At 39.5% G+C, this 135795-nt stretch overlaps 15 protein-coding genes and 1 long non-coding RNA gene across 25 annotated transcripts; 9 read left to right on the forward strand and 7 right to left on the reverse strand.

The window, feature by feature from the left end:
• Window positions 1-3614: 3614 nt before the first annotated feature.
• abcb4 (ATP-binding cassette, sub-family B (MDR/TAP), member 4) lies at window positions 3615-21973 on the forward strand. Its single transcript, XM_067601515.1, has 28 exons — window positions 3615-3746; window positions 3889-3962; window positions 4127-4214; window positions 5486-5657; window positions 5758-5806; window positions 6336-6527; window positions 6896-7067; window positions 7172-7296; window positions 8225-8396; window positions 8493-8606; window positions 10487-10597; window positions 10689-10814; window positions 11014-11217; window positions 11308-11478; window positions 12826-12987; window positions 13105-13299; window positions 13506-13652; window positions 13818-13922; window positions 14135-14212; window positions 15963-16046; window positions 16189-16392; window positions 16537-16637; window positions 16784-16924; window positions 17952-18108; window positions 18206-18403; window positions 18809-19015; window positions 19590-19736; window positions 20850-21973. The coding sequence occupies exons 2-28, from the start codon at window positions 3898-3900 to the stop codon at window positions 21054-21056; spliced, it is 3894 nt and encodes a 1297-aa protein (XP_067457616.1). The 5' UTR covers window positions 3615-3746; window positions 3889-3897; the 3' UTR covers window positions 21057-21973.
• A 61-nt stretch (window positions 21974-22034) lies between these two features.
• Window positions 22035-34277, reverse strand: crot (carnitine O-octanoyltransferase). 2 transcript variants are annotated; one of them, XM_067601518.1, is made up of 17 exons: window positions 34077-34277; window positions 31081-31204; window positions 30193-30317; window positions 29935-30116; window positions 29688-29812; window positions 29466-29574; window positions 29220-29313; window positions 28950-29075; window positions 28745-28846; window positions 28456-28539; window positions 28238-28345; window positions 27999-28129; window positions 27788-27911; window positions 27596-27674; window positions 26495-26588; window positions 24200-24319; window positions 22035-23943 (listed from the first exon to the last, which is right to left on the reverse strand). In XM_067601518.1, exons 2-17 carry the CDS (start codon window positions 31193-31195, stop codon window positions 23823-23825), a joined length of 1839 nt encoding a protein of 612 aa, XP_067457619.1. In that variant the 5' UTR covers window positions 31196-31204; window positions 34077-34277; the 3' UTR covers window positions 22035-23822. The 2 variants fall into 2 exon arrangements, with proteins under 2 accessions (XP_067457619.1, XP_067457618.1); XM_067601517.1 differs by lacking the exon at window positions 34077-34277 and adding an exon at window positions 32786-32947.
• Window positions 34278-34539: 262 nt separating this feature from the next.
• acbd7 (acyl-CoA binding domain containing 7) lies at window positions 34540-37011 on the reverse strand. The gene is made up of 4 exons (XM_067601523.1): window positions 36882-37011; window positions 35389-35506; window positions 35228-35290; window positions 34540-35053 (listed from the first exon to the last, which is right to left on the reverse strand). The coding sequence occupies exons 1-4, from the start codon at window positions 36891-36893 to the stop codon at window positions 34980-34982; spliced, it is 267 nt and encodes an 88-aa protein (XP_067457624.1). The 5' UTR covers window positions 36894-37011; the 3' UTR covers window positions 34540-34979.
• Window positions 37012-37484: 473 nt separating this feature from the next.
• Window positions 37485-40515, forward strand: rpp38 (ribonuclease P/MRP 38 subunit). The gene is made up of 2 exons (XM_067601521.1): window positions 37485-37604; window positions 39095-40515. Exon 2 carries the CDS (start codon window positions 39102-39104, stop codon window positions 39921-39923), a length of 822 nt encoding a protein of 273 aa, XP_067457622.1. The 5' UTR covers window positions 37485-37604; window positions 39095-39101; the 3' UTR covers window positions 39924-40515.
• Window positions 40516-41243: 728 nt separating this feature from the next.
• Window positions 41244-52613, reverse strand: nmt2 (N-myristoyltransferase 2). Of its 2 annotated transcripts, none has more exons than XM_067601519.1 (12): window positions 52371-52613; window positions 51777-51894; window positions 50471-50612; window positions 49731-49849; window positions 49558-49649; window positions 49348-49464; window positions 49064-49234; window positions 48734-48842; window positions 48461-48631; window positions 48205-48372; window positions 47451-47588; window positions 41244-44193 (listed from the first exon to the last, which is right to left on the reverse strand). In XM_067601519.1, the coding sequence occupies exons 1-12, from the start codon at window positions 52481-52483 to the stop codon at window positions 44173-44175; spliced, it is 1479 nt and encodes a 492-aa protein (XP_067457620.1). In that variant the 5' UTR covers window positions 52484-52613; the 3' UTR covers window positions 41244-44172. The 2 variants fall into 2 exon arrangements, with proteins under 2 accessions (XP_067457620.1, XP_067457621.1); XM_067601520.1 differs by lacking the exon at window positions 52371-52613 and adding an exon at window positions 52015-52301.
• A 1798-nt stretch (window positions 52614-54411) lies between these two features.
• Window positions 54412-79450, reverse strand: fam171a1 (family with sequence similarity 171 member A1). Its single transcript, XM_067601516.1, has 9 exons — window positions 78809-79450; window positions 69667-69894; window positions 68924-69016; window positions 64995-65153; window positions 64170-64346; window positions 60223-60339; window positions 59888-60002; window positions 58704-58821; window positions 54412-58372 (listed from the first exon to the last, which is right to left on the reverse strand). Exons 1-9 carry the CDS (start codon window positions 78915-78917, stop codon window positions 56816-56818), a joined length of 2673 nt encoding a protein of 890 aa, XP_067457617.1. The 5' UTR covers window positions 78918-79450; the 3' UTR covers window positions 54412-56815.
• A 4518-nt stretch (window positions 79451-83968) lies between these two features.
• On the forward strand, window positions 83969-85816 carry LOC137191449 (H-2 class II histocompatibility antigen, A-U alpha chain-like). Its single transcript, XM_067601524.1, has 4 exons — window positions 83969-84192; window positions 84436-84699; window positions 84809-85090; window positions 85184-85816. Exons 1-4 carry the CDS (start codon window positions 84114-84116, stop codon window positions 85303-85305), a joined length of 747 nt encoding a protein of 248 aa, XP_067457625.1. The 5' UTR covers window positions 83969-84113; the 3' UTR covers window positions 85306-85816.
• Window positions 85817-87506: 1690 nt separating this feature from the next.
• Window positions 87507-89090, forward strand: LOC137190670 (H-2 class II histocompatibility antigen, E-S beta chain-like). Its single transcript, XM_067600194.1, has 4 exons — window positions 87507-87521; window positions 87821-88139; window positions 88271-88552; window positions 88842-89090. Exons 1-4 carry the CDS (start codon window positions 87507-87509, stop codon window positions 88958-88960), a joined length of 735 nt encoding a protein of 244 aa, XP_067456295.1. The 3' UTR covers window positions 88961-89090.
• Window positions 89091-94377: 5287 nt separating this feature from the next.
• Window positions 94378-96948, forward strand: LOC137191454 (H-2 class II histocompatibility antigen, A-U alpha chain-like). Its single transcript, XM_067601536.1, has 4 exons — window positions 94378-95291; window positions 95525-95788; window positions 95887-96168; window positions 96279-96948. Exons 1-4 carry the CDS (start codon window positions 95186-95188, stop codon window positions 96398-96400), a joined length of 774 nt encoding a protein of 257 aa, XP_067457637.1. The 5' UTR covers window positions 94378-95185; the 3' UTR covers window positions 96401-96948.
• Window positions 96065-109902, reverse strand: LOC137191458 (uncharacterized). The gene is made up of 3 exons (XR_010930404.1): window positions 109735-109902; window positions 96268-96409; window positions 96065-96150 (listed from the first exon to the last, which is right to left on the reverse strand). It is a non-coding gene; the product is annotated as an uncharacterized lncRNA (long non-coding RNA).
• Window positions 97957-101131, forward strand: LOC137191452 (H-2 class II histocompatibility antigen, E-S beta chain-like). Its single transcript, XM_067601533.1, has 5 exons — window positions 97957-98113; window positions 98321-98587; window positions 98690-98971; window positions 99252-99365; window positions 99894-101131. Exons 1-5 carry the CDS (start codon window positions 97972-97974, stop codon window positions 99917-99919), a joined length of 831 nt encoding a protein of 276 aa, XP_067457634.1. The 5' UTR covers window positions 97957-97971; the 3' UTR covers window positions 99920-101131.
• LOC137191455 (H-2 class II histocompatibility antigen, A-U alpha chain-like) lies at window positions 99921-104713 on the forward strand. 2 transcript variants are annotated; one of them, XM_067601538.1, is made up of 5 exons: window positions 99921-102163; window positions 102721-102939; window positions 103162-103425; window positions 103524-103805; window positions 103916-104713. In XM_067601538.1, the coding sequence occupies exons 2-5, from the start codon at window positions 102876-102878 to the stop codon at window positions 104035-104037; spliced, it is 732 nt and encodes a 243-aa protein (XP_067457639.1). In that variant the 5' UTR covers window positions 99921-102163; window positions 102721-102875; the 3' UTR covers window positions 104038-104713. The 2 variants fall into 2 exon arrangements, with proteins under 2 accessions (XP_067457639.1, XP_067457638.1); XM_067601537.1 differs by having other exon boundaries at window positions 102859-102939.
• On the forward strand, window positions 104820-109422 carry si:ch1073-228j22.2 (SPRY domain-containing SOCS box protein 2). The gene is made up of 3 exons (XM_067601531.1): window positions 104820-106460; window positions 107056-107884; window positions 108010-109422. Exons 2-3 carry the CDS (start codon window positions 107137-107139, stop codon window positions 108138-108140), a joined length of 879 nt encoding a protein of 292 aa, XP_067457632.1. The 5' UTR covers window positions 104820-106460; window positions 107056-107136; the 3' UTR covers window positions 108141-109422.
• On the forward strand, window positions 109208-119279 carry msh5 (mutS homolog 5). 6 transcript variants are annotated; one of them, XM_067601527.1, is made up of 26 exons: window positions 109208-109291; window positions 109626-109739; window positions 109838-109961; window positions 110108-110188; window positions 110486-110539; window positions 110660-110781; window positions 110922-111031; window positions 111407-111442; window positions 111800-111882; window positions 111980-112025; window positions 112831-112969; window positions 113154-113216; window positions 113313-113441; window positions 113545-113617; window positions 113754-113863; window positions 114036-114116; window positions 114220-114307; window positions 114435-114502; window positions 115080-115198; window positions 115292-115418; window positions 115862-116011; window positions 116389-116463; window positions 117724-117870; window positions 118122-118259; window positions 118539-118612; window positions 118699-119275. In XM_067601527.1, exons 2-26 carry the CDS (start codon window positions 109638-109640, stop codon window positions 118817-118819), a joined length of 2460 nt encoding a protein of 819 aa, XP_067457628.1. In that variant the 5' UTR covers window positions 109208-109291; window positions 109626-109637; the 3' UTR covers window positions 118820-119275. The 6 variants fall into 6 exon arrangements, with proteins under 6 accessions (XP_067457628.1, XP_067457627.1, XP_067457626.1 ...); XM_067601526.1 differs by lacking the exon at window positions 109208-109291 and adding an exon at window positions 109335-109422; XM_067601525.1 differs by lacking the exon at window positions 109208-109291 and adding an exon at window positions 109382-109469.
• A 274-nt stretch (window positions 119280-119553) lies between these two features.
• LOC137191456 (sperm acrosome membrane-associated protein 4-like) lies at window positions 119554-125166 on the reverse strand. Its single transcript, XM_067601539.1, has 3 exons — window positions 125064-125166; window positions 122057-122224; window positions 119554-121929 (listed from the first exon to the last, which is right to left on the reverse strand). Exons 1-3 carry the CDS (start codon window positions 125116-125118, stop codon window positions 121709-121711), a joined length of 444 nt encoding a protein of 147 aa, XP_067457640.1. The 5' UTR covers window positions 125119-125166; the 3' UTR covers window positions 119554-121708.
• Window positions 125167-129240: 4074 nt separating this feature from the next.
• LOC137191453 (uncharacterized) lies at window positions 129241-131597 on the reverse strand. Of its 2 annotated transcripts, none has more exons than XM_067601534.1 (2): window positions 131213-131597; window positions 129241-130633 (listed from the first exon to the last, which is right to left on the reverse strand). In XM_067601534.1, exon 2 carries the CDS (start codon window positions 130617-130619, stop codon window positions 129792-129794), a length of 828 nt encoding a protein of 275 aa, XP_067457635.1. In that variant the 5' UTR covers window positions 130620-130633; window positions 131213-131597; the 3' UTR covers window positions 129241-129791. The 2 variants fall into 2 exon arrangements, with proteins under 2 accessions (XP_067457635.1, XP_067457636.1); XM_067601535.1 differs by having other exon boundaries at window positions 131485-131594.
• Window positions 131598-135795: the final 4198 nt, after the last annotated feature.

The following is a 135795-nucleotide window of genomic DNA, read 5'->3' on the forward strand; positions in this document are numbered from 1 at the left end:
AATATGTGCAGATGAAAAATAAAGTAAATATATTACTAATAATATCCCTCGGCCCAAACTGGCAGTTGGCTTACTTTGTTGTTTTCATATCTGGTTGCAATCTTAATTTGCCTCAAGAGATGAACCAGTAGAAATGGGTCACACCTGTTGTTGACTACACCAGAAGAAATATTTACTCTATCAACAAGATAGAGAAAGTCTGTGTAAGGGTCCCAAAGTTTGTCAAACATCCTGAGTTTTTTAAAGTTTGAATTGTTGAGGGAAAAGGTGGCTTATTTCTGCAAAAGTCTCAGATGTAAAAATGACGTTTACATGAAAAACTCCATCCAAGGTATATCTTGCTCACTGGGGGTCCCGGGCCAACATTAGTCCGGAGGAATAGTAACAGTAATAGTAGATTTACATGTACTATTTTATATATACTTTATACAACATATATACTTTTGTAACAGAATATGTCAGCCATTCAATCCAAGAAGCTAAACAACGTTTTTTGATTATTAAAATTTGTTTTCTTAGTGATACAAGTTTGGTTAAAGAACTGTTATGTTGCATGTGGGTTGGGCTTTAAAGAGTAATTCATCACCAGGCTGAGAGTCAGTGATTTGCTGCCCTTATCCAGCACCACTGTGTTTGGGTGTGGTCAGAAATGTAAAGTATGATCTGATGCACCACACCCAGCAGTGATGTCATGGGGTCATTGTGTACATCTGTACGCCACTGGAGCAAGGTGAGAAGTAACATGAGGTGAGCAAAGACAGGATTTTCAGGGGCTGTTAACTCTATAAAGACTTTATGTAGCTTGCACAACTATAACTAGTGGAAAAGGGTTTTCACCTGCTGCTACTATGGAACTGCTGATCCTCATCTTTAAACATTAAAATGAACTTTACATAAATATGAAAGCTTGATTTTATAAACTCTTGATTGTCATGGTTTCAGAGGCAGGTTAGGGTTTGTGTGTTCTGCATTAATTTAAGCAATAGTTGATATTTTGGGGAATACATTTATTTGCTTACTTGCTGAGAGTTAGATGAGAAAATTGATACAACTTTTATCTTCTGTCCATTTAATATGAAGGTGGAGCCTGGATGCAGTTTGCTTATTCATTCCTCCCACTTACCATCCATCAGTTAATCATCATCAAACATCATGTACCTGGAACTGTAATCCTTTATTTCAAATAATTTTTAGTCATTTATTCCTTTTTTTTTTTTTACAAAGTTGCATCTAACACAGTGCATCTAAATGTTTTTACTTATCGTTTTTGTGACGTATGATGTGATAGCTGATGTTGATTGTCATGCAAGCTGAAGACAAATTTCTATTTTTGTGCAACAAAGGTGGACAATAAAGTTGTTTAGATTTGATTTGAGTTTAGCTTAGCTTAGCATAATGATGGGAAACACGGAGAAACAGCTAACCTGGCTCTAACAGCGCTGAACAAAATCTGCCAGCGATTACCTCTAAAGCTCACTAATTAACAAATGATATCTTGTTTGTTTAATTGGTAAAAAAACAAATGTGGTTTAACTAATTCAGGCTAACGTGCTGATATCAGGCTAAAATAATCCTGTTAATTCTCATCCAGCTAATTTGGTTCTTTGAACGCAGTTTGAGGATTGATTTGTTAATTCTGGATGAAGTTATCTTGAATTACAAAGGCAAAATGAGTAAAGAGTTGAAGATGATCACAATCATGTGATCATTGCTGTCATGAGTTAGGTGTGTTTGAAACCTGGAACAATAGATTAATGGACATAAGTTTGATTTTATGTGTGTTCCTGCTGTTATTTTGTTCTACATTGTGCTCTGCAGTCTTTCCACACGTTCATCACTGTTAAACAATTAGACGTTATCATCATGTAAAGCAGCTTTATTTGTCAAAATAAGTTCAAATGACAAAATCTCATTGAAATCATTTATATGTTTTGGCTCCACCGGTCTTTCAACAGTCAGAATCTTTTAGATGAGTTTTTGTCTTTTGCTCAGCGTATACTGTTATTTTGTTTTTATTTTATTATGTATAAACATGAGTAACTCTTCATTATGAAAACTGTGATAATTACACCAACAGATCATAATGATTTATTAATAAGTTACATGTTCTCATCTAACAATCATAATTACGTAAACATTCTTCAATCTGAGAACAAGAGACATTTGTATCTGAAAATGACTAAGACTGCAGTTTAGCAGGTTTGGGCTGAACAACTTGTGGCTATGACAACATTTTCAGGTGGATTTTAAGCAAGCTTCAAAGAACCAGAAAATCCAGATCTAGATAACCCAGTTATCCATGTATGAAGAACGGGACCCAGGTGGCCATTGCCCAGCTAAAGCTAGTCAGGCTTATTATCCTTTGTGACCAATATTTATGTTAAAGGACGGGGTCACAGTTTTTCAAGTCTGTCTTAAAACAACAGTCAGGTGCCCAAATGAATATTGAAACAGGTTTTTCTTGCTATAATCCTTCTGTTCATACTGACCATTAGAAGATCCCTTCATAATGTATTTACAATGTAAGTGACGGGGGTCAAAATCCACAAGCCTCCGCCTGTGCAAAAATGTATTTAAAAGATTAGCTGAAGCTAATATGAAGCTTCAGACGTCCAAATTAGTCAAATCAAGTAGATATCTTTCAACATTAGTCTTTTTTAGGGCTGCAACTAATGATTATTTTCATTATTGATTAATCTGTCGATTATTTTCTTGATTAATAGATTAGTCGTTTGGTCCATAAAATGTCAGAAACTGGTGAAAAATGGTGATCACTGTTTCCAAAAGCACAAGATTCAACTTAAAATATCTTTTATTATCCCGACCAACAGTCCACAGTCAAAGATATTCAGTTTACTGTCATTGAATACTTAAAAAAACAGAAAATATTCACGTTTAAGAACCTGGAATCAGAGAATATGGATATTTTCTCATAAACAAATTACTCAAAATGGTTAATTTGATAGTTGTCAACTAATCGATTAATTGACTAATTGTTGCAGCTCTAGTCTTTTTACTGCCAAAGTCCCTCTTTTTGTTGCCATACCTCCACCGCAGCTCAACATGTTGATGTTAAATGTAGCAGATATCCACTTGATATGAGTAACTCAGACTTTTAAATATATTTTTGCACAAAATGACTGTGTGAACACACTGTGGATTTTGTCCTCCATCACTTACATTTAAAGCACATTTGAAGGGGATCTTTTAACAGCCAGTATGAACAGGAGGAATGATTACGGCGTGGAAAACCTCTTTCAGTGTTCATATGGGCACCTGACTGTTGACTGTCTTCTCAACTAAAATATATTTGTCAACTATTCATTTAATTAACATGCTTTGACTAAACACCTGTAAGTAAATGTCAGCCACGCCCCTGCCAGCTGTTGACAGACAGTGAGCTAGTCAATGATTTCCTATGAGACCAGAATAAACAGCAGATTATCGAACTGACAGCCTGGATCAAAAACAACAGAATAAACCACCAACAAGTCAAATCTGCAGTTGATTTCTGTGCGGACGGAGAGAGTCGTCACTCTCATTTCCCATCGAGGCTCGTCCTGCGAGTCCTGCAGCAGCATAAAGCCACGTGAGGAGGAAGGAGGGAGGAGGGATGAGAGGAGGGAGGGAGGACCGGGACAGCCCAGGGTCCAGGCGTGTGTGTGTGTGATCACCACCTCTGTCAACGATAGACCGGAGGACTGAGACAGGTCTGGAGGGACAACAGCAGAGAAACCTCTACTCAGGTTTTATTTATTTTTATTCCGTCAGATTGTTGCGCGACGTCGCTATAAATTATCATTTTTTCTATCCGCAGCTGTGATTCTCTGGCAGCTGTATCATGATTTGATTAGGTTTATATTTCATTTCTTCTTCTTACTCTGACAGGACCCAGCCATGGAGGGAAAGGAAGAGATGGAAATGTTGGCAAATGCCAAACCCCATAAAAATGGGGGTTTACGGTAAAGACTTTCTCTAATCAAGTTCAGTAGATTTGAGAGATTATTTCAAAACTTCTCTCATTTTCTTGACTTTATTTTAAACGTTTAAATGTTCTTCTTCTTCTTCTTCTTCTTCTTCTTCTTCTTCTTTTTTTTTTTTTTTTTTAAATATCTAACTCCTTCAGTGAGGTCAAAGATGAGGATGACAAAAAGACTGGAGAGAAGAAGAAAGAAAAAGGGGCAAAGTTACCCATGGTTGGCCCCCTTGCTCTGGTAAGTTCATTCATCACACTGTGAACTGTCTCTCTCAGTTTATGTAATTATTGTGCTTTTGAAGCAGTTAAAGGACACGTTCACAATTTTTCAAGTCTCTCAGGTGCCTACATAAAGAGGTTTTCCTCGCTGTAATAATTCCTCCTGTTCATACTGGCTGTTAAAAGATCCCCTTCAAATGTGCTTTCAATGTAAGTGATGAGGGCCAAAATCCACAGTGTGTCCACATAGTCATTTTGTGCAAAAATATATTTAAAAGTTTATCTGAAGCTTAACTGTGTCTTCAGCAGTCTGAGTCAGTCATATCATGTGGATATCCGACACATTTACAGTCTTTTTAGCATCAAATTCTCTCTTCGTGTTTCCCTGTTGAGCTGCAGTGGAAGTCTAGTAACAAAAAGAGGAACTTCGGCACTAAGAAGACTTAAACATTGAAATATATTGACTTGATTTGACTTATTTAGAAGTCTGAAGCTTCATATTAGCTTTAAATAAACTTTTAAATACATTTTTGCTGTGTGGACACACTGTGGATTTTGGCCCCCATCACTTACATTGTAAGTACATTCTGAAGAGGTCTTCTAACGGCCAGTATGACCAGGAGGAATGATTACGGCAAGAAAAACCTGTTTTAATGGTCATTTGGGCACCTGACTGTTGTTTTAAGACAGACATGGAAAACTGTGAACCCGTCCTTTAATGTTTATTGTTTCAATTTGTTCAGTCTAATTCTTTGTAATTCTGTGTTTGCATTGCTACAAAATGCAATACAAATGTTATCCTGCTCAGATAACCATAGCCATAGTGTGTCTGGAGACTTTGTTTGTTTGTGTGTGTGTGTGTGTGTGTGTGTGTGTGTGTAACAAGAATGGAAAACAGGAAAAGTGGTATTGATTTTTTAAGTGTTTTTGAAATTAGACAGAGATAGAGGTTAATTGAGACTGATATTGATGGTGATGTAAGACTGTGAGTGGTGTGATCTGACATGTATAGCTGCCAGGTGTGAGTGTGTCTAAGGTTTGTGTGTAAAGTGAGAGGGGAAGCACAGAGGGGAGGATGGGAGTGCAGCACATCCTCCTGTTGTTTGAGTGTACTCCGGTAGTCCCCCTGCTGTGAGAATATAATAGCTGCTTCGTACAGTTTGAAGTTTTTCCCCGTCCTGAAGAAATTTATATAACCAGCAAGTTATCAAGAGCATCCACAAGATATACTAGATACTGATTTCTGCTTTCTATCTTCTCTCCACACTCTCACTTTTTACATGAGTGCAGTTCAGGTTTGCGGATGGCAAGGACATTGTGTTGATCTTTATGGGGACAGTGATGTCCGTGGCCCACGGGGCAGTGCTTCCTCTCATGTGTATAGTGTTTGGTGACATGACAGACAGCTTTATAAAGGACTCCATGACGTCTCACATCAACATCACCAACATCACCAACCCCAGTGAGTTTTCAGTTACAGGCACGAGCACACATACCTGACATAAATAATTAAGAACAATATAACACCTTGTGACAATGTTTTGTTACTTTACATTCTTCAGATTTCACCTTCACATATCCAAACAGCACCTTACAAGAGGACATGCAAAGGTAAGACTTAATATTATTAGTGTAAGAGGAGAAAGCTATTGTTGCGTTCAGGAACTAAGAAACACAACTTTAATATAATGTAATTTTCTTCAAGCATAACCAATTAGTTTTAGTTTTAGTTTTCAAAAGTTTTATAAAGAGCAACTTGCAGGTTGCATTTTTTTTATTGGATTTACAGTTTCTGTATCATGAACATTATCCTAGGAAAGGTTAATGTATGATTTTATTAGTTTAACGAGACATAAAGGCAGAAATTAAGACTGAAAAGTTATAGCATTTTGAGCAGCTTTTTTTCAACAACGTGTCATGTTACGTCACTTCCGGTTTGGCCTTTTTTAGATGCAAAAGTAAAATTCTCTCACAAAAACGATTCCAGAAGTCACTGTAGTGGACATATATAAGTACATATTTATGAAAATCTAGTTCCTACATCACTTTCCTACACATTGATTCACTTGAGTCTCCAACCTGCAAGTTGCTCTTTAAAGCCATAAGTGTCACAGTACTTCTCTCCTCTTCTCCATTCCAGCTTTGCCATCTATTACTCCATCATGGGGTTCGTCGTATTGGTGGCAGCCTATATGCAGGTTTCCTTCTGGGCTCTGGCAGCTGGTCGGCAGGTCAGACGCATCCGCAAGCTGTTCTTCCACCGGATCATGCAGCAGGACATCGGCTGGTTCGATGTCAATGAGACAGGAGAGCTGAACACACGTCTCACAGAGTGGGTAACATATAAATCAGACACTCAGTTCAGTGTAATACTGACATATAGATGATGCTATGTAATGATTCTACCACTAGTATCAACCCTTATTTTTTCATAAACTGCTGATTATTTTCTTGATATATCGATTAATAATTTATTGGTCTATAAAATGCTAACAAATAATGAAAAATGCCTATTAAAAATTCCAAGCTGACATATTTAAATGGCTTTTTTGTTTGAACAAAAGTCAGAAACTGAAAGATGTTTATTATCATAGAAAAATGAGAGAAACAGCACATTTTTGGCCTTTTTTTGCTTTAAGATTTCTTAAAGTATTAATCTCCAACATAATTCATGTATGTGTTTTATATTTGCACGAGCAGTGACGTCTATAAGATTCAAGAGGGTATTGGAGACAAGGTGGGGATGCTGATCCAGGCCTTCTCCACCTTCATCACATCCTTCATCATTGGCTTTGTCAAAGGCTGGAAACTCACTCTTGTCATCCTGGCCGTCAGTCCCGCGCTGGGCATTTCAGCCGCAATTTTCGGCAAAGTAAGCTTCTCTTTTTAAGTTCTGCCTTTATCTTGCTATCTATATGTTTTGATGTTTATCACCTGCAGGGAGTCTTACTAACATTATTCTCCTTTTCTCAATAGGTGCTGACCAACTTCACTGCCAAAGAGCAGACTGCTTACGCCAAAGCTGGTGCTGTAGCAGAAGAGGTGCTCTCTGCCATCAGGACAGTGTTCGCCTTCAGTGGTCAGGACAGAGAGATTAAAAGGTGTGTACAGTATGTTATATAGTATGTGTTTCCTTCTGTGCTATCACATATTTTTGTATTAAACTTGATTGGGTAGTTCTCTGCTGATAGTCAAAATACTGTCGAGTGGATATAATTGCATAGATTCCCTCAGTTGTTTGGAAAATATTCCAGTACAATAATCAATGTTTGAGTTATAGTCATTAATAGATCTGTGGTTAAAATGTGTATGTATATTTTACTATATTTATGCATAGTACATAATCAATGTTATTATTAGTACTATGATTATTTAATTAATTAGATAATAAGATAACTTTTTAAAGTACATTTCATGCAAGAAGATTGAATACAATGTGCTTCACAAAAGGTAAACAAACATACAACACATAAAAAGTTGGCAGATTAAAAACAATGTAACAGTAAATATATGTGAATAAATACTGTTGGTGAGATAAAATATGGTTAAAGTTTCTAAGCAAGCAAATTTGAAAAACTGTTTCAGTTTTATGTTTTCTATTAATGTGAGAAACAGGTTTTGGGTTGATATGGAGCTACCAGAGTCTGAACACACACAGCTAAAACTATTCTTTGCTGAACTCTTCATCACCTACCTGATAACTGATTATCACTATTGGAAGGTGATGCAATAAAATTATCTCTAAATTATGACATTGTGCCAAACATTTGTGCAGGGTAAATGGATATCGTGCTATAAAATGATCAAAGTCTTAGGGAACAGTCCCTGGAAATGCTGTAACTGGATAAAACCCATTAGATAATTTCATTAGTGTCCTCTAAAATACATTTATTTATGCCAAAGGGCCCTGTTGTCAGTGCAATCTAATTCCAGTTAAGATCTATTTACCCATTTAGCCTCTGGATTCTTTGCTTTCCATTGAACCAGTGCTCATTCTCACATCTGTTGTGTGTTTGTGCTGCACCACAGATATCATAAGAACTTAGAGGATGCGAAGAACATGGGAATAAAGAAGGCGATTTCTGCTAACATCGCCATGGGCTTCACCTTCCTCATGATCTACCTGTCCTATGCTCTTGCCTTCTGGTACGGCAGTATACTCATCATGAGTAAGGAGTACACCATTGGAACTGTACTCACCGTGAGTAGAGACATTATGGCTGAAATTCTTAACATTAGGGAGATCCTTAAATAGAAGTTTGATGCAGCTAACAGTGATGTATGTGTGTGTCTTAAGGTGTTCTTCGTTGTGCTTATTGGAGCGTTCACAATGGGACAGACCTCTCCCAACATCCAGTCCTTTGCCAGCGCCCGAGGAGCTGCACATAAAGTGTATAGCATCATTGATAATGTAAGGAATGCAACACTTTCTCCCCAGAGCACACATGTCAAAAGAAAACACTGCAGATTTTCTTTGCTGCCGGACAGTTGTCAGTTTCAATCACTGAACACGCACTGCTGTACTCTGGCACTCCGGGAAGCCGCTTTGATGCAGTCGACAACCTGGAGTCAGTAATGAGATGTTGGAATTTGCTCTAATTGGAGCACCTGCTGTTTGAATGAAGAAATTGCAGGTCATCTGGTTGATATGGCACAGCTGTGGTTCTCCCTTTCCTGAACGTTTTGTGAATTTAAGAAATTTACCAAAAACTTATTAAACTCTACAGCTGTGAGATTATGCGTACTGCACCACAAACTGCACACACTCCTGTCACATATACAGAGACTTCAGTGGAATTTAAGATGGTCCATATATCCTCAGAAACATGCAGCATAACTGGTTTGTCCTAGTAAACCACATAAGGTTTGATTCAAAGTGTTGTCTCTGGCTATTCTGGTACGGGGGGCCTGTGTTTGGTTTATAAGACGCCTGTTAGCCTTCACTATGACACACATTCAAATGAGTTGATTGAGCACAGATACAGGATACTCCATTCTAAAAACTACGGGCTGAATAGCACATTTATTTGCATATGAAAACAAATTAGCATACACACGACCTCAAGCAAAACTGAAAAAGTGTGAAATCTCCTGTCAGGAGTTGTGCCTTACTCCAGGCTTTAAATGAAAACAGACTGTTCATTCATAGTCATGACTGTAACTTTGGAGCTCTCTTCCACTGGACTTAAGATCTGTTGACACCTTAAAAAGCAGCTAAAGACCCACTAGTTCAGATTAGCTTTTACAGTTACTTTTACTATTTATTTTTATTTCTATTTTGTTTTAGATTTTTATATTGAATCTCTATTTTATGTCTTTTTTTGCACATAAAAAAACAAAAAAACTATGATTTGATTTGTATACAAGGACCCTCACATATTATAAAAACACACTTTTACCAACATGTACTTAGCATTACCTGAATTCAAAGTGAACAAACACTTGTGCAGTGGGGCTACGAAGCTAAAGCTTTTATAAAGACCTAAAAACTCAAGACAAGACAAACACAATTACAATAAACAAGAATAAGACGGAGTGGAAAGGCTACAACAAAATAGATAAATATATATAAATATACAAACAAATAAATATTTTTTCATTCCAGTTGTCAAACAGTCAACACTGTACTAGATAATATTTTTTGGTCTTTTGCCTTTATTTGAGAGTCAGAGTAGACAGAGAGGAAACAGACAGGCAGGGGAGAGAGGTGTATGACATGCAACAAAGGTCCCCCAGCTGGGAATCAAACTGTGGATGTTGCAGTTGGTATGAATCTTAACCATTAGGTCCTTTCTTTGTCTGTTACTTTGAAGTTCTTTGTGACGTCTGAGCTAGAAAGGTGCCGTACAAGTAAACTTTACTCTCTAGTCTTAAATACTAAAGGGTGAGGCCTCACAGAGGGACATAAAACAATCTCGATCCTCCAACAACACACTGCTACCTTTGTCAGCAGCAAAGCAAGAGCTAGAATAAAGAGAGTGAAAGTGTGTTTGTGTGTGTGTGTGTGTGTGTGTGTGTGTGTGTGTGTGTGTGTGTGTGTGTGTGTGTTTGTGTGTGTGTGTGAATGCACATAGAGAGAAGCAGTGGAAACAAAGACCTGTACAAATAAATATTAGCCTTGTCACTGTAAATACACTCACCCTAACCTGCAGGGCTAACAGTCTTCCTCCCATTGTCTGTTTGAGGTTATGATAAGAATCAGGGTTTTTATCCCACTGTAGACAAACGACAAACCAAAATTGAGCTAAGTTTTTAGAGGTCAGTGAAATATTGTTAACTTTGTCTCAACAGCAACCGTGCATCGACAGCTATTCAGATGCCGGCTTCAAGCCTGACTCAATCAAGGGAAACATTGAGTTCAGGAACATCCACTTCAACTATCCCTCGAGGCCAGACGTCAAAGTATGTTCCCCACTGACACCGTTTACTGTACTCTGTCAATCTTGTTTTACTTTGAACAGTAACTCATAACTGACATTGTTATCATTTGTAGATTTTAAATAACATGTCTCTGAGTGTGAAGAGTGGACAGACCATTGCCTTAGTGGGCAGCAGCGGCTGTGGTAAAAGCACCACGATCCAGCTGCTGCAGAGGTTCTACGATCCTCAGGAAGGATCAGTAAGTCACTTCTAGTCTCTTGAGTTTGTCAGTATATTTGCTCCTCTATAGTTGTTTGGTATAATGGTTTTGTCAATTGGTGAGATGCTTTACAGTAAATGGACACAATAGACACTCTCACAACTATTCCTTTAACAACAAGAAAAGAGATGTTGTTTTAAATATGCATGGCTGTGTCTGTTTGGCTCCCTCTTCGTAGGTATCAATTGACACTCATGACATCCGTTCTCTTAACGTCCGCTACCTGAGAGAGATGATCGGAGTGGTTAGTCAAGAGCCCATCCTCTTTGCCACCACCATTGCCGAGAACATCAAATATGGCCGACCTGATGTGACGCAGCAGGAGATTGAGCAAGCTGCCAAGGAGGCCAACGCTTACGACTTCATCATGAATCTTCCTGATGTATGACTGCATTCATGACTCCCTGTTCTCTTTGCTTATAAAGAACTCTGTCCACCACTTGCTAATAACAAGACTCTTTTCGTTGAGCAGAAGTTTGAGACACTGGTCGGAGACCGAGGAACTCAGATGAGCGGTGGACAGAAGCAGAGGATTGCGATTGCTCGAGCTCTGGTCCGCAACCCCAAAATCCTCCTGTTGGATGAAGCAACATCTGCTCTTGATGCTGAGAGCGAGACCATTGTGCAAGCTGCACTCGACAAGGTACAAACACACAGACACGCTCTGCTTCATTCAGAACACAGCTTTGGGGGCTAAACTTTTCACTTTGACACTTATTCAGAAATTGTGCTGCCACGTAAAGGAAATGCAATCTTTAGATAAATTAGATTAGTTTCATTTACTACTCTTTGTAGGGATGGCAGTGTTGGTCTGTCTGTCGGTCGCCCACCATTTTACTCCAGACTGAAATATCTCAGCAACTATTGGACGGATTGTCATGAAACTGGGAGCAGATATTCATGGTGCCCAGAAGATGTATCCTAATAACTTTGGTGATCCTCTATCTTTGCTATAGTGCCACCAACAGGTTGACATTTTTATTTTTCAGAAAAATGTTTCAACCATGAAAGCATTAATAAAAAACTGGATACAGTACTATGTTCCAAGATGGTGTCCCTTTCATTCCTATGAAAGTTGTTCACTGGGCACAAACGCCTCATGCCAGGTTTTTGGGCCCATATAGCTTGCGTGCTAAAGTCCTTCTCCAGCAGATCCAGTTGAGAGCATCTGTGTCAAAAACATCCTCTTGGCCGAGCTGACTGACGCCCTGTTGGCTCCCCGCATACATGAATGGGATACAATAATGTAATCATGTGCCTCCTTCAAATTTTCCAAATTCTACTGGACCTAATGGACCAAATTCTGATTATACAAAAGATTATTTTGTTGTGTTTGTGGTGCAAAAATTTACTGTTTTGCAGCCAGTCCCTTTCTAATGATAATATATGGAAAAAATCATTTTTGGGTCAGTTTGCATCACATGGTGCTGCAATACCAAGTGTGGCCACTATGGCAAAATTGCCCCAGCGGACAGAGCTGTTCCATGAGGCTTGAGCTCAACAAATATTGGCTGGATACCCATGAAATTTGGCACAAACATCCATGCAGCCCTGAGGATAAATCCTAATACCTTTGGTTATCCCCGGACTTTTCCACTAGCAGCACCAGCAAATCAAAATTTGACTTTGTCCTGTACACTGGTTCATGTCTAAATATTAGCAAAACTAATCACATTCCCATCAGCTTCAATTGTACTTTTTGTTTCATGCTAATTAGCAAACATTATCAAGCTAACACACTAAACGTTAGCAGGCTAACACATTAACTTACAATAAGATGGTGAGCATTGTAAGCATTATACCTGCTAAACATCACCATGTTAGCATTCTGACATTAGCATTTAGCTATGCCTAAATACAGCCTCTTATGCACTGTTGCATACTTGACATTAACATTGCAAACATTGTATGTACATACATACACATTTATCTCCCTCTTGTAAATGTAGGCATAGACACAAAAACTCATAACACATATCTTTGTGTGCAGGTCCGACTGGGTCGTACCACCATAGTTGTGGCCCACCGCCTCTCAACTATCAGAAATGCTGACGTCATTGCTGGCTTCCACAAAGGTGATGTTATAGAGCTGGGGACTCACAGCCAACTGATGGAAAAACAAGGTGTCTACTATACACTGGTCACCATGCAGGTAACATACCCATAAACACTTCCACACACCATTTGGTTAGACTAACAGAAAACTTTCAGAATGGTCTTTGATATTGTTTGGGTCTGTGGTTTTCCATCTTGTCTCTCTATACTACAGACCTTTCAACAAGTCGAGGATGGGGAAGAGTCTGAATACGAGCAGGCTGAGGATGAAAAGAGCCCATCAGTCAAGTCCTTCTCTCAGTCGTCTCTTTACAGGAGGAAGTCCACAAGAGGCTCCTCCTTTGCTGGCTCAGAGGGAGAAAGAGAGGAGAAAGAAAAGTTGAGGGATGTAACGGACAGGGCAGAGGAGGTGAGCTGTGGTGTGACATCTTTTGGGGGTTTATGCAGTTGGCATCAACATTTGTATCTGAAGTAGCCTCAGAAATCCTCTTCAATAACAGAATTTCTTGCTTGACCAGTTGATCAGTTCAGAAGGAATTTTTTCGCAAAGAAAAAAGGGAGACAGGTAAAGCGAGAAAGTAGATGTGACTCAGCTCTTTCTCCTTCTTTCTGCAGGATGAAAATGTTCCCCCAGTGTCTTTCCTCAAAGTGATGCGTCTCAACCTCTCTGAGTGGCCGTATATGGCGTTGGGGACCTTTTGTGCCATCATCAATGGAATGATGCAGCCTCTGTTTGCGGTCATCTTCTCCAAAATCATCGCTGTAGGTTACTTCTAGTGTCGAAGTACCACAAAGAGTCCTAAAAATGGCCATGAGAACTTATTTTGTTGTGAATGAATTTGAACTATGACCATTGCAAGAGAGTTTTTGTCAAATGTATGAGAGTGAATATAAAGAGCTAATTAGCTTTTTCTTCCATCCTCTCAGGTGTTTGCAGAGCCAAATCAAGAGATTGTCCGGCAAAAGTCTGAATTCTTTTCCCTCATGTTTGCTGCAATTGGAGGTGTAACTTTTGTCACCATGTTTCTACAGGTATGCATACACATGCATGTTAGTATTACTATATTTGTAAAGACATTGCGTTGATTTACATTAATTTCGCCGGTGAGTACATTGTCTTTAAACAAATGTTTTGTCATTTTGGGAAATATTTCTTGCTGAGTATTATATGAGAAGATTGATACCCCTCTCGTTTGTGGGTTTGATGTCAATCTTCTCATAACTCTGTCTGTAACTTTTTACAGGGTTTCTGTTTTGGTAAATCTGGAGAGCTTCTGACCCTGAAACTGAGACTTGGGGCCTTTAAGTCCATGATGAGACAGGTAAGTGCAACTAACTGAAATGAGAGATCAAGACAGGGCTCTAAATGGGAAACGGTTCTAAATCAGTAAAGACAAAGAGGATTTTAAAGGTCGGTTCTTCTATCAATTCTTGAAGAAAACCAGGGTTTGACATTAGCAGAGTGGAAAATATAGTTTTGTTGTAGCTGATGGTTGCGTGTCCAGTCTTGCCTCTCTTCTCTTATCTCTCCTCTGCCCTCTCCTCTGTGTTTGCCTGAAGGCCGGGCTGAGCCCCTCTACCAAACACAAATACACACAGAGCAGGAAGAAAAGCAGAAGCCAAAGTGAAGAGAGTCAAACTGTGTGTGTGTGTGTGTGTGTGTGTGTGTGTGTGTGTGTGTGTGTGTGTGTGTGTGTGTGTGGAGACGTTTACACAAGCTGACAACCTTGTCTGTTGCTGTAAGGACAACAAAACCTTTGCAAAGGCAATATGAGTAATTTATCAAAACACTTGCTGAACGGAGACTGTTACTTCTGCAGTCCCACAGTCTCCCAAACACATGCTCATTGGGCTAAAGTGAAGTGTTATGAATAAGCTAAAGTGAAAGCTAACTATCTAATATTTTAACCCATTAAGCCTCAGATTTCACATTTTGTTGAATACTAGTGACCAAGCTGCCCCTCCAAGCTAAACGGTTTTGATGCAACAGAAGTCAGAACACTGTCGCACTCAAATCAAATTGCATTTTGTCTGCTGCAGCATACATATCTGCTCTGTAAAAAACATGTCCTATGTTCTCCTTTGAGGAAAGAAATCAGAAACTAAAAGGAAAAATTTTAAAAATATTTTTAGTTTCATGATGGCACCATAATTTTCACTGCCACAAGGAATGACCAAATTAATCTGACTTGGACTTGCAGTTGTTCCCTTCTGGCAGTTTGATCAGTAACTATCTGGAGTTTCCGTTGGTTATTTAACAAGTACTTAAAGCCAAGAAATAGTTCAGCACATAACCTCACCCTAAAATGCCAAATTGTTGTTTTTTCACTTTGGTTTTGTACAAATTAAGCAAACAAGATATACTGTGTTAATTAGTGATTTTGAGAGGTGCTGGTGGACAGATTTTACCTTTTGACAGAGCCTGGCTAACTGTTTCCCCCAATTTCTTCTTCGTGTGAAGTTAAAAGATAGGTTCACAATTTTTCTGTCTGTCTTAAAACCATAGTCAGGTGACCATATGAACACTGAAATAGGTTATTCTTGCCATAATCATTCCTCCTGTTTATACAGACCATTAGAAGATTCCTTCATAATGCACTTACAGTGTAAGTGATTGGGGCCAAAACCCACAAGCCTCCTTCTGTGCTTTTTAGTGCCAAAGTCTTTCTTTTTGTTATTTTACTTCCTCACAGCTCAACAGAGAAACACTGTCCGAGGAAACAAAAGAGGGAATTTGATGCTGAAAGTAAAACTGTAAATGTGGCAGATATCCACTCAATATGAGTAACTCAAACTGCTGAAGCGTCATATAAGCTTCAGATAAACTTTGCAATGCATTTTTGCACAAAATGACTGTGTGGACAAACTGGATTTTGTCCCCCATCACTTACACTGAAAGTATATTTAAAGGCGATCTTTTAATAGCCAGTATGAACAGGAGGAATGATTATAGCGAGGAAAACCTCTTTCAGTGTTTATATGGACGCCTGACTGTGTTTTTAAGACATACTTGAGTGGATCTTCTCATCTAACTCTTGAAAGAAACAAACAAAAACGTTTCCTTTCTTGTAGGACCTTGGCTGGTTTGATAACCCCAAAAATAGCGTCGGAGCACTCACTACAAGACTGGCTACAGACGCTGCACAAGTACAAGGGGTAAGTCTCAACAGCAGTCACACACATCACATCACATCACACGCACATACACATCACACAAAGCAATTTGCCATAACAAAAGCTCTAAACAAATGGGAGATCTTTTTGTCTGCCATCTTCACATCTTTCACCTCTGCTACAGGCTACAGGAGTACGCATGGCCACACTGGCCCAGAATATAGCCAACCTGGGCACCAGTATTATCATCTCTTTTGTGTATGGATGGGAACTGACCCTGCTCATCCTGTCTGTGGTGCCCATCATGGCGGTGGCCGGATCTGTGCAAATGCAGTTGCTCGCCGGACACGCTGCCGAAGACAAGAAGGAGCTGGAGAAGGCTGGAAAGGTAAGGACTTACTTACATGTACTTTGCCTTTAGCATGTTCATTTTTATGATTCTATAAGTGCGAGCAGCTTTTGTTGATACATTGAACCACGTGATGTATAGTAGATGTATAGATGGTACAGTTTGTATGGTGTGTTTCCGCAGATTGCTACAGAGGCCATCGAGAATATCCGCACTGTTGCCTCTCTCACCAGAGAACCCAAGTTCGAGTCTTTGTATCAGGAAAACCTCCATGTGCCATACAAGTATGTGAAGTTACATTATTTAAACCACAGATCCCTCATCTCCATGTGATATATGAACAAAATTGATTGCATATGTTATTTAATTTAATTTGGGGAATGCTCTTTCTGATGCCATCTTTTCTCTCTCTCTCTCTCTCTCTCTACAGGAACTCTCAGAAAAAGGCCCATGTGTATGGTTTTACCTTCTCCTTCTCCCAGGCCATGATCTACTTTGCCTATGCGGGCTGTTTCCGCTTTGGAGCTTGGCTCATTAAGGAAGGAAGGATGGATGCTGAGGGGGTATACCTGTGAGTAAAGTGACAGCATAACTTCATCTTCTCTCTTCATACAGGAGATCAAGTGTGGAGATAGAGAAGGTGTCCAAACGTTTGTGTGTACTCACAGACTATAGCAGAAAACATCAGAAAGAATTCCTGCTGGGAGGAGAGGCTTTTTACAGTCTATGGCCTGTAATCATTACCCAGGCCTGAGGCATGTGAAAGGCCACTAAGACCCAGAGCACATGGCCACTCAAGAAACCTGCACCTGTAGTGATCCAGCAGACACACACACACACACACACACGTGCTTTAGGATGCTTACGTATTTCATAGTGTTGTTGTTGGGAGGAGCCACTGCCTTCATTTATATTCTACCTGTTATACAAAGAAGAAGTCCAAAGTTCATCCCACCTTGAGCTTCTGAAGGACCATAAAAATATAAAACGCTGAAATATTAACTCCTTTCCACCTGTGTGTGTGTGTGTGTGTGTGTGTGTGTGTGTGTGGGTGTGTGTGTGTGTAGACATGTTTAGACATGTTTATGTAATGATGCAACATGATGCACACTAGTTTAGGGAACATTAAAGGGAGGTATTGAGAATGTAATGTCGCTATTTTATCTATGCATTTCCACTTAATTAGAAATATTTGTACAAAATTAATAAACAGAAGAAATACATCTATGAGACAGATTTGACACATGACATTATGATGATGTGCCGTGCACCTTTAACATGAGAGCTGAACAGAACACACTTGTTCATTTATTGCATTTAAAGGTGTAAACACATCAACTCATCATTTCACTTCACACTGAACTGACTTATATAAGTGTTTAAGTCAGGGATGATAGCTTAATGGTGGTCTGTTGACACACATGAACATCCACAGATACCTGCTGTACACACACAAATGTTAAGATGTCATAGGTTCATGTAACCTCAGCCTTATGTAACCCCGTGTAACACTTAATTGACTCTTAAATGTGAAACTAATGTGCAGGAGGCAAAGAAAAGAGAGCCCATTTAATTTTTCATGTGACTTCTTCTTTCAGAGTGATTTCAGCTGTTCTGTTCGGTGCCATGGCCGTCGGCGAGGCCAACTCCTTCACTCCCAACTACGCTAAGGCCAAAATGTCAGCTTCCCACCTCATGATGCTGATGAACAGAGAGCCCGCCATTGATAATCTCTCAGAGGAGGGACAGTCACCGGTACATAACACAAGAATGCACACAATACTTAAAATACAGCTTCTTACATGCATGGTAACAACAAATTATTTTTCTGTCTCCTCTCTTAAAACTCCAGGACAAATTTGATGGTAACGTGCGTTTTGAGGGTGTTAAATTTAACTACCCTTCACGCCCTGAAGTACCCATCCTCCGAGGGCTCAACCTGAAGGTGAGCAAGGGAGAGACTCTGGCCTTGGTGGGGAGCAGCGGCTGCGGAAAAAGCACAACCATCCAGCTTCTGGAGAGGTTCTACGACCCCATGCATGGGAAAGTGGTGAGAAGTCAAACACACACCCACGCTCAATGTCACTGGCTTCATAACACTTGTGCCTCTTCACCCACTGTTATTTAGCTAATGGTTAGCTGGCCTGTGTGTTTATAGCTGCTTTACAGCACTGTACTGATGAGACAGAGACCTTGAGACATTATGAGGATTATGTAACGTGTGTGTTTCCATCTAGATTACTGCTCATTTTATCTTGATGGGATTGCTGTTGTTGCTGACATAAAATAAATAATATTTATTGCTATCTCCTGGTCTCACATGTTATCACAACTATTTCAAAGCCCCTCTTCTGCAAGTCTTCTGTTATAACAAGACATTCATTTTTATCTAAATCCCCACCGACTGGGCATCATCTCCTCCTAATATAATTTCTGCTACCATTTTCTCCTTCAGGAGCTGGACGGCATAAGTGCAAAACAGCTGAACATCCACTGGCTGAGATCCCAGATAGGCATTGTATCTCAGGAGCCCGTGCTGTTTGACTGCACCTTAGCTGAAAACATCGCCTACGGAGACAATAGCCGCACTGTAACTCTGGAGGAGATACAGGCGGCTGCTAAAGCGGCCAACATTCACAGCTTCATAGAAAACCTGCCACAGGTATATCGTGATGTTTCAGTCATGCTCAGTTCATTCAGTTGTTTTTTATGTCTCCATTTCTTTTTTTTTTTAATATCAAGCAATTATTATCTTTACAGCATCTCAAGGCTCTCTTAGTCACACAAATAAATTGCTCCAAGTGGGATGTGGTGTCTGTCAGAGTGCCAGTGATTATATAACTTCAGTTTCTGACTCTCCAGAGTTAATGAGAGAATCATTCACTAAAATTACAAAAAACATTTGTCCCCACATGCCTCTATTGGTTTCTAGTCATGCAGATAATCTTGGCTTTATCTGGCCAGGTTTATAGAAATCTGTCTTTGAGATTTCTGCCTTCACCTCTGTACAATGAGGGTGAATATCATTTTGTTTGTGAGGCTCACAGCATTGAAAAATCTCTCTTTTCAGGAGCAGGGTCCCACTTATTATGGATAATCCACAAAACATGCTGCCAACTGTTACCTCAGTAAAAAAAAATGTTGACTGTGTGTGGATTACAGTTTGCTTCTGTCATTATTTTGGTAACATAACAATATTTTGTGCCCCCTCTTTCTCTCTCTGTTTGTATGAGCAGGGGTATGACACTCAGGCAGGTGATAAAGGGACCCAGTTGTCAGGTGGTCAGAAGCAGCGTATAGCCATAGCCCGAGCCATCCTCCGCAACCCCAAACTGTTGCTGCTGGATGAGGCCACCTCTGCACTCGACACTGAGAGTGAGAAGGTGAGTGTGTGTCTCTTTTTTAGAAGGTTAGATTGCTAACATTTACCAATTAGCAGCACTAAACACAAAGTACAGCTGAGGCTCATGGGAATGCCATTAGTGTTGCAGGTATTTTGATCATACGCAAAAGTATTAAACAAAGTAAAATTTTGATCTCATGGTTGTGCTAAAGAAAAAATTAAGTGATCACCAAAGTTATTCAAATTACTCCTGAAGGGATCATGAATATCTGTAAAATTATCCATGTTGTAGATGTTGAGATATTTCACTGACTAAGTGACAACTTTGACCTGCTGGTGGCGCTGGAGAAAAAGTCAGTGGAGTCAATGGGATTCATCCTCTGGGCATCATGAATGTCTGCACCAAATTTCATGGCAATTTGTCCAATAATTTTAGACAATAAATTCAATCTGGGCCAAAATGGAGGACTGACTGAGCGACAAACCAACCCTGCTATAGAGTCATGCTGCTAGCAAGGCTAAAAATATGACACTTTCTTTTTTTTTAAGATTTTTTTTTTTTTACATTTTCTATTGGATATTGAAGTGACAGACAGGAAACAAGGGAAGAGAGATGATAACCATTCAGCTACCAGGGTGCTAAATATGTTACCTTCAAGGCAGTCTGGCCATCACTGAAGTAAATCTTTAAAACTTCATGGTCAAATTAATCTAAAGGGTCTAACAACAATTTAAACACACCAACCACACAAGAGGGATGGTTGTTGTGGGTGGGTGGGTTAAGCGTCCAGTCATCAACCCGTTTTTCAACTAAAAGGACCATTGAGGATTTTTATGTATTTATTTAATCCTTTATTTAAACAGGTAGTCTCATTGAGATCTAGATCTCTTTTTAAAGAGAGACATGTGCACAAGAATAAACATATACAGTTTATTCACAGACACAAATTCTCATTTGTAATAATTATAAGACACCATTTAAGTATTTTACAAGTGAACATAGTTTTAAACTAAGTTAACATGTTACTTTCTATGCTATAAAAATCTCACAAAGAAAAATGAATCAGGTTCCTCTTTTGAATGGCGGTTGACTGTGAAAAGCACCAGATTTGACTAGTTTTCATGTTCTCCCCCACCCCTCCGCTCTCTCTAGGTGGTGCAGGAGGCGCTGGATCAAGCCAGCCGGGGCAGGACGTGTATCGTTGTGGCTCACCGTCTGTCCACCATCCAAAACGCAGACCGCATCGCTGTCTTCCAGGCAGGAGTTGTGGTAGAACAGGGGACACATCAACAGCTGCTGGCTAAGAAAGGCATCTACTCCATGCTGGTCAACACACAGATGGGTCACGAGAGGGATTGAGAGGACACGGGGAGCAATACTACACTGATTGTTTTTTCAACTTCATGTTTCCAAACGGCTGGACTAAACCCTTTTTATCATCAACTCCCTGCCTCATATTCAAAGTTGTACATAATCAGACTGAGCAGCTTCAGAGGAGCAGTTGGTTATTTATTGAATGTACCGACTATGACTTCAGAGATTTGACTCAGTGATTTTTTAGCCGCGTCAGTTATATCTGTGAGTTACAAATGTTTTCACAGAAGGCAGTTTGACATGTGACAGGAGGAAAAGCACAGGAGTAAATAATAATCAATAATAGCTCAATTCAATGTTGCTGCTTTGGCTTCAGGGTTGATTGTTGATGTGAAGAGTAACACCTGTGCTTTTTCCTACTACAAGTCAAAATATCCACTGTGAAAAATGCATATTGTACCCTCTCACATTTTTTTTTCTTCTTTTATTATTCATTCAAGTGTGCACCTCATAAAGCTTTATGGCCAGTCCTTTGTTCTCTTAAGGTGGAGCCGCTTGATGGAAACAAACCTTAGCTGTCGTTGATTTCTGGTGCCACCTTCTGTTAAGTGCCAGATGCTTATGACAAATGGACATTAATTAAAATTAAAAATACACTGGATTACCTCTGGACACTGGGATCATCACGAATATGTTGTGTTCTACAATAGTTTGGATCTAGGTTAAGTGTTTATTGATTGTGATGATACAGCTTAACTTTTTTTCTACAGTCTGAGTTAATAATCAAGCAGAAGTGCCTGAACAGTTTCACCCAGGAAAATATTGTGTACACAAGGCTGAGCAGCACTTTGGCTGCAATCACTAAGAATCCTATTTTGTTTCAAAGAAATGAACAGAATTACTAACCTATTTGCAGTATATGCTTATATGTAACTATTAAAGTTTTATATTCAATTATTGAACCATCGCCTCGTTTCAAAATCATTTCACTCATTTAACTGAACAAAGCTAAAATCAAAAGGATGGAAATCTGCCAATTTTATTTGTCAGAATATTCATACTACATATTTTTTTTTAAATCACATACAGTTAATGTTGTTTTTGAAGGAAGTACAATAATATTGACATTCTGCCATTTACAAAAGTGTCAATCATAAATCAACAATCACAGATTAGTTTAAGGCTTCAAATGCAGCAGAAATGTGGAAATGATCCACTGTCTAGGAGACGTTTTACAGCAGTTGTCCTAATTTAAAGCCATGTGAACATTCAGTCATCTTTAACTTCGACATATTATAATGAGAACAAAAGTAAAGGAAAGCTGCATAGAGTGAAGGTCCAAGAAGGAGCAGCAACAAAGTTAGTAAGGTTTTGGCTCAAAGAAGGATGCAACAAGTCGGCAAACTAACAGTTTCCCTGAAATACTGAACAATATGCAGCAGAGCGGAAGGCCACTATTTGTTCACAAGATGCTTAAAGGATGTGGCTGGTGATTTTCTATAGTTCCCTTATTGTCAACAAATCTCATGTGAAGAGCCAAAAGAACAATGAACTCATCCTACTCACAAGCATTGTCAATAAGAATGTAAACTACCGCCTCCACCAACCAGTCAAGTTGTTTTTTTGGTGAAATGGAAGTTATCACTATATTGACATGTATGATTCCAGTGAATAATTTCCAGTGAGAAACACGCTGTGTTCACTTAGAAACTATTTTTACAGAGGAGTACAGAGGACTGATAGAGAGTTTCGTCACATGGTGCAATGATAATCACCTGAAGCTCAATATCAGCAAAACCAATGAGCTTGTGGTGGACTACCAGAGGAACAGGAGGCCTCCTGTCCTGGTTGTCACCCAGGAGGGTGGACTCATACAAATACCTTGGGGTCTAAATCAATGTCATTACATCATCATTTTATCCTATTAGACATTTATGTGAAACTTTGTCATAATTGGCCAATGAATTCTTGAGTTATTGCCAAAGACGTGTTTTGTGAGGTCACAGTGACCTTGGCCTTTGACCTTTGACCAACAAAATCTAATCAGTTCATCCTTGAGTCCAAGTGGCCATGTGTGTCAATATCCTCAAGGCATTCCTGAGATATTGTGTTCATGATAGTACGGGACGAACGGACGGACAACCTGAAAACATAATGCCATAAAAATATAGAAAATCGCCAGTCAAATCCTTTAATTCTTGAGTACTGCTGTTGCATATTTCTGTAGATTTTCAAAGGGAAACCTAACCTAAAACAATTTTATTTAGCTTCTATCAAAGTCACCTTTTACAGGTTTACTTGGAATAACCTTTAATATCACAGCACAATCTAAGGCCAAGTCAGAACCAGAAGTTATCTTCTACAGTGCTCCACCTTAGAACGGTCTCAGCTTCTGGCAAACATTACAAAAAAAGTCATGTGCCTTAACATTAGCTCAGTTTAAATGCAGATTAATACTGTCAGGATTAAAAAAATTGAAAAAATAAAATTAAACAAACTCATTAGAAACATGAAAATCTGAGAATCAGGGAAAATATATACATCCAAAAAACCAATTTACACCCATAAAAATAACTGAAAAGTTTAGTGATTTTTTTGAAATGCCAAAACCAGTGGATATCACCCCTGGTGGTGATTCTGTACACTTGCATTGATCTGTGCTGAGAGAAAACATGATTATTGCTAGCTGTCGGCTATTAACTGCTGGTTTGTCAGCTGCGTGTGCATTAATGTTCCAACCAGGGCTGACAGGTTAAAGCTAAATGTGCACATTAGCCTGTTGTCAGCTCCTCTGCGTCCTGCTGTGAGTATTTAAAGCTGAGATGTGGTGGCCAGGTGAAACATCTCATGCAGGGTGTTAGAGAAGTTGTTGAATAATGTTGCTGCGTCTGTCTGATGGTAAGATTTCCAAGCGGAGAGGGAGATCACAATCCTGGAGGGAGGAAAGACAGCGTGGATTTCAGGGAAGGTATACAGAATTCCAAACGTTTAACCGCTTGATCAATAATTAGATGATTTTCTTATGATGGTGAAAACGGACACGTGTTTTTAACTGGTTTAATCTGTCCAAAGGTAGAACTTTGCAGTAACGATTCAACTTAAGTGTTAACACCCCACACAGAAATCAGGACAGTTGGAGCAAAAGGTTTTCAGAGGGAAACAGCGATATGTTTTTGTTTTTTCCCCACCTGTCATCTCTGATGCGGTAGAAGAAGCCATAACCATGGTGCACCATGGGAGCTACAGCCCCGAGGACTGTGGTGTAGCCCACCAGACTGGACGACAGCACAAAGTTCCCGCCACCGCCGCTGCAGACACAAACACAGTTCAGACAGGCAGAGAGACCTCGCTAGTACTTTTCAACTTTAATGCGATGTCTGAAGTCTGTTTGATAATATCTGTGTTACCGTTTAGTTTTATCAGAATGTTTGTTATGCTGCAGTATTAATTTTTCTATTCATCCCTTAAAGTCTCAGATCTTATCAAATTAACGTGTTGTTCAAAGTTACAGTGAAACTGCATAGATGTACTGTAAAACCTCGACCAATATGGGATCTTTGATCTGTCAAACACATGAGAGATAAACTCTTAACAAATTATATGTATTTCTGGCAGTGAATTTTGGATTAAAGAGTTGTGACAAAGGAGCAAGATATTTTACATTTGAACACCTTCACTATCAAAGAAGACAGTAAAGGGAAAATTAAAACATAAATAATAATAAAATAAAAAACATAAAGACAACTAAACTATCTGAAAGCTGAGTAAGGGTTAAAATAAATAAAAATACAGTGTATAAAAGTGTTTTATGCTGTGCTTTTTTGTGCTTTTTTCATATAGACCAACAAACAAGCCTCTGTGGATATGATGTAGCAGTGATTAGCCAACATCAGTTGACATTATGGGTCTGCTGATATATATTTTGCTTCCACAGACCTTTCTGACAGCAGACACTTTGACATAGCAGAGGTGTAATTAATAACACCAATTGATGGCTGTATTCTATGAGGTGAGCAGGGTCCAGGTCTGTGTAGCCTCACATGAGAATATCACCATTCTCAAATTTGCTGATGACACAACGGTCTCATCAATAACAACGATGAGTCAGTCTATCGCAGGGAGGAGGAAAACCTGGTGCTACGGTGTCAAAACAACTTGACACTCTGTCAGTGAGACAAACGAGGTGATATTGGACCTGAGGAAGGAGAGGAGTCGTCACCACCTCCCACCAGTGAACATTGGTGAGTCTGAGGCGGAAAAGGTTTAACACCTTCAAGTTCCTCACGTTGTCATCAACACAACTCTTCAACTTCTACTGGTGCACCATTGAGACCATTCTCACCAGCAGCATCACAGGACAACAACAGTATACAAGCAGGCTGTAAACACCTGCAGAGAGTAATGAAGTCAACCCAGCACATCACAGGAACAGCCCTCCCATTGCTGCAGGATATCTACCAGCCGAGAGTCCTAAGAAGAGCCCACAACACCATCAAAAACCCCACCCATCCCAAGCACCACCTCTTCACACTCCTGCCATCTGGCAGATGATACAGGAGCCTGACATGCAGAACCTCAAGGCTCAAAGATAGTTTCTAACCCCAGGGCATGAAGCTGATTAACATCTGCTTAGTCACTGTGCCCTCCTACTCACCCATATAACCAAACAAAGGACTTAATGCAACTTTGCACACGTCTGAACAATGTGCAGACGTGTGCAATTGTCATTCCGTACATACTTTTATACTGTTCTTAGCACTGTTATCTGTTATCACCTTGTCTACCTCAGTATGTATGGATGTATGTGAGTGGTGGGTGGTATAAAAAAATACTTTTTTTAAATTAAACTTAGTTTCTAGTATATTTTAAACAGAGTAATTGACAGCATCAGGTAGAGACATAGCAAACTAAGAATTTCATTGCAATAAAGTCTTTTATTGCAAATCCTTTAATTTCTTAATTTTCCATGTACACCTAGAGGTAAATGATGATATAACGAGTAAAGCGGGGTCATCAAATAGGTTTAACCATGGGGCAGTTTGTTTCAGCATTGTTCACTGGGTGGCGGTTACATTCTAAAGCACAAAGAAACACGCCCACACCTCCATACAACCCTGTGGGAATGTGCCGCATTGCCAGATTTGGTGTGAATGCAGCCTTACATGTAAACTAGGTGTATGAATGGTACTAAAACAAAGTTTACTTTGCTTCACCATCATCATATTACAATTATTACAATCATCTTACATAGCCAAAAACAAATACCTCATTGCTATGCATCCTGCAAACAGCTGTGTTTCAAAAAGAAAAATAGTACTAAAAATAAGTAGCTCTGCACTACCATGAAAGTTCCTTGTAGTGACTTTAAATGAGTCTTTTACTTATATTATCTATAGTTCTATTAAACAAAGTTTTGATGTATGAAAGTGGAAACTTTTCAGACACACTTTTTCCAGAAAATAAATTTGCTTTACAAACTATACCTCTTTGCGTAGAGGGGATCCATGAAGAGATCAGGAGTGGGAAGTCCCTCCTCCTTGGCGAGAAGATAAAGCCCAAAAAGATGCCTGTCAAAACCTGGTAATAAAAAATAAATAAAACATATAAAAGATCACATGGATTGATATCACAGTCATACACATACTGTAAGAGCACCCACATTAACATTTAAAGAACATGTAAGCCAAACAAACATTCACAGAGAAAAAAGAAAAAGTCTTCTGCCACCAGCAGTTGGTTTTAGTTGAACATCCTGTTGCTAGTAGCAACCACTAAAGGACATTGCTACTTCGACTTATTTCTCATATCTGTGACCAAGCAAATGTTGGCAGGCATCTTTTATCCACTCCCCAAATGCCCCTGCCCCTATTTAACTGTTTTGTGATTGTTGTTTTAATCTGAGATGTTAATTTAGTTTACTGCTAACCAAGCTAACCATTATACTAGCCACCAGAGGCTAGTTGCTAATACAACATACTAGCAAGCGACTGATGAATTACTGCTGGGCATTGTATTTCTTTTTACTTTTAGTCTTTTGGAGTCTATGTATGTATATATATATATATATATATATATATATGCTCACTTAATTACTGTGTTGTACTTACTATTGGGACTTAAAGGACAGGTTCGCCAAATTTTACTTTCTTAAAACAATAGCCAGCTGCCCATATGAACATTGAAACAGGTTTTGTATACTGTAATCATTCCTGCTGTTTATGCTGGTGACATTTTTCTGGCTTCTTTCTGGTATGAGGAACAATGTACGCTAACTAATCTGACAGCTAGTTTGCCCTCTTGTGAATCCATCTCTGGCTGTTCCTGTACAATTTGATGGATTTTTGACTGAACTTATGATGACTTGTAATCACTATCATTAAAATTGTTTTCCAATACAGTTTTACAACTGTTCCCAGCAAACTTAAAATCCTCCTGTTTTTAACCATTATTGGAAGCTTGTTAAACTAGGTTAGCTTACAAACAGTTTCCATTACTGGAATAATGAGAGCTGCTAAGAAAGGATGGTCTAACTAACAATGACATGAAAACATTCAACCAATAACACACATGTAAAATACACCAACCTTTTCCTTCCTGGGCTTCAGCCATCAGTTTGTTGTGTTTATTGAAGGCCAGCAGCATGGCTTTCCTCTTGACATCAATCTAACAGAAGAATGTTAAAGTGACATGTGAAATAAACAAAGACTGCTTCTGTCTCTTTTCTTTCTGTGATTTTGCCACAGTGCATGTTCTCACATATATACACACACACTCACATTGCATTTAGGGTCCGTCATGGCTTTACACCAGTTCACGGCCTCTTGGGTGCAGGATCGCATCGTCTCTGTCCTGCCATGGTAGAACTTGCGAGTCATCGCTGTCTCATAACAGCTTCCTGGCCTGAGAGAGGGAAGAAGAGGTATTCAAAGTCATTTACCTAGTAGATTTCAAATATCAGGAAAGGCACTTCTTTAGCCAATACCAAACCTTTTGTGTATTTTGTAGTAGGCTAACTGCATCGCCAGTTGAATAAAGGTATCAGGATGCAGTTTCTTCTGTTTGATGGCTGCTTTTCCAAACCCAGTGAAGGCGTAACACACAACCTGGAGATCCTTTGTCTGTAAAACCAGTCACATAGTGAGGAAAGTCACACAGCTGTAACTATGGATATGTCATATTATGTTAAGTTTATTTTTGCAGTGGCATTACATTTAATATTGGCTCACCGTCTCCAGGTATTGCTGTTTGGCGTGGCTGATGTCACTTCGGACTTTTTGGTCCAGAGTAAAAACCAGTTCCTCTGGAAGGGGCATGGGTCTGACTGTGCCTGGACCCTAAAAAGCAAAGACATTAATGAAAAGTGTGAAAAGTGGCGGAAGACATAGAATTATCCTTAGCAATAACAGCTATCTCAGTTTAATTACAAAATAAAGAAAGAGTTTACCTTCCATTTCCCTTCTGTAGCTTTGACTTGCTGGTCTATATACCAACACATGGACACCAGAACCATGGCATCATATGGTGCATGCTGCAAAACAATTTTAATACATTACTTTTTACCCTTTAAGAATAATGACATTTTTAAACTTTTAATTATTTGCTTTTGGACAACATCTGTCCAAGAAGATGAGCAGCATGAATACCTTGAATTTCAAAACTTGTCATAAAGGCTTTTTACAAACGTTCACAGTCTCTAAACTCTTGTAGCACAACGCACACTCATACAAACTCACATCACAAGTGGATCCAAAAGTGCCATCTGAAAAAACGATGGAATTGTACGATTTGTCTCCCCAGCGGATGGTGGGGTTGCCTATAAGGGATTCCAGGGTCACCTAGATTCAGAATCGCAAAGTCACATAATCGCACACAACTCAAAGCAGGCAGTGAACAGCGAGTCATGAAATCAGAAATATTAAAAATTTGTGCAGCACATACATTCGTGTAGTTCTCTGGACTGGAGTAGGGTTTCGTTTCATCCAGAGATATGACGAACAGGCTGCTCTGGATAGTTTCTAGGATCGTCTTATTGTGTGGATCAATGCTTATTAGATACTCTCTGGCCTGCAGAGGAAGCAAACAAAGAAGTGCTGATCCTCCGGTAAGCTTTTGTTAAACAAGAACTTTTTCACAAGTGTGATCCATAATCTGTTTGAGATCTTATTTGCCAAGATGTACGCAGAGTTCTCCAAACCTGAGCACCCTCACCTTCGCCCAACGAGTCCTTTCATCTGAGGTGAGAGCAGACACACCGTCTCCCTCTGGCTCCCCCTCACAACAATCTTTCACATAGCTCAGCTGCCTACAGAGGTTAAAACACACACACATAAAATAAAACAAGGCGACATTCAACTCTGAGTGCTTCCTCCTCTCCTAGTTCATTCTCTTGGAGACTAACTTTCATATTTGGGTATTATTCTTGAGTGGTATTGTGTATTTGTGAGTAACTAATACCTGAGTAGTTCTGGGGGTGTGAGGATTTGTCCGTCACACATCGCGTCAAATACAAATAGCCTTCCACGACACATCACTACTATATGAGACGGACAGGGACCCTCACGCTCTGTGACACAGCACAAAGTGCACATTATGAGTGATATGCAAGCTGAGACAGTGGGATAAAGTTGCTATGCAGACGTGTTTGAGAATTAGAAATAAAAGCTGAGTCTGTTATACCTGTCTTGAAGTAGTTGTGAATGGTGTCCTTCGTAACTCCGGGGACTCTGCAGGTGCAGAACATCATTCTGAACTGGTCCATATCTAATGCTGTTTTGCCAGATTTCTGAGGAGCCAGCCTCTCCCTAAAACACGCAGAGGAAGAAAAAGAAAACAAAGCATGATATACTTACAGTAGGTGACTTCATGTGAGAGGTTTACAAACAGAAAAAAACAGCTTGTAAGAGTGTGTGTGAACATGACTTACGTGCGGATCAGGTTCCAGTACTGCAGAGTGTGCCATGTGCTAATACTGGCCCTCTGCAGATGAGTTCCCTCTGCAGGGGGCCAGTAGTGCTCAAGGTAGGGAGCAGGACCACCAAAGTTCACATTCAGCTGAGAGGGGATGCGCAACTCCAGATAAGCACTGTCTAACCACCATTCTTCCAGCTGGGGAATAAAAAACAAACAGTTACAGAGGGGATCTCTAAGACAGAAACAAGACATTTACAGCTCAGTTACATACCCAGTTCTTCTTTGTCTTTGCTCTCTGCAGTAGTTTCTGATGCAGCTCTTTGCCAACACCCTCTTGAAATTTCTTCACAGTGTCCACTGTAGCCTTAAACTCCTTCTCAGAGGCAAACGGACGCACTGATGGAAAACATAGCGATGCAAAATTAGTCAGTCAGTCTGTCAAGAAGGAGCACCAGCTGCCTGTCGTTGTGTTGTGCAACTTGAGAATCTGTAAATTTAATTCAAACTTTGCAGCTCATGTAAATGTACAAAATGCCTACATATTCAGTTAATATGAAATACACAAACATACTAAAACACTTACACGATATTGACACATTTGCAAATGTCCTGTTATAATATTCACAATTCATGGTTTTCATATTTCACAATAAATGGTTGACAGAAACTTGAACGCCTCCGAGCAACGTTTTCCAGGGAGAAGAACTGTTGCACCTTTAACACATAGAGATCTGAGGACCTGATGTATACTGATGAATTGAATTGCTTTATTTAATGTTAGTTTTGATGCTCTATTTTAATCTAAAACAATAACCTTTCCATTCTCTAAAACTTTTTTAGGCCTTATTTTATTCTAATTTACACATTTTCAGGCATATTCAAAGTCACTGGGAACTTGTTTTCTCATCTTAACTACTGGCCAAACCCACCAGTAACCAGTTTAAGCCATGCTCTAGTCTACAAAGATGAGGGCTTTGCAGGGTTGAAAGGCAAAAAAAACATATCACTTCTCACACCATTAGTTTTAATATTTCTTGACAGGAGAGTTGATATTTGCCTTAAAAACAAATAGCAGTAATTGAGGCGAGCAGTAAAAGCCATGTGGGATTTCCTTAATTAATTACTTCAAACAGCAGGTTGTACACAGTTTCCGTCCTACCTGCATCCAGGTACTTGGAAAGGCTGCCCTCTAGTGATGGTACAGGAAGAGGGGGCAGGCTGCTTTGGTACTGGAAGGTCCGCTCTGGCAGGGACTCTGACAAATTATTAGCCATTTCTTCTGCCTGTAGTACAAGTAAATGTCAGACTGACACAAAGCTGAGTTGTTGTGACTGATATCACTGATATGATAAAGTGTGACTCATTTACAGCCCACAGCATCAGAAGTTGCTCCTGAGGAATTCTTCCTGATGACTGATACAAAACTAAACATTTGTAATAATCTTGTCCTGAGTCAAATGATTCAGATTGTCTCAAAAATATGCAGAAAATTCAAAATGTAAGGACCAAAAAACACATGTGTCAGCCACTAAAGTTTATATGTAACTGTTTAGTCTGAACAACCAAATATCCCTTTGAAAAAAATCTATTACTGAATTAGCAGAACACTATAGAAAGATTTGCTTTGGACATGATCATACAATGTTTTTACAATGCACACAATGTGTTTTTTGTCTTACATGATTATGGCCATTTTCATACAGATTTCACATATCATCACTACATTTAGTATGTTTTAAAAGTATGTTTCCAGAGTATCTGTTGATCCAAGCCTTTTCTGTGTACTTCGTGTCATTTAATGCCTGTATTCATGCACATATTGAGCATACTAAATTCTCTCACTTTTTTGCATTTCACAGCTCCCTTTCTTTTTTTTAGTAAATCTACATACTTTACATAATATGTTTTGTATATGGCACACCTGGAAAAATAACACACTGTATGATGGTGGCCATAATCACAGGCTATTTATTTCAGATTGACAGTCATTTTTTCCCTTTAACAATCTTAACTAGTTTTGAAACATTTAGTTATTTAATCAATAAGCCAAATGACAAAAAGTTAGCAAATTTTGATCATCAAATTTTAGCAAATTCTTTCTTAAGTCCTCTACCAAGCAAAAATACCAAACATTTACTGTTTTCACAAACAACAAACAAGCCACTTCAAGATTTGACTCAGGCTTTTGGAGGCAATTGTTCACTATTTTTTCATATTTGATAGATCCATCAATGAACCAAAATATGGTTTAACAATCGTTTGAAATATGACTGTTGACAATAAAACAACATAAAACAACTATTATTTTCAGCCATAAATTTAATCAGATATGAAGTGCATACAGTCGTAACCATTAAAACATCAGCAATAATACTCGTATATGGAGCTTCGTGTATGACACCTGTGCAGGTGTAATAACTTTGAGTTTCACTGTGGCCACAGTCTACTTAACATTTCATGAAATACTCTAACGGATCTACTCTTTTGTGCCATTTTCCCACACCCACAGCTCTACTATAGCATATTAAGTAGCTTTAAAAGGCTGTGTTGCCATTTTAATCCATTAACTCCTTTTTAGAACTACAAGACTCCACAGATGCTGTCAAACTAGAGTAACGTTAACTTGGCTAAAAGCGCCCAATTTCACGGAAATAGAAACTACAACTAAAACTACAACTCTGTTTGTTGAAAGCAGACAGAAAAATGAGTTTTTACTCGTTTAGTATTCACTCAATAGGACCAAACTGTTTCCAGTTAGCTGGAAACATAAAGTTGCTCTGGCTTCATCAACAACAGCTTTTCTCTTGTATACGCTACGTTAAAGTTGCTTTAAAAACATAATTCATCGCTTTCAATCAGCTCACCTTCAGGATATGTTGACTTTACATAAACACAACCCAACACAGCAGAAGTGGTGTAGATATACGCTCTCTGTAGTCTTTAGTGGGCTCTGAGTGTGATGTTGTGCTCAGCAGCAGCTCCTCTCTTCACCTTTACCCTACTGAACTACTGTCCCACTGCCAGCACGGAAGACCCGACTGCGCATGCGTGGACGACTGCGCCAGTGTCATGGTAACCCTAGATATAAGAAACTCTCGCGAGCCACTTCAAAATTTTCTTGTCTCGCTGTTTTATGACGTGACAACGATGTGGTTAAAGTCTGGTTAGATTTGAGCACAAACCCCACTTGGTTAGAGTTAGTGAAAGATCATGGTTTGGGTTAAAATGATCGCTTGAAACGTGGTGTGGGTTAGTTACTATTTCCTTACAAATGTCGCGAGAGTTCCACAAATTTCGCAACTCTAGGGTTACCATCTCGACGACCCAGCACTTGACCCACATTTCATTTTTATCAGGGAAATAATGAACCGTTCAAAGTTTGTTCAAAGTTCAAAGAGTTTGTGGACTGCACAGAGGTGAGACTGGGACTAGTTTAGGGGCTGTGGCAGCAAACAGCACAGAGATAATGAGACATATATACATATTTATTTAGTTCAAAATACAAAATGTGCAATACATTTCACTCATTGCTCATTGCTGTATATTTGAACAAGCTGTATATACTATACACCTACCACCTATGTATGCAAGGTCCAACGTCCTTTTTTTTAACCATTTAATATTTATCTCAACACTCCTTGCACTCTTCACTTATTTGCACTGTTTGAATCCTGTTTATAGTTCACAGAAACGGGTTCACCTGTATATAGTCGTTCATTGTCGTTGTGTAAGATTGTTGTGTTGTTATTTTGTGTAAGTACATTGAGAGCCACTAAACCGTAGTGAAATTCTTTATATGCGTAAACATACTTGGCCAATAAAGATGATTCAGATTCTGAGATGTGAAACAAATACACACAGCACTTAATCCATACACACAGGGATTAATGAAAAAAATAATAAAATCAGTAAACACTGAAGCAGGAAAACAGATCAATGACAACTTTCTACACAGTTTGTGCAAGTACTTTTGTTCTGGTCCTGTTTTTCTATTTGGACTAGTTACCAATCAAGAGAAACTGAAACGCTACAGCATATAATGATATTATTTTAGAGCCTCCAAATTCAACATGACAAAACCTCTGCCAATGTGCCCACAGCCCAGGTCTATAAAGAAATGTTTTACTGAGTTTGGTGCAGATGAACTTGACTGACCTGCACAGAGCACTGACTTCAACCCTTCTCAAAACTCTGGGAATGAACAGGATCGCCGACTGTGAGCCAGAACCTTATCACCCATCATCAGTGGCTGACCTCACTAAAGCTCTTGTAGCTGAACGGGAGCAAATCCCTGCAGCCAGGTTTCACAATCTTGTATTAAGTTTTCCCAGAAGAGTGGAGGCTGTTACAGCAACAGATCAATGTTCAACAGTCACATACACTCTTCGTTTGACACTATTTGGACAGAACTCAGAAAGTATAAAGATTTGATACTAAAAATAGAATATTCTCTCACTGTGCTCCCACACTTAAAATTAGTAGGAGCTGGTACAGGCAGTGAGTGTGAGTGTGTGTGTGTGCGTGTGTGTTAACATAAAAGGAACAAAATTAGGTTTCACATATAATATGCACTTCTACTAAATTCTCAGTAGAAAAGAAGTACAAATAACAGAAACAATACAGTGCAGAAAGAGATTTTATTTTCTAAATATGAGCATCGATTATATTCACATTTGACAGCATTTAGTTTTTAGCTACATATCAAAGTGCACAAGTATATAGAATAGTGCTACTGCTGTGCACATTTGGATTAAAATAAGAAGACTTCATACATTAGATAAAACAGGAATTGGCAAATTTTATATTTCTGACCTTGAAAGGTGCATAGAACATAGAGTTGTATAAATTAATGGGAAAAATCTATGTAAAAAAAAGAAGATATAAAGCAGAAAGACACACAATAAAGGTGAAATTACATTTAATCCTGCATAATTATGGCCTCTGGAAGCAGAAGGCTACTTGTTATTGTTAAAGACAGCAGCAACTGTTGCAGTTATTTAGTTGGTAGTATGTTGTCATTTTATCTATTAACTGTGTCATTTCCATTTATTTCAAATCTTACATCCCATATTTGCCGATGATTTCCTTCCCAAGTGTAACATAGGCTGACATGGCATCATCCTTGGACGTTCCTGAAAGAGTGTGTAAATAAAAAAAAAACAACTTATATTAAAGTCATAAAGACTCATTTTGTTGCTCTTCTCTTAAACTCTGACTGATACACATATGAAACGCTGACATCTGAGTGATGCAGCTGAAAACTAGTAACAAGTATTTCCATTTAACAAGCATTTTCAACTTGTTACCTTTCCTGGAGTTCCAGGCGTCCCACTTGGCTTTTCCTTTTACATCCATCATTCCTGGTCTATCTAGAAATGTGGGAGTACACAGAGGGGAAATGTTCATAACATAATATATCAGGGAACACTGCATGGATGTGATTCTGTTCATTTCCTGCTCGTCATACCGGTGTTAATGTCTCCAACGACTGCCTGTTTATAAAGGCCGTACAGTTCCAGCAGCTCCTGGTCCGTCGGCCTCGTCTTCACCTTCTTCACATCATCTGCTATCTTCTCAAACTCTGCCTGCAGATGGAAGAGCACGTAATGGATTGTCAGGAAACAGACATTCAATATCGCTCCATATTTCTAATTAATTATTCAACAGTTAATGTTTCCATGAGGAAAGCTTTTTTTCTGTTCTTTGCCAAGTCTGACAGATAGATAGTTGGTGCAGTTTATAATCACAGAATATGAGAAGGTGCATATTAATTAGTTACAAACAATAGTGAATAAGAAATCTGAGCATAGTATTCGAGCCATAGTGCAGAGCCCGGGAAACCTATTGTGGCACTAGTTGAGAGATAAACAATAGGCTTTTATTCAAGACTCCAGTGCTTTTGTGCCCACTTGAATAATCTACTTTACAAAGGATCTGGGGCATTTCAGAACAGATAATTACAATTACATCAGGGGAAAACCCTTTCAGACTAAAACCCGAAAACACCTAAATTCTCAGTATATAAATTCATACGTTCTTTGAAACTATGTTCAAGTGCTGCATAAACTCACCTCTACAACTTGTTTATTAGTCAAAATGGATTTTACATGGACATGTTTTTTTTCCTCCTTTGTTAGCAGTGCTGGAAGAAGTACTGAGATCTTTTACTTACTGTAAGCATGTAAGTAAAAGTAGCAACACCACAGAAAAACAAGTAGAGGTCCTGCATTGAAATATCATTTAAGAAAATGTGTAAAAGTATTAGCTGGAAGATTTACTTAAAATATTAAAAATGGAAGTACTCGTTATGCAAAATGTATATATTTTATTATATATACAGTATACAGATATACAGTGCCTGGAAAAAGCTATTCACCACTTTAGGAATTTGTCATGTTTTGTTGTTTTTTTTCATTTGATCAAAGAGGATTTAATGTGGATTTTTTTTTACACAGATTAACAGAAAAAGATCACTCAATATCAGGATGAAAACAGATCTCTACAAAGTGATCTACATTAATTACAAATATAAAAAAATATAAGATACACCATCTGTTTTACATGTAGAATATTGATCTGAAAGTATAGCTGTGAATTAAATGCAGTGGCGCGGAAGTATAAAGTAGCATAAAATGGAAATACTCGAGTAAAAGTACCTTAAAACTGTACAGTACTTAGTAACATTCCACCACTGCTTCTCAGCCACTTCCCTGCATATTTTCTTGTTAGTCTGCTTGCATTACTGCAGCTGCAGCATCAGAAGGACCACACAGTCAGAGGTTAAACATAAATTTACACTCGGTTTTAGTATATCCACCCATCCCATACTGTCAAAGATGGATGACACCTTACACAGTAGATGGCGTATACACCCTCCTCTACACCCGTTATCCGCTATTCACAGCGACATATCAGCCTACTGATGAATCAAATGATAACAAAAGCAGCAATATTTTTTACCTGTAAAGACATTTTAGCAGCTGCAGCTCCGTGGCTAAGATGAATTTATTCACTCTGTCGTGTTGGACGGCTTTAGGCAGCTGTAATTGTAGCACAGCTGATCAATGCAATATTATCAGCCAATGAGAGGCCTGCAGAGGAGGGGGCAGAGAGCTGCGGAGGAGCTTATTGGCTGTCTGTCAACCTCACTCACTGCGACACACACACACACACACACACACACACACACACACACACACACACACACACACATTTTCCAAGTGTATTGTTTTTAATTTAAATTGATTCTGCTTTATTTATTTAATATATTTATTTTTTAAATTGATTTAATCTATTTTTATTTCTATATCTTCTTCTGTCTTGATTGTGGCTGGACCTCGTGCACTCAATAAAGAGAGAAAAATATATTGTGGTGAATTTAAAATGCTATTTAGTAGATAACACATTTAAAAAAAAAAAAAAAAAAAAAATGTCAGCCACTGGTGTGAAGAAATGTAAATTTAAAGAAGTAACAGCAAGAAATAGATTTTGGGAGGTTTTCACACACGGAGCCGTGAACGTCGCGCTGCCTCTTTAACGCCGGTGACATTTTTAAATAAAGTTATTTCATTTTAAACAAGATGGCGGCGCCCTGTGGCACAACCGTGCTGTTGTTGGATTAAAGAAGCGAAGACTGCACAGCTTTTAAAAGAAGAAAATAATATTTGATGCGTGAAAACTCAGGTAAAGTTAAGACGAAATGTTTTTGTGCTTTCTTGTTTGTCAGGTTTGCTGTTGACGTCATAATGTTTACAGTTGATGTTTAAACTTAATTTAGGTAAAAACTAGAGTGAAATTGTGCCAGTTTGACCACCACAATATTACACCATTACTATCTACCTTTAGCTTAATATTGCATGGTAATAGCCAAAACGATGTCACATTAATTATAAAGGTGCTACATTTTAAATATTTCCTTAAAATATGTATTTATTCAGTAAATTTACTCAACAACTGTGCTTAAGTACACTTTTAAGGTACTTGTACTTTACTCGAGTATTTTCATTTGATTCTACAAACCGTTATACTTTCACTCCACTACATTTCAGAGGGAAATCTTGTACTTTCTGCTCCACTACATTTGTTTGGCAGCTTTAGTTACTTTCCAGATGAAGATTTGACACAATGGATAATATACCAAGCTTTTAAAATACAACACATTGTTAAAGATGAAACCAGTGGTTTCCAAACTTTTTGGCTTTTGACGTCTTACAAAAGGCAGTGTGTAGTCGGAGTCACATTTCAGATGTCTGAGTTAACTGCTCCACCAAATAGTAATTTTTCCCTTTAAACTTTTAATATGGTTTAATTTCAATAAATGTTCAAATGATCCAAAATTTCACCAAAAATCAAAGATTAGAGAAAAAGTCCAAAACACTGAAAACAGATTTGTGTATCAGAACTTTGTTTTTCCTTCTTTTTTCTCCCATTAATCATCTCACGACCCCTCAGATTTATCTGGTGACCCTTTAGAAGGGCCCGACCCCTAGGTTGGGAATCACTGGACTAAACTAGCTTACTGTATATAAAGTAGTTCAAACTAGCTCCACCTCCAGCAGCTACAACAGTAACATGCTGCTTATACACTGATGCTTCAGTATTAATAATCTAATGATGTCATATATAATAATATATCAGCCAGAAGGAGTAAACCACTACTTTTACTGCATTTTACTGCTAATACTTATGTACTTTTACTGAAGTAGGATTTTTCATATTCATTTTCATGCTTTTACTTGTAATGGAGTATTTTTACATTGCTGTGTTGGTACTTTTACTTAAGGAAAGGATCTAAATACTTTTCCACCACTGTTTTTATTTGTATTTCAAAGGTCTAATCTTTTTATTAGAGCCTGACTGTAATGGATTTTTTGAGGCTGATTCCAACAATAATTATGTTTTAAAAAATTAGGTATGTTTTTTTAAAAAAAAAAAAAAAAAACTATATATATTTTTTAACAATCAAACATTTTTGTAGGGTATTAAATTACTATTTTTAATCTAAATTTAATCTAATTACCTCAAACATATCTAGGTGACATTTCTGACGGCAATTATCAGCCAGAATATATTAATATGAAGATACATCTCTGAAAAGATAAAATCAGCAGACATATCAATAAGGCTCTACTTGTATTTCTTGTTTACTGCAAGTTTGTGTGTCTTGATTTCAGAGGAGATATGGCCACTCCAGGAAAGCCAAGTAAAAAGGACATGAAAAGGCCGATTCAAGCCAAGACCTCCTTCACCTCACCCTTCATCCCGCAGTGGAGCCCACTTCCTCAAGAAGACATGCACTTCATCCTGAAAACTTTAAAGGAGAAACTGATCTCCACAGGCCTCGAGAAGAAAGAGGTGAAAGTGTTTCGCCCGTGGAGGAAGAAGAAAGACCAAACACCCTCGAACGCCACATCAGAGCCAGTTCCCGAGGTGAGCCAGGATAAACAGGTACACAAATCTTCTCTGAAACACGGCTGGACAGATGTGGCAGCCAGAAAACAGCTGGCCATTGGCATCAATGAGGTCACCAAAGCTCTGGAGAGGAACGAACTCAAACTGGTACTCGTGTGCAAGTCTGTGAAGCCGAAACACATGACGAGCCACCTGGTAGCGCTGAGTGCAACAAGAGGAGTGCCGGCCTGCCAGGTGCCCCGGCTGAGCCAGAGCGTGTCGGAGCCACTGGGGCTGAAAAGCGTGCTGGCCCTGGGGTTCAGGCAGTGCGCCTCCAAAGACGACGAGCTCTTCACCGACACTGTGGATGCCATTACACCCCGAGTGCCTTCGCTGTGTGTTGCATGGCTACAAGGTGCAGCCGCCGGTGTGACGCCTGAGCTTCCTGTTGACTTGGAGGAGGAAGATGAAGAGATGAGGGGCAAGAAAAGGAAACTGGAGAGTGAATCTGAGGTCACAGAATCCGCCTCCTCCTGCACTTTGCAACCTCTCAAAGTGAAAAAAATTGTTGCTAACCCTGCAAAGAAAAGAAAAACAAAGCCAGTCAAATGAAAGACTCTACCTACATATTTTAAGGACCTGTGTTTTTTTTGTGCCTGTTTTAGCTTAGTGGTTCCCAACCCATTCTGCCTTTGTGACCCCTTAAAATAAGTGATTGTTTTCCTCCTCAGATTGTTTGATTTTTAGGGATTTTTAGAGGCTTGAAGAGGTGGAAATGTTGTATATTTCATAAGAAAAAAGAGGCAGCTGGAGCTGTAATGATTAGTCTATTGACAGAAAATGAATCTAACTATTTTTTTGTCTATCTATCTAAATCTATCTAAACTATTTTTTATTATAACTATAATTCTCCTCCAGCTTCTTAAATGTGAGCATTTTCCAGTTTCTTTAGTCCTCTAAGACAGCAAATGGAATATCTTTGGGTTGTGGACTGTTGGTGGTGACAAAAGAAGACATTTTAGGTTGCATCTTAGGCAGCAGATTAATCAATAATGTAAATAATCATTAGTTGCTGCCCTCGTCCAGACCTCCAGGTTGGGAACCAGTGTCATATTCATACACACGTACATTTGCAAAAACTTGACACGTTGTTGGATGGTAATCAGTTACAGCGAAGACAATAAACTTTTATTTTTGTCAGTTATGTTACTTGTTATTTTTTGCTAGGTCAAGACAATTTACAGCACTGACTGACCTACAGAGTCATACATCAACATAATTTCATTCAATCAAAAGTCATTGTTCATTGAGAAAGTTTTGTTTCTAAAGCAAATACAATTCACAATATACTGAAATGACTTGAAACAAGTGCCTGCATGGAAGGTAGAAAGAAATGAACTCTAATATACACGGTGTTGTGGTTTGGAGAGTGATTAATGGTTTGAATTATCTGTAATAACTGAACTACAAAGTGCAAAGATGCTGATTTGACTTTAAAATGAGAAACAGGCACAGCTCAGAGCGTTTAAACTGATGTTTTGTGTTTATGATTTAAACCTACTGATAGTTGTGTGTGAGATGAGATTTGGGGAAATATTTGTCAGTTTTAGACCCCAAACGAGTTACAAATGTCATCTTGACTCAATTTGATTGTTAAAACTTTTAATATACCATAAATGTGTTATGAGATGACATAATAAAGGACAAATGCTCAACAAGCCTTTTTCACAGAAGACATTTTAACGTGTCACAGTAGGAAAAAGCACAGGTGAAAATTATTAATGATCACAGCTTACTGGGAGACTTAAATAAATCTTCGTCATCGTTAATGATATTAGTAAAACCTGTGCTTTTCCTATGATGAGTCTAAATGTCTGCTGTGAAGAAGGCTTACCTGTATTTCCAAAAAAGAAAAGAAGTGAATCGATCATGTTCCTTTTTAAAGTGAGTTTATTCAATCAAATATCCATGCTGGTATAGCTGACGTGTGTTGAAACAGATTGTTATTTGCATGGGGTCATGTCTAAATGATGCTGGTACAAGTTCTTCAGCTTTTTCACAGCTTACAATGGATTTGAATAAAAATATTGTTCTTCAGTTAGAGAAAGCTGTATGTCATTTCAAAAGTACATCCCCCCCACCCCAAAACCCAATAAAAAAAAAAAAAAAAAGCAAAACAAAACATTTCTTCTTTTTTTTTTAAATAAGGCAGGTACTTCGGGTTGAGTTCTCACTAAAGGGTGTGGCTAGTAACATCAATGCTAAAAAATCATCACGGCAGCAAAACAGACATGCTCAAAATTCATTCAAACAGCTGCAGGCAACACATCTGTGACACAACCAACATCCATGAGGCACACCGCTGAGTCACAAACCCATTTTCAGTGTTAAATTAATGCCGTCCGTCTTTGTGAATGTAGCCCATTCAACCAATCAATGATAAGAAAAAAAATCTCTCCGAACCACTGACTGAAGTATTTCTTTGCTAATCTATAAAGGGATGAGAAGAAAATTACATCACATACAGAAGAAATTGACAAAAATGACAGCAGCCTTTACCTCTTAAGTTATGCAGAGCCACATAAACAGGAACATCAAACAAAGTCAGATCAAAAAGACGATTTAAAAAAGATTTTCTAACCTTCTGCGTACACCAGCAGCTCCACCATTAAACAAGTTTTTAATCAATGATGGCCAAATATTCCAAACCCTTAGATATTATATTTAAAGTTCCCTATTTAATTGGAATTTTGTGTGTGAGGGGGGGTAGGGGGGATACTGGAAAGAAACAAGACTTGTGTCTTAAGACATATTGAAAAGTACAGTAATAAATATCAGAACCGTTTCACGCATTTAGCTGCAAAACACACTAAAAAAAATGACCTACAGTATATTTTTCAGACACACAAATACAGTACCATTAGGAACAAAATCCAGAGAAGTCAATAAAATTGACCTGAAACAAAAAGAAAAAGCTCACATTTCAAATTGATGCAGTTACTGATACAGGTTTTTGTTTATTCAGCCGCTGTATCCCGAATACATGCTGTGATATAATCCCCCAGACCCTTTGAATGTTGTTCTCAGTTCTCTTTGCACGATTTTATTTAACTGAGACACATTTCACATCCTACTGCAGAGGAGACGATAGAAGGTTACCTATGGATTTGTAAAAAGAAATGCTTTCGACCAGTGTTGTACTTCTGCAGCTTTACTGGGGCAGCGTATTCTCAACTTTGCAAAAGGCTACTGAAAGTAGTAACTGATAGCTTTCCTGCAGGTGAGTCTGAGTGACGATGACTAAATTAACAAAAGAAAACTGACCTTGGCTGTTGTAATAATGGGGAAGCAACTGAGACCGTGTCGTCTTTCAAAGCAAGCAAGCCGTTTTTACGCTATAAAACTATCTCTAGACAAAAAACACAGACCAGTTGGAAAACCTTTTAGTACAAAACTGAAATCAAATCCAGCCTGGCTACTGTTTAATTCATATTTTTTGTGTTTTCCTGCTCTGTTTGTGAACAGAGCACGTCATTCTTACTTTATTTAGCCACTTTTTTGCCTCTAATTTAACAGCCTTGCTAACTAGACAGGACACCATTAACATGCAAGTAACCATTGACTGTATATTATAAAGCTGCACATGAGAACAACAGTTACTACAACCAAACATGTGGTTTGAATGTTATGTTAAAAATATCCGCTCCAGAAACAGGTTTATAACGTGACAACAGCTCACTTTCTTTATAAAATCCAAGGTTATACTGTACGTACCGCAACCCATCTGATTTGAAATCTGGGCCTCAAACTGACCTATAAAGGAAACGTTTCGCTTGTTTAGGAACTCAAAAAAAATTGTGCTTCATTGATGCAAATACATTCTTCATCAAAAACCACTTGAATCAACATTGTCTGTACGAACTCGGTGACATCTACACTACTTATGAGGAAAATACTTTGGATCAGCCCACCCAAAACCCCAAACTCACACTACTGGAATAAATATGATCTGGCTTTTAAATGTACAGGTAACTATATACTTTTAACAAAAACATGTATATCAATGCACCAGTTGGATGAGTCCTTCCATGAAGATATCCTTTTTGTGTGTAATGTTATTTGACAGTGTTTGTATGTGTGTGTACGTGTTTATAGTTTGACTTTTAAAAGATATTTTTCTCCAGAATGCTTGAGGAAAAAAAATGTTTCTTTCTTTATATCCAAGAAACATCCTCTTAACATTTCTAATTTAACTGAGACCGAATATCTCATCAAAGCAGAGAAACTTCTGATCACAGAAATGATATGAGAAGGGATATAAATAATTATTCTTCAACTGCCTCTGCAGTGGGGATACAATAATAATCGTTTGGACAGGAAATCTGAAAAGTTGCCAATTGTATCCGGTCATGTTTACTTATTGATTATCATACATAGATCCATGTCAGTGAAATGAAATGACATGCCAGTCCCTTGTAACGAGGAAGAAGAACTAAACAAAACTCACAATGTCAAGGCATCCTCTTGTATGTCAAACTGGTGTGTTTTAAATGTGAGTGAGCATGTCAGGAGCGTTGTACTGTAGGAGTATCTCAGGCATAGCATGACTTCACATTCAGGATGTTGATGATTTTTTTTTTTTAAAGAGTTTTCACCTCCAGGTGAACTGAGAATGTTCTTGATGACACAAGTGCCGGGGGGAGCCGCTTCGAGTGAGGCGAGCTTCCCGGTCACCAGGTTGGTTTAACTGTGGTAGTTCTCATTGTCTAGCTTGGGCTACCTGTGTGTCCAGGTAAGGAACAGCGAGAGGTCGCTGACGACCTCTTGATCAGTGTGTGTGTAGCAGCCGTGAAGAGACTCGCTACTGAAGGACGAGGCCAACCTGAAACACAGAGGTTTACCTGCTGTTAGATGTGTTTTTACAGAAAGAATAATTATAAATGTGGAGATTCATTCTTAACATCGGGGACACATCTCTGTGATAAAATATTCTGAATTTCAAGTTCACTTGCTCACTTTTTCTGGACCTTTTTTTGGACCATATTCCACTGTTTTCTTTGGCAAATTAAACTTGCTTTTGCTTAAAAGGATAGGTTCATAATTGTAGAAGTCTGTCTTAAACAGTCAGGTGTCCATATAGACACTGAAACAGGTTTTCCTCGCTGTAATCTTTCCTCCTGTTCATACTGGCTGTTCAAAGATCCCCTTCAAATGTGCTTTCAATGTAAGTGATGGGGGGCAAAATCCACAGTGTGTCCACACAGTCATTTCGTGTATAAATGTGTTTAAAAGTTGATCTAAAGCTTATATGAGGCTTCAGCAATCTGAATTAGTCATATCAAGTGGATATCTGCCACATTTACAGTCTTTTTAGCATCAAATTCCCTCTTTGTGTTTCCCTGTTGAGCTGCGGTTAAAGTATAGTCACAAAAAAATTGACTAATTTGGACTGAAGCTTCATATTGGCTTCAGATAAACTTTTAAATATATTTTTGTGGATTTTGGCTCCCATCACTTACATTGTAAGTACAATTTGAAGGGATCTTCTAATGGTCAGTATGGACAGGAGGAATGATTATGCAAGAAAAAACTATTTCAGTTGTCATTTTGGCACCTGACATATCTTATATGTTTTAAGGAAGTTTTGAAAAATTGTCAACTCATCCTTTAAGAGGGCTGCAGGGGAACAGTCAAAAGCCAGTATGTGAACCTTGAATTTATAGTATTTCAAACACAAAAATAATTAAAGCTGCAAGCAGCGATGATCGGGCCCTCGCACCCCAGCGCATGTCGAAGTGACGCTCAGTCGAAGGGCTTTTGTCAGTGACTTGTTGTGTAAAGTTTGAGGCAGATCCAACCATGTACACTCAAGTTATATCAATTTCCTCTGTCATGGCGAAACATCAAAACTCAACGCCACGCCACGGCCAAACCATCATGATCATACACTAGTCTAGATGACACACACTGATTTTTAAGTCCTTACGATGGATTCTGTAGGAGGAGTTCTTTAAAATACAAGGTATGCGAAATGGCCAAGAAAAGGCGAAAATGTACCATTTTTTTCAAGATGGCCGACTTCCTGTTCGACTTACAATAAGGCTTCAAGAGGCTTTTTTGTGCGTGTTGACATTATACATGTGCCCTGTGAATTTCATCTTTCTACGTTAATCTGGAAGGCGGGGCTGCAATTTTGAAATTTTAAAGGGGGCGCTGTTGAGCCATTTTGCCACGCCCATTCAAAGCGACCACAGAGGATTTTAGCTGACCTCACTCTAGACATGTGTGTCAAGTTTCATGACTGTAGAGCAATCCCTTCTCCCTGAAAAACAGTATCATATTTCATGGCGAAGGATGTGTCACCATGGTAACAGCATTCAGTTTTGGGTCATGAGCTGCCAAATGTAGCATCACCAAGGTCTTGTTTATTAGCTGACTTAATTTCAGGTGCATCAGCCAAATTTCCTAGGAGTAATTAGACAAAGTACGACGCATGATACTTCCTGTTGCCAGTAGGTGGCGCTATGACTTTCGCTAAATATGAGACTGAACATGTGTTCAGATTGGGACTCTTAACAAGCATATGAAATTTGGAAAAGATCAGACCACGTGGAGTCAAGTTATAAGGCATTGAAATTTCATGGCGTCACATCGAAATTCGCCGCGTCGCCATGGCAACACCTTTCAACGAAGGGTCACCAACTTCATAATATAAGATCTCCAAGGTCTTGAGGCTATTCTCAGTAAATTTCAGCTGGATTCGATCACCGTGCTGCCCACAGGGCGTCAGAGCGTAAAACATGTAACTTCCTGTTGCCAGGAGGTGGCGCTATGACTCATATTCTTTATTGTCACATGGACCCGTTCAGGGCGGGACTCTTATGAAGCACAAAAGGTTTGGCTCTCTTAGGATCATGTATGCCGGAGTTATAGCCGTTTCATTTTTCATGGCGAAGGATCGAAATTCGCCGCCCAGCCACGCCCCCTAGGAAAGACTAATGAGAATTGTTTTAACAACTTTTAATCTCCTATGCCTGTAGATGATACGGACCGAATTTGAAAGTCCTGGGGTCAAATCTCTAGGAGGAGTTCGTTAAAGTATGCGGGCTGGAAATGACAAAATCGGTGCAAAATTTCAACTTTGATACAAAATGGCCGACTTCCTGTTGGAGTTAGGCTATGTGTCCTTGAGACTTTTTGGTGCGTCTGGTCATGATACATATGCATACCGAATTTCGTTCTCCTACGACAATCTGTATCGAGGGGCTCAATTTTCTTGACTTTCTAGGTGGCGCTGTCGAGCCATTTTGTCCCGCTTTATTTCGAGACCCATAAAATATCGAAATTTTCGCCAGTCCTGACATCTGTGCAAATTTTCATGAGTTTTCGTGCATGTTTAGGCCCTCAAAAATGCGTTTGTTTCGGAGGAATAATAATAATAATAATAATAATAATAATTCCTTCAGTTCCAATAGGGCTTCGCACCGGTCGGTGCTCGGGCCCTAATTATATTTTGCAATGAAATGAATGAGCACAAACATAAATTAAATGTGCATTACTGCTGATATCAATACTTTTAAAACTACGACGTTAAAGCATGATTTCTCACAATTGAGCCTTTGTGGGCTGGGCAGCGAATGTGCCCCCCTTTATGATGACTACTAATCCTGTTGCCTACAGTAAATTAGTCCACTTAATTTGATTGTGCAACTTGCAGAGGCTTTGGCATAACAAGCAGCACAAAGCTTTTTTAAAGATTTTGAAGGTACAGGAAACTCAAAATCATGAATTTGTAGCTAAATAGGTTTCTTGTTGAGTTGAACTCAGTGAGGCTGCTCTGCTCTGTTGCCATAGCAACCTACAGCACTAGCCTTGTTGTTTCCACAGTTCTCTTGATTTCATTTGCATCTAATTGTAACGCCTATACTGTCCTGACGTCTGGACGTATGTGGTGATTATAAGTTGCTGTTTGATGTTTTCTGTAACATCTAATTTTTTGCACAGTACATCACATGTATACCAACGTTCAGATATGGAAGACATTTGATTCTAAATCAGGTTTCCTGTAACTTTAAAATAATAGACAACTTCCACTGCCGTGTGGCAACATTTGTTTCTCAGACAAATCCTGCTTCTGACCTTATCGGGGTCCATAGGGGGACATCTCCAGTTGTAGAGGTAATACTGCAGATTTCCATCTCCTATGCCAAACTTGAGCTTCTCCAGAAACACCTTATTCTCCATTAGATCCAATGCGTTGAACACATCAAAACCTTTCTGTTAAATCACACACAGAACAAGAAATCACAAACTAAATGTCATGATGAATTACGTGGTAGCAAGAAAATCATAAAAAGCTAAAGGTGCTTTCAGACAATAGTGGTAACTGCTACGTCTGACACACAGCAACATCAATGTTCAGTTGACACAAGTCTCCTGCTGCAGCTGCCAGCTACCTCCAGTCCTACTAATGACCTGTATTGTACGCTACAGGATGATGCTATCCACCAACAGTATACTTTAATCATATCACAGAGCCAAAAAGAGGAAATGTTTATCAATAAGACATGATTAATATAGCATGTTTTGAAAGTAGTTTCTGAAATTAGTCCCTGCATTGTTTCCTTCAGTATAGTTTCTGTTGTCACTGTGGTCACACAGGGAGCCATAAATATGTTAGACTATTTCTACAACTCTGATGGCAGCATCAATTAACTGTATGCCTTCATGTGAGCAGCAGCTGCCCTCTCTCTCCTTACTGCTGTGTTTACATTGAAAACAACAGAGGCAGCAGCAGTAACCACTTCCTGTCTGAAAGTACCTTAACAGCTAACACATTAGAAAGGTTTCTCAGTAGCAGCATGTGCATCACAACAATAGAGCGTAACATTACCAGTTTGGCCAGGATCAGTGCATCATTCATTAAATCCAGTAGTGGGGTTTGTGTATGAACGTTGTAAAAAGAGTACGCAGCCTTCAGGCTCCTATGGAGAGGGTGATGCATCACAGTAGAGGGCAGAGTGTAGAAACTAGTGAAATCTGTCAGAACGCCACCAGCACCCTGAAAAAGAAAGAAGCTGTTTAAATGGACAGAAGAGTCAACAAACAGGCGATGAGATAGTTTGAGGCATTAAACTGATTCCAAATACCTCGACTACATATGTGTCAATTATGTTTTCCTGTGGCAGGAACCAGTGAGCCACCTCCTCTTCTCCCATAGACGGTGCGAGCTGGAAACGTCTCAGGTATTTCTGTAGCAGCTCAGTGACCTGGCGGATGTCACGCCTCTCCATCGGCCGCAGACCTGGGGTCTTGATGCTCTGCACGGGGCGGAGAAAGGGAGAGACAAAGTTGCTACAAGTTCCTGCAATGACATACGTGTTGTAAAGAGAGATCTTGGACTGATAGGTAAGATTGTTTACATCTGGTAGTCTGTAGAGTTTCATGGTTCTTTGCAGGGTCATGTTTCTGCTCAGGTGGGAGAATTTAACTTCCACAAGCTTTCTGGGGTTCAGAGAACGATGCCAATACCTGAACAGAAAGAGAGAAAAATAGAAATAGAGAAAAACAATTAAGGTCCCTCTCCATGAAAGGATGTGTTTTTCTTCTTGTTCCTTAACTTGGAGGTTTGTGTGTACCAGTCAGAATCTTTTAAGTATTTGTACATTACATCATTTTTATTGGTTTTAAATCTGACACAATGTCCTGTGTGTTCTCCTGTTTCATGGATTAAAAAAAATCTCATAGTTTACCTGCATGTGGACACAGGTTTAGGCAGTACAACTCCTGCTGTGTACACTGCCTGAAATATTCCTTCTAAGTTCACTCGCCGTGTGATTTCTCTGATTAGCACTGGAGCAACACGCTTTGAACGCAGCTTCTTATGGACACACAGGAAGTTGATTTCAACCATCCTCTTCAGCCTAAAGCAGCAGACAGAATTAAGAGTACATAAAGCATTAGAGTACGAGGGTTTCCATGAACTCCTGTCACTGCCCTGCTTCAAATGTATATATGATCAGTTGTGAACGCTCACGTGTCATAAATGCGTATATCTGCAGGGATGGCACTGATGAAGCCAACAAGCTTCTTATTTGAGGACACTCTCACTCCGCAATGCCACTGAGGTAACCAGCCAGGTGGACGTAGAGCCCTGAGAGGAGAGAGCAGACAGTTCCATACTTTGGCAGCTGATTCAACATCATCAAAGCGATACACAAGCACAATGTCAGAACTGAAAGCTTACCATTTGAGAAAGCTTGGCGAATAATCAAATCTGAACATGTTATCGTCGTCCTCCACATAGTTCTCATTTAATAATGTGTACAGCTCCTTCAGCTGGAAAAGACACAGCCAGTTAGTTATTTTGTGTTTCGTTTCTACTATTGTTTTCGTGTTTGAGATGATCACTGTACTCACTACATCTGCATTGCTGAGATCCAGAGTGTCCCACATGAAGCCTTGAGGTAAGGAATATGGCTCCTGTCTGATATTCTCTTTGTCAGCTTCAATTGGCCCGTGACTCGTCACCACCTCATCTGCACAAACAGCACAGTCATTGTCAGACTATTTAAAACTGTTTTCCAGTCATCTCATTTTGCTCTGGTAGCACTTTCAAGTTGATTAAACCCCAAAACTGCTGACAGCATCACTCAGACACTTATAAAAATCTGCTTCTGTCAGTCCGGTGTTGACCAGGCAAGTCTGTGGCACCTTCCCGTCGTGCACAGACCTGATACTTCGGCCAATAGTTGTCATGGAAACCTGCTGAACCTAATGCCATGAAGCATGCCTAGTGAGTATGCCCGGACCCCCACTGGACTTCACAGCTGACATGTTTTCGGGATGCTGGCTTCTAGCAGCACAGACGGTGTCAAGATAAAACCAGTAGATGGCACTGGTGCACAGAAACAGCAAGATAATATGCAACCTTCTGCTGAGGATAATACAGTTTGAATTGGGGATGCAAATTTTAATTAAGTGCTGTATTCATCCATTAAGAGCTTATGAAGTACCCAACGTATGCATTTCCTCAATGAAAGCTTTATTCAAACATGACATGGACTATTTTTGCAGCACAATTAAAATCTGTTCTTAATCTCTCTGCCTGTCATTAGTCAACAAATGTCCAAAGATTTATGTGCACAGTAAGTACTTACTTAACTTGGGCACTGGCTGTGTGTCCCAGAACTGGTACTTGTGCTTGGCTGCCTCGTCAATGCTCTTTGCTGGACCCTGGCAGGACAGCAGCTCCATGGCTCTTTGGATGTCCTGAAGTTTCTGAATGGGCAAGCCAGGATTCTGCATATAGAGAGGGGACACATACACAAAGAAGAGCAAAGACAGTGAGTGGTCTTTAAATTCGAAGACAACACAAATGAACCTCTCTCTAGGTGTGTGACATGACATATAGCAGCATTTAAGAATTTGGCCAAAGACAGAATATCCTACATAATCCAAACATGGCCAAAAGAGGACATGTGTGAGATTTATACCTCTTTCACACACATGCATGTTTAACACTTAGTATGAGTTTGTTTGCACGCACACTAGTATCCCTGTTTTGAGTTTTACTCTGGCTATGATCATTTTCGGAATATGAAATTTAAATGTAATATGAGAAACCTGGTTACTGATTTCCCTGTAAACATTATTTTAACAGCATATAAGTTTCTAGTGTTCTGTGTTTGTAGTGTTCCCGATAAGTTGTAGTTTATATGTTTCTGTTGATTTTGTTTCTCATGGCCATAATTGGCAGCATCTGTAGGCTACGAATGAAACTTGAAATCTATGGAACTTTACCGTTTTTTTCTAGATCCAGGTCTGCCTGACTGGGTTACCTCCGCAGTTGAGGAGGAACCCAGTTCAGTTCTGCTAGAGTTGCCTTTTTTAACAGCAAAGTTTAGATCATCACTACATTGTTTATCATTATATTTTCTATGTTTTAGTCTGTTAACCTTACAAGCTGAGGAAGCACCTGCCCAACTGGCAAGGCAGTTATCAGAAATTTGGATAAGGTGTTTACAAGCCACAGTATCCCCTTTTCCATGAGAGTACTCCAGGTAGCGTAATCATATCCAGGTTTCTGAAACCGGGTTAACATCCTCCAAAACCATAAGCATGACTGGGATACTAATGTCCATACTCTGTTCTTCAGGGGTTTTTTTTTAGCTTGAAGCCACAACCATGATCTATTGGGGTTATGAGCAGGGTAGAAGCCACGGCTGGATAACTCTCATAATTGACCCATTGACACTGAAGTCAAACAGGTTTGTCCTGAATTATTGCTCAAGTCCAAAAGGAGTTTTATCCTTCTTTTCCTCTATCCTCCTCCTCCCAGTCTCTTGTCTACAATAAGCCTGAGCAGTGTCTCAGTTGGTTAGTGGGTTAAGGTGTATAAATATATATATCTGAGCCACTGAACTGGTTGTATTATGGTTGTATTTAGATGGGTTTTCATCGCACCTTGATCTCCTGAGAATCAGAGGCAGAGTCAGACTTGGCTCCCCCCGAGCTTGGCTTTTCTTTCTTCCTCTTCTGCTTCTTCTTCTTCCTCTTGGCCCCTAAATCTCCCCCCGGACTCCTACAAACGTAAAAACAAACGTATGGCACATCATTGTTGAACAGGGAGGGTGGGTGGCTGACTTTGTTTGACTCCTTAATACACAGACACCAGAAGCAGCAGAGAGCTAACGTTAGCTACCATAGCAACGACTGACAGTTGAGCTAAGCCAACGGTAGCTAACGGTTCGTCTGAACGGCTGGCTGTCATGATGCCATTCAGCCGGGATACATGTCAACGTGAAGGCACACACGGTTAAAACGGCAGAAAAAAATGACAGCGCCATTAACGTTTCATATAAACACTTCTCTTATGGTTGCTGGCTTGAAATGACGGCCTTGTAGCAGACTGCTTGGCTGTGTTTGTATCGGCTAACTAGCCAGCTAACCGCGCTAGCCATCCCCGACCGAGCACACGCATAAACAGGCAGCGCACAAACAGGCTGCCTGAAATAACGTTACTGCGTTTCCCAGCCGGACTGGACAGGCCATCCTCACCCTTGCATGTGCTCATTCTCCTCCTCGTTGTCTCCGTCTATCCCGCAGGTATCCTGGTCGTCTAGCTCCAGGCTCTGCTGACTGGCCGCGGATTCACTGTCCTCCGCCATCATAAAAATGTGTGTTTTTAAATAAAAAAATAAAAAAAATAGTCAGCCACCGTCTGATAGAGATCACGGGCAACGGGCGAGAGATGGAAAAACAAAGAAAATGCGAATGGAAACAACACCGCCTAGAGGCCAATAGAGGGAAAACAGATAAACTCCCACCCTGAATTATAGTTCACTCAAATCCCACTGTTATCTAGTTCCCTTTTAAGATAAACAGACCTCTATTAACTTTATAATCTGTAAATCAGTGTCCTTTACATGTGTGGTATCAATACCGAAGTTGTCAGGCAAAAAAAATGTAAAAAATTCCTCCAAATTCTAATTAAAGGACTGGTTCACAATTTTTTTCAAGTCTGTCTTAAAACAACAGTCAAGTGTCCATATGAACAGTGAAAGGTTTTCTTTGCTGTAATTATTCCTCCTGTTCATACAGTTATTAAAAGATCCCCTTCAAATGTGCTTTCAGTGCAAGTGATGAGGGGCCAAAATCCACAATCATTTAGTGCAAAAATGCATTTAAAGTTTATCTGAAGCTCGTGTGAGGCTTCAGCAGTCTGAGTCATTCATATCAAGTGGATATCTGCCACATTTACAGTCTTTTTAAGCATTAAATTCCCTCTCTGTGTTTCTCTGTTGAGCTGCAGGTGGAAGTATAGAGAAAAAAAAAGAGGGACTTTGGCACTAAGAAGACTGTAAAGTTGAAAGATATCTACTTGATTTGACTAATTTGCCTCATATAAGCTTCAGCTTCCTGCATGTTTTAGATATTTCCCTCTTCAAACACACCTGATTCAAATGATCAGCTCATCATCAAGCTATGTAGAAGCCTGATAACGACTCATTCATTTGAATCAGGTGTGTTGGAGCCAGGAAACAACATGCAGGACCAGGACTGAAAAACACAATGGTCAGTGTGAATAAGAGGAATGATTATAGCAAAAATATTTTTTAAACTTTCATTTTGGTGCCTAACTATTGTTTTAAGACTTGAAAAATAGTGAACTTGTCTTTTAAGTACAGCACCCCTGGCAGTTTTAAACCAACCAGTGCTCCTGTGCTGAAATAATACCTGGCCCCAGATTTACTGTGAATCAATTTGTGGTAATTTGATTAAATGCAACTTTATTTAGCAGTATGAACCATGAGAGCACAACATAAACTAAAACATATCGGTCTTAAAACTAGATTTTGACAAAGGACCACTCTATAAGACAGTTTCATAACATTAGATAATTCAAAAACTATCTTTGCTGATATTGTACTTTAGTGGTGTAGATTCACATACAGATGTGCAATTAATCAAATTACCAGAAACCAATTAACATGTTTTGGGGAGGGCTTTATGTTCTAGGGTATTTATTTGCTATCATATTTTACTTACACAAAGAGACTAAGTGAAAATACTCTAATTCTTTTTGGTTATCAAAATATTACCACTGAACATTTTTCAAAACTCAAGCCCATGGATACACAATATAAAGTACAAACAACATACAACAATGACAAAACAATGGCACTCAGCTGGAATGATGTGAAACATAAATGACTTAAACAGAGGTTGAAATAACTGTAAAAAGGCACCTAATTCAGATATAACTTTTGTCTCATCCCAGTGTAACAAAAAAAATAGTACTTTAACAAGTACTTTTCCTTAATATAATGTTAATTCATAACACATTTTCCTTTTAATATTCCCAAAGTATTGTCACATTAAGGTATTTCATTACACATATTGAGATGTTTGATATCGCAAGCATTCAATCCTGACAATCTGTCATGCGGAGGTTCCTAAAGAAAACACAATCATAATAAATGTGAAGCATCAATGACCAGACATGAAAAATTGTGTTAACTCTCAGGCTGTAAAGGATCCCTTTTCATATTTGTTCAGTTATGCAAACACAAACACACATACACACACACACAAATCATTCCAGTTTGGCTGTTTATTCAGAATAATAGGCTTCAAATATAATGCAAGCAACCAATTTTACACACTCAGGATGCTGTATTGCAACTCCACCCTAGAATTGGAAGGTTGCACTGGGATACTATGAGAGAAGAGGCCATTCACAACACCGACTCACACGTCATTTTAACCGAGTAGAGGAAAAAGAAAGGACTATACACACTCTGTAATATGATTGCTATAACTATATGAACCTCGAGTGGATGTATGTTGATTATTTCTCAGCACTCTCATGTGGACAAACTCAGGCTCGGCAGCATCGCATATGGACGCTACCACCACTCAGGTGCACATAAAACACATTCGAGACAAACATTCACCCTCCAAAACACACACAAAAAAAAAAACAAGTAAATGCACTGAAACAACCTGCAGTTTAGCTTCACATACAATCGCACTTTTGCTTTATCTATCCCCGAGCTACACTGAAAACTTCTGTAAATCCTTGACTGCTTACTCCAAGAGATTGCTGATTATTGTGGAGAATTTTACGATTGCAGCAGCTGGTAGACATTTTATAAGATGTCTTGCAGTGTAGCTTGTAATAATGCTAGTGCCGAGGAAAGTTTACTGCATGCTTTCTTTCACGAGTGGGTGAGAAAGGGAGGGCTGAGGTAGAGGAGAAAAGCTGAAGGCAAAAGAAGGTGAGAAATAAATAAAAAAGGTATATATAAATAAGGTCATCTGTTCCACAAATCTGTTGTAGAGTCAGCTTGTTCAAAGGCACTTGGAACATGAGGAAATGGTAAAAAAAAAAATTAAGGTGAAATGAAGCAAGCAAAAATCGTTTGGTTTCAGGTGAAAGGTATGCATCATGTGTGTTTTTGTAACTAACAATAAGGCGAGTGAAGAAGAAAAGCCCTTAACATATTTGAAGAAAAATAAAATAGCCTATTTTCGGGTAAAATACTTCATGTTGGCAATTAAAATCAATAGTGATTAAAATTACAAAAAAAAGGCATCTCAAGCAGCCGTATAAAAGTGATGCATAGCCTTCAGAGCAAAATATGCCAGTCAGTGGTTCAACGGATACAAAACCCTTCATATTATTACATCTCACAATTATTTTGGGAAGAACTACAGTATAGTAGTGGTATTATATCCTTACCCATCAGCATAGTGGTGTGTCACATTATCTGATTACACTGCAGTGCAGATAGTGGTTTAATTTCTTCAGTCCAAAAACGCACCCCCCCCCCAACCCCTCCGTGTAGTTCATGTATAAACAACTTTCTGATTACAGCTAGATTAAATTCTAGCAATATACTCAAAAAAACAAAAAAACATTCAAAGCACAGGATTTACACGTTTATGTCTGGAGTGATTGTTGCCGTACTGATCTCACTAAACTCAGGAACATGTTAGAAGACTTAAAGGAAGTTGGCGAGTTTCTATATTTTTCTTATCATCAACAAATCTCATGTGAAGAGCCAAACCAACTATGAACTTACTTAAAAGTATTGTGTGTGTATCCAGAGCCTGATATATCGGATTCCTCTGTGCCGTAGACCTCCGTCAAAACATGTCAATGAGCCACACTGGGTGACCTGCTCCTTCATTACAACTCCACTCATAAAAGCGATTAGTTTTGAGCCTTTTATTAGTCTCTGGAGCCATTTCTAAATAACAAACTAATGTGACCATAATCTCATAATCTTTGGGGTGAGGGCACATGTCACCCAGTGCAACGGAGGTCTACAGCACAGAGGAATAAGATATATCAGACTTTGGATACAAACACAATACCTGTAAGTAGGATGACTTCATTGTTGGTTTGGCTCTGCATGAGATTTGTTAACTGTGAACTGTGAAAAGATTAGAATCACCTGCTGTTTTTTGCAGACACTCTGCAATCTTAAAAATCAGTCAACGTGGCCTAATTGTGGTTATAATCTCACTTTAAATGAGTTTAGTGTTCTCCCAGCTTTTATGGTCAGTGGACTGAGGCCAATATGGCTCAAGAAAAAAAAGGTTCCTGCAGTCTTTCATATGTGAGAACCACCCATCAAACTGTTTCTACTACAGTTCCTTTATGCTTACAAGGCTATTTATAAAAAAAAAAAGGCATATATTTGTTGTGCATAAAATATTCTTGCCTCTAACGTCTCCCTCAGGCAATGTGTACATCATGCCTAAAAAGTGAATTGTTTATGTAGTGTGTCATGGAGTACGACAGTGGTTATTTCATAAAAGAGGATGTGGAAGATTGTGAAGGATCTGAATTCATTTCTGGACTACAAGGGATCCCAGTGCTGAAGTATTTTCTCAGTGCTATATCAAGAACAAAGGGCTTCAGTTTAAATGGATATATCCTTCACGTTACGGGCTGGGCAGAGGGGAGTCGTGATTAAGTGGTCGTCCGTGGATCATTTAAGGTTGAAGGCCAGCAGGGGTCGCTCCTCTCTCCTCTGCCAGGGGCTCTTCTTCTCCTCCTCTCCGTCCTCATGTGCTGCGTCGTCATCGGGAGAGACTGACAGCGGCGTGTGATCAGTCCTAAAAGTCACACCTTCTGGTGTCGGCAGGGGAGGAGGAGAAGCAGGGGATGAAGAAGAAAGTGAGGGGGGTTCCTCTTGTATTCGTACGCCCTCTGCGTCTCCCTTACCCTGATCCCCTCTCTGACCCTCCGCCTTATCTGACAAGACGGGCCCTAATTTGCTGTCCTGGGGGCTGCACTTGGGCGTCTCCTCCTCGCTGCCTCCGCCCTCCAGATCATCCACATACACCAGCTGGGTGTAAGCCACGGCTGGTGTTGTGCCCTTCGAGCTGTCTTTCTCGATCTCTCTCTCCTCACGCTCTGCGTCTCTCCCCCTGCGGCCCGTTCTTGGCTCGTTCAGGTCCACACCGGAGTCCAGACTGGCGTCGGTGCCGTTGCCCCGCCTCCCGCCACTGCCACTACCCTGCTGAACTCCTGCACCTGGCGTGTTGCTGTGGCACCCCGCCCGCTGAAGGTCGATATAAGAGTGGCGAATGTGAGCGTTGGAGCGTCCATCCAGTGAGACAAACCAGGCTCGTGGGTGAGGGAGAGGCTTCCCTCCTCGCAGCTCCATTAAAGTCTTTTCAGCCAGCAGGGTGTCCTCGCTGTTTATTTCCACAAGACCTGTTTCCCCGAGAGCTGTTGGAATTGACAGAGACTCCGACAGGCCGAGCTTCTCTCCTTCACCCTGCTTGGCGGGACCTGGGGTGTGGTCAGTGGGGGTCTGCCCCAGGGGCTGCTGGGAGTGTGAGGCATTGAGCTCAGCCTGGATGGTCTCCAAGTCACTCTGCTGGTCAGTCTGCAACAGGAGGGCCTGACCAGATAGAGGGTGCTCCCCAGGGAGGCGCATGTAGTGTGCTGGGATCACCAGCGTAGGACGCACCCTCGGGTAGCCTTCCCCCCCACTCAGCAGGTCCACAGATCCACAGCAGAGCAGCTGGCCCGGCTGGGAGAGCAACGGGGGACTAGGGCGCTCTAGGTGGTCCACAGACCGGGACAGAAGGTAGTCGGGAGCCCTGCACTCACCTCCCTCCCCTCTACTGGGGGAGTGAGGAGGAGAGCAAGGGGAGATGCAGTCAACAACCCCAACATTGCTTAGGTGATTAGCCGACACCTGTCCGTGATTGGCTAACAACAGTCCATCTGAAATATGGTTGCTGGATGAGCAGACGGAGGTGTATGATTGACGGTAGCCCCGGTCTGTTCCGCATGAGACAGCGGCCTTTAATTGGAATGTCTCCACAGACTGCCGGTAGTCTCTGCTGCGAGGCGTCAGGTTGCCAAGAGATGAGCCGTGATGGCTGTTGTTGCCCAGCGAAGAGCGGCTGTGTTTGCTGTGGTGGATTAGGCTGTGTTGACGTTGATTGTCTTGTTGCTCGTATGAGGAAGGCTTCAGCATCGGTGTGGTCATGTCGGGCTCGGTTGCTGTGGAAACAAGTTCCAGCTGCACCTAAAGAAAAAATATTTAAGTTTAAGAAATTTTGGATAGTGAACTTGAGATATAACAGTAAGAAAAGAAAGCATCACATTTAAGTCATTTTATCACAGACAAAAACAGAGAGAGCATTTTTCTGACGGTATTGATTTGAGAAATTCATCTTTGCCTTTTCTGCCTATCACAAGAACGCTAAGACACAACTTACAGTAAATACATTTCTTACTTGGGGACACTGGCTTCAACCAAACTGTCCTGGTTTTTAAAGGGAAGTGCTCCCTCTGTTAAATATTCTCTAAGGCAGAACAGTCTGGTGATTGAACAATTCTCTGAAAGTCCGACGTACCTCATTGCTGATGAGGTTCAGGTGGGACATGGAGGTGGCTTGGTCCCTCTTACTGTTGTCTAGACCGGAGGACAGAGTGAGCTTGCGGTGAGATGCTCGAGGCTTCAAACAGCGACGTCTGCAGAACACAGAGACACAGCAGAAGTTGTGGTTTGCTCAGAATAATCAATACTTTGATAAACAAATATTGCTGGTGGCGACAATAAACAAAAACACACTTTGTCTAACATTTTGTTCCAACCACGATCTGGATTAGATGACCGCTTTCCTTGTTTGCTTATAATTGCAGTATAGCACTTATACTGGTGCAGTGCCAGTCAGCTTTGTTTACATTTAATTAAAAGGTGCTATATGTAAGAATCGTGAAACAATTGACATGTATTAATCACTTTCTATTGCCAATGAGTGAACGGATTGTAATGTAACTTAAAAAAAAAAAGAGACCTTCCCCCGACTTTCTTGATTGCTATAATATTAACCTGTGGACTCATTCCTATGTGAAGGACTCTGCCCATTTTTTCCGTGAAAATCCAAAAGATGTGACATTTATGCTCGCTCCCGAGTGGCTTGGTAGCTTAGAAATGGAGTCCACTAACATCAACAAATGACACCAACCACAACACAGAGTCAGGTAAGCTAACATTACTGCCAATCATGTGAAATTTATTGTGATATTGTGGTTTTAGCTGGCTAACGTTAGCGCCGCTGCTTGCTCGTGTTGATGGAGCACAAGTGTGAGCAACAGGATGCTGACTGCAGCTCACTTAACAGCCAAAGGTGTCATTAATGAGAAGGAATTTCTGATTCTTACATACTGCACCTTTAACCCTAACATGGATCCCAACATTTCCACTCGCTACACATCTTGTGCTGCAACCAGGACAGCTTATCCAATGTGACCTGCTGCTTTTATTTCCTTGTATTTTGATTTATTTGGTACTGATGTGACAAATGAAAAACTAATAAATGAGAGTGAGCCAACAGCTGTAAGGTATTGTATATTTACATGTAAGCAGCCATAGGCACCGCCTCACATCACTGTATATTTCTGACACTGTCAAAATAGTTCACTTGTTTCTTCTTTCTTGTGACAAATCTGGCAACTTCTGACTGTCTTTAATATGTGACACATCACTGTGAAAATTAGAGAGAATGATCAGGCCATATCAAAGTGTCACACACACCTGCAGTAGTACAAAAGGATGCAGAGCAGACAGAGCAAGATGAGAGCCATTCCTCCCAGTATAGCCAACAGAAACACTGTGTGGTATGTGCTGATGTCCTTCGCAACCACTGGACCTGTTGGAAGAACAAGAAGTGGAGAAGAAATCAGTACAAGATGAGCTTAGAAAGAAACTAATTTTCAGGTTCATTCTCAGTTTCACTCAAGAATATGACTGTATACTCTAAAACTTTCTGCAACTTTGTGTACTTATGTGAAATCATTAGCAATTATATGATATGCAAAAGGTGTTAGAATGTGTATATTGTAAAATAAATAGTAGACTGTGATTCTCACCTGAGTGTAGCGGCGACATTGCAGCCACCCAATACCCCAGCTGAGGAGCAATGTAGGTCAGACTAAGCTGGTTGCCCTCCCTCTGCACATGACCCCAACTGCTCTTTATCCAGGCGCCTGCAAACACACACAATCACAGCTTGAAATCGAATTTATCAACAATTATTCTGTATTAGAGCTACCTTTACAGAGCGCGGAAGCAACAAAGTGAAAACTGGTATGCTCCCACTTGACTCTGATTAACTCAGTATAGACAGAGCAGCACTCCACTTAGCTACCTTTCAACGGTAAATTATTTATATTTAAGGCCAAACTATTTGTTAATGTGAGAGAAGTAAACTCTCCATTAATAGATGGTAAACCGCCTGTTCAAACTCTTGAGCTTGAGAGAGGAGAGAAAAGTGCTTTGGCAGTACTTAACTCATCCACAGGGAGGCAGCATGCAGTCAAATGGAAGAGAGTCTATGAAAAGGGACAACACTGAGCACAATAGCAGCTCCAGCAGTGCCAGTAACAAAACCACAACAAAGCCAAAAGGCACTGATTGATTGGCTCACAGTAAATGTGCTCCAAGAGGAAACATTCAGATGTGCCTTTACACTTCCCCTCCTCTGGGGTCTAAGGGCTAGCATGGTGAGAGTGACTCTTGTTCCTATGTTTTATAGGCAGTTATACAACATCAAGCAACATGAAGGAGTCAGGAATCAGCACCGATCTTCAGGAGGGAGGAAACAAAAAGGGAAGGAGAGGATATACAAGGAGGGAAGACAAATATACAAGAGATGTTAAAAGGGAAAAAAACATCACACAGAGAGGAAATAAGTGCGGATGAAGAGGAGGAGTGGAAGGAGAGATAAGGGAAAGAGAGGCAGAGAGACATGAGAGAGGCGGTGTGACTCAGCACCTCTCTGTTTCTGCCCAGCCCTGCCTGGATTCAACCTGGTACTGTCTGAATCGTTTCCACAAGGGAGTCCTCTCTGTGTGACTGACCTGTTTAATAGTGACATTTAATGACTCTGTTCCCACGCCTTCATACAAAACACAACAGAGAGTCTGGCAACCGCCTCTCCACAACACAAACATTCATATTGTCAATATGGCTCATTTATTACTGCTGCTTCTCGCCCATGCAAAGTCAACACAGCTAACAACGGGTCTTTCTTTTTTTGGATTGTAGTCTGTTCATGTGAGGAAGCTGTCCTCTTTTGCATCATCAGACTGCTCTTAGGATGAAGGTGTGTCTGCTCATGAATGACTGACAGACAGACACAGACACACACACACACACACCAGGTGAATATGATCTATTCATATATGACATCATTTCACCCCGTGCTCGCTTAACATCTAACAAAACATGAGAGGTTGTCAGCTATACAAGATAAACAGGTTTGTGTGTGTGTGTGTGTGTGTGTGTGTGTATCGTCCATGTGCGCACTTTGTAAACAAAACTGGCTTTTTTGTGAAGAACCTTTCTATCAGCCTGAAGTATTTCTCCAACAGGCATCAGACAGATTTCAAAGTTCTTTCTGTCTGCGTCTGTTTTTTTATCCTTGGTTTAACACATACATAACCACCCACACACACACATTTCACACACTTAACTGCTCAGAGAAGAAATTCAATCAGGAGCTGGGCCACTCTGTTGTGTTACTTATTTGGTGGGTTGCTAAGGAACACAAGATGTAGCCCGGAGAGGGGTCCGGGGATGGCTTCTGTTGTGGAAATACTCTCTGCTACAGGCTGTGCGTAGGCTACGACTGTGTGTGTGTGTGTGTGTGTGTGTGTGTGTGTGTGTGTGTTCTTTCAGCTTTTATCAAAGCCCCTTTTTATAAGCTCTGGATGTTGATACTTTGGGCACTTTAAAATGAGCCTTGACGTCCTTAAAACTATCACAAGAGCAAAGACGGACTAGATTTATAGCATCAATTTGCCTAATAAAATGTTCCTTGCTTAGCAGAAATATTTTATACATAGTCTAAGAGAAATGTTACTCTCATCACACATGCAGTTCAGAGCTACAAATGTTCAATGTAGATGACATTAATGCCCCTCACAAGTAGTCTTTTATTCCCGTTAATGTTCATGTAGTCTGACTCAACACATGTGGTTTCCAGGGGAAGCTTCTGTCCATTTAGCTACTACTGTTGTCTGCTTTTTCCAGTTCTCCTCTCTAGTTGACATGGAAATGCGTCATCTAAAAAGGGATTTCCTTGTATTTGTGTCAACTGTATATGTCAAAATTACATTTTCTACCTGCATAATTTTGCATCTACCAATTATTTGCATTATGAATTCAAGTGCAGATTATTTTCTTTATTAATAGATGAGTCATTTGGTCTATAAAAAAAGTCAGAAAATAATGAACACACAATTTCTCAGAGCCAAACATCACATATTCAAATTGTGTGTCTTGTCTAACCAACAGTCCTAAAGTCAAATGCATTCAGTTTACTATCATAAAGATATTAAAAAAAAAACTAGTGAAGTTTTAGCATTAGTGACAAACCCACGGATATCATCACCCGACTCACCAGTTACCCTCAGCTCTACGGTGCATTTTACAGTTTTGATTTGGTCTTACCACTCTCACCAGTGCAATTTTCAGCTGCAGCAGGCATTTATGCAAGCCGCAACTACCACAACTACCACGGCTTGAGGCTGAAGGCGATGCAGAAGTATCTTTAAGTGCAACACTACCGAGGGCTGCTAGATATTGGCTCCAACTGACTCTCATTCAAAAAGCATGAACGCTCTTGAAATACTAAGTCAATAATTTTTCCCCTACAAGTCATTATGGCCTCAATCTCTAAAGTCAGGCCCTCTAAAAAGCATGCTGGTTTTCATTTTGAAAGATTTGAAGACTTAGCTTTGGTGTCTGCCATGTGGGTGTTGATTGAACGCTGTGACTGACAGTTTGCTCACCTGCTGCTCTCCCCGGGACTCTCTGAGTTGGACGGCTGTTGCAATATTTCTGTAAGTTACTTGGTTAAGATACCTGCCGTGTGACGTCATACCTCGCTACATCAATTTTTATTCACAGTCTGAGCTGATGTCAGTGTTGTGATCTCACATTGTTTTTCTTCTGCCCCCAAATGGCCCAAAAAAAAAAAAATCAGTTATTGCAGGTTTAAAGATGACTCCAACGATTTTTCTGTTGAACTACTTAGTGATTAATTGACTACTTGTTTCAGCTCTAGATAAACAACCCAGTACATTTACTTTACCAGAAGAATTATAATGGGTCCTAACCTTGTTCCTGCACTGGCACAGCACAAAAGTACTATGGAGATACAGTAGTTCTGGAAATGTGAGACTAATGTACATGGAGAAGGATGTTTTGTAGTGCGGACACGTCTGACTCAACTGATGATCTAATCACTGTCTTTCAGCTCCAACTGGAACTGGGTGGGTCACAATGCGGGATGTCTGACAACATTTTAAATTGGTGAAATAAATCTGTGAGTCCAGAGAAGCTTGAGGGTCTTGGTTGTCCAAGCCAGCACCATTGTTCAGTTAATTTCAGGATTTGACTGAGCTCAAGAAGATTATGTATCCGCGGTCCAATCTTGTGATTTGTGGCAGTATTTGTGTTTTGATTTGCAGATTAATGTGGTACCGTATGTTGGTCATTTTTTTTCATGACCTTATGAATAAATTCATTCATTCCTCTGCCACACAGCTACAAACTGTGACCTGGCAGCAGCGTGCAAATGTGCATGTGATTCGGGTTAATGCTCCTTTTCCAATAATTTCACAAATCATTTAACCCATGAAAGTAGGTCTCATATACATATGAGGTAACTCTGCTACAGCACTGCACTTTCAAAAAGTTATTTTTCAAAGATCTTTGTGGAACAAACAAACAGAGATATCTAAATGAGATATCTGGAGTCGTGTTTACAAAGTCAGGAAAGCTTTGTGTGTGTGTTTCTGTCAGTACATACCCAGGCGCGGGTCAAATCTCCAAGCAGGGATGTGATCATTTTCTTTCAGGCCGCTGTCAGCCGGGAGGGGGACGGAGACCGTGATTGGCTCAGTCACCTGCAGCTCCACTGCGTCGCTGGCCAATAAGTGAACAGAAACGGCTGCTACAGGAGTCAACTCAAACCTCTTCTCTGTCCCTGTGAGAGAAGCAGGAGCGGGTAAGAGAGAAAAATGCAGCAAAAAGGAAAGGAGTGGGAGTAAGGTGCGCAGGAAGGGGGGGGAGCAGAGAAAGGAGCAGACGGCGGGGGGTGGAGTAACATAAAACACCGTAGATAAAGGAGAGTTGTCAGGGGAAAGACAGACAGGAAAGAAAACAAGGGAAAGACAGGAAAGAAGGAAACAGCATGGAGAGTGAAAAAAAATGAGAGAATGTGAGGTTGGAAAGTGTCACAAAGCACAAGTATGCTTGTGTTGTCCGGAGGGAGAAGGTACTTGCTGTGGGGAGGGGGATCTTTTGAGGGGTATTCAAGCTGAAGGAGAAAGAGTGCACACAAATTCATACAACACACACACACACACACACCAAGATGTGGAAGGGACTGCAGGCACGGGGCTTGTGTTAGAACAGAGCGCACACACAGGGGTTATTGTGTTTCAGGAGGTCAGATAGAGAGGCCTCTCCAGGGTAGTGTCTCTCTGATGTACCACTGCCTCTGGTCTTCACTCCCCACCCCCCCCACACTCAGCAGCCTTCTCCACTGTCATCTGTGCCCGTCTCTCCTTGGCCCTATTTCTATGATGGAGCATTTAACTCCTCTGTGTGGTCACCATCTTCAAGGCCTCACCTGTGCCGTTGCCAGCGAGGACCTGCAGGTAGGGGAAGTGCTGGATGTGCGAAGGGGAGGTGGCCACGGTGAGCAGAGCGGTCAGGTTGGCGTAGGATGTGTTGGAGGGAAGACTCAGGGCTCTGCGCTGGAAATGAACTCTGGGCTGGCCCCTGAAACCTTGTGGAGTGACAGACATACAGATGTCAGAATACTACATACATATCCAGTGTTGCTAGAGTGTCGGGATTTAGCCAATTATTATTAATTTTTTTTATTATATTTATTATATTTTACCTTCATTGTGATAGTTGACACTAGGGAGAAGGGGATGACAAATAAAAAATGTCTGATCGGAAGTCAAACCAGCCAAGAAAAGAGGACTAGTTTGTTTAATTTTTCAGATGTTAACAAAAATGTACATCATATTGTTCTGTGTGTTATAAACAACGCTAACATTATAGTACTTTAAATTGTTAGGTGTGCAAAATACACCAAAATTAAATCTTCAGTTGTGATTATAGAGCTATTATCCCTCTTGCATGCTATTGTGAAACTTATTGTTGCTACAAATTCCACAAGAGACCAAAACCAACAATGAATTCAATAAACTTGGTAGCCAAAGTCTGATATAGCTTATTCTTCTGTGCCATAAACCTCCATTGTTGTCCAGAAACTATGAAAAACACATCAGTGAGCCACACTGTTGCACTGGAAAACATTACAAAGAACATGGGCACTGTAGTCTATTTTGAGTCAATTCCTCATACTGTACGCCGTCCTGGTACCGTAAATACTCACTAGACTAGTGAACCAAATGAGTCTTAATCCGCTGCTAAAAATAGTCCCCAACAAATGCGCTACTTACTCTTGTTTGAGTAACATTCGTAAAAACGTGCCCTGATTAAGGAAACATACTGAGCCTTTTTAGAAATAAAACTATACATTTATGACAAGTTTTTAAAGATTTAGGAGCAAATGAGCTTCGGGTTGAATGCTACAGACATGGCAGGGAAGTTGAATAGTATTCGAGACAGACAAACGCATTGTTGGTTTTGGTCTTTTCATGTGATTTGTTGACAGAAGGGATTATATGCAAAGCTGCCAGACTTATCCTGTTATGGTTCCTATTTGGATTTTAAGAATAAGTACTGTAAGCTATATGTGCTGTTACCTCATTAATGGCATTTGAGACCAATATGTTCAAGAAAATACAGATCTATATATAGTTCTCCATCTCTACATAAAACAGAGGATGTCAAAGTGAGTTTTTCTTGTTCAGTTTTGCTGAGAAATCCAACAAAACTTCAAATTTAAGCTACAATGTTTTCACCTGACAGCCCACTGATGTTGTTTCAGGATGTTTTACGAGGCAATTTTCTACCCTTCTTCTCCACCTAAATCTTTTTTATAAATTCAGCCATCAAATTAGGCTTAATGGAGGTAACTCCGGATCGATAAAGTGATGCCTTGCTCGACTTTTTTTCTCTGCCAGTGTGATGCTTCTTTCAGATACTGTGCAGTGCAATTAATTGTTGCCTTTTCATTTCTCCCCATGGCTGCTTCCCATCCAGTAGGCTCTGTCTGCTATTAATAAATTCTACATAAAGTGAAATAAACAGTAAAAACTGCATATAGAAAGGTCCAGCAGAGACTTTTTTTTCTGAGAAAAATGAACTCTTAACATTTCCTCTGAGATGATGACTCTTTTATAGAAGTTTCATTGCATCTGTTTCAACCTTTTGTATTACTGATTGGTTTGAAAACCTAAATCTGTCCAATAAGAATCGACTTGGAAGTTTTGTTAAAATGGCCAGTAAGATTTCAGGGAGGAGTCAGGCCAAGCTCTTGGTCAACAGGAGAGGAGAGCCTCAGGAGAGCTAATGCTATATTATATGCCAGGACCATCCACTCCACATGGAGTTTAAGCCGTCATCAGGCCGTCGTTTCAGGGCACCCATTTGGAGGACTAAAAGATTCCATGTCTTCTTCATCCCAAGTGCTATTGATACGCTTAATGGCAAATAGCACTCTGGCTGCATTCCTTGCACTACCCTGGCACATTTACACACTTGTACATCTGCACACTTGCACATTTGTTCCTGGTATGAATTTCCTTTTCCCTGTACTAGTTCTGTGATTTATTGTGTTGATGTGTCGTTGATGTCGTCCTTTTGTATTCTGTGTGTCTTCATGTGAACTCTGGCTACAAATCAAATTTCCCCTAGTGGGACAATAAAGATAACCTAACCAAAACCTAACCTAGCTGGACTCAGCAAGGTGATGTCATTGTGGTCCGACTGTGCCGAGCGCACATTCCTGAGCAGTGAGACACAGATCCAGCTGTATACGAGTGTTCGCTGTGTTTGGGTTTCTAGTTCTACATGAATTTAGGTGATAATTTTGACTCTGCAGCGTGTGCATCTTTTGAATTTCATGTTTCAGTGTAAAGCTTGTTCTTGAAATTCAGGTGCGAATGTAATTTCCTGTTTCTGTTCTTTGTGTGTTCCCTTCCTCAACTCTTCTTGTCTTTTTTCCCTCCACTTTTCTCTCACCTCATCTGTTCCTCCTTCTGTTGGACACTGCTCTGCCCATCCCCCTTTCCCCCTTTTCTCCCCTATTCTCTCCGACTGCTCCACCCACATCCCCACTTTCCAGCACATACTGTATCATCCTCCTCCTCCTCCTCTTCTTCCTCTACCCCCCCCCACCCCCTTCTCTTTTTTCATTCTCTTTCCTCGTGCCACACGCCAAGGTTTATCACTCCCTTGGGCGCTCAAGTTCACAACATCGTGACAAACACAGTGTGTCGGACAGAGGGCAGAAATTACACTCTGCTCAGGCACGTGCTGTGGGCGGTGTGTACTCAAGAGGTTTACATGTTAATGGTGTCTGTATACTTTTGTGTGCGTCTGGGAAGTTGTTTTTAGTCAGACAACAGCTGACACTTTTAATTACTCCCTTGTCAGTCACAGACACACAAAAGACCCAGTGGACAAAGACACTAAATTGATTCTGCCTGAATGAGAAAACCTTATCTAATGTAATTACACACACCTCAACAAAGAAGCTGACTAACAAAGACAGACTCATAATTTATATTTCTGTGTATGTGTGTGTGTAGAGCAGAGTGTGCCGTTTTCATGATCTAATCCATGAAATCTCACTTGACAATAGGTTCGTTAGGGCTAATTATTTTAAGTTTTTTTTTTAATAAATATGTGAATTTATTCTTGTTTATTTTAGTTTAGATCTTCAACGATTAGTCAGTCGATAAAAAATTAATCTGCAACTACTTTGATAATGGTCATTATTTTTCAAGCAAAAAAGACAAATATTCTCTGGTTTTGGCTTTTCAAATGTGATGATTTGCTGCTTTTCTTTGACATATGTGACCGTAAATTAAAAATCTTAAAGTTTGGACTAAAATGCGCAATTTTTTTCACAATTTTTTAAACATTTTTTAGACTAAATGATTAATCAAAAAATGTACAAATTAAATCAACAATGAAAATAATAGTTAGTTGCAGCCCTATTCACACTGATAGGAGAAAATGGGGGTGAATTTGATTAAAAATATGTAAATCGGGTGAAATTTTTATTTCAAACATACCTTTTACAGCACAAATATTCTGTAGTTCAACTGTTTATTTTTTTCTTACAGTGACAGACTGGTAAAAACTGCATATTCAGCTGCTCATTTACATGTTCTTCCTATTTTTCACTTCACTTTCTTTTAGCTAAAGTACATTCTGAGTTGTCCTCTTTGCATGCAGGGAACTACAGTGATCAAGGTCGTCTTCAAACTGGAAACAGAACAACTTTAAGATGCATAATGGGAACATAAAATCACTTATTTGGGGCGGAAACTGTTAAAAATCAAAAACAGTGAGCTGTATTCATAGCTAAATATAAAAGGCATAAAATTGATCTGCACACACTGTATTTACCTTGGAAGTCTGAAACAATCTCCACAACATCATCGTACACCATCAGAGAAGCAGCTCTCTCTGGTAGCAGGTCCAAGCTGATGGAGGAAAATACTGGAACACAAACATAACCACATAGTGTGCACTGTCAGTGCATTAACTGCCAGATTAATTGTACAATCTAAAATCAAGATAGGAAACAAGCTGCAATCTACCTGCCTACTTACTGATGACTATCAGACATAATAATTCATCAAACCAACTTTATACATTTTTAATAGTCCTGCTTTTATCCTGTCAGTGGTGCAGGACAGAATTCTGACCCAGCAAACTGCACTTCTTTCCCTCTTCCTTCCTTCCTTTCACTCCTCTATTGTTCAGAGCTGGTAAGCGTGATAATCCAATTGGCCGCCATTCCGTTGGCTCATAATAACCTCACAGTCCACCTCCCCGCCGCCACACACTCATACTAACACACACACACTGTACTGCAGCCTCTTGGGAGGTATTCTGAGTGTGTGTGTGTTTGTGAAAGGGAAGCTTAAGCAGCACCCTTGCTGGGTTTTGGCATCTACTGTAATAAATTAGTAATGGAGCACTCCACTCATCATTAGCTCACACACCTGGCACAAACTCACACACACACACATTAAACTGGCAGCACACATTGAAATCAATAACTTTCAAACACATAGTTTACTCCAACAATCCCCATTTAAAAATATCTTTTTTTTTGCTTACACATACACAGTAAACACACCTACCAGGTAATCTGGAGGGTGTCCAGGGCACAGAGTTTGGCACATATCCCTGTTTGGTTGCGGTGACAACCAGCAGTGTCCCAAGGCGGTAGGGAAAGCGCAGGTAGGAGTTGCCATCAGCCAGTGAGGTTTCCGTGGTTACAGAAGTGTGGTTGGCGAAGAGCTGTATGGTGGCTCCTCCCAGGGGCTGATGAGTGCTGGCATCACTCAGGTGAACCCTCAGAGTCACCTCTGTGAACAAACAGACTGTTTACTTAACTGTGCACATTTTTGTGTCGGTGTGAAGAGACAAAAAAACTGCAGATACATTCCAGACAACCATGACAGGAAGTGATATACAGACATAAAACACAATGGTATTATAATCACAGTTGTGTTAACTTCTTAAATCCCACAAGGACACGAACATTACTGTAATTCAGAGGCTGTAGCGGTCAGTTTAAAGCTGTGAAGAGTGAAGATACTGGTATCATAAAACTAGACGACCTAAGGCATCCATTGGTACCAACCATGTCATGCTAGCGTCTAGGGAAGGGGGCTAAATAACGCTCCAATGTTAAGCTAAATTTTGGTAAGGGAAAAATTGGCATGACCATTTTCAAAGGGGTCCCTTGACCTTTCACCTCAAGATATCTGAATGAAAATGGGATCTATGGGTACCCATGAGTCTGCCCTTTACAGACACGTCCACTTCATGCTAGTCCCATTGAGTTTTAGGCAAAAACTATGCAGTTTTTTGCATGCAGTACAAATGTGTTATTTTTGCCTATTCTAAAAATGGTGTATTTGAATATTTCTGCATGCTGGGGTTGCTGAACAGTCTTGAAATTGCATAAATTTGGCATGACTGGAAAGCTCTTGTGGACTCAATGAGCCCAATTGTATTCATGTGTGATGATGTTAGTCCCCATAGTAGTCATTTCATTGTAGTGAGACCATTTTTTGAAACTGGACCTCACTGTATAAAATGATCTATAGTGACCTCTAGGAATCACAGCCTCATGAAACTTAACAACCACAAACTAGAGACCGGGGGCATTCGGAGGATGTTTGGTTTTCCCAGCTATATTGACAATAAGGAGGTTTGTGAGCAATTTCTAAAACAGAAATGCTCGACATCCATCGCCCAAAAGTGCAATTCTTACAGAAATCTCTAAATGTCAAAAGTTTTAGATATAAAATCATGAATTTTTCTATGGTGTTCCTCAAGTTGTTGGTGTCTTAATGAGGTATTTTGGAAGGATAATTTTTATCAATTCTTGAGTGGTCAAAAATGGTTAAATTTTGCACCAAAACTGTTTAACAAATCAACCCAAAAATTGCTGCAACAACTTATGAGACATAATTGATCATGGGGACAGCCATCATAATGTTCTAAGCCCTTATACACTCTAAACTTTCAAAATTTGAATAGGCACCTATCCAAAACACAATGTTTATTACAGATTTATGACTAGAAACACTTGACACACAGTGCTGAGCTGCATCTCAAATTAATCTCCAGGTTCCCAGCTTTCGGATGACGTATACCACTTCAATCATATACTGTTGACTTGGAATCTCCCCCTAAAGATCCCCTGTCCCCCCTCTAAAAAAGACAAAAATGGGTCTACAGTAGGGAGGGGTGGGAGCAGAGGAGGTTAAATAAAGTCATCTCTTTAACTGGGCTTTGTTTCAGTGCCAAGCCCTTTGCCTCCAATCCACGGAGACAGCATTCCACGTCCCGGACAATCACAAAGGCACGGCCGTCTGACCATTTCCTGGATTCTTGCCAATGGCACTTCCCCTCCAAAACAATGGACCATTTCCCTCTCTCAAAGAAGCCTTGGACCAGTGAGGAAAAACAACTGGATATATAAACACCTTCTCTAATGGAGATGAGGGATACAAAAATTGCCTGTTGATTGAAAAACACTCACGCTAAAGAGGTCTACAGACTACGCAATAACAACAATCTTACAAGTTCACTGCATGTCACACAGAGATGGATCAAATAAAATCTCCTGCCTCATTCAGACTCTACGATATCAGTTTTGAGGCACATCAGATTGTGACGAATGTCTGGTGAATCGTAGCGCTGTGATGTAAGTAGGAAAATAAATAATGAAAATCCCATCCAAAATGCCATCCATCTGCACCGCTCTCATGTTCTGAAAATGAAGCAAAATGATAAACAAGCTTTGGCCATAATGCTGACACTTTCATGCATCAATAAAGACTCAAAAGGAGAGGGTGTGTGTGTAACCCAGGAGAGGAGGGCAACACGCAACGTAGATTTTGCAGAGTTTGAGGTAAATATAGTCAAAGCTGCAATGATTAGGCGATCAACAGAAAGTTTAGCACCAATTATTTTAATAATCATTTGTTTTTAGTCATTTTTAAGTGAAAAAAAGTCTAAATCATCCGGTTCAAGCCTCGCAAATGAATACGATATCATATGAATTTATATTTTCTGGTTTGTTTGGTTTTGGTCTTCTATGATAGTAAACTGATGATCTTTGGATTGTTGGTTGGTCACCTTGGCCTTTGGAAAACAGTGATGGCCATTTTTCACCATTTTCTGACATTTTATCTACCAAATTGAGAAAATAATCGACAGATTAATCAATAGTAAAAATAATTGTTAGCTGCAGCCATATGTAAATATGTGTTAACAGCAGAGTTACTCTAGTTTGCCAGTGTATTCTGCATCATTTCATGTCATATTCTCATTAGATGGTTTGTAAACGTAGGTCACATTGTGGGATTTTGGTCTGAAAGCCTGTCTTTGGGTGCCGAAGCGCTAAAGTGGTTGTCAGTGGACGAGTCTCACAGTGAGATCTAGGCTCACAGTTTTTAATCGACAACTAAAGATACATTTCCCTCACTATTATCAACTTTTTAAATCACAAAATTGCACAGTATAAAGGGGCCTAAATAGACATTTAAGAAACTTCCATACAACCATTTAGGTATACGACCAGATAACAAAATACCACATTCAAAACAAAGAGGTGCACACACATATTAACTACTGTGCAGAGCTTAATATAGTTTATAGTTTGTAATGAAACAAGCAGCTCAAACATAGTTAAGTCCTACATGTCACAAGCCGTACAACAAACAAAAGGTCAAATTCAACATCCTATCCCAAAAAGCACTGTAATTTCATAACCACACAAGCCCACGCTGTCTTTCTGTATTTGGAAAGTCTTTGCACACATGACAATGTGGGCCTTGTTTGATCACTGTTTGCTGGTTGACCTGTGATGACCTTTCAATTAAAGCTGAAAGGGTTTCCCTCTCCTTCTCCCTTGACCTGAACATGCCCACCTCCCCCAAACTCGATGCAACTGAATTTTGTTGCAACTCTTTCTTGTAACCCCACCCTCCGTGACACACACGCTAACATATACATACCCCTGGCTAGACAAATCCCCCTCCCCCCACTCAGGGATCATGCGGTCAACAAGAAACCACTGACAATCTGGTAAGAGTTCAGCGTAAGTGCAGACTCCACCTAAAAACAGAGCTGCGCAATCCCAAATAACACCTTTGTAGAGATGTGAGTTACATGGTGCTTCTGTGTGCGGCGAGGTTTGGCAGAGCAACGTGTCAATCTCAAACCAAACACATCATTACTCCGCGTGTGTGAAGATCTGCTCTGCTGCCACTTCCTGACCCTTCACTCCATTCCTCCCTTTATTACATTTGCACTGTCACAGCAAAGGATTGCAAAACAAAAAAAGATGGCTGGATTTCCCCTTGACAGAAACTCCACACAGCCTCTAAGATTTGCTGTGTGTGTGTGTGTGTGTGTGTGTGTGTGTGTGTGTGTGTGTGTGTGTGTGTGTGTGTGTGTGTGTGTGTGTGTGTGTGTGCGTTGGAGGGATCATGACCTCACTTCCTGTCCCACTCCCAGTGATGTGTTGTTAGGGGTACCAGCTGTGCTCGCTTTAAAAGAACTCCCCCGGGAGAGCCCAGACTGACATGCAAGCACACACAAATGCAACAGTCCCCTCCCAATCTTCATCCAATAAATCAGCCGTGCGGTGACATCATTGTTAAACAAGCTAGGAGTCTCCTAGAAGATGAAGAATGACCATAAACCGGTGCCTCCATATCTGCTTCTCGCTGTGTTGACTCCTTATCTGCGTGTATTTTAGTACCAGATGGAGAATAAGGACATCAAAGAGAATTTCGCCTGACCAACGCTGCGATCTCAGACCAATTATCCCAGGCAACAGCAGCCAAAGCAGCAGGGTGGTTGTGTGTGTTTGATTGTGACCAGAAAGAGATGGACCTAAGAGGAGAAAACAGGGAAAACAGAACGAGTGTGTGCATGTTTTTATGGCCCACTACTGCTTAAATAAGGTGTGTTGTTGTGTATTAATCAGGAGTTTCAGGGAGGGAAGCATTTCTGCACTGTGGAAGTGAGGTGTTATAAACTGGAAATGCATGGTATGGTTGGCCTCCACTGGGCGTGTGAGGGGTTTGGTGTTCTTCCAAACGGAGGAGGGGGGGAGCAGATGCTTTCTGTGGAAAGCTTGCAACCAGTTTTGTAGATGCAGCCACGCTAGCGCTCACTGCTCATTCAGAGTCAATGGCTCATCATACGTTATTGGAGTGACGTCAGTGATGTTAATATAATTTATAATAATATTAAAGAGACAAATGTAGACAAGTTTTCACATTTGTGAAGCTGCAACAGAGAAGCTTTTGGTATTTTTAAAAAAATGTCAGTTAATTAGGTGTGTGCTCTGTCATATCGTATCATTTTCAATGTAAAAAAATAATAAATATCATGATATTAACAATATTGGGACAGTTTATGAAAATAATAGTTGCAGGCCTGAACTGAAAGCATTAGCAGCACTGCTACTGGCTATGCTGTCGGGGAGTTTGTTTCAAAAACGGAGTGACTTCACTTCGGTAGTGTGGAGCTGGTTTGGTTATAAAAAGTTCAGATTTTCAACAAATCATGGTAACATTGTAAGAAGACAGACACAGCAAAGCAAATATATTTCACTGGAACAGTTATTAAAAGCCAAAACATCGGTAATTTGTCTTAATAATAAAGTAAATTGATGATACAATTCATGTTCAAAGTATTTTTGTATTGACATCGTGTTTAATATAATAGCAATACCCCTCTGTCGAATAACAGGTTGAACATATCACATGATAACTACAAGAAACAAAGAAATGCAGTTTAGGATTCAAGTCTGGGAGAATAACACCATGCAAGTCATTTTAACTTCAAGCCCCAACAGACTGTTGTTTGTGTTTCTGGATGTAATAACTTGTTCAACCACAGCAAAAGAAAACACTGTTGTTGAAGCTATTTGTGTATTGTACAGATAAATAACAAACATCTGATTTTCAGTGTTGTGAGCAGAAAAATAGACCTTTTAAAATGCTGTGGGATACTAAACAAAATGAGGATTACATGAGAAACAGTATGAATCACCAACAAGGACAAGGGACTCGGAAAAAAAAGGCAAAGAAAAACTCCTCAACATGTCCCAGCATGAAACACGCAGGTGCAGAGGCAAATGAAAGGCATAGTTTAGAAAAATAAACAACTACAGCTCTGACATTGTAAGCAGGAAAGGACTATCAATAGGCGTTCAGCCTGCTATGTTCTCTCATCTGGATTAAAAGTAAGATTAGACAGCAACGGTCAATCCCATTATCTCAGCAGGAGACACAGTTACATCACCAGGTCTCCTCTCTTAAACTGGAGAATAAATAAGTTCTCTTCATCTTACTTCAATTAATATTTCACTGCAAATATGACGCAGATATTACAGATTGTGACTCTTGAGTAAGGAGCTACTTGAGTCCCTTCGTAAATGCAATGCTTTCTCAGGACCTGATGTATCCTCTTCAAAGTGGGCCTCTGTTAGCACTCACACCAGCATCTCATGATTATAATCAAGCTTGGCTAGCTGGTGACAATATGATTTGACTCGTCTACTTCCTGGCAGCCCCTGTCCAGCTCCAGCGAATGTTTGTCTGTTGGAGATGCAATGCCATGCCTATTATGGGCAGCAGTAATGTGAGTGAGATCTATATCTGCGGGCAGATTGTCTGGCTCCACTCATCCATGTTGTCTGCTGGACAGACCAGGAGAAATCCTCAGTATCGACCTGAACACACCCCCGGAGGGACAAGTGAAGGTCAATCTGAGGCAAAGTGAACAACTCGGAAAGAGAGAGAGAGAGAGAGAGAAACAGAAAACAGAGAGGAGATGGAGGCCAAAACAGACTTCAAAGCATCACGATCTTCCGAGTTATCAAGGCAGTTATATCTCGATCTTTAACTTAAACAGAGCTTGTTGTGTTGTTTTCATGAGGCAGAAAAACACCTGATGACGAACCTTAAAGCAGAACTACTTCAAAAACTCCCTGGGTGGACTGAACTGATCATAAAATTACAAAACATCAGGAACTGATTGAGTGAGAGAAAAGTCGGCGTTGCAGTGCATTTTTCAAACTCCTGACTTGATTTACAGCGAGAGTTACCGTACGTTTACATTCGTACTTCTACTGTAAACACAGTTGCAGCGAGAGGACCTAATGTAGGCCAGCCAAAACTGCACGCGAGCACAGGCGACTGAGACACGAGTGCACGCAAGTGAGAGATAACAGAAACGGATCAAACAAATGGAAGTTACAATGACAGGGCAGCTTTGAAGTGAGTGACTGAATTAAATGTCATCAGATTATTGTGACTCATGCTTCCTTTAAACTTTGCAAGATTATGATGCTGTGGCGCGTGGGATTCCCTGTGACAAAGCTCTACAGGTCGGGATCTGGCAAAGTTCGGCGTATGGATTTGACTGAGGGGAAAATTAATGTAGTCACTCGCCACATCCGTCTCATAGTAGCTGCTAATTCTGCTCTCTGCAGACAAAATACTCTTCACCCTCAAGTGCAACTTCTGTATATAAATTTTCATTGCAACTGTCTTTTCCCCTCAAATTATTGCTGACTATTTTTGTCTCTACACAGTTTGTAGTACCAGAGAAAGCTTGACATTTTTTGTCATTTTTTGCTTTTAAAAAACTACTTAAACAATTAATCAATTATCAAAATAGCGTAGTATACAAAAGTATTTAGTACCTTTCGTTGTTGTTTTTTCATGCTTCATTTTGTGTTTAGTAGATCCTCAGTCTATAAAGTATTCTAGTATTTTTAAGTTATCTATACTGTGCATCTGTTTTTGTACTTTCCCTGCATGGTATCAATAAAGTTTATCTTATCTTACCTTACAAGTACTTCAGGGTTTAGCAGAAACAATCACTGGATCAATCAATCAACGGAAAATGTATTGGAAAATAATTCAGTTCCCTTGTTTGAAATGACCAAAATTCACTGATTTCTGCTTTACAAATGTGAATATTTGCTGGTTTTCTTTGACAAAAGTAAACAGACTACCTTAGGGTTAACTGTTGATTGGACAAAACAATAAGGGCTGCTACTAACAATTATTTTAATGATCAATTAATCTGTCGATTTCTTTCTTGATTCATCGATTAGTTGTCGAAAATGTCAGAAAATGTTGATCACTATTTCCCAAAGCCCAAGGTGAAAAGCTGAGAGCAGAGGATGTTGACATTTTTTTCTTAAAAAAATGACTTGAATTCGATTGTCAAAATAGTTGGCAACTCATCAATTATTCCTTTCAACTGAAAAAGACTGACTGTCATCTGCTTGAAACAGGACTTTTTGGTTAAAACAACACACAGACACACAGCTCTCTCCATACAAAATGTCAAGTTAAAATGTTCAAATAGAGCAACTTCTGCACACTATTAAAGGTTTAGGTGTAGATTTGACTCCCACTTCTCAAACACATACAAAGAGAGAAAAAGAGCTTTTCTTCTTTTGCTATGATCTGACAGGGCAAGTTAAATTTAACACATTTTAACAACATCCAATACCCTTTTCACTGTAAAAGTATGAAAGTACAAAGTACAAAGTTTATTAATAAAACCAACAAGGCCTGGGATTATTTGCCAATTAAATGTTACTTAAATTTATTTCACATTTTATGTCAGTATATAACAATCATTCCCAATAATATAATTAATACCTCATTAATCATGACCTGGTCGTGGATAAGCAGCAGATAAAGAATGGATGAATGGATGGATAGTACAGCTGGGCCATATGGACAAGATCATATATTATGATATTTTTGACTAAATACCTCAATATAGATACTGCGACAATATTGCAGGAGTGACTATTAGTGCTTTCACAAAATATTAACACAATGAGATTTCTGATAAATAATCATCAGTAATGTGGATATAATGACTAAGTGGGTAAAAACAAAATATAGAACAGCTGGAACAATCTGGTAAATTCATACAAATACATCACTTTACTGTAATGCAGCCTTTACAACCAGAAAAAGACAAAACTTATAACATATTATGATATCCAAAACCTAAAACTTTATCTAGTCTCATATCAGGATATTGATATAATATTGATATGTTGCCCAGCCCTACAGGCAGATTAAATTAAGGTCAGAGGTTTGGAACAACACAATTGGGGATTTTCCAGCCATGTTTTGCTTAAATTAAATAAAAAAAAGACATTTAATAACTAACATTTTTCCTTTTGCAGGCTAGAAAAAACATTCAAGATCTTCATGAATTAAATTTAAGACTTTTAAACACCATCTAAGGCCTTTTTTTAAAAAATAATAGGAGACCTAAATCAATGCTTTTTAAGACTTTTCAACACCTGCAGATACCCCAGTCTGACAAATCCCAGCAGCTGGACCACTGACTGTAATGAGCTGGACTCACTCCTCGGCTAAATTACTGTGCACAATAAGGACATGTTTTCAGTTACTAAGTTACCACTAACAGCATATTTTCCACAGATATTTTTTTTAAAAAGCTACAGCAGTTTGAAGTGGGTGGGGGATGCTTGTTTAAGTGAAGAAAATGAAAACCAGGCTTAGGGGTTTACAAACATTTCAGAGACGTTGAAGTTAACCTGCTAACGGTCAGCTAGCTTAAGTTTAGGTCACATCAGCATCCGAGCAGGCTAACTTAGCGGCACCGTTAGCCACCAAAACAGCCCTCCGCTAGTCGTCCTCCAGGACCGGGCAAAAGCTGGCTAAAACCTGTAATGTACTCTACCTTCGGTGGCTGTGTCCTCCGGTAGTGTTTTGGTGTCAGCTATGGAGGAAAGGTATCCGAGGAGAAGGAAGAGTAATGCAATCCTGCTCCGGTCCACAGCCCGCATCATTGCAGATGTGTGTTATCAACGCAAACGGTTAAAAAAAAAATCAAAGTAGCAGCCAAATCTTTCGCCGTTATAAACTCACTGAGCGGCCACATCAGCGTACACTCGGTTTATTCCGCAAAGGAGGCGACACTGCATGTTTAGCAGCATCAGCATTCCTGTTTTTTTGCCCGTAAAGCTGTGTTTCCTCTGTCCCGTTGTGCATCCCCAGCCCTTTTTGCCGCTCGGTCGGTTTTTTTTTTTTTCATCGACGGGCCGGGGTCAGGGAGGAAGACGGCCCCATTCCTCTGAGCCGCATGCCCCAGAAGAACAGCACCAACAGGCGGCTTCTTCCACATGCAGCACCGCTGATATCTGCGGAGCTCCAGCGCCACCTGCCGGCCCGATGTAGATATTTCATAAGTTAAAGGACGAGTTCATAATTTTTCAAGTTTTGTCTTAAAACAGTCAGGTGCCCCAAATGAACATTGACACAGGTTTTCTTGCCATAATCATTAATACTGTTATTATTGTTATTAGAAGATCCCATCATGATGCACTTACACTGTAAGTGATGGGGCACAAGATCCACAGTCCTCCTTCAGTGCAAAAATGTTCTTAAAAGTTTATCTGAAGCTAATATGATTTTGTGTGTGTGTGTGTGTGTGTGTGTGTGTGTGTGCTGTTTCCATGGAGGGGTCCATTTTAACTCTAAGTCTGGCTAACTGGATGGAGCTTCCTGGACTCACACTTAAGGACTGGATGTGAGACAAATGCAGGTCTGTCACACATACTGTACCTACTGTTAATGTGTGTTAAATACACAACAGGTTTATAATAAAACATGACACACATGAAGGACTTTGAGTCTTGATTAATAACCTGTTTTCCCTCTTTCAGAGAGGATCATTCACAGTTAAGAACTTGAACATAAAATTGTTAGCTAGTTGATAACTTAAAAGTTAAAAGTAATTAGTAATTAAAAGTAAAAGTTATTAACTAGCTATTGCTAGCTAGTTAATAATTTAAAAGTTAATAACTAGCTGACAACCTGAACTTAAAAGTTGTTAATTAGCTAAAAACCTGTTTTATAGTTTTAGTTTTATCTACTATACCTGTAGTTAATCAAGACTTTACTCACACCATCAAAGCAGATGTCTCAGTGATATTGGACTGAGCAGATACTGCTGTTAGTTGCAAACAGTAGGATATTATCTAAACTCAAGTCATTAAATGATCAGTTCCCAGTTGAGACTGACAGCCAGTCATTCAAGGCTGCTGTTGCCGAGGCCTGCTAGACCCTCCAGTATGCCACCAGAGGGTGAAATACGTCCTCTGAAAGGGTTTTGTTAGCATCACTTTACAGCCATAGAAATTTTTTTTTTATTATTTTGATTTCCCTAAGTAGCCTAAAGTTCTCTCTCATTACACCAGGTTAACTCTCTTTGTTTTGTTTTTCAAATGACTTCAGCCCAGCTGAGGCCCACTTGATTTACATAAAATGACAATTTGTCGCCATAACAACTGATTTGAAGGGCTTATTGTATAAAATGACTGTGTGGACACACTGTGGATTTTGGCCAGCCATCATTTACATTGAAAGCATATTTGAAGGGGATCTTTTAACAGCCAGTATGAACAGGAGGAATAATTACAGCGTGGAAAATCTCTTTCATTGTTCATATGGGCGTCTGACTGTTGTTTTAAGGACGACTTGAAAACTTTAACTTCATTGTTCAGATACATTTCAGTCTACTATGTACTGTAAATGTAAATCAGTTAAAACTCACTTTATTTTATTTATCAATGTATTTTCCATTAGCTGTTTTGTTATTAAGTTATATTTTTGATTTGTATGTTAACCTTTTACTACATTTTGTCTTTGTTAGGGCTCCATACAAAATATCACATAACATAAAAAAATCACAACACTGATATTATTCATCACATGATTGTAATCATTATCGCATTTCAAACAATTCTGCAATGGTCCTTCCCTCAAAGATTACACAAATAGCAACAAGAAAATATACGACTTTAACTGTGTATAGAGTTAAATTACCTTCCAAACTACAGAATTGTAAATAAAGATGAGGTTGTCTGACTTTACATTGAATAAATCCTTCATTCATACAAGCCAAAATGATGATGTGACTGTATTTCATTGTGGTGCTCACACCTTTAAAATCAAGTTTAAAATGATCTAATGCAATGTTATGGCTAGACTAATGAACCCAAATGCTGAACACTGAGGCTGGAGGCAGAGATTAAATTTGAAAGATAGTTTATTGCTGGGTTGGTAGCTGGGAGACTGGGACTGAGGCTTGGGCATAAAGCTGGGCCGAGCAGGGCAGAGGAAATGCTGAGGGGAGCCAGGCGGAGTGGTATCCAGAGAGCAGGGAACTATACTGAGCCGATGAGGAAGACAGACGAGACAGGAGGTCTGGAGGCGGGGACCGGAGTCAGACGGAGGCACGCTGCGGGCACAGGCAAACAGGTGTTAGATAAATGCAGATACTGTTAGAACAGTAACTAGACTCAAAGGCTAGAGGAGTGACTAACTGTATGAACAGAGTCTACAATCTGGCGACAAGGTGGAGCCTGAACCACGTATTCATGCAGGACTAATCATGATGAATGGCAGCTGGTTGCCTGCACACCTGTCTCCACTCCTGTAATTAAACACAGTAACACAAGGAGGGGGAGAGGGAGAGAGTGGCTGCAGGCTTGGTGGAGGAGGAGGCAGCAGTGGAGGGCATGATGTAATGTTTATTGCAAAATGCAACACAGCGTTTAGACACATTTTACAATATAAAGCCTACTTGAAACTGAAGTTGTCTGTATATGATTTGACTCCAGTGTTATTAGTAACACCTGCGCTTCTCCTACAAAGCAAGTCAAAACATCTACCATGAAAAAGATCTATTAAACAGACACTGCTCTCCTTGGTATGGACAGATTAAGACCCCCATAGACCCCTCAGTGTTACATTTCAAAGGGCCCCTCCCTGTGACATTACAGTTTGTTTCATGTATTTGTTTATCTGCCAAACAACCTGGATGTTTTCACTCTGTCTGTCATTACAAGTTTTTTTCTTCACAACATATAAAACATCCATTTGCTTTTTTTTTGTTGTTAAATATCTTTATTGTTCTTTAATTTTTGATGGACAAACACTACATATGCAGTACTATGCAAAGGTTTTAGGCACTTGAGATGTTTAGATTCTTATCCATTGTGTAAAACCATCAGGGAGGCGTCTGATATTCTGCAGCATGACAATAACCCCAAACATACAACCAGAATCAAGAACAAATCCCCTACTTCTGCTGAAACTCGTTCTTAATGCAGATAAGACCAAACTTATGTTGTTTACCAACTCTAGAAACAGGCTACAAAATATCCCTTTGGTGGTCACTCTTGATGGAAGTGAAATAGAGTTTGTTAACTCTTATAAATATCTGGGTATTTTGATCGATGACTCTCTCACTTTTAAGCCACATCTACAGTACCTGGTGAAAAAAAACTGAGGCTAAAACTGGTATTTTATTTTTAAATAAGTTATTGCTGCCACTTTTTTACCTGTGTTGGACTATGGTGATCTTTTATACACAGTATGCATATCTCTGCTTAATGTCTTCATATGGCTGACGTGTAGGCTTTTACATTGGCACACCTTTATATACAATATAAGGCAAAAATGTGTTTTTATCACCCAGAAAAGTGCCGGACAATACTCTTTGCATTCTCAGGACTTCTTTATGCTTTCTGTCCCAAATGCCCATATGGAAATTGTAAAAAGGGCATATGTGTATTATGCACCGTCAGCATGGAATACGTTGCAGAATGACTTGAAACTAAACAAATTAATCTAATTAAACACATTTAAATCCAAAATGAAAGAATTAGAGGCACATTGCCTGGGATGTAAATGTTTTAAATTTACCTGGTGATGCAACTGATTCCAAGAAATTTCTCTTTTGAAATGTGAATTTCCTTATGCTTGTTTTTATTTTCTTTTTAAATTTGTCTCATTTTGTGTTTTCTGTCTGTTACTATGTGTTTTTATTTGTGCTGCTGCTGCTCATCTTGGTCAGGTCTCCCTTGAAAAAGAGATTCTTAATCTCAATGGGAATCTCCTGGTTAAATAAAGGTTAAATAAATAAAAAATAAAAAACAAGGAGCCCTGCAACAGATGGTATGTATGGCCCCCACAGAGCCCTGATCTCAACATCATCGAGTCAGTCTGTGATTACATGAAGAGACAGAAGTAACCAAGATGTCTGAATCAACAGAAGAGCTGTGGCAAGTCTTCAAAGATGAACAACTTACCTGCCATAGAGGCCTCTCTGCAAAGTTTGCACACCCTCTATTTCAAATTTATATGCTAGTTGATGTAAAATAACCATAATAGCTATTTGCTCTTCATATGGGACACATCAACAAAACAATCACAGCTCCCATTTTTAAACATTGAAAGAAAATATTCATGAAGTGGGTGTTCTGTGCTGCTTCATCACCATTTTTGCCCACAGTGATGTTTATTTCTCTTTATACATGGGCCCTTAACCCATTTACCTGCTGGGACACTGCATCAAGATATTGATCCAACTTTTCTATCCTGTTAATCATCTCACGACCCTATGACCCTGTACATCAAGCACCGCAATGGAAATGAAGTCTTGGTCTTCCGTGGTCACAGTTGACATTTTATAGTTGTGTGTGACTGAATTTCCTCCTTCTCAATGTGTCGACTAAACTAAACGATGTTGGAAAGTCATGACGGAAAATGCACCAAACCATTCAAAAACACAGCCAACAGGGTAAAAAAATGTATTGTGATAAACATCATTGGTTTTTCCTGCAATCTCAGTTTCCTTATACTGAACAATTGTTGGCAGGTCCAAAAGATAATTATCTGCAAAACAGGTTAGGCTGCTGTCCACATTATAATAATAATGAGGAAGCTGTGATAGACTGTGATCAAGTTCTACAAAGCTACAAAATTATTTATTTGGTTTTATATCAATCTAAATCTTTTGCTAACTCAAAAGCCTATACAGGTGCAGTTTTACAGATTATTCACCAGGGACCCAAAAAAAAGTTTCTGCACACAATTCAGTCATGTGATTGAGTGAGTGTGAACTTCCTCATTGGCAATGGGGATAAAGAAAAATAAAACACGCTCAGTCGGTCCTTTCAGACTGAGAGTCTCCAAAGATGAAGATCTGCAGCTCAGACATGAAGTGCTCTGCTGTCATAATCCTGATGCTCAGCACCTTCTGTGCCTTTTCACAAAGTAAGAATGAGCTTTATATTTACTGCTCTTGTGTCCTATTTGAGATTAATTGTAAAAATTCATAGTAAAATATAGTTTAGCCTTGAATGTTTTCAGTTTCTGTACATGGAGAATACAAATGCCTGAAGGAAAAAAAACACATTATTAGGCAGTCAGACAGAACCTGTAACTTTTTTTCAATGAAAGCATCATATATTTGGACATATTTATAAATGTCTTTACTTCCATTGTATTGTTTTTCAGTTCCGCATGAACTTCTGTATGTTGTGGGCTGCTTCGTGAACGGCACTGTAGAGATGCAGTTTGAGTTTGACGCTGAGGAGATGTTATATGTGGATTTCCAAACCAATGAGATTGTTTATACTGTGCCAACATCTCTTGTTCCTGATCCGAGTCAAGTTTTGGTGGGTTTGTGTGAACTTAGAGATTCTCAGACAAACAAAAACCTGTGTTTATCACTTATAAAACTTGCTGCAGCAGAGGAGAAAAATCCACCAGAAGACAAAGGTGAAGGACATATACTTGTATGCTGTTTTAACCTCAACATTAATTTCTGTAGTGACGTGATTGATGAAATGTTGCTGAAGCTTTTTATTCATCTTTTGACCCACCAAAGACCCACCTGAGAGCATCCTGTACCCCTCTGAAGACGTTGAGCTGGGTGTTGAAAACATTCTCGTCTGCTTTGTGAATCATTTCTACCCACCTCACACCAAAATCAGCTGGACCAAAAATGGCCGTCCAGTGTCAAAGAAGGTGTCACTGAGTCGATATTATCCCAATAACGATCAAACCTTCCACCAGTTCTCAACCCTGACATTCACACCAGAGGAGGGAGACATTTACAGCTGCACAGTGGAGCACTCAGCCCTGGAGAGACCTATAACAAGGATCTGGGGTGATTGTTTTATCTTGTAAAGATATTTCAAATAATAATTCAATTACTTCTTGTGTCTGTAATGATGCATATGTTCTTAAACTTCCTCTACAGAACCTGAGGTGAGTCATCCCAGTCTTGGACCAGATGTTTTCTGTGGAGTGGGCTTGACTCTGGGCTTTTTTGGTGTTGCAACTGGAGTATTCTTTATTACTAAAGGATACCATCGGCAGTAATTAAAGATTCAAGATTCAGGTAGTAGTTTATTGTCATTTTCTTGTGTATTTGCATACACAAAAAAAAACATGAAATGCTGTTCCTGCCAGCCCTCAGCAGAGCAACAACAACAGAAAGGATAAAGATATATCTGTTGCTGAATATGGTCAACATTGCAACTGTATACTGTATTGCATCAAATCATTTTTAATGCATTGTACACAAACACTGTATGATTTTGCAGTGCAACACAAATATGCACAATTTATAATCTTCTTAACCTTTATTTTGCTTTAAAGAGGATATATTATGGAAAGCAATAGAAATATAAATGTAAGAGATGCAGTGTTACAAACTGGTTCAGTCAAACACTAGAAACAAAAAGACAATTTTACAGCTGGGTCTCAACTTGCCTCTTTCATGTGAACATTTCCCTGTAACTTACTGCAATGTACATACACATGCCAAATAAAATTCAACTTCTTTCTACTCAGAAATGTGTGTTATTTAAAAAATGTGTGTTGACTGAGAACGGACTTAACAGTGAAGTAGGAGACATCTTGTGTCCAACAGTTGAATGTTTGAAATGAAAAATATTTGCATATAAGTGAAAAAGTGAACTGAAACTCTGAGCAACAGTTGTCTTTCTTTATGTTGTTACATGCAGCCTTAAGATGCAGCACATCCCGCTTAACAGATTTACTTGTTCATGTTTATGTCAACAGCAATTTATGTTTCTAGTCTTTATGGTAAAGGTTCCTAGGTTGGCGATGTAATGCTGTCACTATGACATGTGCACTTTAAGTTATATTTATGTAATTCTGAGACGGTTTGATTTATGACAGTTTAGATATGAAGAGGAGCCTGCAGTCTTTTGCATTTGGGACCACCTGCTTCACTCCACCTAACAGTACCTTCATGAGACACCTCAATGAGGAAACTACATTCTGTCAAATTATTTGGAGATAATAAGTGCTAGTTGGTGCAGAAGAGAGAAACTTTTTGCAGATGAACATTACATTTCATGCCTTCATGATTCATTTACTGACGTTTCTGTCTTCCTGCAAGCACTTTGTCTTTACAGGATGATATGGCATCTTTATTTACTATTTTGCTTTCTATTTCCCATTATATACTTAATAGAAAATGTGAATGCATGATTTGTATTTGAACAAATCTGTGAAAGAACATGGTACAGCACTTAGTTTATTTACAAATCAGTAAATATTTTTATTTTACTGTGCAGTGGATGATTCATTACTAATATAGTGAAAACTTCTGTGGCCAATGAATGATAGCGACTTCATCGTCAATAAATAAGTCAGTTAATTAATTAATGTATCCAGAAACGTTGAGTCAAGAGCAACTGGACTCGTAGATTCTTGATGTTTCGCCTTCTGATCCAAAAGGCTTCTTCAGTTCTGACTGGTGGGGAGCAGGTGTTTAACCTCTTCAGGGTCATTGAAGCCACATGTCGGCCATTTGTCATCTTGTCTGTCATGTGACAGTTATTAGAGATATCATATAGACCATGACCTGGACAACAGAATCTTCACAGACATGAATAATGTGACAATTAACAAGAGGAGCTTCATCAGTTGGGTGTGATGTAAAAGTAAATATAAAAAAGATAAACAAAAAGAATAAAAAAGATCGATGGCAAAATAAGTAGATATGATGGGAAAATGTTATTTTAACTACGATGATGTTGTTATAAAACCAAAGTTATCACTGACAAATTCTGCAGAAATACAGCCAGTGGTAAAAAGTATATAAGTATACTGATTCAAGTACTGCATTTTTGAGGTACTTGTAGTTTACTTATTGAAACTTAACTTCTACTTGCACTTGTACTGTATTTCCACTTTATGATACAATATACCTCTTTACTACTTTTCGGTGCAAAATATTTTATTAAAGTTCATTTAAAGTAGGTAAAATTAGCTCTGTCTCGACCAGCTATTAACACTCACAGGGACCATTTTCTACACAAAGAACATTTTTACTTTTGATGCTTGATGTAAATTTTTGCTGATATTACTTTACCACTTGTACTTTTACTCAAATAAAATTTGGAATGCACGAATTTTAGTTGCAATGGACTTTTAGACTGTGAAGATACATTGCCTCTTTTTCTTAAATATAAAGGATCTGGGTACTTCTTACACCACCACAATTTTATGCAAAGAGAGAGGAAGTAGTCTAATGACACGCAATAACAATGGAAGATAAGCAGGTGAGTTCACCTGATGAGGAAATATTCTGTTATATAAATCTGTTTCTGAACTTCCTTGTTTTTCCGGCACAGTTTCAGCTTTAACAAGTTTGTTTCATCTGGATCTCTCTCATTGATCTGACAACATGTCTCATGCTCTCAGCTTCTACACTCTCCTCTTGCTGTTGTTGACATTTTTAAGAACAGGTAAGTGACATGAGAATAGAAACTGTGACTGTTTATTTTTGTTACTATTTAAAGAGACAAATGTTCACTTGCTGGAATATGAATGAAAAAGTAGCGCATAAACAACAAAACAGACAAAGAAGTGTCCGCCACATCAACTAATATCTGTTTGCATTATTCTTGCAGATGCTCTCTATGGTCAAGCTTTGGTTCGTTGCCAGTTTAGTTCCCCTGATGGTCATGATGCTGTGTACCTGGAGCAGTACTACTTTAACAAGATTTTGGTGTTCCAATACAACAGCACTTTGGGGAAAATGATCGGCTACACAAAGAAAGCACAAGAAAGTGCAGATGTCTTCAACAGAGATATAAGATTTATTAATCTTGAGATACAGAGAACAGAACGTTGCAAAAGAAACTCCCGCCAAGTGTATAATGGCCTTTTGAACTCAGGTGATTTTGGTGACTCCATAACAGAAATTGACTGGAAGTCAATGTATATCATAAATGGATCAATTATAAATGCATCAGGTAAAGATGTGGTATTTTATGGCAAAATTTTGTGTCTGGGTTATTTCTTCCAGTTGAGCCCTACGTCAAGCTGAGGTCAGTTGAGACAGCAAGCAGCAAACATCCAGGCATGCTCGTCTGCAGCGCGTATGGCTTTTATCCCAAACAAATCAGAGTGACATGGCTGAGGAATGGAAAGGAGGTGACATCTGATGTGACGTCCACTGAGGAGCTGTCCAATGGGAATTGGCTCTACCAGACCCACTCCTATCTGGAATATACACCCATAAATGGAGAGAAGATCACCTGCATGGTGGAACATGCCAGCCTCATGGAGCCAAAGCTTTATGACCTGGGTAAGAGAGTGCGCATATGGACACGTGGAGTGAAGTAGGGTTGTAAATTTAAAAACAACATAGAGTGACATGTACTTTTATATGTATGTACAAAGAAAATGGCATTGTTTATACAGACATCTTCTCATGAAACAGCATAGAATAAAACTTGTAAACATGTGTAGTACTTAGTAACTTCTAACTCTTTAGTATCTCTCATGCAATAACATTGGATGCAAGATTGAACTTTTGTCATATTAATGAATGGAAATATGATACAGAGTTTGTGATTAACCTATTTCTTTTTCAGAGTCCACGTCTGACTCAGGGATGAATAAGATTGCTGTCGGGATTGCGGGGCTGCTGCTGGGGCTGCTATTTTCAGCTGCTGGGCTGATTTACTACAAGACGTCTGCTGGTGAGAGATGAAATCAAATTAAGATAAGATGTGGTTGATATTCATTCTCCCCTCTAATGATAGTAACTTAGATGCATTGTAAAAAAAAAATAAACTCTTTTGAAAGCATTTTACTGTAACGTGTCTATATTTTGTTTTTTTTCTCATTGTAGCTCGGGTGTTGGTGCCTACAGCTGAGGTAGGCCTTTACATATACATTACAAATATCTTTCTATCAGTTTGTCTGAAATGTGAAGTCATTTATCTGCCTCAATAATCAATCTTTCCTCCAGGTTTTTTATCCGGAGCAAACACCTTAAGCCAGTGAAGCAAGCGTGGATTAACTGAGAATACTGTCCTGTTTTAAATCCTTTAGAAGAGTCTGTTTTATACCTTTGTCTTCATACATGCTCTAAATGAAGTTTATAGATTTGTAAACAAGGTTCGGGAACAGAGACCACGCCGAGTACACATCCCACTTCCGCACAACAAAGTATTTAGGCACACCCCATCCGTTCTTCTCCCCTCGTCTCAGTTGCAGGTGACCCGTGACAGGGTCGCATCGCAAACGCTTACCTCTCGCCCCGCGCTCCATGGACCACGTTCCCTAGCAATACCATCCACGACTCGATCCGGCAGTAACAACAAGATACCTCTTTCACCACCACATTCACGCAGAGGCCGTTTACACCGCTGCTCCTCGGAGGAAAAGCTACTCCCTCAGACGCCGCACTGCTGATCAGCTGGGACCCATACACACCCACGCTATAGCCGATTCCGACACGGCTCGTTTTCCTTCAATCGACATCTTCAACCGGACGCTCACTCACCTACAGAGTACTCTCAGACAGACGGACATACCGTTCCAGCGAAACAATAGCGTTGCCAAACTTTTCAAACTCTAAGTAAACTTTTTCTTCACCTCTCCGGCCAGCAGCTTAAATCGTCCCGCTCTTCCGGGTTCATCGCCTAACGCCAACCCGACGCACGCCGCACACCGAAGTCGTCACCACGCTGCCCGCTACAACGGAGCCCTGACTCTCCAGCCCCGGCCAGGGCACACTCCACTATCTTTTCTTCCCCCTTTTAAAAATTTTATTTTCCGAATTAACCCTTCATCCCATTTTCCTGCTTATTTATTAAGTGCTCATGTAACTCTATGGTTCATACTAACTCACTTTTCTGTTATTATGTTTCTTCGTTAACGCTTCTACTCCTCTTCAGGAACTCTCATCCTCTTCCCTCCAAACAACGGACCATCGATCATCCCCAGCGTATCATACATGCATTCTACCCGACTCAGACGACACCTCCTCGTCTCAAATGCTGTGCTGTTCCCGCTCCACACAGCCTCCAGCTCATCACCGATGTATCCAGCTGCTCACCTCCGGGTTCCCTGCCCAACGTCTCTTATACGGGACACACCCACGGCCCACCACAGCGGAGCAGCGGACGGCTCCCACATTTGCCAAAGGCCAGGTCGAGCGACCTCATGCCCGCCGCCATACATGCATCCCCTCATCCTTCATCCCTCGACCCTTCATCCTTCAACCCCCACCACTATCATCTTTCTCCCCTTTCCCTTCCTTTCCTCCCTTTCTCTCTCTTCTTTTCCTCCCTTTCTCTCTCAACCTGTATGCTAAATGTTTCCTTCTTCCCCCATCCCTTCATCCATCAACCCTCATCCCCTCATCCCGCATCCCATGACCTCGACCCTCACCCCCTCATCCTCATACCCCCCGACCCTCTCCCTTCCCCCTCCATCCCTTCCCCCTCCCCTCATCCCTCTAAGTCTATCCTTCCTCCTTTTCCACCATACTTTTTCTTCCTTACATCCTTCTTCACCCCCCCCCCCACCCCCCCTTTCCTTTTTTGTTTTTTTTTTTTCTAACCCAACCGGTCAAAGCAGATGGCCGCCCACCTAGAGCCAGGTTCTGCTTGAGGTTTCTTCCCGTTAAAGGGGAGTTTTTCCTCACCGCCATCGCTAAGTGCTTGCTGACGGGGGAATTGTTGTTTTTGTTGTTGGTCTAGACCTGCTTTACGTTAAAGTGCCATGTGACGACCTCGTCGTCATTCGGGGCTATATTATAGAATTGAATTGAATTCCCCACCCTTCATCCCTCCAACCCTCACCCCTTCATCCCCCCGTGCCTCCCTCCAGACTTTCTATCTTTTCCTCCTATATCACCTCGGCTTTCATCCTCCCATATTTTCCATAAAACAGCATCTTTTTGTTCTTCGCTTTCTAGCCACAGCCGATATGGCTCACTCAAATCCGTCTGTTTCCTTTTCATCCATTCTACCCTCATCTGAATCTCAAGGCATCATGGAGGGTGTGCCCTCACTCTTTCATTGCCGTCAACCGACTATATAAAATGCTTCAACACAACGAATCATCTTCAATACAACCATTCATCATCATTTCAGTGCTCCAGTCAGCTTCTATTCCCTCACCACTAGTTCATGACATCAGCGGGCCACGGAGCTTCCCTCTTCCGACCCACTCCATTCGGTCAACTCCAAAGAGCCATCCAGACCATCAGTTTTCCCATAAATGGTCATCCCACAGTTCGCACTCAGCCCCCACACTATTTCTCCAGAACCTCACTCCAGCCACGTTCTTGAACACATCTCCGCATGAAGTTCTTTTTGGGGGCTCTATCCAGGCGATGGACTGGAGAGACAGTTCCCCAACTCAGAGTCTCAACTTCTCCCCTTGTTCCCTCCTACCTCCCTACTGTCAGCAGTCGTCGTCCAGTCGACATGCCATACATCCATCATCGTCCCTCAACCCTCCATTCTATGTTCCTCAACTCTCACACCTCACCCCTTTCCTCCCCCCATCACTTCATCCCTCCATCCCTAATCCTTCATCAGGTTCTCCAACCCATCCATCGACATATCAGCTCTTTTTCATTATCTCAATTAAACTATTGAAATCTAATGTTCTCGGTGTGGTCTCAGTTAGTGAAACTGTATATGTTCATCATATATGATTATGACATTGAACCTGAAATCAATAAAACGTAAATGTCAGAACTAGAGACGACTGCAGTTTCCATCTGTACATTTCTACAATATGTAATATTTTGTGGCCTATAATCTTTGCATCCATTTCCCTTCAAACTCTATTGAGACTTTTAGCCTCTTTTAGCTTGTATTGGTTTTACAACCTGCAAACTGCTCTCTTCGACCTCATTTCCAGACACAGCAGGCAACTGCCCAGCAGAGTACAACATACATATATGGAGCATTTAGCAGCTAAAGAGCCAGATATTTCCTTCAGGAGTTAGTGAAGACTGAAGCAGAGTGTTGATATTTTGTGATATTTAACAGTTACTATTCTTACAAATACCTTTATAATAGATGAGTGACAATCAATTTGATTTATCAATCGAATAGGCATATTGCAAGCAATATTAGACTGGTCCTAGATTTATTTCATCACTACTATGAGGTAGAAATGCTTAAAAAGAAAATCTCCAATTCAAATGCTCTTTCTCTTGTCTGATTCTACATCAGAACTGCTGAAAGTATCAATTTCTTTTTTCCTTTTCTTGTTTTTGAACAATAATTTCACTCCATACCTCCATAATTCCCTCATCACTTCCAAAAGTCATCTAGTAGGTCAGTACTCTTTGTCCCTCTGTGGCCTTGTTTTTGCCTTTTTTGTATCTGTTTTATTTGTCTTTCTACTTGTTTATTTGATCACACCATGAGGAACCTATGCACTGGTTTCCATTCCTTCATCAGTAAACCTACAGCCTTGACCCTTTGTCTTATGTAAATGTATGAATGTATGCAGTGTAGGAAATAAAAAAAAATTGGGGGGGGACTTTTGCCCCCACTGTCTAAAAAATTGGGGCATTTACTAAATTTTGGGGGCAAAAATAGTAATTAGTGCATAAAGTTGCTGTTTTTAACGTGAAATGAGCACAGATTAAAATAAATACAGTAATCATCACCTTGTGTAACCAAAACCTCCTCAGTAAACACCGTCTCATTTGTAATTATTGTCTACATGTTCTAACTACAATAATAAGCACATGAAAAGCAAATTAATGCATCAATTTCCTTTCAACAACTAAGGTTTTATTTAGGAAGAACCTTCATTATAAACCACTAGATGACAGTATAACATAATGATCTTGAGATCATGACGATATTTAATTGGTTTGATCTAATTAAATTGACCAAAAGTTCTGGTTGGGGGGATAATGTCATATTCAGACCTCCTACAAGTCAAAGCCAGTCTACCGTTGTCATTGTGGGTCTGATGCGTTGTATGCCACAGTTTTACAATATTACAGTCTAGTAGCTACAAGTACTGTCAAAAGAGCCAAAATGAGTGCAATATTCCTTCTTTATTGATACAGTTCTGGAAATGCCTTCAGCTGAAATTTTTTTAGCATTCTTTATTTCATCTCCAAATTTATCCTTGCTGAGGTTTTGACCAGGATGACGTGATGAAAATAACATAATAGACTCAACTATCCAGCACTACCTCATTGGTTAGTAAAAAATATGTTCTAGATTTGGGAATAAAAGCTCATTTCACTCGATGCACTGAGCCCATTAATGTTAGAATATAACATTAATTATATAGAATATTTATATTGTAACTAGTCTGTACCTACAGAGTAAGACTGGGAGAACAGCACATATGTTGTGGTTTATGTGTAATTAAAGAATAAAATCATTTTTCATAACTTCCTGTGTACCTTATTATTGTGTAATTAAAGATATACTATGTATATTATTACATTACTGTATTGTTATTTTTTCATCCTCCGATGACAATACAAGCTTTTCATAGCTGTGCACTGGAGAGAGGTAAGTTTGCCTGTTATGAGCTGCTGCAATGCTGGACCAACATGGCTGCTAGGAGCCAAATTTCAAAAGTATAGACCCATTTCTCGACTTGTTCTATTGAAATTCATACAATGAAGTAGAAGACATAAGCATAATAAATCTCTTGAGTGTGGGTGAAGCTTGCCTGTCAAACACACATGCATAAAATAATGATTGTCATAACTGCTACGAGCAAAAACATTTGATTTTAGTACACATATACACATGTAACATACTGATTCATACAAGAAAATTACACCATTAAGTTCCAGGAAATTACATGGTAAATGTTGGGAAGTTACACTTTAAAACCCCAATTGTTACTCCCTTGTTTCTCGTTGTTTCATTTTCTTCCGCTGCACCTACATTTAAATACCAGTAAGAACCGGAAAGTATTTTATATGTACGGATTCATACGAGGAAGTTACACTGTAAGTTCTGGGAAATTACATGGCAAGTGATGGGAAGTTACACCGTAAAACACGGGCTGTATTATAAAGAGTTACCAAAAAATGGTCATGTAGTTGGTGTTCATAGCTCTAAGTTGCTATTTGTGCCCAAAGCATTTTGTGCAAGACTTGGCCAATTGTTTTGTCTCCACACACAGGATGTACCGATAATGGCAACACTTGTTGGGCAATCTCTTGGCAACAAATGTTTATTTTGAATGTTTTGAGAGAACACACACAACCCTTAATACTGTTAGTTAGTGCCTTTCAACCTGGGAGTTGTGGCCTACCAAGAAGTCACAAGATAAATTGGCAGATATATTAGTTTTTTTAAAATGTTTTGGATGCTGGATAGTTTCACCTCTTTTGTCCTGTAAAACTATTCAGAGGAATCAATCACTCTTTGGATGAAACGCTCACAGCTTACATATAGTCTACATATGCACTTTTGTGATTAGGGTTCGCCAAATAGTGTGGGAACCTCTACTGTAGATTATTTTATTGGATCAAATAAAGATCTGAGCTGCTTCAAAAAATAATGCATGAAATATGCAGTGGAAAATAACCATTCAACACTGTTAGAAGGCCAAAAACTGTTTTTTTTCCCAACTCTCTCAAATTTTCTCATATTTAACACTCCTCAGATAATGATGCAGATACAGTTTATTTACTGTATGCACGCTGTCATTTCTCGGCAGCTAATTTTGGTTTTTCCTGCAAAACCGGTTGGATTGCTGTTTTAACATCCACATTCATTGAGGCTACATAGCATAGACACTTTGGTCAAGCTCTTCTTTCTACAAAAGGATCTTGTTTTATAGTGGTGAACTTTTGGTAACTCAAGGATACTTGGATACAGGTCAGTGATTATTTACCAAGGACACAATTTATGACTTTGTTTTGCACACAGTCTGGTCATGTGATTGTTGTCGGAGTTCCTCACTGGCAACAGCGATAATGACAGATAAACCTTATTGTGCAGGTAGAGAGACTACAACAATGAAAATGTTCAGCTCTGCTATTATAGTCCTGATGCTCAACACCCTCTGCGCCTTTTCACAAAGTAAGAATGAGTTTCAAATGTACTATAGTATAGTACAGCATAGTAAGAATAAGAGTAAATTTATGGAAACATGAAAATATGAGATAGACTTTTCACCTGAGAGTTTCTGTGGATAACTCAGATGTCTGAAAGAAAAACAGATTAAGTAAAATGAGACAGATTAGCTTTTTGTTGTTACAGGTTTTTACTGATACATTTATTAATTTCTTTTTTTCTATTGTATTGTGTTTCAGTTCCGCATGAAGTTGTCTATTTGGTGGGCTGCTTTGAGAATGGCACAACTGAGGAACAGTTTACATTTGATGCTGAGGAGATTTTATACGTGGATTTCATGAGACAAGCCATTGTATACACTGTGCCCAAATTTATGATTCTTGACCCTAGTGAAGTTTTTAAGACTATTTATTTATATAAAAATGCTTTGAAAAACAAGAAGGCGTGTTCAGTATTGGTGAACTTCTTGGCAGCGGAAGAGAAAAACGTACCAGAAGAAAAAGGTAAGGAATCTATACTGTATGTTGTATTAACGTAAACATTCATTTCTGATGAATGAAACACAAATGAAGGTTTTTATTTGTCTTTTGACCCACCAAAGACCCTCCTGGGGTTGTCCTCTACCCCTCTGAAGATGTTGAGCTGGGTGCTGAAAACAGTCTTGTCTGCTTTGTGAATCATTTCTACCCGCCTAACATCAATGTCAGCTGGACCAAAAATGGCCGCCCAGTGTTGGAGGGGATGTCGCTGAGTCGATATTATCCCAATCATGATCAAACCTTCCACCAGTTCTCAACCCTGACATTCACACCGGAGGAGGGAGACATTTACAGCTGCACGGTGGAGCACTCAGCCCTGGAGAAACCTATAACAAGGATCTGGGGTGATTGTTTCATCTTGTAAAGACACTTAAACATGAAAATAATACAACAACTTGTTGTGAAACACTTTCTTGTGTCTGTAATAATAGATATTTTCTTACTTCTTCCACAGAACCTGACTTCAGTCATCCCAGTCTTGGACTAGATGTTTACTGTGGAGCGGGCCTGACTCTGGGCTTGTTGGGGATCGCAGCTGGAGTATTTTTAATTGTCAAGGGACGCTATGGAAATTAATTTTCCTTTCTAAGAGAGATATACACATAAATTTGATGATGATACACATAAATTATACATAAAACTTATGATAATACATATGATTTTGGAGTGCACCATTATCATCTTCTAAACTTTGCTGTCTTATTGCTCATTCATGAACCAAAGTGCAAGTCTGTAAAATGTAAAAGCACTGTTCAGGGACATTTCTTCACCACAAGGAAGAAAAACACAACAGAACAGTTCAGCAGCTATGATTCAACTAGTCATTTATGTGTGGATATACCTTAATAAACAGTACATATATCAGATTATATTCAATAGAAGAATAAGAGTGGAAATTAAATTGAATCATGCACCATAACATCATGAAATATGAGAGGTCTGAATCTGCAGCTTCTGGCATCACAATAGTGCAAAAGAGCCAAAATTATGGAAGCCCATTTCTGCCAGTTATAGGGATTTTTTTTTTTTTTTTATAAAAGTTAGTCATGATCATTCTAAAAATTGCTCATGGTAAGTGAAGTCAAGTCAAAATTATTGCTAAAGTCATGAGAGATAAAGATAAAAATTCAAAATTTTGACTTCACATCTCATAATTGTGGCTTTTTATCTCATGATTTTGAAGAGAAAAAGTCATGATAATAACATTTGAATTTTGACTATGACTACTATGTTGACTGTGTTAAATTGTCAACATTGTGAGATAAAAAGTCAAAATGATCACTTATTAATTTTTACTTTTTTATTTAATAATTTTGAATTAGTACCATGGACATTTTTCTTACCATTTACTGGCAGAAATGGGCTTCCATACAAAAGAGTTGGTCTGAAGAAACATTTAATTTAATTTCTTTTGATATATTTACTGTTGTTTTTTCTTTGCCCTCTAAGTTATTTCAATCTTGTTTATTCAAACACTGCCATGAATTACACTGATTCACTGTTATTCACCACTTTGATATTTGTTTGGAAAAATGATGTTTAAATTCTACATTCTTTTTTTGGGTATACTTTTTATTTTTGTTTAAAATGTATTTTTGTAGTGTGGTATTGCTACTTTTACTTAAATAAAGGATCTGAATAATTTAATAAAATCCACTTTATAAACTTGTGTAACTACTGTATGTAAAATGTGAATGTGTAATTTGTGACACCTGCACTTTTTTCTTTACAGTGAGCACTAATGCTTAGAAATGAAATAAATCAGTGAAGGTCAATCACTGTGCCATGTGTGATTCATTATTCATTCAGTTTCTGCAACAAATCAACAAAGGTAACTTTAGGATTATGATGCTTTCCTTCAAGATTAATTAAAATACTTTACAAATTAATCAATTAATATTTGAATCAAATTCCAAATCACATAATTAATTTCAGTGAAATGGGACACTAGATTACTAGAACATCAACACTTTTGTCTGGCTTGTATAAGCTTGGCAAAATCTGTATATAGTAAAGATAAATTAAAATGCAATGACAGCAGTATCTGAGTTATAAAACAGCACAAACAGCAGAATGATTATGAAATCAAATCACCACATACAGGATGTCACACCTACTTTGGAGGACTAACTGGAAATGCCACCGCCATGGTTGAGCAGTTCTGCTGTTTCACTTCCTGCATGCAGTGCAGTAACAACCTGCTTCGAATTGAAATGTATTATCTCTTGTTTTACACCGTGCGTATTCTCAGCTTCTTTTCACCATTGTGTCTGTTATTTTCAAGAGTGGGTAAGTAACATTAAAATGGAAGAAGTCATTGTTTGTTTGTGTTGCTGTTCAAACTGGCACTAGAGCCAAAGTACAAAAAAGTTACTGCATATTATTACAGCTTTGAAATCCAAACAACTGTTTAACTTCAGATACTGTGGTGTGAGAATATGTGATAAACAGAAAATTACAATTGATACTAATATACTGGTTGACTTTATGTTACAGATGCTTTCTATGCTCATGGTTTGGTTCGTTGCCAGTTTGCTTCAAGCGATGGCCATGATGCTGTTTACCTGGTGCAGATCTACTTTAACAAGGTGTTTCTGGCCCAATACAACAGCACTTTGGGAAAATATGTCGGCTACACAGAGAAAGCAAAGGAAATTGCAGATGGCCTCAACAAAAACGAAGCTTTTTTGAAACAGGAAAGAAAGAACACAGAGTCCTGCAAAACAAGCATCCCACTATTATCTGATGCCTTATTGAGAGCAGGTGATTTTGGTGACTTTCAGCATTGACAGGTGCATAATAAGCAGATTTACTAAAGATGTGATATTTCATGACAAACTTTTATGTCTGGGTATTTTCCTCCAGTTGAGCCTACTGTCAAGCTGAGGTCAGTTAAGACAGCGAGCAGCAAACATCCAGGCATGCTCGTCTGCAGCGTGAACGACTTTTACCCCAAACTAATCAGAGTGACATGGCTGAGGAATGGAAAGGAGGTGACATCTGATGTGACGTCCACTGAGGAGCTGTCAAATGGGAATTGGCTCTACCAGACCCACTCATATCTGGAATATACACCCATAAATGGAGAGACGATCACCTGCATGGTGGAACATGCCAGCCTCATGGAGCCAAAGTTTTATGACTGGGGTAAGAGAGTGCGCATGTGGACACGTGAAGTGTGGCAGGAACTATAAGGTGTGACAGCATAGATTGATTTAACTTAAATGTTACTAGAGCAAAAATCATTCTTGGACCTCAAAATGTATCTGTGATACATTTTAAATGACATAATGACGTCTTCACATACAGTAAAGCCAGTTGAAATACAGTATGTGTCGTGTGTTGGTATGAAGGAGAGAAATTCTATATCAAGGACTTAAATCAATGTATAGTATGTTGATTTAATGTGGTCTTCATGTGATTTCAGACCCCATGCCTGACTCAAACAGGAATAAGATTGCTATCGGGACAGCCGGGCTGCTGGTGGGTCTTGTCTTTTTCATTGTTGGGCTGATTTGCTACTACAAAAGGAGAACTACTGGTAAGAGATGAAGTCAAATTAACATGAATGGTTTCTGTTTCTTTCTATTTTGTTTCCTAATTTGTAATTACTACTGATGTGAAAATGGACCAAATTAACCAAAAAAATAACAGAACAAGCTTCTTTAAGCCTCAAGTATTGGCAGCTGAGGTAAAGACTGTAGAAAAAATGTCACTGTATCTGCAATTTGTGTCATTGCATGTTTTAAGACTATGAAGACACAAACAGACACAAACTGCTTTTGATGCCATTCTACATTCAGTATTATAACCTGAAAAATGCTGTTACATAACATCACTCATGGACGTCCCTCCATGAATGCATTTCTGTCATTGATGTATTATTTCATTATCCTTTAAATCATAAAGCTTATGAGTCAACACAACCCGCAATTATTTCCACATCTTAATCAGAGCCTAGAAAATTAAACAGTCCAGTTGTTAACACTTCAACACCAAATTATTGTGATGTAAATCAGCTATTCATGACTCTGAAATGGCATTTCATTTTTCTTTCTTTTTCTTCTAGGGCGAGTGTTGGTGCCAACAAGTTGAGACAATAAAGTTGGGACAACCTGAAACTTGAAAATATTTATAATATAAGTTACACTAATTACATAATCCGGTATAAATGACTTCAAGTATATGAACATTTCTACTGGAATCAACTATCTTTGCAACACTCAAAGGTCCCATGAAATGAGAGAACCTACAAAATCTGTGGATCGATGGGACCCTGCACCAAACATGAGGAATCTGACCTAAGAGCCAAAAAGGTTGCAAATAAACTAAAAAACAGACCCTATCTCTGAGGACTGCTCATCTCCATAGATTAGAATTAGGTGGAAAGTGACAGATTGTATATGCTTGAGGTCCACAACACTATGGAGAAACCACCACTATCTTAATGTTCAAGATTATTTTAAAGTCAAGCTAGTTTGCACCAAAATTCACAGGCGTATCTCACTAGATGGAATCTGTGTATGGACCCCCGAGTCATCAAGAAAAACAGATGCTCCACGAGAGGAGAGATGGACGGGATCCTCAATATGAAACTCACTAAAAGGCACTGAATGATCTGTATTGTAGTTCTATACAAATGTTTTGTAGTCATCGGCCTAGATGGTTGTTTGTTATTTACCATAACAAATATGGCTGGTTTAATCAAAGGAAAAGTAAAATTTAACTAAAATTGGTCTTCTGGTTACACAGATGTTGTATGTTGTGTTTATGTAACAGCCCAGTTATCTATCATTTGGTCATTATTTTACCCACCAAAACCATTTATCGTCCTCTGAGCTTTATTTTTCATCTTTGTGCCAATATTAAATATCAGGAATGCAGTGGATCAATATATATATATATATATATATATGCATAACTTTTATTTATTGTCTGAACTCTTTTGTAAGCACATGTGTACATTATGTTTAGTCTTTATGATCATTTATAAAACTTTAAGGCTGGAATAAAGATTGATCAATCTGTAATGTCTATATATAACAGAATTAATTGGCTTATTCATGAACTGGATGCAAACTGTAAGTGTGCTGCTATATCCTCAGATGACTCATTCTCCTCATCTTCACTCTACATAGACTCCTAAATTGTCTATATTCATACACATGACTTTACAACTTGATGGGCCTAAAAGTTCAAAGCTGTGATGACAAAAACTAAGATCTCAATAAAACCTCAGAGCTCTGTGGTTTCCTCTGTACTTACAATACATGTTGTGACCTACTTTTATCACTGCTCTCATCAACCTAACCATCAGGCATTTAAGCCCTCAGTGTAGTCTTACAGACAAGGGGCAACCTTGTAGCTTGGGACACTCAGGCCTGGTTTGATACTCATGAGCAATATGAGGAGGGGAAGAGTCAGGACATGATATAAGAAAGGTTAACTCTCACAGAAGACAAAAAAAGGCAACAAAACAAAGACTTCTTTGTTTTGGGGCACTGTGGGGCCTCACACATGCTGCATGGGTTGTCCTCTGCTAAACCCTACAACACTGGATAAAATAATTGTTGTCTTTTATAATGCAGATTTTAGTTTTCAGCAGGATCTGGCCATCGTTGGCTTGATATCATGTAGTGTGGAGGCTCTCATTAGGTTAGGTCAATGATTCACAGCGTAAGGGAACAAAACATAAATAATCAATGTTTATGACCCCTGAGCCACTATGAGGCCCACAAATGAGTGATTTCAGTCCTTTCTTGAGTACAGAAAGTCCTGTTTTTATCATAATTTACAGTTTATTTATGCACACTGTCATTTCTCAGCAGCTGCCAAAACCAGTTGGACTGCTGTTTTAACATCAATATTTATTAAAGCTAAATAACACAGATACTCTGGTTAAGCTCTTCTTTCTATAAAAGGATTTTATAGAACAGTGCACTTTTGGTAACTCAAGAATACTTGGATACACGTCAGTGATTATTGACCGAGGACACAATTTTATGACTTTGTTGTACACACAGTCTGGTCATGTGATTGGTGTCTGAGTTCCTTACTGGCAAAAGGTATGTAAATGATCCTTTATAATGACTGTCAAGTTGCAATGTTCACCTTTGATCTAGTGTTGGTTTTATTTTAGGTTTAATCATTTTCTATTTTTATATACATTTTTTGACATCGATTTGGGCTTTTATTTTGAAGGGCAAGTTTTCCCCACCCTGCTTTGTAAAAGCGGATGTAAGGGAACTGGCAGACAAGAGCAAAATAATTCAAGTGTTTGGTTGTGAAAATGTTCTTCTTGTGATGAAAACTCTAAGACCTTGCTGGACAGCGAACAAGGTATGATTTTTGTATGCTGTAAGAAATGTTGTAATGGTAATGGTTGTAATGGTTCACATGTAAAAACGTTTTGTGTATTTACTTTTTTGAGTGGGTAGTGAGGAAGTTATACACATACATTTCAGCCACTAGTTTAGCCTAGACTTTTGCCCAGGAGGCTGGTAACACTTTTATAAGCTTTTATAAGAATAAACTAATGAAAATAATTGTGAATCTACTTGTGAATAATTTGCATTTTGTGTGTAATTTGTAGCATGGTCTAACTATTTTTCTACGGTTGCGTGTTTTGTATTCATCGAGTAAATGTACAGATGGCAAGGTTAATTTAAATAGTATAGCTTCCCGTTGTGCACTTCCTGACTTTGGTTCAGTGGATAAGAACCTGGACTGGTCTCATCGTGTTTTAATGTATGAAGCAAATAGACTGCAGGACACTAACTTATGGACATTGTTCTATTTAAAGTCTTATTTTGTTTCAGTTCATTATAAATGTTTGTTTTTCTGTGTGATTATTGAAATCTGCAGTATTATCACAGCTTTTTTGTTATCCTACTCAGCTCTTACAGTGTGTTCGTGAATACAGCACTGTGTATTGGCAATAAAGTCCTCATGAACCATCAGTTTGAGAGTTGGCCATCATTCTAACTGAGGATGCTACAAAGATAATGACAGATAAACCTTATTGTTCTGTGCAGATTGAGAGACTACAACAATGAAAATTTTCGGATCTGCTATTATAGTCCTGATGCTCAACACCCTCTGCGCCTTTTCACAAAGTAAGAATGAGTTTCAAATGTACTAGTCTGGTATAGTAAGATTAAGAGTAAATTTATGGAAGCATGAAAATATGAGATAGGCTTTTCACCTGAGAGTTTCTGTGGATAACTCAGATGTCTGAAAGAAAAACAGATTAAGATTAGACAGATTAGCTTTTTGTTGTTACAGGTTTTTACCGATACATTTATTAATTTCTTTTTTTCTATTGTATTGTGTTTCAGTCCCGCATGAAGTTGTCTATTTGGTGGGCTGCTTTGAGAATGGCACAACTGAGGCACAGTTTACATTTGATGCTGAGGAGATTTTATACGTGGATTTCATGAGACAAGCCATTGTATACACTGTGCCCAAATTTATGATTCTTGACCCTAGTGAAGTTTTTAAGACTCTTTATTTATATAAAAATGCTTTGAAAAACAAGAAGGCGTGTTCAGTATTGGTGAACTTCTTAGCAGCGGAAGAGAAAAACGTACCAGAAGAAAAAGGTAAGGAATCTATACTGTATGTTGTATTAACGTAAACATTCATTTCTGATGTATGAAACACAAATGAAGGTTTTTATTTGTCTTTTGACCCACCAAAGACCCTCCTGGGGTTGTCCTCTACCCCTCTGAAGATGTTCAGCTGGGTGTTGAAAACAGCTTCGTCTGCTTTGTGAATCATTTCTACCCGCCTAACATCAATGTCAGCTGGACCAAAAATGGCCGTCCAGTGTCGGAGGGGGTGTCGCTGAGTCGATATTATCCCAATTATGAGCAAACCTTCCACCAGTTCTCAACCCTGACATTCACACCAGAGGAGGGAGACATTTACAGCTGCACAGTGGAGCACTCAGCCCTGGAGAGACCTATAACAAGGATCTGGGGTGATTGTTTCATCTTGTAAAGACACTTAAATATGAAAATAATATAATGACTTGTTGTGAAACACTTTCTTGTGTCTGTAATAATAGATATTTTCTTACTTCCTCCACAGAACTTGACTTCAGTCATCCCAGTCTTGGACTAGATGTTTACTGTGGAGTGGGCCTGACTCTGGGCTCGTTGGGGATCGCAGCTGGAGTATTTTTAATTTTCAAGGGATGCTATGGAAATTAATTTTCCTTTCTAAGAGAGATATACACATTAATTTGATGATGATTGATTGTACATGCTGAACGGAGTAGAATGGAGCAGTATGGAGATACCACTACAATTACAATTACAATTTTTCATTTAGCAGAAATTTTTATCCAAAGCGACGTACATCTGAGAGCTGATAAAGCACAAGCAGGGATCTAGTCAGGAGAGAACAACACGAGTAAGTACTATAAAGCTAAGTTTGAATCTGATAGGACGTTGATGCCAACAGGTGGTGCACAGAGGCAATGAATAGAGTGCATAGATTGCATAGAAGCAGTTCTTTTTTTTTTTCGTTTTTTATTTTTTCTCTCTTCAGTCCATCAAGTGCAGAGGTATTCGTGAAAGAGCTGGGTCTTTAGTCTTTTCTTAAAGATTGAGAGAGACTCTGCAGATTGAACAGAGTTTTGTAACTCGTTCCACCACCAGGGAACTACAGAGGAGAAGAGTCTAGCTAGCGACGAATAAAGATTGATCAATCTGTAATTACTATATTCAACAGAATTAATTGGCTCATTCATGAACTGGATGCAAACTGTAAGTGTGCTGCTATATCCTCAGATGACTCATTCTCCTCATCTTCACTCTACATACTCCTTAATTGTATATAGTCATATACATGACTTTACAACTTGATGGGACTAAAAGTTCAAAGCTGTGATGACAAATAAAAACTAAGATCTCAATAAAACCTGTTTCCCTTGTACATACTTACAATACATGTTGTGACCTACTTTTATCACTGCTCTCATCAACCTAACCATCAGGTATTTAAGCCCTCAGTGTAGTCTTACAGACAAGGGCAACCTTGTTGACGGGGACACTCAGGCCTGGTTTGATACTCATGAGCAATATGAGGAGGGGAAGAGTCAGGACATGATATAAGAAAGGTTAACTCTCACAGAAGACAAAAAAAGGCAACAAAACAAAGACTTCTTTGTTTTGGGGCACTGTGGGGCTTCACACATGCTGCATGGGTTGTCCTCTGCTAAACCCTACAACACTGGATAAAATAATTGCTGTCGTTTATAATGCAGATTTTAGTTTTCAGCAGGATCTGGCCATCGTTGGCTTGATATCATGTAGTGTGGAGGCTCTCATTAGGTTAGGTCAATGATTCACAGCGTAAGGGAAGAAAACATAAATAATCAATGTTTATGACCCCTGAGCCACTATGAGGCCCACAAATGAGTGATTTCAGTCCTTTCTTGAGCATGTGAAGCCCTGTTTTTTCCATAATTTAAATGAAAACACATGATGTTAACTGTTGGTATACAAGATGTTCAATTGTCAGCTTTATTTATACTCCCATGCGGATGCGTACACAGACAGCTGCGGACACCGCGGACAGGTAGTTGTTCTGTTTATATTACCTTCTGGGTTCTGCTTGGAGAACACATTCCACACATGCATAGTAGATCACTGTCTACAGAAACACAGCACTGTGACCATACAGAAAGATCCGTGCAGATACAATTGTGCATACGTGGATGTCCACACAGAGCCTACGCATACACCCTCTGATGACGAAATTCATGCGGACCCTAGCGGACTCACAGACACGGAAAGTATAATTTCAGCCTTAGTGTTTGTGCACTGGAGGCTTCAAATTTCCACATCACACTTTTTTAAGTTGCATACTGGACCACGACTGGCTTCCAAACTCTTTGTGACGTCACAAATCATGCTCATAGGCCCACCTTTTAAAATTGGGTTTTCAATGAACACAGAGAAACTTTCCATTTTCAGCAGATGAATGTGAAAACAGCCTTCTAGTGTCAAACCCTGCACAGTGGAGCTCAAACACCCAACTGTAAGAACAAGAAGAAAAACATACTTTTGAGTGGAGGGGAATCTTTAAGTACAGTACCTTCCACCACTGCCTGCAAGTCAGCGTTGAGGGCATACACTCAACTCAACACTGCGCCTGCGCTGTCCGGAATAATGAGCCGCTTTGGCTTCTATTTCATTTTCATCTTCTTATTAATTAAAAGCCCGAGTTTGATCCTCTTCTTATGTTTCGCCATTTATGTTTACATTCATTACAGAACGCGTTAAAAAATAAATAAATTCAGGTTGGATAAATGGAGGAAAACTGATGACAGCTTGTGATCTAACAGTGGCTGTATCTTGTTTTTCACCGTGTTTGATGCACCAGTTTACAAACACGTCATGGACCTCTCGTCCTTGTAACTACAGATCTGTGTGGCGTCAGACTGAAATGATGGACTGTGCTGTTCCCGTCCCGGAGGTCGTCCCAAAACACCGGAGTGGACGGAGCGGCTACGATACCGAGCAGCGATAACACGCACAAGACGTCTGATAAGAGTCTGTTATAAACCAGACGGATGCAGAGTGAAACTATCCAGCAGACAACAGGGAAGGAGTCAACAAAACAGCTGGTAAGATGGAAACGAGACAAAGATTTATTGTGAGCTTTTTTATGAGCTGCTCCAACAGGTGAAGGAACCTGAAACTTTTTTAAAATGTCTGTCTTTGGTTATTTATCTGCTGATTTGTTTCTCTATTCTTTTCCTTGATAATAATCTCCACATGAATGCTGCACTGTAATATGTACTCAAGTACTGTACCTCAGTGCAATTATGGTGTACTTGTGCTTGACTTGAGTGTTTTAATTTGAGGCTACTGTATACCTCTACTCTACTAGATTTCAGAGGGAAATATTGTACCTTTTACCCACCTTTTAATCCACACTGACAACTATTGCAGATCAGGATTTTTTAAACCTATAATGAGCATAAAAAATGTAAATTAAATCCACCAACGGTATATAAATATCTAGATTTAACTCCACCTGGGCCAGCTACATTACAATGCTGTTTATATGCATCAGTAATAATTAACTTTTAGTATAATATGTTATATGTAACAATATGACAGAGACCATTTTGCCTAAAATCCCATTTCCTTACTGAAGTATTAATCATGTATTTTTCTGTGTTAAACTTAGAGTTTTGTTGGTTTTCTTCTCAACAGTTCTCTGACGACACCTGACAGAGGCAGTGGTGACCGAGCCCGTGTGTATCCTGTGCTCAGCTCTGCAGACTGTTCCCACTGATGGGTCTCTCACTGTCCGTCTGGCTGTACAGCAGGACAGCTGACAGCCCTCCTTCATCTTCATCAGCTTTATGTTCGCTGGCTGTCCCAACCTCCTCTCGTCTCATGGTCATTCTGAGCTCCCCCCCAGTCGCTTTGGGAGATAGTCGCTCACACTGGAGCTCAGCCCACCGCTCTCCTCACCTCCTGCTCTCTGCCTGCAAACATGAAGTGACACGTTCACCTGTCGAGCGGAGCAGTGATGCCGTGAGGGCAGAGAAGGGGGTGAAGAGTGGGCTTCATGTCTGGGAGGTGGTGTGGAGCCCCGGCCACAGAGGGAGTCACGCTGTCGTGGGTATTTCCAGGCAGAACTGTCCTCTGCAGGCCTCGGGGTACAAGGTGCTGGTGGGCGGAGACTCGCAGTCCTGGGGCTGGGAACTCAAAACCAATCAGTTTTGGTATAATGGACAGAGTCTGGGACTGTACCCCAGAGAGAGGAGGAGGTGTCACACTGAGACTCAGGAGGATTGTAGGTCTTTCACTTCACATATCCTGAAAGACACAGAGGGAGCAGAGACACCTCTCCCCATCCCTGAGCGCGTCCTGCTGGTCCTGGACGCTGACGCAGGCACTCTGGGATTTGTTGTTGATGGCAGCTTCCTGGGCGTTGCTTTTAAAGACCTTCCTCGTGGGGTGGAGCTGTTCCCAGCGGTGAGCAGTGTGAGAGGAGGCGCCAGCATACGACTACGATACCTGAACGGTGCCACACGTGAGTGTCATGTTTTCACACTAATCTGTCTCAGTTAGAATAGCAGTGACAGTGAGGATGGTTACTGTAACTTATAAAACACAAACTATAAACTAATTTAGTTTTTCTTTCTCTCTCCTTCTCAGGTGATCCGCCCGCCCTGATGGCTTTATGTGGACTCTCCATTCGTCAGTCTTTAGGGCAACAGAGGCAGAATCAAACTGACAAACTGCCTCTTCCCCCTTTTCTCCAGCGCTACCTGCTTTCTACTCAATAATGTGCTCTTAGTGTACACTCACACACTTACACACAAACACAATATGAAACTGTCACACCCTGGATGGACTTTTGTGTGTTTTTTTCGGACTCCTTGTGTTTTTGTTCTTTTGACTTCCTTGGATTTGTTATCCTTCTGATGCCCTCAGACCTTTTCTGTTTTAGTTGGACTTTTTGAGGGATTCTTTCATTTGTGTTGCATGTGTTTCCTGGTTTTGGTTTTCTCTGTTCCCTTGTGTGTTGTTCCTGATTTATTTTGAAATATTTCTTCATTGTGTCTGGTCACTTTGCTTCCTGTGTTTGATTATTTCATGTGTCTCACCTGTGTCTCGTTTACCTCACCTGTGTTTCATTTGCAATCACTCCCTGTGTATTTATAGTCCAGTTTTCAGTTCAGTCTTTGTCAAGTTGTCTGCTTTTGTTCAATGTTCCTGTGACTTTTTGCATTTTCATTAAAAATATCTGCATCGGATTTTCCCTGCCTACCGTCTCTGCGTTTGGGTCCACCTGCTCCACTCACCCAGCTCCTTGACAGAAACCTTTTGTCAATCACTGCGATGTACCAAGAATTTATGTTTTCTTTTATATGAAATATTATGTGCATACTATATGATAAGTGTATTTATTATTATTTATTGCTTTAACATAAAGCTCACTGGGGGGAAAGTTTGGGATTTTGGGGGGTAATGTTGTTGTATCTGACTGTTTCTTTCATTGTGTATAAAATAAATGACTCATATTATAACTTGTTGTCATTACTGCTGTTCCATTGCAGTTTCTATTGTAATTATAACTATAATACTAATCTAGTTATGATCTACTATAGGACTGCAATTTAGGATTATTTTCATTATTAATAAATCTGCCGATTTTTTTCTCAATTAATTGTTTAGTCAATAAAATACTACTTTTTTATATTCCACCTTTGCAGGTCACCAGGACAGTCCACTGTTTCTTCCCATCCTACTTTTTCTTTTAGTTATTGTTGTTTTCGTCAAAGCTAATACAAAGTCTGACTAAGTTTTGTTTGTGCAGGTCTGTTAAACTAATGAAGATCAGTAAATAACTGATGACGTCAACAAGATGGACATTTAACAAGACACCTGTTGTCATGGCAACGGAACGGGCGCGCCAAGTAGCGCTTTTAAAGGGGTAACGTTAGCATTAGCTCTCCGCTACCACAGATAAAAATATTTTATCGCCCTCCTTTCAGTTATAAGTCGGACTTTTTTTTCGATACATACGGCTTGTTGGCTTTACTTATAAAAGCCCCAGCCTATCATGTAAGTGTTAGCTAACTAAAAGAGACGGGACTGTTATTATGGCTAAAGTAAGCTAGCTTAAAATAGCCAGCCTAGCTAAATGGCGCTTAACTTGAATACATTTAATCTTAGATAGCTAGCTAAAAGTCTGTAGGTTTACATATTGTGCCCTTTTTATACAGTCAAATTACCATTACTAGCTTAATTTGACTGCTCCTATGCAGAAATAAGTCTTCATGGCAGCACTGGGAAGTCTGAGAAGAGGAGGAGGAGGAGGGGAAGTTTTCGGTCCTGCTGGTCTAAGTGGTGATGAAGAAGAGGAGGAAGACTCACCTGAGGTAAGTTAGGAGTCCAGCTCAGACCTCACATATCACCAGCAGCTAACTGGGCTGCAGCACTGACATGCAAACTCCTGTCTGTCTCTGTTTATTCCTAGGTTTTACTGAGTGTTTTGGCACAGCATGGCCAGTTGGGTCTTTGTTTCTATGACAGTAAAGACTCCTCTTTACACTACATGGTAGACACTCCTGACAACCACGAGCTCCGCCTGCTGGCCAGAGGTAAACAGTGCATCAGCCATTAACTCAGTCTCTTCCCCAAATTGGATGAGGTGTTTTTTAATAGCTCAAAAAATTATTGTCTTGTCTATAATCTGACACTTGTGTTTTCATTTTGTTCCTCTGTTTCTCTTATTTCTGTTGTGTAGTCATCCAGGAGGTTTGTCCCCATGTCATTCTTACCAGTGCAAAGCAGGAGCGCTGCATGACCCGCTTCTTGCAACAACTGGGTGAGCCCTGGGAGAAAATGCACCAGGGGATTTGTGCTTTTTTTGTTTTTGAAGTGGTGAGAGACAAGACGTTTCTGGGTCAAGGGAATGATGTGAGATTAGAGATGCTCAACACTGCAGCCAGTTAGTGTGATAAGAGAGAACAGTGATGTAATACACAGTTTTATAAGGCTTTTACTGAGCACAGTCTAGTGAGACAGTGCTATCATGTGAAACCAGTTCTTTGATAAGAACTTTTTCTTTCACAAAACTAACTATTATTATTTTTATTTCAAACTCATTTCTGTTGTATCCCAGGTTCAAACCCAGACTACAAACCAGAGGTGGTTACTTATCCATATGTTGACTTTGGTAAACAGACACCCACTCATAAAATGCAAATATCCTCATCAATTTGTAGGCAAGATTGTATTAAATGGATGATTTTCCACAATAAATGGCTTAATTTAGAATCAGTTTTGAATGTTGCAGGCCTGGAGGTTGGTAAGCAGAGGCTACTTGCTGCCCATCTGCCTTTCCTGTCTGCCTTAATTTCAGAGAGAGACAAAATGTCCTATCTCTCCTCCTGTATCTCCTTCGACTCACTCCTGATGGTGAGCCAGCTGTCTACACTACATATGATCTCATCCATCAGTCCATCATTCTGCAAGAGCTGATCACGAATTGTCAATCATTTTCTTGTTTTTTTGTGTGTTCATTTGTGTTTGTATGTGTGTGTATGTGTGTTGGGTAGCTGAGGGCAGTGGGTGCTCTGTTAAAATGTCTGGACAGGAGGAGAGTGGGAGTGGAGCTGGAAGACAGCAGTGTTGGAGTTCCTATCCTACAGTTTCACGCCTACACACTGTAAGACACACATAAATGTAGTAATTCACACACACACACACACACACACACAGGACTGTGATTACACATTTTCCATAATGAGGACCATGAAAGAGTTTTTTCAATGAGTGACTTTTTACTGCACTGTATTTAGCTACACATGTTTAGTCTGTCAAACACGCAGCAGTGAATCATGCATTTGCAGCATTGTGTTTTCTTGGTATTTATACATCTACTGTATTACATTTTACATTACTACATTATACTTATTATTCTCTATCTATCATCAAACCAAACCCGTCAAATGTGATGCAGACGTTTCCATGAATGAACAATTTTCATTCTCTTTGAATCTCTGTTTCTCTGAAATGTGCATTGTGTTTCTTCCCAATATAGTAAAGGTGTGGTGTGTATTGACCGAGACACCTACAGGTAAGAGTGTTCTAGCACAGACTCTATTACGTTAATGATCTTTGTCCAGTACACAGGTATTTCCCTAAAGGCTGAAACTGATCTTCTGAGTCTCTCATGAATTGTTCCCTCTTCCATAACTGAAATCTACAGTACAGCTGTTTAATACACAGTTCAACTATTACATGCAAAATAATGAGTTGTTAGTTCTGTGATATCTTATTTTTTATTTTCTTTTTATTTTGTATAAAATTATTAATTGTTATGTATAAAATACATTATTCAAATCAGATTCATTATTAGGTGATGCAAGCAAAAACATGAAGAAAGAAACAAAGTTTGGTCGAGAGATCACTGTGGATTTTGTATTTGTTTCAGCGTTCTGCAGATCTTCAAATCAGAACTTCACCCATCGGTGTACAAGCTGCATTCAGGTGAAAAAGAAGGACTCAGTCTTTACGGTATGTTGCTCAGACTGTTGAATTTCAGGATTTTATCACTTCTCTGCCCAATGTAATGCTGTTTACATCAACCTCTTGCTATTATTGTGTGTTGTAGGAATATTGAACCGCTGCAGGTGCAAGTTTGGCTCCAAACTGCTACGGTGAGAAACATCTCTTGCTAGGGTCGAATCACACAGACAACAAAATAATGAAGAGGCCTTAACTTAATCAAAAGACAGGTGTTTTAAGACATCAGTTAAACTTAACTGGTGCCTTTATTGCCCTGCTGTATAATAGCTGTGCCAAATGTAAGCATTTGGTATGGGGAACTGATGTCAGATACCGTTAGTAATGCTACATCACCACAACTACTACCACCTTTACTATTAATATGACTACTAAGGCTGGCTACTACTACTAGGCAGGGCAAATTTATAGCTTATTTAAAAAAAAAACAGAGGAAATGCTTTTCATAATGCATAAAAGACAATAATTAATAAATATAACAATGATATAATTATAACTAACTGGTCATATAAAATAATATTCATTCATATTCATTTATAAATGAACATTTATTATTAGGAACATTAGAAACAAACACTACCAAAGTAACAAAAATGACATAAAATTCTTGTCACATATTTACAGCTGTTCTGCGATTTAAGCAGAAAATTTACTGCTGCTTGTATCTATGGCAACAAGATAAATGTGTCAGCTTTTCTAACATAATGCATCATCTGTTTTTGGAACTGTAACCAATGATATTGTGTTGATTTTAAATCCATGCTATAATTATTGTGGGAATGTACATTTATATAAATCTGTCATGTTTTTATTCATTTAATTATCATTTTGTATACAAAATACTGTCAGAAACTAGAAGTTGACATGTCCTACTGTAGTTTGTACTGCTCTCTGTCGTAGAGGTACTGAAAGTGTAAGTGATAACCTCCTCTGTCTTAGCCAGTGGTTTCTGCGGCCAACACTGGACCTGGCTGTGTTACAAAGGAGACAGGAAGTGATTCGTTTCTTCACGTCACCTCGGAACTCAGACTCCCTGAGCACCCTGCAGTCCTCGCTGCGCAACATCAGAAACATCCCAGTAATAACTATTACCAACAACCTCCTTCCTTCTACATCTGTGACCATTTACCACCATGCTTACTGAGTCACCACCTGAAAACTAACATCATCATCCGCCTAAAGCCAGTTTATGTGTGTGTGTGTGTGTGTGTGTGTGTGTGTGTGTGTGTGTGTGTGTGTGTGTGTGTGTGTGTGTGTGGTAGACTCTTCTGCGCAGGATGTCTCTCTCTCATACCAAAGTGACTGACTGGCAAAGTCTCTACAAGGTTGGACCAACACTATTACCACATCCATGTGACAAGCTCTGTTAAGTGTGTAGAAAGAGGTTTGTTGGTGTTTGTGCGTGTGTGTGTGTGTTTCAGACAGTGTACAGTGCAGTGTGTATCCGGGACACGGTGCGTCACCTGCCTCAGTCCATTCAGCTGTTTCGTGACATCAGTGAAGGGCTCTCTGATGACCTCCACTACATCGCCTCTCTTATAAGCCGCATTGTGAGACACTCACATTAATACACAGCTGCAAATCTGAGACTAAACAACACTACACAATGTTGAGTGTTAAGGAGTTTAACTCCTCTGATTGGGGGACGTGTAGGTGGACTTTGAAACCAGCATAGCCGAGAGACGCTTCACCATCAAACCAAATGTGGACCCTGCCATTGATGAGAGTAAGTGCCACCATACTGGATATAAAACTGACTAAACAAGTGTTGAAAAGCCTGATCAGAGGCCTATGTTTATGTTATGAGCCTGTTTATATGGTGGCCGATCAGAAGTCTTAACAACGTTCCATGTCTCTGTCAGAGAGGAGGAGGATGATGGGGTTGTCTGACTTCCTGACAGACGTTGCCAGGAGAGAGCTGGAGCATCTGGATGCTCGCATCCCCTCCTGCTGTGTCATCTACATCCCTCTGGTCTGAGATTTATCTCTACAAAAGCCCTGAATGATATATGTTTCCAAAAAACATCCGGCCCACGAATACAATATTATTGGTGGAATTCTTATTATCTGATGTTGCGGAAATTGTTTCTCTGGAGCACCGCACACATCAGTGCTCATACATCATTGTCTGATTCTCCTCACAGATTGGATTCCTGCTCTCTGTCCCTCGGCTGCCCAGTATGGTGGATAAAGAGGATTTTGAGATAGAAGGGCTTGATTTTATGGTCTGTGTTTAATCTTTACAGCATTTTCATTTTGTTAGTTTGTGTGTGTTCTACAAAAAAGTTCACATGCTCATGTATGTCCATGTGTGTGTGTGGGAGCTAGTTTCTGTCCGAGGATCGTCTGCACTACCGCAGCCAGAGAACCAAGGAGCTGGACGACCTCATAGGGGACTTGCACTGTGACATTAGAGGTCTTTTACTTTTTCAATAACAGAACATTTACCTAATAGCTGTGCACCTGACATTTTTAACCACAACAAACGCTATCCACTTGTCAAGATTCTTCACTTTCCTGATATTAAACTTCCTGTTTCTCAGACATGGAGACGGCAGTAATGACTCAGTTACAGAACGCAATCCTCGAGAGGAGCGCCTCCCTATACAAGGTGCACTTCCATATATAAGCATAAATGAAGTGTTTAAAACATGACTCCCACTCTAACAATATGATTGTTGGCATGGAAGTAATATTGCTAATGTGTGTAGGAGGATTTTGTTGTAATCAGCTGTCAGTTTTCCTTTTAGTTGTGTTGTTCATTTTAATTATGAAACAGGTCCTGATCCCATTACAAGTTCTTTTCCAGTGCTGTGATATTTGTCTCATGATAGATGGATTTGCTGCAGCTGCAAATATAATTGTTGTTTTTGAGTGCAGAGAGAACTGTTAGGTCAAATGATGAATTATTATGTTTACAATGTTGTCGCTATGATGGGAATTTTCTAACTATTTAGCAGATTGCAACTTTTCAATTAAATTAATGTAAAAGAAAAATAAATAAGGTCTCATAGTTTTTACAGTAAAAAAAGATAATATGGCTAAAACACAGCTTTTGTCTCAATTCACATGCACAACTCTGTTGAGTTCTGGCTTGTCAACACTAGAGCTCTGGCTTACTGCTCTTTCATTAGTCAAACAAAAATCTTTTCAGGACATTCAATGTGTTTAATGTGTGTATCGTGTAGGTTCTGGATCTCACTGCTGAGCTGGACTGTCTGATGGCTATGAGCAGCGCCTCCCAGGAGTACGGCTACACCTCACCCAAGCTAGCCAACCACCGGAAGATAATAGTCACACAGGGCAGGTAAACACACTTAATGTAAAACAATATTTTTGTGGTATTTGATTCAAGAGTGTTGTACAAGAGTGCTACATGTCTGATTTTTTTATTTTCTAGACACCCGCTGTTAGAGTTGTGCTCTCCTGTGTTTGTGGCCAACTCTCTCCAGAGCTCTGAGTCACAAGGCAGAGTCAAGATCATCACTGGACCCAACTCATCTGGAAAGAGCATCTACCTCAAACAGGTAGGACAGTCAGAATTTCTTCATCTTACACTCAACTGGAGGAGTTTATGTCAAGTCATATTAGAGATATTGAAATAATGAGTTTTCGACTTCCAAATAGTGCTCATGTCAACATCCAAGTCTTAATTATTATATTTTTGAAATCTCAGATATGTCTGACTTGGCCCTTCATAATATGGATGTGCCTCAAAACCAAGCAGACATGGATGCCTCACATCAGCGAAACTACATCGATCAATGTCATTAAATTAAATTGATATACTGTCATTTTGTCAATGTGTAGTATCTTTTTGAGTTGTCTGATGACGTGAACTTTGTGATGGATGTGAATCTTCCCTATTTCTACCATCCATCCCCAGGCTGCTTTCTTGAATCACTGATGTGACACTGGTGACCTTTTGTTTTCCAGCTCTGACTTAACCTAACTTAACCGTCTTTGGCAGGTGGGTCTTATTGTTTATATGGCTCTGATCGGCTCTGACGTGCCAGCAAAGGAGGCAGAGATTGGTCTGGTGGATGGAATCTATGCCCGCATGCAGAGCAGAGAGTCTGTGTCTGTGGGCCTCAGCACCTTCATGATAGACCTCAACCAGGTACCTAAAACACACTCACACATACACACTTTTATGCACACAAGCTTCTGTGTGTGTGTGTGTGTGTGTGTGTGTGTCTGTCTGTCTGTCTGTGTGTGTGTGTGTGTGTGTGTGTGTGTCTGTCTGTCTGTCTGTGTGTGTGTGTGTGTCAGTGAGTGGGCGTGGAAATAAAAGACATGAACTTCCAATACTACTGTCCTCCAGCTCCACTCCCACTCTCCACCTGTCAAGACATTTTTTAAAAAACATTTACTGCCTACATTCATCACCATCACATACACACACACACACACACACACACACACACACACACATACACACACACACACAATAAAACAATAAAGTGTAGTATAACTGTTTGTGTCTGTATTCTCCAGATGGCCCAGGCTCTCAACAGCAGTACTGGCAACTCATTAGTTCTCATCGATGAATTTGGAAAAGGAACTAACACTGTAAGGAGAAGCTTTGTGAATTAAATACATATGCACATACACACAACGAGGACACACAGTTCCGTTAATGTGAAGCAACTGAAACCAATCCCAGACAGTATTATCCAATTTAGAGCTGCAGCATGAACAGACCTTCAGTTCAGCCCAACATGTGCCACCCATCAGCAAGAAAATAGCAGCAGCAGCAGTTTAGAAGGCAAATATAGAAGTGCAAGTGTGCGCCATCCACAGGCAAAGAAATGAATCATGACTTTTTAGAAATTGAGGCACAGCAGCTACAGAGTTCATACTTTGGAGAGGGAAGGAAAGGGTCCAAACAATATTTTATTTAAGGAAAAGAAAACCCTAGAATAAAATTAGCATAGTAGGTTAATAGATGTCAACAAAGGGAAATAAATCATAAATTCATTGTGTTTTACTACCACAAGATCAACTGTATTTCTGTTATATCTGAGTATTTGTAGTAATATCTGCTGGAGGCTAGTGTAACTCATTCTCTCTGGTGGTACAAGCTTAAAAGTAAGACATAAGATCAACAGCTCTGAGAAAGAAATGGCAGCTTTAACACTCATTACCTGCAAGTATTAAAAATTGCAACAGCCATTGCTTTCTTTGCCTGTAGGAGGCGACATCAACATGTTGACGTCTGCAGACCTAAACTGCTGCTGCTGTTCCTCTCCTCTCCTGTGAGTGGTGCATGTTGGTGGGAACAGCTCTCCTTTGTGGAGAATCTGTAGCCTGCTGAATATGAATTGAATGAGTTTGTGAGTTACGAAGAAGTTCTGTTGAGGTGTTTTCTTCCTCTCTGAGGTGTTTCGTCTTCTCTGAGGTGTATCTTCCAAATATATCTAATTATCTATTTATGAAAAACACATTTAAAGTAAAAAATGTTGACTATATTTACATACACATAAAATTACATTCTCGTATGCATGTGCATGATAAAGATGCATATTTTTCCATTGCCAGACAATACAAAGTCACTGATGAGGATGAAGTAACATTAGCATCCAGGAGATCACAGATTGTGATGGAATATGATCATTTGTATTCATAATATCTTGTTTTCTCAGAGAGAAAGGGGACATCTGGTGGGCAGACAGTGGGCAGGAATGTTCTGTTAATTGGTTAATTTGTGGCAGCAACTCATTGTCAGGCTATCAAGGGTTTATGTAAACAGCTTAACCTGAATTAAGACCTTTATCCAATCGCAACTTCATCCTTGGGAAACACAGCCAACAGTTTAATGTTCCCCTTCAGGTGGATGGGCTGTCCTTGCTGGCTGCGTCAATCTCTCATTGGCTGAGAAAAGCTGCAGTAGATGTCCCTCACGTCCTGTTGGCTACTAACTTCCACAGTTTGCTGCAGCTAGGCCTGCTACCCTCCTCTGACCTGCTGTCTCTGCTGGTACTGAGAGATACTCTAACTGAGCTTGCACAATGATGACAAGTAGCCTGAAGCGCTTGTGTGAATGCACAATGAAGTTATATGATGGCAAACTAATGTGGTGTAGAGTTTTGTTGACAGAGGAAACTTCCAAATGCCCAAGTAGCTAATGAGGCTCCACTTCAGATCTGTTTTACCTCATTAGAAGTATGTGTATGTTATTTTTGTGTGTATGTGGTTGTGTATTAATAGGTCCGTGTGTGTGTGTTAAGACTCTAGAGACAGCAGTGGATGGGGATGAGTTAGTGTTCCTGTACCAACTGAAGGAAGGGATCTGCCAGTCCAGCTATGCTGCCAACATTGCTACACTGGCAGGTTTGCCAACTGGCCTTGTACAGAGAGCAGTGGAGGTAAAGACACACACATGTTTGCTTAGGTCACTTTTGGGGACATTACATAGACTTACATTAATTTCCTGGAGACTTACCCTAACCCTAACCTTAACCACTGACCCAAAAATCAGCATTTTCACAAGTGGGGACACGGCTTTTGTCCCCAATTGGACAAGCCGTCCCAATTAATCATGAAAGGACAGACACCCAACACACACACACACACACACACACACACACACACACACACAAAGAAGCATGCTCACATAAGCTGACTGTGGGCGTGCGTTTGGTCAGGTGTCTGAACTCTACAGGACAGGAAGACCCGTCAAACGCATTGACAAAGCGTCATCAGATGAGCAGGCCAACAGGTTTGTTTGACTCAAACTTCACAGAATGGCAAAGCAAACCTTCAGTACAGAGCAGTGTGTGTTGAACATGTTTGTGTACCTGACAGGTGCAGGTCCGTGGTGGAGAAGTTCTTGAGCCTGGACCTGGAGGACAAAGATTTGGACCTTCAGGGCTTCATGAAAGAGGAGCTTCTGCCCTCTGCTGGGGAGCCGCTCAGCCGCAGCTGAACTGTTTGTGCTGCAACTTGAAACATATTTCTATAGCTCTGTGGTCAGTGTGTGCAGTCAGTCCCTCAAGTTTTTATTTGCATTTGGGGAAAAGCAAGCTGAGGTGGTAGGCATTTGGCTGCATGTTTCTAAACACTTGACAAGAATTCTTTTATGGGTAAACACGCTGTAGCACAAAAACATTTTGTGCTTGTTACAAAGGTTTAAATTGTTGCATAGAACATACCAAGCTCATTTTTTTCATGTTTTGTTCAATTTAAATACTGTATTTACAAAATATTAAATATGATACAAACTGATTTGCTCTTCAGTTAGATTATAGACAAATCTAATCTAAGACAAATTTAAATTACTAACTTTCATGCCGTCATCATCTAAATATTGTTTTTTAAGTTAGAACTAATAAGAAGAAATAAAGTTAGAACAAAATGTACAAAAATCCTGTAAAGCTGCTGATTTTCCTTCACTATGTGGTTGTTGTCCTTTCTGCATCACTTTAAGCAGTTTTTTCCTTTTTTTTATTTCAAACATGTAACAAATAATAAATAAGAAAATAAAACAATAATAACCAATAACATTAATAGTAAACTTATACAGCAAATTCTCAATAAACACCATAAATAAATATTACATGTATGAAAAAGGAAATGGAAGAAGTTTACACTTATATGGTCCTATCCTTTTTTTGTACTTAAATAATGAATTTAATGTTTATCATATATACACATAAATAATTACCTTAATGTTTATCATGTATAACTTAAATATTTACACTAGTGTCAATCAAATATAACTTAAATAATTACCTTAATGTTTTTCCTGTTTACACATACATAGTCATTGTGTGGGTGCCCATCCAGCATGTCCCAACACTCACAGAGAAAAAAAACAATAACAGCAACAACAGCAACATCATCAACAACGAGTGTCACAGTCCTGAGAGAAACAAGCCCCCTCCTCGTCCCCGTACCTCTCAAAAAATATTTTTTGTACATCTTCTTGAATTGATTTATATGTTTATTTTGCTTGAGCTCTACATCTAAACCATTCCACAAATTTCACCCCACAAATTGAAATACACATACTCTCCAGAGTGGCACAAACACAATGTTTTTTAAATTAAATTTTCCTCTTAAGTTGTAACCCCCCTCTCTGTCTAAGAACATTTTTTATTCGTTGCCAGGAAGTCAATTATTTCTTGCTTTGAACATTATTTGTGCCGTCTTAAATTCTACCAGACCCATGACCTTCAAAGCATATGTCTTTAAAAACAGCTTGTTAGCGTGTTCACCAAGTCCTACATTATTTAGTATCCTCATGGCTCTTTTTTGTAGTATGCACAATGAGTATACGGTGCTTTTGTAGGTGTTACCCCTTACCTCCATACAGTAATTCAGATACAGTTTTATGAGTGAACAATACAGAGTAAATAAATCTTTATTATTATAATTTTTTGTGATCAATTGTTTATTGAGATAATGCAAAACAAGGTTGTAGATCACAAAGCACATAGAAAACTCCACTGTGGGATCAGGAGTTAGTCAACTGGAATGAAAAAAAGACAAGAGCAAAAAATAAAATAATAATAATAATAATAACTATAAATAAATAAACAACAAATGCAAAAAAGGAAAAGAGCAAAATAAAGACAAAGAATAATAATACAGAAAAAAGCCCAAATAAATAATAACTATGAGTCAATGTAAATGCACAATTAAACAAAACACCCTAGACACAGAACAGCATACATAGTAAATCCACAGAAACAAATGACCACAACGACAACAGAGACAACAAACTGCTAATTACAAACATACACATATGAACATATACATTTATGTACATGGCCTATAGTACTAAATAGAAAGGGTTATGTGAAAGGAAATGAGTTCAAGGCAAGGCCAAAGTTGGCTTTAGTTAAGCCCCTGAGTAATCATGATAGCTTTAGATCAGTTGATCACAGTATCAGATACAGACCCGTTAATTCAGGCAGTGGACCTTTCAAGTAAACAAATCTGAAAAAAGATTTAGCCACGTTCTCTTCATGACAGTAGAGGGTTCAAACCAATTCTTAATAATGGTTTTCTCCACAGTAGCTGGGGTAGCTAATATTATCCATTTCTCATGAAACAATAACAATATATTTGGATTGTACCCAATAAGATGAGGAGCAGGGCAGCTGGGAAGGACTTAATCAATGATGGTTCCAACAATCTTATTGATATATTACCAAAAAAGTTTGATAGAGTAATATTAGAACATATGTAAGTAATCTCCTCTAACAGAGCCAGAACATTTAGTGCATAAGTCACTGTTTAATCTAAATCTGCAATCCGGCGTAAAGTAAAATTTGTGCACAAACTTGTGGTGAATTATGTGCTGAAGGAGGTTTTTAGATGAGGAAAATGATGTTTCCAGACTGTCGGCCAATTCCAATCAAGGTTGAGAGACTGAAAATCTTTTTCCCAACTTTTTGTTACTGTGAGTGGTTTGATGTCACAAGAGGAATGTTTGTTATAAACCGAAGCTGCAGTTCAGTCCTGGTGGTAATTACTGCTGTCAAAGGGTGTTGGGGTGGGAGCGCATCACAAGGTACTCCATGCTTTTTAAATGCTGTGCAGAGCTTAAAATATTTTTAAAAAAAACATGAAAAGCCATACATGTTGATTTACACATGTATGGATATTACTTGTGGAGTCCCACAGGGGTCAGTATTAGGCCTTAAATTGTTCATTTTGTAAATAAATAACATATTAAGGATATCAAAAATATTGAAATTTGTTTAATTTGCAGACGACACTAATATTTATTGTTCTGGGAAGAATTTACAGAACAAAAAATATTAGTTTTGACAGCATTCACTAAATAAAAGCAGGTTAGTTATTGTGATCATGTCGAGGCTTCAGTGAGATGCCACAAAGTCAGAACGGCCACAGTGAGGTACAAAAACACGTTGACTGGAAGTTTGTGTGCTGAGTTGCAGAAGGACGTGTCGCAGCAGTGTTTGGTCATGACAAAGACGGTTTTGTTAGGGAACAGCTCCACCGTGGTCTCCACATTACACTCCTCTGCTTTCACACAACCCAACGTCTTAACGTCCAGAACGTCAGCTGGGGAGAAAAGATGGAGATATTGATCATGACATAAGTTACATCAAAGTTAATTGAATGAAAAAATGCTCAGATATTTCTCAGTAAACACGTGCACTGACAAAAAATACAATCTTATCCGACTCACCTGCCTTCCCTCGGCCTGTGTAGCAGCGCTCCCCAACGCTGCAGTTGGTTTCGGTGGTGTAGCAGGCATCCCAGAAGCCCAGGTCACAACGGAAACACTCTAGCAACTCCTCCTCTTCCTCAAATGCCACCGCCTCCATGAGCTTCTCCTGCTGCTCCTCTTCATCACCTGAGCCCAAAGAGCATCACAGAGACAATACAGTTTAATACGATAAAGCTTTACTGGCGTAATGTGTTGCCAAAGGTGACTCTAGCAAACAATGAAAATAATGAAGAATAATTGTTAAAGTAACACTGAAAATTAAATGTTAATAATGTTTTGAGTTATTCTGGATTTTGAGACATGTAATTGCTTGTTGGACACATTTACCATTTAGAGGAGCAGGATGTGTGAAATGTTGGAGGGTTGTCGAAAGCCAAACTGATGAGCCACATTCTGCCGAGCACTTAAGCATCTCAGAAGTATTTTGTTTATTCTCCGGCAGTCTGGAATCTGTTTCTTTGAGTGGATGACTCGAGTTATTCGGGGAGTGCTCCAAGTCTTAGGTCAGCATCGTGTTTTTATTAACCAGAGAGATACTGGAGTTAATAGAAAGAGTTGGCGGCAGGATACAGTGCAGGAGTGGGACAAACTCTTAGTTTCCTACCACATAAATGCACACATTAGCTCTGATAATGCAAAGAGGCCGCTTCGTAAAATTTGTGATTTATTGGCGGTGTGAAATGGGTATCAAACGTTGCCTCCGAAAACTCATATTTCAAGCTAATAAAAACTGACTTTTCATATTCAAACATAATTCAAACTATTTAGACAGCACATTTGGATACAACATGGTAGTATTCAGGGGTCGTATTCACAAACATCCTGAGAAAACTCTCAGAGGGCTCCTAACTTAGCCTAAACATTTCTAGCAAGGAGTTGGAGCTTAGGATTGATTTAGGAAAATTCTCAGAGCAACTCTGAGCAAAGAAGGGACAGAAACTTTTACCTCAGTGAGGAGGTGTAGTTGACCCTGATACTAGGTATGACTCATTCTTTTAAAAAGTGTGATTGGTTGATCCAAAAAAAACAAAAAACAGAAAAGAAATAAAAATACACTGTTAATGATAATGGATAGTGAAATCAATATGACTAATCATAGAATTTAGTCTCTATTAAGACATGGTGTGATTATAAATACTATCTTATGTAATAAACATCTCCGTTGAATTAATTGTGAGCCATACTTTAAAAGTAGCCTCAAAAAGTTTGAAAACACAGACCATATAAGGCTACTTGTGCAGTAGCCTGTTCACATGCTGATAATTGTTATATTTATTTTCTTATGTTTATTCACTATGCTGGTCATTTTAGTACTTAATCTATTTGATATTAACGGGGTAAAAATGGTTCAGCTGTCATCAGTTTCTGTAATTGTTGGCCAGTCTATATAAGTAGCAGCGTTGGTTGGCATGTAAATCTTTTTTTTTAGCTGCCAGCAAATTCCAAATTTTTCCAGTTGCCAAATATCTTAATGTTGTGATCACTTTAATTTCTGGCATTATAGCGTTATTGTGTTGGGTCAGAGATGTGAGTGTATCTCTAATGATATCAACCACAAACATTATCCCTCCACAATCTAATCTGTAGCGTTTCATTTACTCACTGTCATTCGGCGTTCGGCGAATGTTTCTCCTGGCTCTGCTGCTTCAGAAACTCTTAAGCCTCTTAAAAGTCCTCCTCCCTACTCTTAACAGTTTTTCACCTTAGGAGCTCTCTGAAGGGCTGAGATGCTTTGAGAATAACTTTTATCTTTAACAGGATCTAGTTTTCACTTTAAGGGTAAATTCTTAGAAAACATCACAGTTTCATTACTAGGAGCAACTCTTTGCTCTAGAAAGCTTTATGAATACAGCTCCAGGTACTTTTGGACCTCAGTGTTTCTCTGTGTGAGATTTAGGTTTAGAGTTCATTCTCAGGGCTAGTTGCCAAATGGCTGTATTCAGTGCTACTGGAGGAGGGCTAATCTCTTCCTCGGGCCCACAAAATGAGTTTAAGTGAGACTCACAATCCTTATCCCCTCTCATCTCGTTAGCTAGTGCTAGCTCAGGTGGACCAGCAGACACAGGGTAGTAAGTTGGGGTTAATTGTGAGGGGAAAACAGACTTATTGTCCAAATGTTTTCAACCTGTAGCATTTGTTATTTTAACCCGGAAGGCTTAACATGCACTCAGTTGCCAGTTTATTAAGTACATCCGGCTAAAACTAATGTAGTCTGATGCAAAAGCTCTACAATAAATCCTGCCTTCATGAATATGATGTATTTATGCTCTACAACCTCCAAAATGACCATAAAGTTGAATCAACAGCGCTTTAAAACAGTTTCAACAAAAACAAACGTTTATAACTGTCATGAAGATAAGATTTACTGTAAAATCAGCCGATTGATTCATTAGCCAAATGACAGATAAAACAATAAATCTGCAACTATTTTGATTTTAATTAAGTAAAGAAGTAATTTTTCATGCAAAATGCCAAAAATGTGAGGAATCCAGCTTATTAGATGTGAACATTTGCTGCTTTGCTTGTCTAACGTTATAGGAAACTGAATATTTTAGACTTACTTACATTATTGCAGGGCTGTTGTATTAGACTGTATTAGTTGTATTTAATTGTACTTAATAAACTGGCCACTGACTGTATGACTTTATAGACAGAGCTTTATATTACCTCTCAAATCCTTTTCTATATATAAAAATATATCAGTGTAACAGAACATGAGTATGGACATTATTTTAAAAACAGGTCTTGTTAATATTTCACAATTCAAGTGGGCTATTTACTTGATAGAAATTAATACATATAGCTATTTACTATTAATTTATTATTAGTTAAACAAAATGTTGTGAAACTAACAAGAATCTGTTTTTATGCCCAGTTTTTGGACTTTGAGGTGTTAAATGTGCAAAGTCTTAATGTTTTAGAACAGAAAACACCTGCATTAAACCCAGAAACTACGTTGTCTTACCTTGAACAGGTGTGAGCACTATGATGGCAAAAACACAGAATATTAGTCCTTTCATTTTTAGGGGGATACTTCTTCCACTGACTGCACCATGAGGACTGCTGAGGAGACCGGAAACGGGACTGAAATTGGATTAGTGAGTGATGCATCTGCTATTTGTTCTGCACCAATCACAGCTGATGACGATCACACAAATGAAGTTTTGGGAATCACTGCAAATTACAGCTGGACTGTAAAAAACTGTGAGAGAAGAGGATGCAGAGTTTGGTAGCCAGAAGGATTTTATGTCTCTTTAAAATGTTATTTGGTTTATTAGCTTTTTAAACAGAGGATACAGTAACATATGAAACCAAGCTGGTAACTCATCCCACTGTGTCTGTGGAAGGCAGTGAAGCCATTTCTCCATCCTGCTGATGCTTCTCACTTATAACAAAGGCTGTTTTTTTTAAACTGAATCCCTTTTCCTGCTGTAACGGGTGAAGTTAGACCCGCATCTTCAAGCTGGTTGATCCTCTATCGCTCGGATATTTTACACCCAAAGATGTTGATCACAGCTCCTCTCTCTCTCTCTCAAGGAACAGAGGAATTGCAAGTGTCCTGAGTCAGCGCAGGGTTAAGCAGCTTACAGTCTCCCGTCCGTCAGCTCAGATATGTATCAATGCACACACACACATACGCTGCTCTCTCAGATTCAATTATATTCTCAATGCAGCATTAAACATGTGTTGCTGAATTATGTAACACAGTCATACCCACACACAGATGTAACACAGAGGTCTGTGCATGTGTGTAGAGATATTGAAATTCCCTCTGATCATCAGGATTACTGCCTGGTAAATTAAACTGTTTATACAACATATAGGCTGTATGAAGAAACAAGACCAAAATGATTTCTGTTGCTGGTTTAGACTGAAACGATTAGTCGAGTAATCCTCAACATCCATTGACAGAAAATGAATCTATAACTATTTTGATGACCTATTAATCATTTGAGTCATTTTTCAAGCAACAGTGTCAAACATTTGCTGGTTCCAGCTTCTCAAGTCCAAAGATTTGTTGATGTTTTTGTCTTGTGTCATAGTAAAGCTAAATATTTTTTTGCTTTAGACTGTTGGTTGGACAGAACAATCAATTTGAAGACATCAACAAGATGGTGACGGGCATTTTTCACTATTTTCTGACGTTTTATAGGGTATTTTTGTGGTATTTACTTCAAATGAAGCAGCACAAAGACAGTTGTTGTATTTTGGTTGAAATTTGGTCCTAGATGTCTCAGTGTATTTGTGACACAACGTCAATCCACTGCTGCTTTGGTGATTTTATCAGGATCAAACTAAATACCTGCTGCAGATGTGCTGCAACAATGTATTAATGCTTAAGATATGAATAATTTATTTCAATTAAACATTCTCCAACCAAAATCAGCACAGTAAATAACATATAATGTGGTTAAAGCAGGAAAGCCAGTGATCAGTCTGCATTGTTCTATGTGGATGATTCTTACAGTGTTTGCTGTCCACAGCTGTTTATACCATATGAGAAGCTTCTTCCGTTCATTAAATCCCTGCTGAAGGCAGCAGGATTGATATGTTTATAGATCTCTGAGCCTCTGAGTGCTGCGCAAGAGCGCAGTGCCATTACGCACAGCCCTTCACTGTGTTTACCTTCATTAAATCGCCTGATGTCACCAGGTTGCTACAGAATAACTACAAACACTTCTACACACATCAGACTGGTCAGTTATAACTTGATATTTTGTTTTTTTATGGAGGAGACGTCAAGTTAGCTCATCAGCCTCTTTTCCAACTTTCTTTTTAGCAACAGTAGCGTCTCATGTTTTCTTCTTCAAGGACATTGAAGTGCAAACGCTGTTGTGTAACATTAGTTACTAAACTATGTGACCATGTATGTGGGGAGATACATGTTGGTCTGATATAATCATATGAACAGCTTTACCAAATCAACTTTCTTTATTTTTTATTTCTATTGTTATTATAGTGATGCAGATTAGTGGTGATGTGTGTTCATGTCATGACGCTCTGAACCATCCAGACATTTCCTCAAGAAAAGCTTTCCCTTTGTTGAGCTGTCGTTATCACGTTTAACTGTGATTGGCACAAGCGTTTCAGAGCTATGAGACCAGTGATGTGATTGGCTGAGAAAATATTTAATAATCACCACACCTGCTGATCTATATTCACCTCCAACCTTCGCCCTTTCGCACGTTGCCCTGCTGCACATACATGAACCAAAATAGCATGTGGAGGCACCCACACTGTCCGTGCGCCTACCTACCATCTTGCTCTTGTCGTTGCAGTTGCACGGGTTAAAATAGGGCCCTAAATGTAAACACATCAAAGTGCGCTGCGAGTGACTCGTGTTATGTGTGAGAGTGAGGAGAGAGAGCTGCCTCTCTGAGCGATAAGTGCGAAGGAGGATAGCAGCATGTTGCAAGATTCAGTCAAGAACAGACACACATCTCCTCGAACTCATCCCTGCTACTGAAATATACATCCGGCATCTTAAAACAGCAGAGCTACCTACACAAAACCATCCACCAGTCCATGAGTGTGTGTGGCTGCAAATTATACACTTCAGTCTCAGTCGTCATCTGGATGACAGGATCCCAGCATGGGCCCAAACAACAAGGAAATACTCTGCAGTCCTGAAGCACCTATAAAAACCTTCAGACTGATCCCCTGTGTAATTAGAGGCTGGAGGAGAAAACACTGGCGATAATTAAAATCCTACCCCTTACCTCTCTCGCTCCCCAAACATGCTTGTTTTTGCTTAATTGCGCCTGTTTTTACTCTGCATTGTTTTTCTGTATTTTCACTATTTTTCCCACTTTCCTGCAGAAGCCAAGGAGTGAGATATCCCACTGCTGGAGTATCTGAATAAAGCGTAGGACTCGGATGATGAAGAGATGAAAGGTTGGGATGGTGGGAGAGTGAGGCTTCAGTTACACGACTCACAGGAACGCTTTTCTCAGTTAAGCTGTGTCAGGAATAACTCACAACAGCCAACAACCAGAATTTACTTCTTTCTCTTTTTTTTTTTTTTTTTCTTTTTTGAATCATTGATCTTTTCTATCCAGCCTCTGATTGAAATTCTTTAACATCTCGCCTCACCACACTCGAGGAAAGAGAGAAAACTGAGCAGCAGACACTGTGAATTTTGAAAAAAAAAAATGAATTACACTAAAAAAAACTAGAACTTGAGTGTGTACAGAGCACCAGCTGGTATTTATAGTGCGGCTGTAGGTGTCGAGTGAGAGGAGTGTGCCCTTATATGCTTCTCCGGTTTATACTGACAGTTGTGGAGGAATTACTCAGATCCTTTACTCAAGTAAAAGTACCAATACAGCAATGTAAAAATACTCCATTACAAGTAAAAGTGCTGCATGAAAAATCCTTCTCAAGTAAAATTATATAAGTATTAGCAGCAAACTGTAGTTAAAGTATTGCAGTAAAAGTAGTGGTTTGTTCCTTCTGACTGATATATTATTGTACATGACATCATTAGATTATTAATACTGAAGCATCAGTGTATAAGCAGCATGTTACTGTTGTAGCTGCTGGAGGTGGAGCTAGTTTGAACTACTTTATATACAGTTAGATAGTTCAGTCCAGTGGTTCCCAACCTAGGGGTCAGGCCCCCCCAAAGGGTCACCAGATAAATCTGAGGGGTCGTGAGATGATTAATGGGAGAGGAAAGAAGGAAAAACAAAGTTCTGATACACAAATCTGTTTTTAGTTTTTGGACTTTTTCTCTAATCTTTGACTTTTAGTGAAATATTGGATCATTTGAACATTTATTGAAATGAAACCATGTGAGAAGTTTAGAGGGAAAAATCACTATTTGGTGGAGCTGTTAACCAATTATAGACATCTGAAATGTGACTCCGACTACACACTGCTTTTTGTAAGACGTCACAAGCCAAAAAGTTTGGAAACCACTGGTTTCATCTTTAACAATGTGTTGTATTTTAAAAGCTTGTTATATTATCCATTATGTCAAATCTTCATCTGAAAGTAACTAAAGCTGTCAAATAAATATAGTGGAGTAGAAAGTACAATATTTCCCTCTGAAATGTGGTGGAGTGGATGTATAAAGAAGCATCAAATGGAAACACTGAAGTACCTCAAAATTGCACTTAAACACAGTACTTCAGTAAATGTACTTTGTTACTTTCCTCCACTGTAGGGCCTTTACTGAGACACAGTTTCCTCAGATAAAGAGTAGATTACAGTACAGTGTGAGATTAGGTAAAGACTCTTGAGACTGTTTTATCCTCCAAATGTAGATGCTGTACGTCTGGAGGGAAGATGTGTGTCTGAGAGAGAGAAAGCCAAGAGTGAGTGTGTCTCCCAGTATGGCACCCAAATAAGTTTTAGCAATCCTCCCCAGTCCAAATATGGTCAAACAAGCAGCAGCTTTAGGGATTTTGGCATGAGTGAGATCAAAGACAACAAGATGGCGAGTTGACATCAAACAGCGAAGCTCCAATCCCTCAAACGTGGGTGAGTCAGAGAACGATGTGGGACAAAAACACTCTTCATAGACAGTGAGTCAGAACCACTGCGCCACTCCGAGGCACTAATCCAAGACATACCAACAAACATTTCATCTATTTATTGAGGAATGCATAGTCTTGTCTTTAGCGTGTCTGCACATGAAACTTTTACATGTATCTAACTCATCATGCACGTTTCATGAGACAGTAGAAGTTCAGTGCTCAGGCGGCAGAGGAGAGCCTGTCCGTATGTTAAAGTTGACCTCGCTGGAGTTGCATGAGTCCGAGTGGACGGAGGAGTGAGAAACAGACGACGGGCAGGGGGAGGAGGAGCAGTGAGGAGTTGGCTCCTGGTGGTGCAGAACTCGGGCCAGAAGGGTTGACCTCCCCTCCTGCTCTGCTCCCTCCTGCATTCTGTCCTCCTCCTCTTTGCCTCCTGCATCCAGAGGAGCCAGCGGAGATGATCTGCTGCTGCTGATGTTGTGTCTGTCCCTGCGAGGCAGAGGAGGAGGAGGAGCAGGAGCAGGGCCCCAGTTCTGGTTTGAGAGGGGGAGCGTGTGTACTGGAGTGGCCCAGGATCCCGGCTCTACATCTTTACACTCACACTGCTCCTGACAGCTGAAGCTGGGCTGGTCCTGTGAATCCTCCCAGCCGTCTCCTCCCTTCAGATCCTCAAGGTCCTCAGCCGTCTCTCGCCTGAGGGCTTCGCGGTCCCGGTTCTCATACAGCAGCGTGGCGGCGCAGATGAAGATGAAGAGGCCCACTCCCATGACCACGGGCCCTGCTAGTTTCATCCTCTCGACATGGGTGCTGCCACGGCCCCCCACAGGCTTTGGCACAGCGGATACATAACCCGCCACCGCCACACCCATCCCCACCAGCACCACCGCTACACCCAGCATGAGCCACACGCCCGGGGCCGAGCGCAGGTGCAGTTTGGCCGGGAAGTCTTTGCCTTTCCTCAGGTGTCTGTGGCATGCTGGGAGGCAGACAGGTGACGACTGGGTTGAGGCCGGGCTGCAGGCAGGACTGGCTGCCGTCATCCTCTGACTTCAGACTACACAGAGGAGAAGAAGACAAACAGATGAGCAGAAACACAAGAGTTACACAAGAAAGTGTTGAGTGCAGCATCACAGGGAGAGAAGATAGTTTACTCTGCATTGCACACAACAGGAAATAGCTGCTTTAATAAGACATGTGGCTGAGTTAATGAGATCCCTTTGCAGCTCCTCCAGTGCCTCTGTGGAGCACCACAGACTCTCCAGTCAGCCCTGCAGCAGCAGCAGCAGCCCCTCTGAACCCGGACTGAACTGTTAACTGAACCACTCATTCATCAGGACCTCATGATTTCACTACGAGCTCACTGCAGTTATGAAAAATGGGGTCACATTACGATAATTGCTCCCGACTGAACTCATAATTTAATTTCCCCCCCGAAGCAACAGAACATAACAGGCGATTCAAGCACGCAAAGTCAGATGATACATTGCCAATCAAGTCATATAAGTGCATCTTTAATGTTATATTTTTAAGTCATTTTTTCGCGGCAGCTCTGTTGTTGGTTACATTATTTCACTGCAGTTCACTGTCCGGTTTATTTTAGCGCAGTCAGTAAGAAAACAGATTGAATACTTGCTTTGTTTTGGACGTAAATCCGAAGCAGAAAAAACTGGCTCCTCGGCATCATCAAAATAAATAACCATGAGTTGCGTTATTCGCCTCACTCCTCCGTGTTTCCGCGCTGTGTCTTCTCCTCCACTTTGATTTGCGATTAAATCCAGACTTTCCTCCCTAATTCCTGCTCAGATTAAGACGTTGGTTTTTTTTTCCCATCCCTCACTGCGTGCGTCAGCGTGCGGCTGCTTGCTGAGCCTGAAATGAGGCTTTTATAGTAAGTAACAGTCTTACTCAAAAGTGGTGCAAAGCTCCTCTGCCTCTCGGTCTCTCCTGGCTGCTTGTGCGCCTTTGCAGCCTGTGTTTTGATTTGTGTGTGCAGAGGAGAGGAGGGGTCGTGGGAATCTGAGGCTGGTCCAGGCCAGTCCCACGGTGAGCCCAGTTATTCTTAGTGATCACCAGCCATCAAGTGTTTTCTAAACAGTGAAGTTACTGAAGGAGCATCTATATATATCTGTATGTATATTTATATCTACAGTAAAAAAAAAACCTAAAAATGTGGAGTAAAGGTAGCACTTTAAAACAAGGGTACAAAACACGTACTTAAGTAATGCTTCGCTGTATGATGATTTAATGCAGGATCTGTCATTTGTTGTTGACCAGTAACAAATGATGAGGTCACTGTGACTTCATGTGATTAGTTAACAGCCAATAGATAATCAATTGATGAATGCTAAAGGATAGGTTCACAGTTGTTCAAGTGTGTCTTCAAACAACGGTTAGGTGTCCATATGAAGATTGAAAAAGGTTTTATTCGCTGTGATCATTCCTCCTCTTCATACTGACCATTAGAAGATCCCTTTAATGGTCTTTCAATGTAAGTGATGGGGGCCAAAATCCACAATTCTTGTTTTGTGTAAAAATGTGTTTAAAATGTATCTGAGGCAAATATAAAGCATCAGCAGTCTGAGAGTTTAAAGTGGATTTCTTCCAAATTCTTAATTCCCTCTTTTTGTCCCTTCGGACAGTGTTTTCCTGTTCAGCTGCAGTGGAAGTACAGTAACAAGACGGATTGTGGATTCTGTCCCCCATCAATTATATTTTAGTACTGACTCCTGCATCCTGCACAACTGGAATCCTGCACTGATAAATTAGATTGATTTAATTAGATTAGACAGTTTTATTAATCTTCAGAGGGGAAACTCATTTGCCACCAAATTAACTTATACAGACAGCAAACAATAGAGACAATGCATTCATGGTACACAACAAGTAAATAACACCATAAAAAGTCATTTGAGACATGATTACCAGCTGAAGCAAACAATGTAGACGTTGTGTTCACAGTAAACAACAAATAAATAACCTCATAAAGCCATTTAGACGTGATTGACAGCTGACAGGTGCTTTGAAACTAAATCACATCTAAAAGTGTTCATTAAAACATCTGATTGCTGCTGAAACAAAAGACCTTTTGAGTCGTTCAGTAGATCTCTGAAACATCACTAGTCGTTCACTGGATGAGCTTCTGAGTCTGTTAAAAACACGGTCTAATTGATGGACTTCAAAGTAAAGAACTGTTTTTAGTTTCTACAGTGACCTCAAGTGAGTCTGGGGTAAGGCTGACCACAGAGCCAGCCTTTCTGATCATCTTACTGATCCTGTTTTCATCATCCGCAGTAAAGCTGCCCCCCCACAGCAGAGCACAGTAGAAAAGAAGACACTAGCTAAGATTCCCTGATAAGAAAAAAAAAACACAAACATAAATACATAAATACTTAAAAGTGTTTGTTAACATAGTTGTTAATTATTTATTCCACTGAAAAGAAGACCTAAAGTAAAGTGTGCACTGTGTTAATACTGATAAATGCTGATATAATGTTAACTATAGATTACTGTTCAGGAGCGTGTGGTGAAAATGTTTAAAACTGTTTAAAAATCTTTTTAAAACTACTGAACATGATTGAAAACTATGTTACACTATATTGTAACAGACATGAATAAACACTTAAAATGCCCTTAAATCTGTTTGCTACAACACAATAGTCTGTTATTGTATGTTAGAAACCATTTATTTATTGTATATATACTGCTTATAAATGCTAAATAGTATCAGTTAAATCTCTTTAACTATAAATCATGTAAACTTAATATATTTGCTGACAATTTTCAAATACATGCCGTAGAGTTTGAGATTTTTGGATGATTTTTTCTTACCGTCAGACATTGGTTTCCATTCAGTTCAAGATCAATTAGCAGTACTTAAAACTTGCTTGAGTTTTTAAAATTCATCACAGTGAACATATGATCTATTATTGGTTCCTTGCAAGTACTGAACCCAGATATCTCACCCATGTGGGTCAGATCTGGGCCACTTCTGGTAGTCAGATCCAGTAGTCACGGGCCAGATATACAACTAACCAGCTTTTGTGAGAGTTTAGACTTGTACTAAATGGGCCAAAGGTCATTTGTGGGTGAGTTTTGCCTTTTTGCATGTGGGCCACGTATTAGTTTGAGGGTAAGTTGCTACCCCATTGCAGCATGCTGTCTAAAAAAAAAAAAGCCAGCTCACAAAGCTGTTAATTTACAGACAATGTGGGCCACAGCACTTGAAATAGCCTCATATTAATGTTCAGAGCGTTATATTTGAACAAAACATATGACTGCACAGCTGTATGCCTGTAGGTGGTCTGATGTTACAGCTAAAACTGTACAACCCAATGTAAAACTTACATCATAGCATTTTGAGATTAAAAATTTAATGCTTATTGTTTTAAACATTTAAAATATTTTTAAAAATGAATGAAAGTGAATATATATTTTTTGTTTGCTGAATTATTTATATGTAATTGCAGTGGCTTATAGTTGTGGATTTAACAGTTGTCATATACTGTACATCAGCCTTTGTGCTGTAAATTCAGTTGTGGTCTCGGTCGTGTTCCTGAAAATAAATATAAATTTTAAGCCGATACTGAGAAGAAGTCCTGTGAAAAAAAAGCGTGGCTGATGAAATCATAGGAGCTGATGAGCTCACATGTCAACAGATCAGTCTCCATGACAGCTGAGCAAACTCATCTGCTGTTTGATATGGTTGAAAGCTCTGGAAAAAGCTTCTAAGTGGACCATGAAAAAAGTTGAGCTGGGCTGAGAAAAAAAGATCCAGATCCTTAGTCCGTAATAAATTACAGACCAATTTCCAAACTACTCTTTAGGTTCTTCAAAAAGAAAAAAAAAACATTTTAAACCAGCTGGTGATTTTCCTGGCTCAAAAATGTATGTTTGAAAAATTGCATTTTGGAGAATCTGCGTTACTAAGAGTAACAAATGTCCTCCTCCTGGCTGCTGATTTGTTTTGAAATGTAAGTGCAGACCAGTCCTTTGTCATTCGTAGGTTCGACCACTGGGCAAGTCTCTGGTTCTGCGTTAAACTGGATTTCCTTTTATTTATGCAACTGATCTTTCACTGGCAACTCCTCTTCATCCCCAGCCTCCATCTTCTGCGGAGTCCCCCAAGGTTCTGTACTTGGTCCGCTAATTTTCTGCTGCATCTGTATGCTCCCATGAGGCGGTGGCAAGAGTAAGTACTCAGATCTTTTACTAAAGTAAAAATATAAATACCACAATGTAGAAATACTTTAATACAAGTCAAAGTTCCGCATTTAAAATTTAACTTAAAAGTACAGTAAGTATCAGCTGCAAAATATGCACAAAGTACCAAAAGTAAAAGTACTCGTTATGCAGAACAACGAATTTCAGAATCGTATACATTATATATTATTAGATTATGACTATGGATGCATTCATGTGTAAGCATCACTTTACTGTTGCAGCTGGTAAATGTGGGGCTAGTTGTAACTACTTAATACTGCTGGTAGTTTGATCTATAATATTACATCATAATTTATTAGTTGATTATATTTTATAATGAGAGTTTGAATCAGCAAAGTAACTAAAGCTGTGAAATAAATACAGTGGAGTAAAATGTACAAAATGTGCCTCCAGAATGTAGTTGAGTAATATAAAGTACAAAGTAGCATAAAATTGAATTACTCAAGTAAAATACAAGTACCTCAAACTTGTACTTAAGTACAGTGTTATGTACTTTGTTGCCCTCCACCAATTCACGTTACTCAAAACGCAACCTCTCATCACTGTTATGCAGATGACACACAGATCTACCTTCCATTAAAGCCTAATAACTACAACAAACCGGCAGTCCTCAAATGCTCTTCAAACTCTCTCCAGCTCATTGTGAATAAATGTGAAGTCATAGTGTTTAACACCTGCATTCTCCTCCACCTGTGAGTCATATTTGATTCAGTGTCTAACTTCAACAAAACTAAGACTTCTGTCTATCTGACCTGAAGAAAGTTACCTTCATATCCTCCTTCTTAGAGTAACTGCAACTCTTTATATTTTGGCACCACTAAGACTTCTCTATCCTGTCACCAACTAGTTTAAAAAGGTGCGGGAAGAGTTTTAACAAGGAGGGACCATATTCTCGCCTCCCTGCAGTGGCTTGTTAGATAGAGAACTCAATTGAAAAGCCTGCTGTTTGCCCACAAGCCTCTGCTCCTGTCCCCATATCACATTGACCTGAGCCTC

The sequence above is a fragment of the Thunnus thynnus genome, chromosome 10 (assembly GCF_963924715.1).
Source record: "Thunnus thynnus chromosome 10, fThuThy2.1, whole genome shotgun sequence".
NCBI lineage: Eukaryota > Metazoa > Chordata > Actinopteri > Scombriformes > Scombridae > Thunnus > Thunnus thynnus.

Bases quoted from the DNA above. Each gene is read 5' to 3' on its own strand.
- abcb4 (XM_067601515.1), top strand. From the start codon at position 3,898: ATGGAGGGAAAGGAAGAGATGGAAATGTTGGCAAATGCCAAACCCCAT. The intron at 7,068-7,171 runs GTAAGCTTCTCT...TTTTCTCAATAG, and splicing joins CAGCCGCAATTTTCGGCAAA to GTGCTGACCAACTTCACTGC. The intron at 19,016-19,589 runs GTATATCGTGAT...TTGTATGAGCAG, and splicing joins TCATAGAAAACCTGCCACAG to GGGTATGACACTCAGGCAGG.
- crot (XM_067601518.1), bottom strand. From the start codon at position 31,195: ATGGCTAATAATTTGTCAGAGTCCCTGCCAGAGCGGACCTTCCAGTAC. The intron at 30,117-30,192 runs GTATGTAACTGA...TTTATTCCCCAG, and splicing joins CAAAGACAAAGAAGAACTGG to CTGGAAGAATGGTGGTTAGA. The intron at 27,912-27,998 runs GTTTGGTATTGG...TCCCTCTCTCAG, and splicing joins TACTACAAAATACACAAAAG to GCCAGGAAGCTGTTATGAGA.
- acbd7 (XM_067601523.1), bottom strand. The intron at 35,291-35,388 runs GTATGACGAGCA...CCACATTTCTAG, and splicing joins CGTTGGAGACATTAACACCG to ATAGACCAGGAATGATGGAT. The intron at 35,054-35,227 runs GTAACAAGTTGA...ACACTCTTTCAG, and splicing joins CGCCTGGAACTCCAGGAAAG to GAACGTCCAAGGATGATGCC.
- rpp38 (XM_067601521.1), top strand. From the start codon at position 39,102: ATGGCCACTCCAGGAAAGCCAAGTAAAAAGGACATGAAAAGGCCGATT.
- nmt2 (XM_067601519.1), bottom strand. From the start codon at position 52,483: ATGATGGCGGAGGACAGTGAATCCGCGGCCAGTCAGCAGAGCCTGGAG. The intron at 50,613-51,776 runs GTGCGATGAAAA...CTCTATATGCAG, and splicing joins CTGATTCTCAGGAGATCAAG to AATCCTGGCTTGCCCATTCA. The intron at 44,194-47,450 runs GTCAGAAGCAGG...TCTGTGTTTCAG, and splicing joins CCCCTATGGACCCCGATAAG to GTTGGCCTCGTCCTTCAGTA.
- fam171a1 (XM_067601516.1), bottom strand. From the start codon at position 78,917: ATGATGCGGGCTGTGGACCGGAGCAGGATTGCATTACTCTTCCTTCTC. The intron at 69,895-78,808 runs GTAGAGTACATT...GTTTGTTCACAG, and splicing joins GGAGGACACAGCCACCGAAG to AGGTGACTCTGAGGGTTCAC. The intron at 69,017-69,666 runs GTAGGTGTGTTT...TTTGTGTTCCAG, and splicing joins GACACCCTCCAGATTACCTG to TATTTTCCTCCATCAGCTTG.
- LOC137191449 (XM_067601524.1), top strand. From the start codon at position 84,114: ATGAAGATCTGCAGCTCAGACATGAAGTGCTCTGCTGTCATAATCCTG. The intron at 84,700-84,808 runs GTGAAGGACATA...GACCCACCAAAG, and splicing joins AAATCCACCAGAAGACAAAG to ACCCACCTGAGAGCATCCTG. The intron at 85,091-85,183 runs GTGATTGTTTTA...CTTCCTCTACAG, and splicing joins ACCTATAACAAGGATCTGGG to AACCTGAGGTGAGTCATCCC.
- LOC137190670 (XM_067600194.1), top strand. The intron at 88,140-88,270 runs GTGATTTTGGTG...TATTTCTTCCAG, and splicing joins TAATGGCCTTTTGAACTCAG to TTGAGCCCTACGTCAAGCTG. The intron at 88,553-88,841 runs GTAAGAGAGTGC...TTTCTTTTTCAG, and splicing joins GCCAAAGCTTTATGACCTGG to AGTCCACGTCTGACTCAGGG.
- LOC137191454 (XM_067601536.1), top strand. From the start codon at position 95,186: ATGACAGATAAACCTTATTGTGCAGGTAGAGAGACTACAACAATGAAA. The intron at 95,292-95,524 runs GTAAGAATGAGT...ATTGTGTTTCAG, and splicing joins CCTCTGCGCCTTTTCACAAA to TTCCGCATGAAGTTGTCTAT. The intron at 95,789-95,886 runs GTAAGGAATCTA...GACCCACCAAAG, and splicing joins AAACGTACCAGAAGAAAAAG to ACCCTCCTGGGGTTGTCCTC.
- LOC137191452 (XM_067601533.1), top strand. From the start codon at position 97,972: ATGGTTGAGCAGTTCTGCTGTTTCACTTCCTGCATGCAGTGCAGTAAC. The intron at 98,972-99,251 runs GTAAGAGAGTGC...ATGTGATTTCAG, and splicing joins GCCAAAGTTTTATGACTGGG to ACCCCATGCCTGACTCAAAC. The intron at 99,366-99,893 runs GTAAGAGATGAA...TTTTTCTTCTAG, and splicing joins CTACAAAAGGAGAACTACTG to GGCGAGTGTTGGTGCCAACA.
- LOC137191455 (XM_067601538.1), top strand. From the start codon at position 102,876: ATGAAAATTTTCGGATCTGCTATTATAGTCCTGATGCTCAACACCCTC. The intron at 102,940-103,161 runs GTAAGAATGAGT...ATTGTGTTTCAG, and splicing joins CCTCTGCGCCTTTTCACAAA to TCCCGCATGAAGTTGTCTAT. The intron at 103,426-103,523 runs GTAAGGAATCTA...GACCCACCAAAG, and splicing joins AAACGTACCAGAAGAAAAAG to ACCCTCCTGGGGTTGTCCTC.
- si:ch1073-228j22.2 (XM_067601531.1), top strand. From the start codon at position 107,137: ATGGGTCTCTCACTGTCCGTCTGGCTGTACAGCAGGACAGCTGACAGC. The intron at 107,885-108,009 runs GTGAGTGTCATG...TCTCCTTCTCAG, and splicing joins ATACCTGAACGGTGCCACAC to GTGATCCGCCCGCCCTGATG.
- msh5 (XM_067601527.1), top strand. From the start codon at position 109,638: ATGGCAGCACTGGGAAGTCTGAGAAGAGGAGGAGGAGGAGGGGAAGTT. The intron at 110,189-110,485 runs GTGAGCCCTGGG...GTTGTATCCCAG, and splicing joins CCGCTTCTTGCAACAACTGG to GTTCAAACCCAGACTACAAA. The intron at 117,871-118,121 runs GTACTGAGAGAT...GTGTGTGTTAAG, and splicing joins CTGACCTGCTGTCTCTGCTG to ACTCTAGAGACAGCAGTGGA.
- LOC137191456 (XM_067601539.1), bottom strand. From the start codon at position 125,118: ATGAAAGGACTAATATTCTGTGTTTTTGCCATCATAGTGCTCACACCT. The intron at 122,225-125,063 runs GTAAGACAACGT...CTTTGGGCTCAG, and splicing joins AGTGCTCACACCTGTTCAAG to GTGATGAAGAGGAGCAGCAG. The intron at 121,930-122,056 runs GTGAGTCGGATA...TTTTCTCCCCAG, and splicing joins CACAGGCCGAGGGAAGGCAG to CTGACGTTCTGGACGTTAAG.
- LOC137191453 (XM_067601534.1), bottom strand. From the start codon at position 130,619: ATGACGGCAGCCAGTCCTGCCTGCAGCCCGGCCTCAACCCAGTCGTCA.